The sequence below is a fragment of the Oryzias latipes genome, chromosome 5 (assembly GCF_002234675.1).
Source record: "Oryzias latipes chromosome 5, ASM223467v1".
NCBI classification, from domain to species: Eukaryota; Metazoa; Chordata; class Actinopteri; order Beloniformes; family Adrianichthyidae; genus Oryzias; species Oryzias latipes.
Window position 1 is genome coordinate 23,333,121 of NC_019863.2, and position 143,829 is coordinate 23,476,949.

Below are 143,829 nucleotides of genomic sequence, written 5' to 3' on the forward strand. Positions count from 1 at the left end.
TGCTTTACAGGCTTAAAGCGAATTAAACAGAATTCTAAAATAAACAGGATGCCCTCAAATGTTTTAAAAGATTATTTTGGAGATCTGTCCACGCCAGCGACCAATTATCACAGAGGGCGTCGCCATAGGATTCCCCCTGATGGAAGCAAGCAAGCAGGTCACACTTCTACCACCACTTTCCACAAGAAGGGTTGGCCACTGTGTTTAAAATGAAAAAGACTAAAATACATCCAACCAAATGCAGAGATTCAATCAAAGGAATAAACGAGGACAAACGGAAAGCTAAAAATAGATCAATTACAAAATCATTCGTGCACACGCTTGAAAAACTTCTTTTTCAACCCAAGTCTTGGGTTTTTCATGTGAAATATTTTTAAACTATTAGTGTGCATTAATAACATATATTTTTTAAAAGTATTAACAGAAAAAAATAATTTCTAAATTATTTATATGTCAAATAAAGATATTTCTAAATGTCAACTAAAAACTAGGTTTGAAAGGTAGGTTCTAAGCCTTCCTTTGAAGACCTGAAGAGTCTGCATCCCTGAGGTTTTCTGGTATCAGATGCAGCTCAGGCGGACACAATGGTGGAGTCAGGGAGTGGCAGAATCAGAGTCTTTAATATAAGTTCAGGAGGCCATCCAAAAGAGGACTGAATCAGGAACAAATTGCTCTATGAACTCTGGAGAGATTAAGGCTGGATTGCTCACAGGGAAAGAAAGACAATCTGGCACTGGCTTGAGAAAAGAGCACTGCTTATATAGGGAAGACAATGAGGCACAGGTGGAGCACATTAGGGAGGAAGCAGATCACACAGCAGGAACTGGAAATGAAGACAGAAAAGACAGCCTTCAAAATAAAACAGGAAGTGACAGCCAGAGGGCTAACTAATCCTGACAGTACCCCCCCTCCCATGGCCGACCCCGTGCGGCCCAGACCCGTGAGAGGCGTGGAAATCCCGGATGAGCCGGGGGTCCATGATATGGCGGGAGGGAACCCAGGACCGTTCCTCAGGCCCATAGCCCTCCCAGTCCACCAAGTACTGGCAACCTCGGCCCCGACGCCGTACCGCCAGCAGGCGGCGGACAGTATATACAGGGCCTCCATCAAGTATCCTGGGGGGCGGAGGTGGTGCAGAGGGTGGAACCAGGGGGCTTTCCTTTACCGGTATGATGCGGCTAACATGGAAGGTGGGATGAATCCGAGAAGACCTGGGTAAGCGGAGTCTGACAGCAGAGCGATTAATTATCTTCGATACTGGTAATGGTCCAATAAATCTCGGAGCCAGCTTACGACACTGCACTTTCAGCGGGAGGTCCCGGGATGAAAGCCACACCTTCTGCCCAGGCGAGTAAACCGGAGCCGGACGACGGCGGCGGTCTGCAGACTTTTTGTATGAGTGTGACGATTTCAACAGGGCTGCCCTCGCTCTGATCCACATGCCTTTACAACGACGCACCATAGCTGCCGCTGAAGGAACCGCAACCTCCTTTTCCAAGCTCTGAAACAGAGGAGGTTGGTAACCAAAAACCACCTGAAAGGGCGTCAGGCCAGTGGAGGCAGAGGGTAACGTGTTGTGGGCGTATTCCACCCAGGGAAGAGATCTGGACCAGGACGAGGGATTCTGCCCAGACAAGCATCGCAGTCCCGTTTCCAGATCCTGATTCACTCGCTCTGTCTGGCCGTTGCTTTGGGGGTGGTAACCTGAGGTCAGGTTCGGCTCAGCACCTATCAGGACACAAAACGCCCTCCAGAATTGGGCAACAAATTGTGGGCCCCGGTCAGACAGAATGCTCTGAGGAAATCCAAAGTCTTTAAACAGATGGGTGGTGAGGAGTTCAGCAGTCTGTTTGGCAGTTGGAAGCTTGGGCAGGGCAAAAAATTTGGTCATTTTGGAGAATCTGTCAACCACTGTAAGAACCACAGTGTTACCTTGAGATTCAGGTAATCCGGTGACAAAATCCACAGAGATCTCTGACCAGGGACGCTGAGGAATAGGCAGGGGTTGAAGGAGTCCAGCTGGAGGGGCATTTGAGGATTTCTGTTGGGCACAGACAGAACATGCAGACACAAACTCGGACACATCTTTTTTCATATCTGGCCACCAGAACCTCTCTGTTACACGAAACAAGGTCCGTTTCACCCCTGGGTGACACGATAACAGGGAGGAGTGCCCCCACTGTAGTACTTCACTTCTCAACTCCGGAGGAACAAACAGCCGATTAGGGGGCAATGCTGCAGGACTGGCGATGGATCTGTTGGCAGACCTTACTTTGGATTCAATGCTCCATGTGAATGCTCCCAGAACTCTTTCAGGAGCCAAGATGACGGACTCATCCACAGGCAGGTCAGCAGAGGAATACATCCGCGACAGAGAATCCGGTTTTATGTTTTTGGATCCAGGTCTGTATGAAAGTATATAGTTGAATCTGGAGAAAAAGAAAGCCCACCTTGCTTGCCGGGGATTCAGACGTTTAGCTGTCCTTATGAATTCCAAATTCTTGTGATCGGTCCAGATAAGAACCGGATGGACTGCGCCCTCTAGCCAGTGCCTCCATTCTTCCAGTGCGACTTTGACTGCCAAGAGTTCGCGGTCCCCCACAGCATAGTTCCTTTCTGCAGAAGACAGCTTGCGAGAAAGGAAAGCACAAGGGTGAATTTTTCCGTCCTCACCCGACCTCTGGGAGAGGACAGCTCCTACACCAATATCGGAGGCATCCACTTCCACGATGAACTGTTTAGCTGGGTCCGGCAAGGTGAGGACGGGAGCTGTAGTGAAGGATGACTTTAAACGTTGGAAGGCGGCGTCAGCCGATGCAGACCACTGGAAAGTAGTTTTAGAAGAGGTTAGCGCATGAAGGGGAGCAGCCACCGAGCTAAAACCCTTGATGAACTTCCTATAGAAGTTTGCAAAGCCCAAGAATCGTTGGAGATCTTTCCTGGTGGTAGGGGTGGGCCACTTCAGCACACTATCCACCTTGGATGGGTCCATGGTCAGAGACCCCTGAGAAATGATGTAACCCAAGAAACTGACCTGGTCCTTATGGAACTCACACTTTTCCGCCTTCACATAGAGGTTGTTGTCAAGTAGTCGTGTGAGGACTTCTCTTACTGTGGAGACGTGTTCGTCCAGGCTGGGGGAAAAAACCAAGATATCGTCCAGATACACAAAAACCTTTTTATTCAACAGATCCCGGAGAACATCATTCACTAGAGATTGAAATACGGCGGGGGCATTTGTGAGGCCAAACGGCATGACCAGGTACTCATAATGTCCGATGGGGGTGTTGAAGGCCGTCTTCCACTCATCCCCCTCCCGTATTCTGATCAGGTGATAGGCATTCCGCAGGTCAAGTTTTGTGAATATTTTAGCACCCTGCAGAATGTCAAAGGCAGAGGAGACAAGGGGAAGAGGGTACCTGTTTTTGATGGTTATGTCATTTAGTTGAGTGTAATCTATACAAGGTCTCAGGGTCTTGTCCTTTTTCTCAACAAAAAAGAATCCTGCACCAGCAGGGGAAGAGGACGGCCGGATCAGCCCCGCCCGTAGCGAGGTCTTGATGTATTCTTCCATGGCAAGACGCTCAGGGATTGACAGGGAGAACAGCCGGCCTTTAGGAATGGGTGCCCCTGGGAGGAGGTCAATGGCGCAATCACCGTCTCTGTGGGGAGGTAAAGAGGTGGCATAACATTTATTAAACACATCCTTTAAGTCATGGTAGCACCGAGGAACGCCTTCCAGGTCTGGAGTGTCGTCAGGATTTAGGTTAGGGGACACAGGAAAACAGTCATTAAAGCAGCTTTTCCCCCAGGACTTCACAGTTCCCATGGACCAGTCTATGTGAGGGTTGTGCCTGAGAAGCCACGGGAACCCTAATATCAGAGGATGAGCTGCTGAGCGAAACAGGTGAAAGGTTATCAGTTCTGAATGTCCGTCAGGAAATGACAGAGTCACGGGAGGGGTCTTGTGCGTGATGTAGCAAAGCAATCTGCCGTCCAGTGCAGTGGCTGTGAGAGGTACTGACATCTCAACTTCCTTTATGTGTAGTTTGGAAGCTAGCTCATAGCTCATCAAGTTGGTGTCTGCTCCGGAATCTAGCAGCGCACCCTGAGCGGATGTGGAGGTGTCAGTGGTGAGCGTGACCTGCGTTAATTGTCTGGGTACAGAGATCCTGGACTGGGTTGCACTCACCATGACGGAGGAGGTGTTGGTGGAAACAGCTCCCCTGATAGGGCAGTTGGCGATCAGGTGTCCCAGCTGAGCACAGTAGAGGCAGCGACCCTCGCTGAAACGCCGTTGGCGTTCTGCTGGAGTTAGGCGGGTGTGACCCACTTGCATGGGTTCAACAGCATCAGGAGGTGGAACAGCCCCTGAGCATGATGGTTGAAGTTCAGGGGCGTAGGGCAAACTTGGAGGTCTGGAGAGAGGGGCAGATAATCTCCCACGTTGACGCTCTTGTAAACGTTGATCTATTCTGGACGCCAGCGAAACCAGAGCATCCAGCTCTGGGGGGAGGTCGAGAGGAGCGAGATGGTCCTTTAAACGCTCCGACAATCCGGTGTAGAAGGCATCCACTAGCGCCGGCTGGTTCCATCCACTATCAGCAGATAGGGTTCTGAACTCAATGGCATAATCCATTACTGATCTTCTACCTTGTTTTATGTTCACAAGAGCTTTGGCAGCCTCTCTTCCAGGGACAGCTGAATGGAAAATCTGTCTGAAGGTCTCTAGGAATAAAGGCAGCGAGTTGCACACAGCGCTGCGCCGGCTCCATTCCGATGTGGCCCACGCCTTGGCTCGTCCGGACAGGTAGGATACGATGTAGGCGATTTTGGCTCTGTCTGAAGGAAAAGCGTGGGACTGGAACTCAAAATGGAGCTCACACTGCGTGAGAAAAGAGCGACAGTCTCCTGAGTCCCCGGAAAAGCGCTCTGGACTGGATAGTCTGACAGGGCGGGGCTCGGAAGGTCCAGGGGGCGTAGTAGCTGTCTCAGAGGGAGCAGAGGGAGTCACAGAGGAAGAACACTCCGAAACGGTCCGATTCTGGAGCGCCGTGGTTACGTCAGAGAGCTGCGTTGAGAGTGATGACATGGCAGTGGCAAAATCATGGCGAAGCTGTGCGAGCTGTTGGTCCTGCTGGGTTATTCTCTGACCTTGTGTTCCAAGCGCTGCAAGGAGACGTTCTGACTCCGATGTATCCATGTTTTGGCCAGATTGTACTATCAGATGCAGCTCAGGCGGACACAATGGTGGAGTCAGGGAGTGGCAGAATCAGAGTCTTTAATATAAGTTCAGGAGGCCATCCAAAAGAGGACTGAATCAGGAACAAATTGCTCTATGAACTCTGGAGAGATTAAGGCTGGATTGCTCACAGGGAAAGAAAGACAATCTGGCACTGGCTTGAGAAAAGAGCACTGCTTATATAGGGAAGACAATGAGGCACAGGTGGAGCACATTAGGGAGGAAGCAGATCACACAGCAGGAACTGGAAATGAAGACAGAAAAGACAGCCTTCAAAATAAAACAGGAAGTGACAGCCAGAGGGCTAACTAATCCTGACATCTGGGAGTTTATTCCACAGATCCATACGAAGCTTCGGTGTTAGTTTTGGGTCCAACTTTAGGAATTACTAAGAGGCCGGTACCAGAGAACCTCAAGGTCCAAACTCTTGAAAAGTTTTAACTGGAAAGACTTGAAAATAAAGAAAACTAATGATATATCTTCAACTTGACAATTGTAAATGGTTACAAAAACCTTTTTATGCGATTTCATCCCATTTTGATCACTAAGAATAGTGAGAGTTAAGATTATCGCTGTAATTTTCAACACTCTTTATAGAACAACATTTGAAAAACGTTATTTATTTATGTAAAAATGTATGTTTTTTTTGAATAAATCTTCTGTACCTACTATTTAAATAACATGGAAGTGAATCACTGGAATACAAGTCACTTTAGAAGGGAGTAGAATGCCTCTACTTCTTCTACTTGTCATCCCACGAAACATTTACTCACATTTTTTCTGGCCTTCCTCTTCTGTTATTTTTTTTCTATTAAATTATAATTTTCTTGCATTTAATTTTAATTCAACTTTCAAATTTAACCAAAAAAACTTGTGCATTTCTATCATAAAAGGGCTTCTGTGTGAGAAGTCTTATGAAACTGCCTGTCCTTCCCTTCTTTAACAAGGCCTGGTCGGACAGTGCCCTCTGCTGGTAATAAAATGTAACAACTATGCATAAAGTCAAGAATGAGAAAATATCACTTTATCTCACCATTACAAAGCAAATTACGGAGCCCGTGTCCTGACATTAAGATATAAAAATATATCTTGTTCCCACAGATTAATATCTTGTTCCCACAGGTTATTATGTCGTTCGCACGAAATACTATTCCGTTCCCACAAGATACTATTGCGTTCCCTCAAAATACTATTCCGTTCCCTCGAAATGATTAACTCGTGCGAATGCAATAATTATGTCGTTCGAACGCAATAATTAATCCGTTCGAACGCAATAATTATTCACGTCATAAGTCATTCAGGCAGATATGCTCTCTGTACGCCGGCAAAACTAAGCCGCTTTCAGCGGTAACTTCCGTGTCTCTGTGACCCATATTCGTTCAAAAAAGGAACATGAAAAACAAAAATTATAGCTTTATTACTGTCTCAATGAATATAAGAAAAATATCAAAAGATGTATGATAACTAGGCTGCTTTGTCATACGATAGCTCCTGCTAGGCTACTACTAGCGCCGCCGCAGAGCTCTTTGATGTATGCCGGCATTTGGCTGGTCTGTTGTCAGACAGCTGAAATTGTAGTTTAGGGTCGAATAGGAATAATATTCAGGACTTTTCTTTTATTAACTTTAGCAGTCAGTATCTTTACATTCGAAGGCTATTAGGCTACATGCTAACTGACTAGCCGATCATATCCTGTTATTAATTTACGTCATAGATTTACAGCAGATACCTTCACATTTCTGTCTGTGTGTGTCTAATTACATTGCATTGAAGACACGGAGGATGTTTAGAGAACAGATTTATTTATTTCAAAAAGCACAAAAGCATCCATCGTATTCACGTTCATTCACATGGTGATCTGGTACGCCCTCAGTCATCTTGCTGCAAAAGCCGCGTCCTGCCGCTACTTCCGTGTCTCTGTGAGCATTCAATAGGGGTAAAAAATAAAAGCAAGAATGGTCGATCTGTTATTTTCACGATGAAAATCTGAAAAATATCATATTAAGCTGGCTGCATTGCCTAAAGCACTTACCTTTAGCTCGTAGCATAACAACAATAGCACTACGTCACGTTTCCCAGCGTGCTTTGCTGCAAATCACTGGCCAATCATTGGTCTTGTTGTTAGACCTTGGTCACAGGGACACGGTGATTGGCCAGTGATTGGCAGCAAAGCACGCTGGGAATCGTGACGTAGTGCTATTGTTGTTATGCTACGAGCTAAAGGTAAGTGCTTTTGGCGAAGCAGCCAGCTTAATATGATATTTTTCAGATTTTCATCGAGAAAATAACAGATCGACCATTCTTGCTTTTATTTTTACCCCGATTGAATGCTCACAGAGACACGGAAGTAGCGGCAGGAAGCGGCTTTTGTAGCAAGATGACTGTGAGGGCGTACCAGATCACCATGTGAATGAACGTGAATACGATGGATGCTTTTGTGCTTTTTGAAATAAATAAATCTGTTCTCTAAACATCCTGCGTGTCTTCAATGCAATGTAATGAGACACACACAGACAGAAATGTGAAGGTATCTGCTGTAAATCTATGACGTAAATTAATAACAGGAAATGATCGGCTAGTCAGTTAGCATGTAGCCTAATAGCCTTCTAATGTAAAGATACTGACTGCTAAAGTTAATAAAAGACAAGTCCTGAATATTATTATTCCTATTCGACCCTAAACTACAATATCAGCTGTCTGACAACAGACCAGCCAAATGCCGGCATACATCAAAGAGCTCTGCGGCGGAGCTAGTAGTAGCCTAGCAGGATCTATCGTTTGACAAAGCAGCCTAGTTATCATAAATCTTTTTTTTTTTTTTTTTTTTTTTCTTTTTAACTTGTCCTGTCCAACAGCTGGGCAGACAGATGAGAGCTGAGGGCCTCTTGTGTAGGACAGATTTTACTTTAACAAGAGGGGTTATTAATCAAACAAACAAACCAAAGGTATGTCTAGATAGACCCCTTTTGTAATTGAGGCCAAACTTTATTAATTTCAATCATGTCTGAAAATCTTTGGTGTTGGACCGGACGGAAAAGGAAAGAGGGGAAGAAGAGAGAGGGACGATAGAGAGAGAGAGGGGGGGGGGGGGGTAGGAGGGTGATAATAAGAGGGGAAGGGGGATAAGACCATGAAGCAGCATAAAGCAACAAGTTTACTGGTTGTTAATCATTATGGTACGGTTCAAATGTAGTACAAAAAGGGCGGAGCCTGTCCACACACACACTCAAATGTTGTAAACACACCTGCTAGCTGCAAAAATGTCCACCTGTCGACATGTACACAAAACAGATAGTGTTCACACGCATACTTATGCCTTAAAACCAACTAGTGTGAAATATTTCAGTCATTCAGTCATGCAAACTGTTAGTGCAAAGGTGAGCTAACACCTGTGCTCAGGTGAGTGTTTATGTTCTTCTAAAATGGATGGTGGAACGTGAAAAGAAGGAGGGAGAGTGCCCAGCCATCCCCACCCCAAGACCCCCACCGCAGCAGCAGCGGCAGCCGGAATCCCCCCAACGCCACACGGGAACCGGCAGGGAACAACCGCCGCCCGGGCGACCAAGCCCGCCACCCAGGCCAGGGCCAGCAGGACCGCCGCAAGGCCCCCAGAGCCAGAGAGCAGGGAGGCACGGAGGGAGAGAGAGCGCCGCCCCAGCCCAACCAGGAGAGCAGCCCCCCCGCCGCGCCGGGAGAACCCAACGCAGGGCCCCACCGGAGAAGGACGCCCACAGCCCCAGACGAGCACCCCACCACCACCCAGGAGTTCCGGGCATCCCCCCGCCCCAACCCCAGGTACGAGCCAGGACCCCCCAAGGGAGACCCGCTCCGCACTCCAGGCAGCCCTCCGCCCGGCCCACGGTTGGTCCAGGGAGGAGCGAGGCAGGGGCCCGCCGCCCCCGCCCAAGAGGGGGGAACCCCGGGGAAAAAAGAGGGCCCACAAGGGGTGTTGTAAATATGGCCCGACCAGGCTCGGCCACAGTTGGAAATTTGGCGGGGCCCAGCGCTCAGGAGCAAGGACCAGAACCCACCCCCCAGGGACACGAACACTCCCGGCTCAGATGTAATGTGAACCCCCCCGCCGCGCGGAGAGAGCACCGCCGGGCCCAGGAAGCCGGCACCCCGGGGACACGGCCGCCGTTGCAAAGGGGCCCGTACCCCCCACCAGGGAAGAGGCAGGGGACAGATGGTCCTAGGTCCCACCTTCCTTGCAAAATGTGTGTGCGTGTATGTGTGTTTGAGAGGGTGGGTGTGTGTGTGCATGTGTGTGTGTTTATGTCGGAATGTATATATTGAGGGGGGAGGGGGTGTGTGTGCTAAGGGGGGTGCAGTTAAAATTGGCGGGTAGGGCACTGAGGGGACATCTCCTGATTACTCACAGTGACGTCCCCTCACCCTCCCCACCAAGAGACCCTAAATGTCTAAGGTGTGGTTAAAATTGGCGGGTAGGGTGCTAGGAGGACATCCGCTGCTTGCTGGCAGTGATGTCCAAGCACCCCCCCTACCAAGGGCCCTACATGTCTAAGGTGCAAATAAAACCGAAAGAGGGGGGGCCCACTCCATACGGCAACCATAGGAGGGGGGCCACTGCCTAGTAAACCCCCCCCCCAAGGCTCATCGCAGGCTAAGCCCCCCACCCCCTCACCCTATTATGAGGTTATATGAGGAAGGGGGTAAGTTGGGGACAGCTGGTAGACTGTCCCCCGATGGTCAAACAGCTGTCCCCCCCCCCCCCCCAGCAAGGGGGCCAGGCCCACCCAGCCCAGGGGCCCCACCCCCGGAGGCGCCGACACCCCAGGCCCAGCACCACCACCCCCACACAGAGAGAGAGGAGTCAGAAAGCGTTGGCCCCCCCCCGGAGCAAGCCCAGGCCCCCACCCCCAAACGCCGGCCCTAGAAGAGCTCTGGTCAGGCCTCGACGGGACAGAGGCAGCCAACCGGCCGGGGAAACCACCGATGGCCTCAGCGGAGACCCCGACCCGTCAACCCCCCCTGCCCCGTACCAATAGTGCCCCCCCCCTCCCCCAGAATGCCCCCCCACAAGGCAGGGCCGAAAAGACCCCCCCCCCCCCCCCCCAGACCCCGCAGCCAAAGCGGATGACACCCAGAGCGACCGGGGGCCCCAAGAGGGTTGTCTTTATCTTTTGATATTTTTCTTATATTCATTGAGACGGTAATAAAGTGATCATTTTTGTTTTTCATGTTCCTTTTTTGAACGAATATGGGTCACAGAGACACGGAAGTTACCGCTGAAAGCGGCTTTTGCCGGCGTACAGAGAGCATATCCGCGTGAATGACTTATGACGTGAATAATTATTGCGTTCGAAAGGATTAATTATTGCGTTCGAACGACATAATTATTGCGTTCGAACGAGTTAATCATTTCGAGGGAACGGAATAGTATTTTGAGGGAACGCAATAGTATCTTGTGGGAACGGAATAGTATTTCGTGCGAACGACATAATAACCTGTGGGAACAAGATATTAATCTGTGGGAACAAGATATATTTTTATATCTTAATGTCAGGACACGGGCTCCGTAGTACATACATTGCAGGGATGGATCTGACCCGCAAACTAAAAACTATATAGTCAGCAGACTGAAAACAGCACGAATGAAAAAAAACTTTCAACCCTTAGTCTTAATCTAATTTTGCCTTTACAAGGTTAATTTATGTCATTGATGTTTAAAGAAAGTCAATAGAAGAAAAACAATAATTTTCTTATTACACAAAAAGTACACTTTGAAGCATATAGTCCATACTTTTCCCCCTCTTTGTGCTTGACTTTAATATTAACTGAAATAAAAATAGCCCCTTTTTCCAAAACTACTCAACCAATGCGTTTACCTCTGTTTAACAGGAGAAGGGGTAATTCTAACTGTATCTCCTTCTAAATTGGCTCAACAAAAATGTAACTGTCACACTCATGTTGTTTCCATGGAAGTAGAAATCTACCAATGTTTTCTCTAAGATTTGAAAAAAATCTATTAAAGGAAAGCAGTTCATGCATGTGTGGTATTAGCGCTTAAAAGTTTGATTTCTTTATGGCTCTAAAAGCAAATTTAAAGGAATTTTTCTTTTTAGAAGAAATTGGTATTTTTGGAAAACTCATTAATAATAACTGATGAATAATAAAACTGTTGGAAACACGTCTTTTTGATCCTTTTTTGCAATGGCTTTCCACTCTGGTGTTCTTTTTTGCCACCGTTCCATGGTCTTCTGCCCCATCCCACCCTCCATGTAAAACATTCTAGCTCCACCACTGTTCAAGCATATTAAAATAATTATAATATTATATAAATTATAATTTATTTGTATATGTGAAGAGAGAACAATTGTACCTAAAGTGGCTTTATTGGTTGTTGCTTATTACTTGTGTAATTTCTTTCTGCAGGTAGTAACTCTGTTGACCTCTGACAGGAAATGAGGGATGTGTTTCCTAGAAAAACCATCACAGACTGCAAGTCAGCGTTTTGGAAATGCAAATAAAAATTAATCGGAAACTGGATAAATACCTGTTTGTCTTTTTACTAAACAAATATATTTAAAGTGACTCACTTCAGCTCATTTTGTTTGGGTTAATGTTTAGTAGAAAAAGCGATGTGCTTCCTCGTGGGAGCATGAGCGTGTTCAATAAAAGGATTACAATAGCTGGGATTTTACCAGCACTGCCCGCTGACGTGTGCAGAAATCAGCAAGTCATAGTGAAACGGGAATGACCTTTGATTCACTGTGAGTAAACTGTCAGGAACGACTTGATCTTCCTTCTAGCAACTTCCTCGAGGATTCCTCCTCCTTCCTGTGTGTCAGATGGGATGAGCTGATGGCAGATTTCAAAAATGCTTTTTCAGAGAAGCAAAGCCATTAAAGTGTTCTCACTTTGTTTAGTCCACTATTTCACATACCACTTCCTGTAGGAACTGCGGTTTCTCTTTTTTTTGTTGTTGAAAATTGTGTCATTATTTTAAGAAAAAAAAATCTAATACAAGGCACCATTTAGTACATTTCTACAACCAATAAAAACAACAATAAAAAAGTTAAACAATTTAAGGGTAATATATAAATACAACAGAAAAACCAGAATACTGATTGAAACAAGAGCAAGAAAGAAAGAAAAAGCACCAGCAGAGCAGAATCGCAAAAGCCTGGCAATTAAAATGGGTTTCAAGAACTTTTTTAAAAGTATGGATATCCTTTCAGTCAGACAACTCATGCGGTAAAGACATTTAATTTCACATTCTTTTAGTTTGGCATAAAGCTCTGTTCAAATACATAAGACAATATCTCCATAGAAACCTTTTGGGTAATAAACTACCCCTAACGGAGCTCACAGGTGGAAGCCGGGGAGGAGGGTGGGTTGACGAACGCAACGCTTGCGGTAAAGGAAAAGAAGGAATGGACACGCCTGGAATTAAATAGGATGCTGAACAGGTGAATTGATTGACTGAACCGCCCTAGGGAGGAGTAACCAGTTAAAAACACTCTGCTCGAGTTGTCTGCCCGAAATGCTCCCAAGGTTGCTCACATATGTTCATTAATAGATTTTTGTTTAAATCATGCTACTCTTAAGCCTTTTATAGGAAACAATCTCCATGTATATGATAATATATCACCTTTGGCACACAAAAGAAGACATTTGTATTAAATCTATTTGTCAGAATAACCATTTGTACTTTTTATTAACAAGTTCCTGCTAATCCTAATTTTTTGTCATATTATTTTTTTCTATAGTGCAAGGTATTCAGGTTATAAACTGGCCAATCAGATGCCTCAATAAAAGTTGGTGGTTTCACATTGAACATTACAAACTTTTGACAGATTTCCTGCTTTCAATTGGCTGGGGGTGGGGGTGGGGGGGGGGACTTCCAGCAAGCTAACCCCTGATTGGGGAGAGTGGTTGCCATAGAAATGTTGACTTAGACTGACTCAAGCCAATCACTGCTTACTGACGTCGTCTATTTCCAACATGGTGACATCAGTATCACAAAAAAAATGGCGACGGAATCGACTTCTTTTCTCAGGAACCAGAAGTAAACCGTTTGTCATGGGTGACGGAACACTCACTCGATCCAGTTCTCATCTACAGTCAATGGACATAAAAGACAGAAATGCAAATAAAAACTAAAAATAACAAAAAAACTTTTAGAGTTGCAAAAAAGCATACAGTCCAAATGACTTTTTGTAGGACCAACTTTATTTATAAAAAAAGTGCTTCTAAGTTTACACTCACAAAAGCTGAAACAAAGCAAAAGGAGCCACAAAAATGCACAGAAAAGTCTGCTCATAGAAACGGCCCAGAGACTCCAGTTGTACTTAAGAATGAGCAAAATTATTAAAAAAAAAGAAAAAAACTCAGAATAAAAAGGTTTCATCAGGATATTCCCTTCAGTAGCTCAGTTTAAATTCTATTTAAGATTGAACAGCTGCTGAAATTTCTTCTGAAGCCCCGGTCTCAGATACGCTCTTTGGAAGACATTTAAATATAGAATGACTGGACCATCACAAAATGTTTAGGAAAAAAGGGAGAGAATAAATGTTAAGTTAGGTTAAAACATTTGTAGCAAAAGCAGTAACACGTTAAATTACTTTTTAAATTTATTTTAACAATTAAAAAGGAACACACGTTTCTTTATATATATATATATATATATATATATATATATATATATATATATATATATATATATATATATATATATATATATATATATATATATATATACACATATATTTTAGGCACTCCTGAGGTTCCATACAACGGGCCATCCTGCCCTACAGCAAATCTCTGTCTGAATTTATTAGCACAACAAACAGCATTGAATCAATTACCTGATCCCACAGACTGATTCTCCTCAATCAAATGGTTATCAGTGAACTAAAACTCATCAAAGTGCAGGTTGTCATGGCGACGGGTGCAGGTGACAGGGTTTTTCCAATGTGCTGGAACAAACAAAGCCTTCACACCAGCCCGGATGCTATTGATCAGGAGATCCACTTATGTTGGCTGAATAGTCCCACACACTCACTGAGGAGAGGAGGCTATTATCTCTCCTGGGCTCTCTGATGTCGGTGATATGAATAGGCTGCTAAATTCAATAGTGTTTGGTTCTGATCCGCTTAGCTGTGCATTTACAGAGCATCCTCCTGTGTTGTTTTTTTTACATTTCCTCATGAGCTGCAGTGTAAACAGCTGTAGTTTTTCTATAAAGTTTGTTCTTTAAATATTTTCTACGACGTAAGAGCATCCATGTTGTTTAGTAATTTTTAAGTTAATCTAGGTTTTTAAAAAAAGTAACTAAAAGGATTTTTTATTCTAGCATAATTACCTGGGTTAAATATTTTGTTGGACAGACTTAAAATGAGTCAACTTATTTTGAAACAACTCATTTTGCAGCTTTATACATACACTCACCAGCCACTTCACTCGGTCCACCTTGCTAGGACCTGGCTGGACCCCCTTTTGCCTTCAGAACTGCCTTAACCCTTGGTGGCATAGATTCAACAAGATACTGGAAACATTCCTCAGAGAGTTTGGTCCACATTAAATGATTGCATCACACAGTTGCTGCAGATTTGTCGGCTGCATATCGATGATGCCAATCTCCTGTTTCACCACATCCAAATGATTATCTATTTGGTGGAGGTCTGGTGACTGTTGAGTCCAGTGAACTCATTGTCAGGTTCAAGAAACCAGTCTGAGATGATTCCAGTTTTATGATATGGTGCCTTATCCTGCTGGAAGTCGCCATCAGAAGATGGTTCACTGTGGTCGTAAAGGGATGCACATGGTCAGCAACAATCCTCAGGTAGGTTGTGGCGTTGGAGCCAGCTCTAGTTAGTGGATACTAAGGGGCCCAAGACAGTGTTCCAAGACAATATCCCCCACATCATTACACCTCCACCACCTGCCCGATTCCTTGATAAAAGCCAGGATGGATCCATGCTTTCATGTTGTCGATGCCAAATTCTGACCCAACTATCTGGATGTTGCAGCAAAAGCAGAGACTCTTCAGAGCAGACAATGTTTTTCCACTATTCTATTATTCAATTTTGGTGAGTCTTTGTGAATGTAGCCACACTTTCCTGTTCTAGGAGGAGTGGCACCCGGTGTGGTCTTCTGCTGCTGTAGCCCGTCTGCCTCAAGGTTGTGCATGTTGTGTGTTCAGAGATAGTCTTCTGCAGACCTCGGTTGTAACCAGTGGTTATTTGAGTTACAGTTGTCTATCAGCTGGAACCAGTCTGGTCATTCTCCTCTGACCTCTGGCATCAACAAGGCATTTCCACCCACAGAACTGCTGCTCAGTGGATATATTCTCTTTTTCTGCCTATTCTCTGTAAACCCTAAAGACGGATGTGGGTGAAAATCCCAGTAAATCAGACCAGCCCGTCTGGCATCAACAACCATGCCATGTTCAAAGTCACTACTTCTTCTCTGTTCTGATGCGTGGTTTGAACTGCAGCAGAATGGGAAAAGTTTGAAGTGGTATGGGTGTGGACCTCCAACAAGCTCACTCCTGACTGGTGAGAGGGATTGCCATAAAAAATATTGATTCAGCCCGATTTGGACCAATCAGTGCTTGTTGACATTTGGCTCCAACATGACGATGTCCCTATTGAGAAAAAAAAGGCGACTGAATACTTTATTTAGTTGGAGCTTGAAGTAAGACATTTTCTATGGGTGGTCTCACTCACTCGGTCCATTTCTCATGTAGTCAATGGTTCCAACCAAATTCACAAGCTTTACACGCACAGATGAACTTAATCAAAATTAGCAATAAATGAGTTTGTAAACTTTAATTCAGAGGTGAGCAGCTTACAGCCTTTTAAACTGGAATAAATTATGATCTTGTTTTATTTTCCCTGTAATTCCGGTGTCTCCCCATAGATGGTGCAATACAAATAAATGGACCTTTGTTTAAGTGCAGAGCGTTATTTTTTCATTCATGTGGTGTCTGAAGTTTTGCTCATTTGTGGTTCGCTGGTTGGACAGTCATTCCAACACCACATGATCGCAGCATTTCTCTGAGTTTGCACTTTTCCCTGAGGGACATCATGGTGTCATTATCACGAAAATAAAGCAAAGCTATAGTTTTTTAATAACTAAAATGTTCTCTTAAAATATCAATTTTCAATGAAAATTAAGTTTGTTTTCATCCAGATTTCATGTAATTTCTTTTTTTTTGGATTATGAAACACATTCTGAAAACACTCCGTGCATCTGCTCCTGGTCCAACCTGTCAGTCAAATTTAAGAACGCTTTGTGGCCCACAAGTGAAACATTTCTCCCATAACCCTGCTTAACATCGATTCAACAAAAAAAAAAAAAAAATTGAATGACACGAAAACAAAAAGATGAATTAATTCTTTATTAACTGTTGAGAGGGAAAAAAAACAACTAAAAGTGTACAGAGATTTGAAACAAAACAAAACAACTGACAGATTAAAGTCACTGATAGTATTCAGAATTCTAAATATTCTTATATACAACACGAAGAGATGGACAGAAGCTGCAATTGATGAGTTAAATTGACTGTTTCAGACCAAAACAGCAAAGATAAATACAGAGATGATCATAATTCTGAGACAGCTGAACATATAAAACGACATGATGAAGCATCAGCGCCATGTGTCCAACCAAACCTTATTGTGCGGAAGCTAGCCTTCACTCTGTGTAAGCAGGGGTTGGGATATAGCTGGGGTGGGGGTCGTTGGAGGATTTAAGGATCTGGGCCACCAACGGGTGCTTCTTCAGAGGGACATCGGTCCTGACTCTCCTCGGTGCTTCGGGTTACGAGGCAGGACGTCACAAACGGCACAAACACACGGTGGTGTGCTGGTGCTCCTCCGAAAAGAACACGCCGCTGAGGCCCGGCACGCAGATCAGCAGAGTGACCCCGCTGTTCAGCAAGCTGCCCTCCCATGTCAAACTCTCCGAGTCTCTCGCATCTTTGGGGCCGGCCTCGTCAGTCCTGAGAAACGCCGGCTCTGTGAACTCGGATGTTGGAGCGAGGCGAGGCTTTAAGGCCGACAGAGAGCTCGGGGGAGTCTATTGGTGGAGCAGCTCGCTAAACGAGCGGGGTTTAACCTCAGCAGCCGGCCTGTTTGATGTCTCCACCGGAGCTCTTCGTCACCTGCAGAGTGGTGAAGATCTGCAAAGAGACGAAAACAAGAACGAGGATTAAAAAAACAAAACAAAAAAACATTCCTTCAAAGACCCATTCTGATAAAAACTCATGTTTTAGGAGTCAAATTGTTTTTGTGGCATTTTTCAGATAATTGAGAAAATATAGGAGGAAAATTAAGCTTCAAACTGTGTTTCTTTTTTCAAATGTTGTTTCAAAAGGAGCTAATTTATCACAGAATATACGCTGGGCGAACCACAAGCTCCCCGCTCCGCTCCACCCTGATGCATCCACTTGCAGAATAAAAGATTCATGAACATCTTTGTTTTCCTCATCTGAGCTGGAATCTGGATCAAAACCGTACGACTGGATAGCTCCAATACTGATCGACACTGTTGCACCGCTAATGTTAGGTTTGGGGTTGTGAGGGACTGTAAGCTGGCAGGAAGAGAGTTTAAACGGAGTGCTCAGTTATGGGTGGTGGGAAAGGGGCGGGGTGGCTCTGTGCCTACAGTCCTGCCCACAACTGAAACTCTAATGAACTCCTGCCGCTCTGCAGAAACTATGTCCTAGAAATTGGAAAAATCCATAATCAACTTTACACAAATGGTTTGTGTGACTGAATAAAAAGGTTCACGTGTTAGTCTGAATGAAGCATGTGTGTGTGTGAACGGTAATTGTATTTGTTTACATATCCACACGTTTGTATGTGAGCCAACATGTATGTGACATTTGAGAGTGTGTGTGTGTGGACAGGCCCCTCCCCCTTTAGATTTATTATACATCTACATGTGACAGTAAGGATCGTAATCCTCCAGAAACTTGTTGCTTTTTAAAGCTTTTTTTTTGTTTTTTTACCCCCCCATCCCCCCCCTCTATCTTCTTCCCTCCTTTTCTCTTCCGCCTGTCAAAAAACAAACAAAAAAAAAATGGACACAAATATAATATTTTATAAACAAAATTACAGAAGGGGCTTATTCAAATACACACCTAGTGTGTCAGAAGTTTCATAACCCCATTTTGTAACAGTCAAATATGTCCAACACAAGGGGCTTTCAGCTCTTATCTGTTTGCTCAGCTGTTGGACAGGACAAGGTAGAAAAAAGAATCATACTGTATTTTCCACACTATTAAGCGCAAAGTCAACATATGGTCTTTCAAAATAATGTCATATACAAGACCCAGCAAACAATTAAGCGCATTAAGCGAGACAACAGAGTCCGAGATAACAGAGTCAGAGTTTTGTCTTTTCTGTCCATTGACTGTAGAGTTCTCGCGCTCACTATAACTCTTGAACTTGAATGCAACAGCTACACGTTAGCCCCGTTAAAGTAGTTAGCCTCGTTAGCGTTTTTACAATATCTGTAACCCCCTACTGTGTTTGCGACACGAAAACAGACCAGTACAGCCAGAAAGAGCATTACTGTGAATGTGCAAACTCCCTAACACACACACACACAAAAAGACCACACACAGTCCAACATCGCTACACGGTAGCCTTGTTAGCATATTTACAACTCCACCCAACCTTGTTTGGAACTCAAAAGAAAATTTAAATAATAAAAACACATTTTGACAGAGCACCGGGGAGCTCTCAAAAATCGCTTCAATCCCAGTACCATAACTTGATCTTTCTGGATTAAAAGGCGTCCTGTTGTTTTTTGACAAAAAAATAAGGCTTTTAGTGCGGAAAATACGGTAATTAAAAGACAACTGGGAACGGCTTTTAAATAGCTCCAAAGATGATCAAGAGGGACGCAACAACAATAAATCAACCTTAAAAGCATATTTAATGGTGTTCGTGGTCATACCAGATGGACAAATTACCTGGAAAAAACCCAAAGCTTAATGCACCTGCTTACAACATGATTACAAAACCGGAAAACACAAACACAGGAAATTGAACCAACCTCCTCCTTCAGCAGAGAGACCTGTAAAACTAGACTCTCCATTACACCACTTTCAACTCCTTCCTGTTCTCAACAGTCACTACGGCTGACACATGCTGGACCTTTAGGAACAGATTTATTAGCCGAAGCTTCCTGAAACATCGGTTCTGACCCAAAAAAGTGCTGACAAAAATGAATCAAAGTAGCGATGGACACGACCTGCCTAAACTTGAAGGAGTGGCTCCAGCTGATGAGTAAAGTGCAAAAACTGTTATTTCCATTTGGAGAATTACGCTGGCCCCGCCCACAACTTTGTTCCAATCTAACATTTCCTCTAGACCCAAAAAAAAACAAAAATAAAAGATGTGAGAAAGTTCTAAAAACAATACAAAAACATTAAATACAAAAATGAAAATATAGACAATAATTAGGTAAACAAAATAATAGAATAATGTCTTGTTGAAGTTGGAAATATCTGTAAACTCAAAAAGGTAAAAAATAAAAGCTCAAAAACGTTCCTGTTGGCAGAGCTAAGAGTTTCCACAGAGGAGCCAGATCATCTAAAAAAAACATGCATAGGGTAACTCCTCCAGCATTTAACGCAAGTTAGCTGCTTCACCTTGATTGGGTAAATAGTTGAAGAGTTACAGTAGTTGGAAGAACGTCAACACTGGAGCTAAACCTTAGCTAAACTTGAGATGTTCTACCTCGGCACAGGTCGGGTGGATGCCGATGGTGCCGTCAAGCTGCTCCTTTGTGATGCCGCACTTCATGGCGGCGCCGAAGCCCTGAGTTACCTCCCCAGCATTTGGGCCCAGGTAATGGAACCCGATAACTCGCTCCTGAAACACAGCAAGTTGTTCGTCATCCACTCAATAACTCATACGGAACAGAAAACAAGACAAAGCAAAGAGCAGTTCCAGTGAAAAAGTCCTAAAAATTCAAGAACATACGTTGTCGAGCTTGTTGACGATGATCTTGCTGTAGCACTTGTTGTTGTCTCTGTTGGCAACAGTGAATTCCAGAGGCCAGAACAGAGAGTGGTACACCTGGACGGAGATCAAAGGCATGATTGAAAGTAACAAAGATGAAAGTCTAAATTTGCATTGATCTCAAATTGAGACCGGAAACGCCCATTTCTGGTTCATCAACATCTTTAGAGACTTCTGAACATCCATCTATTTCTTATTATTTTTTTTAAATCTTCTTAGCAACTAATACTAATGTTGCTTATACCCACAAAGGAAATCATTTGGAATCAGGAAATCATCCCCTCTTGTCATCAAGATGACAAAGAGGGGAGTTGATCATAAGTTTAGACGGGTTGTTAACAAACAAGCTTAGTGTTTCAGTCAAAAAGGATTTTCTTTGTGGCCACTTTAAATAATTACTTTCTTTATAGTTCAATAAAGGTTTAAGTGAAGTCTTAGTCACATGCACCGGTACAGAGGTTTTTGGGTTGTCCGATGTCTTGCATTTCCGTGGAGGCCTGTGTGACCACCTCAAGGGACGTCATGAAAAAGGAATGCACGTTTGGCCCGCATGTGGTAAGTGTTTTGTGAAGATACTTTTAGGGACAATGAAAGCTGTACACACTTGTGTACAAGTGACGGTCCTTACGCCACACTTGATAAGGTGCGAGTACTGCTCGCAGGGGGCATGCGGGCGATACGTACGTCGCCACACCATGGAAAACATGGATGATGTCGAGCAAGTAGCTTGGGTTTATGCGTTTTAGAGAGCTCTACAGAGCACGTCGGCGTGTCTGGGTCCAGTGGATCCTTCAGAATCTCTCCCAGTGTACGTCACTTTTGTAGCGAGAGCTGCGCTTGACGACCGTTTTAAACGTTACTTCGGTCTGTCTGTGGCCTCAGTTTGAGCATTAACCCAAGAGGGGGAAATAAAAATCTTTTATCATCTGCCAGACCCTGGGAGGCGGGGCTCACTATGGTGTCCACCGGTCAGCTGGCTAACGTAGCGGGCTTGGTTGCTCCAGATCTATGGGCCCCGTGACAAGGTGGCGACCTGTCCAGGGTATATCCCGCCTTCACCCAACAGTAAACGGGGCAGTCTACAGCAACCCTTGCAGCCCTGAGGACTTACCCGTTGAGCTACGGAAAACGTCACATGGGCAAAGCCGAGTCCCTGATTGGTTGACGTGCTCAAATCAAGCCGCTGAGATCGCGTATGTACATTGACTTAACGTTTACCGTGATGCGCAATTGCGTGCCGTATGAATGCAGCATAAGAAAAAAAATAAAAAATAATAATAATATGGCTTTCATTGTGTGTTTGTGTGTATGTCTTGGCGGCAGTGGCTCAGGTGGAAGAGCGGGTCGTCCAATGATCAAAGGGTCGATCCCCACTCCCTCCAGCCAGCTGTCGTTGTGTCCCTGGGCAAAACACGTCACCCTCCTTGCCTCCAGTGTGGCTCCACTGGTGTGTGGATGTGCATGAATGTCCTGGTGATGGTCAGAGGGGCCGTAGGAGCCACACCTCTGTCAGTCTGCCCCAGGGCAGCTGAGGCTACATCAGTCATTTACCATCACCAAGTATGAATAAAGAGTGAATGAAAAATGGACACAATGTAAGCACTTTGAGCACCAAGAAAAAGCGCAGATAAATCTAAGCCATTATTATTATTATTATTATTATTATTATTATTATTATTATTATTATTATTATTATTATTATTATTATTAGCAGGTCGGTGCATGGTGTGGCTCTTTGACTCTCAGTTCAGCTCTTTGTGTCCAATTTGTTCGCCTCCACTGGCATAAGGTGTTAGGCTTACACGCCATTATCACCATGATATGTTCGTCACAGTTCTATCTTTCAATAAGAAAACAATGACCTGAAAAGTTCTGATTATACAAGAATATGATGTTCCTGTACTACTTGACCGAATGACCTACTTTTATGTTATCAACCCCGGCCACCAATAAAACCAGGCTGGATACACTGAGAAGGCCGAACTTCTCTGTGACAGTTTGCGCCGTCACAGACCGATTCTCCTTCTGCAGAAGTCTAACAAAAGTTCTCAGCTCCTGTGTGGTTCTTCTCTTTATTAATGAAAAAGTCAGAACCCTGACATAAGGGTTAAACATTGATGAAAAGGATGTAAATAGCAGAGTTTTTTTGTTTTTAACTCACAGCAAATATAAATTAATTAAAGTAATAAAAAAAAATTAAAAAAAAGGACATGGCTTTTGTTTTCAAACAAAAAAATGTAAATATTTTTGGCTAATATGAAACAAATCCTCCAACGCTAAATGATAACTGAATGAATGTTCAAAGGGAACTCTTCTGACAGTTCATTATTATTCATTATTCAGCAGGGGAAGTGTGTTGATGTGTCAGCTTTGACAGATAGAGACCAAAAACATCTTCCCTGCATAATAAAAACAGATGTATGCTGATGACAAAACATCAACACACTGCAAAGGGTCAGGTTGTCTTTGTGACCAACGTGTGCCGTGAGTTGAACCCGACCCGTCATGAATCTTTCAGTTACCTCGATGTTCTCCAGTCCGTACAGCTCCACGGCTCTCTCCTCAGGCAGGCCACAGGAGCCGTACTCCATCGGGGTGAAGACCGTGGTGGGAACGTTGATGTAGTCGCACTGCAGGACCACAAACAGTTACATCGCTGTTCAAGAAACAAATTTTAAACCTAAAAAATAAATAAAAATCTGTTGATTTACTTTGAGCGTTGAATTCCCGTAGAGGCGGCGTGCCAGCAGCTTTCCTGCCTGGATGGCTACGGGCGTCAGCTCCCATTTACCCTCCAGAATGTCTCCGATGGCGTAGATGTGAGGCACGTTGGTCTGCTCTTCATCGTTCACTGGAATTTTTCCATTCCTGAAAGAAAACAATGCGATGCGAGGTTAAACCTGGTTTACGCCTGATATTGGCCGAATTTCCTCACGACTCTCCAACCCCTAAAAGACGATCCAATGGCCTGAATTTTAACACAATTCAGACTCGTGTTCACTACTTACTTTGCTTTTTTTTGTTTTTTTTTAAACAGCAAATCTGACGTCACCCATTTGCTTCAGTAAAAACCTCATAAATATGAATATTTATAAAGATTATTCATGAATCTTCTGTGTTCTGATGAAAAAACGTGTATGATTTGTAAAAACTAAATGTACTTCTTTCTTACCCAAAAAAAAAAAAAAAGAAAAAAAAATCCTTCAAATGCAATGCATTGTGGTCAAACTAAAGCATCAGTGCATACTGGTTTTTTGGCAAGACTTGACCAATCAACTTGAATCTGGTAGTGATGAATGCAGGGTCTGTCAGAGCAGACAGATCGGCGAATAACCTGCGATTTAGAAATATGACTTTATATTAAATTCTCAAAACGTTATTTGCTGTTCTGGACAAACGCAGATCGACTGTGACAAACACAGCAGGTGAGGAGGAGCAGAGATGAAGCCGACATGGTTTAAGACAAAAAAAACTGAGTCCCAGGCTGCCTTTGTGCTCATGAGCCTTTAATCAGGGCTGTTGTTCTGCATCAAAGCTGAAGCAGGTCAAAGGTCAAACTGAGGCGCTCACTGCAGCAGCCTTTGCAGCGCCAATTCCGCAGCCTTGGTTCCATGTCTGCTACACCGGTCATGAGACCAGAACCTGTGACTCAGAGGGGTCTAAACTGAGCATGTGCAGTACTAACCCCCACCCCCCCACCCCCCGACTGTAGCACAAAACAATCTGCAATTCTCTAATAAACAGCCACCACACATCAGGATGTGCTCAAAATCGATTTCCAGCAAACCTGGAAAGCCATTTTTAAATGTCCTGCTGACAAACGACGCAGCAACAACAACTTATCTCCCCCCACCCAAACACAAGACCACCCCATCAGAAGTGCTGACTCACCATGACTGCTCATTGAGCTTCAAGGCCGAGACACGACAACAGCAGGATGGAAACTTACTTTGGGTTCACTCTGACGCCCGCCTTGTCCAGACCGATCCGCTCGGTGCAGGCGTTTCTCCCCACGGCGATCAGAACCTGAGGAGCAGAAGGGGTCAGGAAAGCTGCTCGGGTTTCCTTTACACTCATCTCACTTCACTCGTCATAACTAGAGTTTATATACACGAGTTTGGAAGGACGGAAAAAAAAGGAACAGTGATTAATAATATATATATATATATATTTTTAGCAAATCTAACAATAAAAGTCAATTTAGGACAAAATATAAATGAAACAGTAGGCAGAATTTTGAGTGGATGAGGCAGGCTTTTTTGCATGCTCTAAACGAGGAGGATGACTGATGAAGACGTACAGTGTTGTACTCGCCCTCGATGATCTCGTCTGTTTCTGTGGATTTGGCCGTCACCTTCAGTCTGCCAGGAGACCCTGCCTCCAGCTCTTCGATCTGTCGCAGCAAAATCCAGTTACGGTACAAGCTCAGCAGGTGTGAACACGAGCGAAGGCACTTCAGGACGTCCACCAACCTTCACGGGAACAAATTTGCGGATGAACTTGACGCCATGCTCCTCCATGTGGTCTCCGGCCCGGTTGGCCATGTCCTGGTCAAATCCTCGCAGCAGAATGGAGCGCACCATGACGGTGACGTCCAGCCCGAGGCCGGCCAGGAAGCCGCCGCACTCCAGGGCCACGTAGGAAGCCCCGATGACCAGAGTCTTCCCGGGACAGTAGGGCAACGAGAAGAGGTCATCACTGGGCGGAAAAAAAAAGGGGGGGGGGGGGGGTTTCAGAGTTACTAAAACAATAAAAGATGGTAAAACCCAGAATCAAACTTGCTGTAAAGGGGGAGCTGTCCTCACTAGTCTCCTCACCTGGTGATGCAGTACTCTCGGTCTCCAGGGATGTCCAGATAACGCGGCCTCTCTCCCGTCGCCAGGACAAACTTTGCCGCCGTGTAAAACGTCTCCTTCTTCCGTTTGTTTGTCGCCTGAAGAAAAAAAAAAAACAAGAGTGGTTTTAACAAAACACCAAGATCAGCTTTAGCTGCAGAAATCTAGTGTCAGGAAAGATAGTCGTAATGACTGCAGTTTGTTTAGTTTAAGTTGTTTCTATAATTTATTATTTGCGTATTGTGTGCGTATAGATGCAGAAGACTTATGCCAAACAAATTATTTAAGTATCAATCTTTCCCTATTTCCTTAAAAAAAAGAAGCAAAAACTTTGTTCCAAGAATCTGAAGGTTTGACAACAACCAGAGTACAGATGCCTAAAAACGTGGAGAAAAGGTTTCATTTTCACATCTTTAAGGAAAACAAATGAAAACAAGTATTTAATAAAATAAAAACACACAAAAACCGTTAAATGCTGGGATCTTTCCATTCATTCTCAGAATGGGGATCAACCCCGATCACAGAGTGCAGCAAAAACTCCAAGCCTGGTTTCTTAAACTTGGAGAAATAAAATAAAAGCCAAAACTAAACTGATATTCAAAATAATGTTTTACATTTCAGATTTTGATTCCTTATCTTAAAGGTTTTCCAAAGAGTAAAAATAAACACTTCTTTAACAGATGAATGAAACTCTGCATTTAAAAACGTGGATGTCAGGGCTGCATCCATCAGCTGCATCATCTTCACCTGCTTTCTCTTAGAAACATGAAATTACTTTCTGACCCACATGAGCGAAACTATTGTTTTATGAATTCCCTTCAGTAACTCGAGCATCATCCATGTAAATGCGTTCTGTTGGTCAACTTAGATCTGCCATGTCTGACATCATTTTCCTTCAAGGCAAAATGGGTTCAGGTTCTTATGGATTCCCAGTGGTTTTTAGTTATTATGCAGTTTTTAGCCCAAAAACAAACAAACAAAAACAAAATGGTGCTGCTTTCAAGGACAGTTGTGAATGGGACTGCTGGAGCGTAGCAACCCCGCCCCCCTTCCTCTCTCCATTACTGGGAGCTCCATGTTTACACGCTTTCCTGCTAGCTTACGGCTCCTCCCCCCCCCCCCCCCCCCCCCAAGGCAACATAACTGGTGCAACCGATGGCGAGCTTCATCCGAGCTATCCAGTCGTACAGTTTTGATCCAGATTCCAGCTCAGACGAGGAAAACGTACGTGGATCTAGTCGTCTGCTACAGGATGCATCGGAAACAAGCGATGCATCTTCTACAGAGCATTTCCTACATCATAAATAAGCTCTTTTGTTTAAAATTCACAGGGATTTGAATCTAAAAAGACTCAGAAATGCAAAATTTAAGCTGAATTTTCTTGATAAACGTCCTCCATCATGAGAAAAATGCCACAAGAACAAGTTAAAAGTTTTCAGAGTGTTTTGCCGACAACACCCAAATAACACAAACTCTTTGACAAACTGTAAATCTGCTAGTGCCATAAACACCAGTCAGCTGATTCTTTTCACCCATATGCAACATATTACTAACCTCAAGTGTTGCGCAAAACCGCTTTCCTCCACAACAGAATAGGCTGATTTACACTACTGTAAGGTGTTCCATATTTTTTAAATTGCTCCAGAATCCGACGGAACTACTTTAATTCCGTAAACAGTTGGAGAGTTACGGTAGTCGAAGACCGTCAACAGAGAGGGTAAAAGGGTTGAGAAGCTTCAGAGCAGGAGCAGGTTTGCACACCGAACCAGGAAGTCCTTCAGCTTCTCGTCTGCTCACCTTGATTTTGTGCGGCTCCACAAACTCTGCGTAGGCGTTGACATAGTTGACGTTCTTGTCTTTCAGAGCCACCCTGTAACCCCAGTTCAGAGATCCGATGTAGTTGTTCACCGCCGTCTTCATCGTCTCCCAGTTATGTTTGACTGACCAGAGACAAGAAGACGTCAAAGCTTCTGCAGGCAAACAGAAGGGGGCGCCAGCACAAAACTCGCCGCTCCTCACCGCTCTCGTCAAACTCCCAGCCGAACTTGCGAGCGTCCTGCAAGGCCGTGCCCAGCAGCGCCGTCTGGTGCATCAGCTTCTTGGGAATGCAGCCCACGTTCACGCAGGTTCCTCCGAGACCTGACGCCCGGCGTGGGCAGGGTAGGTTAGCGTCAGACGTGTGCACATCGTCAAGCATCAGAAAACTACAAATCTCTCACCCCAGGTGGTTCCTTTTGGGGTGGGCTCCACAAAATCCAACACCATGACTTTCTTCCCCAAGTTGGCTGCTTCCTGTTCACAGCAGTTCCACGGTCATCATCTATTCAAGCAGTCTGATGAGGTATTGGATAAAGAAAGTAGGAGGGGCCTGTCACCTTGGAGCATGCCAGACCTCCTGAACCTCCTCCAATGACGATCAGGTCATAGTCGTACGTTTGGTCTTCTTGGTTTTCCTCCGTCTGTCCACCCAGGAGCCGCTGCAGGCTGCCGTCTCGGTGAGCCTGAAACATCCCCGCCAGAATAAAACACCTGCAACAAAAACCGCAACCACAGCAGGCAGCAGAGAGACTTTGATCCTCACCTGCATGGTTTTGTCGCAGCCGCCGACGTGCTTCTTGTTGATGAAAACGTTGGGGACCGTCTTCTGTCCGGTGAGCTCCAGCAGCATCTCCTGGTAGTTTGTGCCCTCCTCTGAAGGTGCACATGTTTTATGTTTGAGGACAATCAAGAGGAGAATCACATGACTGAGCCCAGAGTCGGTTCTCAGCCGATCCAGCAAAGAAGTAAAGCTTCATTGTTTGACGACTGTCCTGCAGCTTCAGCACCGAACAGAAACAGAAAAGGTTTCATTTCTGATCTGCAGTGAAGCTGCAGGTTGATGTAAAGACACTAAAATAGGCCTGCACAATTAATCGCAAATTTATCGTTATCGCGATTTCAAGCTGTGCAATATTCATATCGCAAAAAGTTGGTGAAAATCGCAATAATAAATGGTAAACCTTAAATGTTAAAAACAATCTTATGGCAACTTGCACTATTCAATACATTTTAAAAAATCCCTTTATGCATTTGACCAATCAGATGGAGCCCTTCACGTTGTTGACCAATCGGATGTTAGATGTTGCCCTCCTGATTAGACGAGAGTCATTTGGAGACTAATTTAAGGTATTTTGACCATTATCTAAATTAAACTTTTGCAGTGAAATGGAAATGTTTGTGTTGTTTTTGCTATTTGTTCATTTATCGCAAGTTATATCGTCATCGCAATACTGATCACTGATATCGCATATTTTCCTCATATCGTGCAGCCCTACACTAAAAGCTGCACAAACTACCTTTGAAGGGTCAATTCTTTAGCTTTTCTTTAAAAAACAAATCAGATTTACAAATACAAACCTCCTTGATGTCATTTTTTTCTGCATTTGCACAGAATCCAGCAGGAGAACTTACAAAAAGCGAACTTCTCTGAACTGAAATGAGGCGGTGAGTGAAGACTTCTGGGATATTTTCCAGACAACTGTTGCAATCCTCTAACATTTACCTGTGCAGTCCTCAAGACAAATTAAAATAAAAAGAGCTGTAATCATGCTGAGGACTTTGATTAGGATGGAGTTTTGCTAAATGCAGCGCTGCAACGTGACGGTGATAGAATCAGCAGATTCACGTTGACAGTAGGACCAAACATGACCGCCAGGTTCCGAGCGTGAATCAGCAGCGCATTTTAATAAACATTCCTGTCAATAGGCCAGAGTTAGCCAAAGGGCCATTTCTGCAGTCCTTAAGTGGATGTTAAACCCCCCTAAAAGATCAAAATCAACTAACATATGTAGATAACATTACTTATTTTAGGCCTGCACAATATACCGCAAATTTATGGTTATGGCAATATCTAGCTCTGCAATATGCATATTGCAAAAGACGGCGTAAATCGCAATAAATCGTAAACCTTAAATGTGTTAAAACAATCTTATGGCAGCTTGAGGAATCAAATAAATCCCTTTATGCATTTGACCAATCGGATGGACGCCTTCATGTTGTTGACCAATCAGATGGAGGCCTGTTATGTTAGATGTTTGTCACCCATGTCGACGAGGGTCATTTGGAGTAGAATTTTTAAACTGTTGCAAATTATATCGTTATCGCAATATTAATCTCCAATATTGCATATTGCGAGTTTTCCTCATATCGTGCAACCCGAACTTATATTAAACAATCCATTCAGTAAAATTAGGAGTTGGCGATAAAACAATCCAATATAATAACACGGAACCACTTCATTCCTCTGGATTGACAAAAACGTAATCTAAGCTGTACCTTTTTGTCGTCTTAAAACTAAATTAATGGATAAAAATATATTTAACTAACATTTTTAACTATAAGCGCAATGCTGTAACAGATCGTTTTTTTGCAGCAGAGCATTTAAAGTCCTGCAGTGTTGAAGCTCCATAAACCTGGTTATGAAAACGTTTCTTATCTCCTGGTTTCACACTAAAATGAATGAGTGTCAAGCTTCCACCGTGATGAAGTCCATCTGTGCGTAACAGATTTTTTTCTTGTTGGACTCGTGGCCTTGTGTGATGCATGCAGCACATCACAGAAAACCTGACCGACTCGCTCAGCTGCAGATAACCCGACTACAGCTAAACTTGTCTGAATGACGGAGGGAGAGGGAAATATATGATAACCGCAACTTCCTCTGTTGACCGGCTGCTTTTGCACACAGCCCTTTGGTTCAGCAATCTGGCTCTATTCTCACATTTTTACTACACATTTAGGGCCCAGTGTAACCAAGGATGTTGTCAAGGAGTGATTACATTGCACATTATGAAAGCCACAATAGCCAGGTGCGTTCAGGGGAGTCAGGACACCAGAACACCTGGCACTATCATGGCAGAATCTGATCAGAACTGGCCTTACCTATGAGGTCCAACTCCACCACGTTACACTCCACTTTCAGCTCTTTGAATAAATCCTTCACCTACAAACAGAAAACAAACAACAGCTGTTCAGAGAGAGAAGCTTCCAGAGAAGAGAAACTTAGCGTAACTTGAGGAATAATAGCAGCCCCTAAAAGCTAAATCCTTTCTTAAACAAGTTTGTTTGAATTAAAATATTTAAAATTATATATACACACACAAAAGGTTTATGAATTAATTAAGTCTGCTACAAAGATTACAGAGCAGGATGAACCAGCAAACTACCAGTTATAATAATCCATTACTAATTTATCCACTAAAAAAAAAAACTTACGTAAGCCCACTTCTCAAAGAAATTATACATAGTTTGTGGAAACTTCGACTGTGCATGACCTCAAAATGAGATATATAATAAGGTAATAACTTTTAAGGTTATTTGTATGATCAGAAATGTATATTTTAATAAGTTGTTGAGAGGAGCCACATTGTTAGCTTGAGGATTGCAGCAGAACAATCCAGCAACTAGACGGGGCCTTGAACTTCGCCAGGAGGTGATACAGAGAGGAGTTCTCTGATCGAGCAGAAGTCAAATCGATTGATAAAAAGATAAAAACTTACCCTGACGCAAAACGGACAGGAGCTTTTACTGAAAACCATCACTGCGTTGGACTCGATTAGCTGCTGTATTCGCATTTTGAGGTCATTCTTCCCGGCGTCGTTCCCGATGGGAGGCATTTTTTACTTTGAGGGTTTGCACGGGTCAAGCACCCAAAGCCGATAGAGGTTGGGAAAAAACGTGGAGTTGTGTCCCGGATCCCTCTGTCACCGGGTAAAAATAAAAGATTCGTGGGAGAAACAACAACCCGGCAATCCGGAACGTGGATGGTGCCTGTCCTTTCAGCGGCGAGTTATCTATCACCCGCGCACGGAGCCTGCTGCATTTTCTTGTCTCGCTGCTTTGGGTACGCACGATATGATTCTCCGTGCTTACCGTCTGTACCATTGTAATGAATCACGACTGGCGGGAACTCCACTCACACGGTAAACCCAGTACTACAAAACGAACCCACCTTGAACATTCGTCACAAACTGGGCGTGAATAAGCCTTAACTACCATGACTCAGCAAAACTTTTTAACAATTAAAAAGAATTTTGAGAGTAAAAACTTTAAAATACCAAAGCGGTGTAACATTTAGGATTCAAAATGAAGTGAGATGAATGATAAATTAGATTATTTATTAATATGAATATTTTTATAGAGTTTGTCACATTTGCCCAGTTTTCATGTGGGGAACTAATAAAGTAACAGTTTTGATAAACAGTAATATATTATGAAATAAATTAAGAAGTTGCCTAATATGATTAATAATTCAACGGCAAATTTACAAAGAAATAAATAAAGAAATAATATTGCAAAATATTTTCTAAATTCAAATTTTAAATGTATTATAGGGGATAAATTGCATTATACTTTGAAAAAAGTCAATAATTAATAATGTATTTTTAAAAGCATTTTGTAAAGGACATTCACAAATGCTTTTGTAAACGTTTCTAGAATTATAATTTTTTTTAAAAAGACTGCATTCTTTTTATAGATTTAAAAGTATGTACCTTTTTATACGCCTTTTCTTTTTCAGCTGCATTTTTAAAATTGTGCATTGAGAGAAAAATAAACTCTGGTATATTATGACATATATATGGTTCTGTGGCTTTAGGATGAATGCAAATTTAGAGTGGCAGGTTGATTTTGAACATAATACTGTCACAGCTTGAAGATAACCATCAAAATCCCCATGCATAAAAGGAAGTCTAACTAATCAGAGAGTTAGTTACACATTTAAAATACTGCTGATAACAAAGAAAATGGTTATAGATCTTTTTAAATCCAAGAAACGAACAGGGTTTAGTGCTTTGTTGCCTTATGGTGTGTATCTGAATGCTGTGTGACACACACTTTGTTTCATAACCACATTTGCAAAGTCATTATGTATTGGTAGTTTGTCACAGATCCTGAGTCACACATGTTTATTTGAAACACACTCACAAACCTTACAGATTGAGAACTTACAAAAAAGGAAACAAATAAAAAAAAATAAAAAAAACACAAATTAACATAAAAACAAACATGTGAGTAAAAAACATGCACAGTATAATTTGCTGCACACACATGAAACTCAAGTCTGCCCTCTGTAGGTGAAAATAATTTACTACACTCAGAAAAAACAAAAATTTTGCAGCAAAGTTTGCATCAAATGTATGGAGGACCAAAACAGCCAAATGTTTGGGAGGAGAAAGTTTCAGAATAATTGAGGGAAGGCATGGGGGCGGCAGAAAAACACAGTCAGAACCTGTCACTAAGCACACAGACGCACATTTTAATGCAACATATTAACCTCTATAATGGTTGTCCATAACCGTCACCTGCACTACTTGTTTATTATTTTATTTACTATTTTCTTTTCAAACTGAACTCTCCAATGGTTTGGTTTAATCCTTGTGCTATCCTATGACCCCACCCCTACATTGACATGTTATTCCTACCATGACAAAGCTGGATAAAGGTGAAGAGGATTTCATGTAATCCATGGAAACCAGTGAAGATCACAAATTATTGAAAAAAATTGTTCAGCGCACTGTCTAGTGGGGTCTAGATGACCCAACTCCCAATGTGAAGGGCATCGGATAACACAAGGGTTAAAATCTGGCTTCTTCCGCCACCTGCTGGCAAGGGTGTTACATTACAACCACCACAACTATTTTTTTTTACCACAAATTTTTTAGTTTTAATGTAGCTATTATATTTTTACTGTTTATAAAAAAAATACACAAGCCAGTGTAGTGTGAAATTACGACGGAGTATTAGGGCCACCAAAAAAACCAAAGTAAAATTACGAGTTTTTATCTCGTAAATTTAGGAGATAAAAACTCATAAATTTATGAGAAAAAACTCATAAATTTATGAGAAAAAACTCGTAAATTTACAAGATTTTAAGTCGTTAATTTATGAGAAAAAAACTCGTAAAATTACGATATTAAGTGGAAGTGAGCATGCAGAGCAGCAGGTGAACGCCGCGCAGCAACAGAGCAGACCGACTAAACTCAGTTGAACAGGTGAGCTGAATGAGCTTGAACGTTCCAAATATCTGGAAGTTCATTTGTTTGATTTACAATTTATTAAAGTTTTATTCATTGATGGGTGGTTTTGCAGGATCCCTGCAGCCCGATGAAGCCATCGGTGTCCCTGCAGCTGTCCACTTCAATCCTTTCTTCCTCCACCAAAAACAAGATCTCTACGTTTGTGTGACGCTTCCATCTGAGGAGGAGGATCACTTTTTTTGGCATTTTCAACGTTCTAATGCTAATATAATAGACTATTTTCGTTCAGCTTTGTTGTTTAATGATATAACGGGACGTTTACTTCCGCACTGGTGTTCGGATCTGATGACAGGTTCATGACGTTGTGTGACAGATGAACTTCAGGGTTTGTGAATGAAAAGGAGAATAAAAGCTGCAGCGATCCTTTGCACCAAAACGTGTCTCTGAGCTCCTTATTTTACATATGAAACTCCGCTTTACTGACAATGAACCCCGGAAAGCCGCCTCTACTGACAATAATCTGATTTTGAGTCGCCAAAGGTTCAGAATCTCTTTGTTTTAAACCTATAATAATCCGGAAATAAAGCTTCACAAAAGGCTCCACATCTTTCATCTTCAAGCGATGCTCCGATAAACGGACAACTTCGGTGTTTTCTCCTTGTTAATCTATGACTTTTTTCTCGTAAATTTACGAGAAAAAAAGTCGTAATTTTCCTTGGTGGCCCTAAAAACTCCGTCGTATGAAATAAATATATGAAGTAATGTAATTTCCCCCCCAAAAAAATGTCATTAATAAAGGTAATGGGAAAAAAATTAAGAATTGCAGTCAGAGTTAGTCCCATAAAATCCTAAATACAATTTATCTTACTCCTCGCTTTCAACATGTTATTCCTTATCCTAATCCCTTCGAGTGATAGGGGTGTGGACTTCCAACAAGCGCACTCCTGATTAGCGAAAGTGGTTTCCATAGAAACGTCTCAGATTGGTTCGGACCAATCACTGCTTACTGACCTTGTTTTGCTACATCATGGTGGCAACGGTACAGCATAAAATTGCCAACTGAATTGATTTCATTGGTTGAAGCCAGAAGTAAACCATTTTCTGTGGGTGACATCACACTCTCTATCCAGTCCTCGTGTACAGTCAATGGGTACATCAGAGGACACAGGCGGGGCTAACAGCAGACGCTGTTTTGGAGCAGAAATGACCACCAAGTGGTGCTCGAGCGGGGGTCGTCTGCAGCTCATCAAAAGAAGGGGCAGCAGTTTAACCCTTGTGCTATCCTAGGAACTTTAAGATTAGGAGTTGGGTCATCTAGACCCAGTAGACAGTGCTCTGAACCTTTTTTCTTCAATGACTTGTGATCTTCACTGGTGTCCATGGATTACATGAAATCTTTCCACCTTTATCCACTTTTGTCATGGTAGGGAGAACATGTCAATGTAAGGGTGGGGTCATCTAAGATAGCACAAGGGTTAGGTCAGTTGGTAGAGCAGCTCGTCCAACAAACGAAGGGTTGGCGGATTGAACCTGTGCAGGTCACCGCTCCCCTCAGCGGATGGGTCAAAATGCTGAGTGGAACTTTCCCATTGTGGGATAAATAAAGTATAAATGTAATATGTAAAATGAACCAACTGTATCTCAACCCAAATAGTATTTTTCAATTGATATAATCGATTTATTTCATTTTAAAACCATTTTTTAATGGTATTCGATTAGTAGCTTGCCACAGACATCGATCTGGTTGGATTGTAGGAAAACAAATCGAGTTATCGGTTTTCTTATGGTTGACAGAATGTGCGGTCTTCCTTTTGCCTCTTGGGGGCGCCACATATACAGTTTCTTTTTTTCTTGTTTTTAAAGCTTCATTTTAGTCCCAAATTAAAATAAGAAGCTTTTTGTGCGCCGATGACTTAATCAAAACTAAAACTGTTCCGTTTGTGTTTTCTTTGCTGCAGATCAGGAGGACAACCTTCTTCTCTGGCGGTTTTTCTGGTTTGTGGGTCAGCTCCTGACTCAGGTATTGCGCGGTGATTATCGTCATAACCTTCAGGTGAGCGGCTGGATGACTCCTCCACGGAGGATCCGCGCACAAGGAGCAAGTCAGAACAGGCCGCGGATGATGAGCAGCGCAGCAGAGGCGCGTCTTCCCAGGCCTCCTCCTCCTCCTCCTCCCCGCTGACGGAGCGCGTCTTCGCCCCGGTTGCTCCACCTCCACCCCCAACTTGAAACTCACCAGCGTGAAGCCAAGAAAGAGGCAGACGGAGCCGAGGAGCACAGCGGAGACGATGGCGGAGAACAAGACGGGTCCGAACCTGCAGGCTGGAGCTGGATTCCTGGCCAAACGGGTCCAGAAGTCCTTCAATCGCGCTCAGGAGAAGGTGACAAACTCTAACTGCTCGTTTTGTTCTGGTTAATCATCGGGTTGGCCAAATCACAAGAGGAAACTTCAAACGTATGATCTTTTTTTTCCAGACACAAAATCAAAAAGTGTCATTTTTTTCAGTTAGTTTAATTCTGTGCGTAAAGAAAAATCACATCAATCCACTAAAATATCCTTACTGAGGGCAAAAACTATATTTTAACCATACATTCTTGATTAATGTCCTGCATTTAGACTCATTTGGTTTTGACAGAATCGAACCCTGAACTTTCTTTCTGCAGAAGCATGGGTTTGTGCTGCAGCTGTGTGGACAAACAAGAGCTGCTACTTCCTGCCTCCACTTCCTCTTTCCTTTACATTCACTTTATGGTTGACTTGGCTATTATTTCACTGCTCCACCTCAAAACGGAAACTAACCTAATTTTGCAAAAGTAGTTTCATTTAAAGTCCATAATCTTGTGTGGGGATGCCCAACTTTGTCTGTCTGGATTGTCAGATAATTTCCCCCAGTTTGAGTTGGTTATTTTGATTTTTTTCAACATATGTTTAGTTGTTGTGAAAGCTTCAAGACCCACTCCAATCATATTTTGATCAAAGTGTTTCCAGTGGTCTTTAAAGTATGATTATGCCGTTTTTTCTACCAAAATGATAGAACCTGTGTCGTTTTCTAGGCCATAGTTTCTGCAGAACAGATTGGAGCAACTCCGCCCTCTCTTGCCATCATCTTTAACTATCTTAGATGACCCCACCCTTGCATTGACGTGTTCTCCCTACCATGACAAAGGTGGATAAAGGTGGAAAGATTTCATGTAATCCATGGACACCAGTGAAGATCACAAATCATTGAAGAAAAAAGGTTCAGAACACTGTCTAGTGGGTCTAGATGACCCAACTCCCAATGGTAAAGTGCCTAGGATAGCACAAGGGTTACCGAGAGCTGTCTGTTTACATGCTCTCTTGCTAGCTTACACACCCTTACCTAACACTACTGCTTCAACTTAAACGGTGAGCAACAATTGAGCTATCTAGTTGTACAGTTCTGAACCAGATGTTAAGACGAGGAAAACAGAAGACGGTCATGGATCTAGTCGTCTACAAGTGGATGCATCAGAACGAGGGTGAAGCAAGGAGACTTTGGAGTAGACGTCGTATTTTCTACGTCACAAATGTGCTCTTTTTCATAACGTTGTGTTTCTTAAAGGCATTGTGTATTTATCTATCTTTTTAACTGTTCAGTGCTGTTATTATTATTATTGCACCACAGCATTTGAGGACTTATCTCGACACGGAAAGGTCCCAGCTGGGATTCGAATCTTATCTTCTGCTTCTTCCTGTGACGTTTTGGGCAAACATCGCAAATGAAAGGAGAGGCAGTTTATAAGGCCATAAGATCTGAATCCCTATTTACTCTTCTGTAGATGTTTTGGTATCAGTGTTTAATGGTAGAAATTATTATTTAATATATATTGGAAAAAAACATAATTTTTTTCTGTGTCCCCCCCCCCCCCCCCATGTAGAAATCATGCATTATTATTATTTTAAATGCTCTCACTATAAAGGATGCCAGTAAGGATAATACACAAGACAAATAAACCACTGCCAATAAGAAGGTCAGCTGAGTGCAGTCATGTGTGTTTGTGTTTAAACATGGAGTGGAACTCATGGATTCAGGAGGGATTAACACAGTTTTGCCATTATTTTATGATCATTTAGCACAAATCCCCCTTTAATTTTTTTTCCTCCATTTTTGGACTTTTATTGATTGATTTATTTAGGGTTGACATGTGACTATAGAACCAGCAATGATCCAGAAACATCTTATTTCTTGCAAGAATAATTCTCTTATGCTTCAAATAATGGAAGATAAACTCTGAGGAAGGAATTTGTGACTTCTATTTTGTAAATAAAATTGTTTTATTTATAGCTTTTCCAAAAAATAGTAAGCTGTTAAAACAGTGATGGACTAAATTGTAAGAAAAACCTGTAAACAGCAATTTTGTTTGCAGTTATTCTTATCTATTTAAAAAAAAATAATGAAGTTGGAACATTTTTTTTCATTGAATTTTTTATACCTAAAATACTTGCAAATATTTTGCAAATAAAGTCTTGGAAACCAGATTTGTTTTGCTTCTGTTAGAAAAATTACAACAACAACAAAAGTTATAAAAATGAAAACTTCTGAGTTAAAATGTGAACATTTATTTTCATTATAAAGTGAGTTAGTGGCCCAAAGGCACGTTTCGAGACTTTAAGCAGTTCTCTCTAATAACTTTATAGCTTGTATACCAGAAACAAAGGTTTCCCTTCCTGCCTTTTGTGCCATTAATTTTATGCAGGCATTTTATTCTGCTAGCTTTTTATATTGGTAGATCCACTTCCACACAGAATATCAACAGATTAGGAGTGACTCATAGTCTAGTTTGATAAATGCACATACATTTTGGCATTATTTGGACATCTGTTGGCCCTTTGGTTTGAACATTTTTTAGATTTTTTTTTTTTTTTTTTGCTGTATTAGGTCTGCTCATGTTTACATGCCATCACTGCAGTCTCTAGCACTCACTTCTGTTTTTCTCATCCCTCTCCTGTCCTTTCTTCACTCAACCAGTTCTGGCAGATAAGACGGCTTAGTCTGTTTCTGCTGGAGGTTACAGAGTAGTCATAACTCGATGATTTCCCAGTGCATTCTTTTAGGGGTGGCTAACTGTTAACTCTTTAGCTATCTTTACAACACAGTTAGATACTTTTAGTTGATTACAATTAACATTAAATTATGTTTTATGCGCCTGGAGATGACCGTAGTTGGAGGAATTGCACCTTATAAACAGAATCTCGTTTAAAATTGGACTTAAGATATTATATTTCTTACAGACAAAATTGTGTTTTTGGTGTTTTCACATGTACTTGTGGAATTTTTTAGATGATTCAGAACATGTATAAAGAACATTTAGCTAAAAATGGCATTTCTGACTTTCCATATTCAAATTGTTGTTAATCAGGAGCAGACTAAACATGCTTCTTGAAAAGGATAGTTTTTGTTATGTAGCAGCTACAATTGGCAGGCTTATTTGACTCATTCTGACCAAATCCGTGTAGGTCTTCAGTTTCCTCGTCCGAGTTGGCTGAATGCTAGTGGGAGAGCATGTAACAGAGAGCTCTCAGCAATGGGAAAGGAGAAGGGGAGCAGGTTTGTTCCTTGCCAACAGTCCCACCCACATCTCAGAGATGAATATCTGTCAGGGAGGGGCATCGCGGGGAGCATGTTACATGTTTGCCTATATTACCCTGCTGTGGAATATTCAAATTGCCTTGACATGCCTGAACCAGGTAATCAGTAATGATTAGGGCTTGGATATCTGGAAATCATACAGACACTGGCCCTCGAGGCCTGGATTTGCCCAGCCGTATGTCCTAGAAAGCAACACAGGTTTTTAGATTTTTGGCCTAAAACGGCCAAACCGAGAACGCTTTTACAAAAAAAAAAATATGATCAGAGTGGAACTTTAAAAAAAATAGTCAATTCTTCCAAAAACTGAAACAGTTAATACATAAAAAATCAAAGATGAACAGGAACAACTTGAACAATCATCAATTTTTCTGTTGATGACCTGCTAAAGCCTAGAACTATCAGACATATATGTTTGTGGTGACTCACTAGGCTACCCCATGTGTTCTGCTGAGAGAAACCACTCAACACTTTCGCTTATGATGAAAAAAACAGAGATGTTGATTGAGTTTGGAGCATGTAGAGGTCATGCAGATGGCCTCTTGTTTAGAAAGTCTGTTGTGTGTGAAAACACACTGGGCTTCATGAGGCGGCGTAAGTCTTCGCTGTTTGTCTGCTTTGTGTCATTTCAGTTCTGCTAGAAAACTGCAGTGACCTCTTTTTTGAGTTGCATTCCTCAAGGTTTACAAGCTGTCTATCTTTTGACAAACCTCCGGAATTTTTCCCATGATCCCCTTGGGGCGTCATGTTAACTGAATTGCTTGACTGTACGTGAGAACTGGACTGAGTGAGTGTGGCGTTACCCTTAGAAAGTGACTTGTTCCTGGTTCCAACCAAATGGAAGTCAATTCAGTCACCATTTTTTTCGTGATACGGACTTTGCCATGTTGGAACCAGAACTTGTCAGTAAGCAGTAAATGATCCAAGTTGGCTCATATTTCTATGGCAACCCCTTTTGCCAATCAGAAGTGAGCTTGGTAGAAGGCCACACCCCTACCAGTTCTGATTGGCCAGTTTATGACTTGAATACCTCACAATTAAAAAAACTAGGATTAGCAAGGTGATGTTAAGAAAAAGAAGCTATCAGAGCAAGAATGGTTATTCTGACAAATAGAATTACGGAGTAATGGCTGTTTATTTCTTTATAGAAGTCTGTGGGAGTCCAGTTTTCATATACAGTCAATGGTTAAGTGATTGTTATATTGACAAAATGCATTCATTTTATTGCTGTGCAAGAAATACCCTATTGGAGTTTCTTCTTCATTTATATTTAACATTTTTACAGTCACTCCTGTTATAACCAGTAAAACAGCCCTATTCTAATTTGGTTGTCTTGAGTTTCAAAGAAGTGTCACATGAGTTCTCCATATTTATTCTGAAGCGTGTGTAGACAGGTTCTTTGTGAAACCAATGTACGGTAGTTTCATAATGTGGAAGCTTGTTAAACCTTCCCTTCTTAACTCTACACCTGTTGTTTTGTTCTTTGTCTCAGGTCCTCCAGAAACTGGGCAAAACTATGGAAACCAAGGATGAACAGTTTGAGCTGTGTTTCCAGAACCTCAACAAACAACAGGTACCCAACATTTTCAACTCTGCCACTGATCAGTTCTGTACTGCTGAGAAATCGCCTCAGAAATTCCTTTCAAACTTAGCTTTAATCGTCTTAGAGCTCAGCAGCTTGCCCTACGCTCCCCTCTTACGGGTCTCTGATAACCTGAGTGCTGTTCAAACCCAAAAACAGTTCTGTTGCAAAAATAAGCAAATCTTCAAATTCAGACAGACCGCTTGTCCTTGAGAATGGCTTGAAACAACACGCAGCTTTGGTTATCTGCTCTGAACAAACAGCAACTGTTGTGTCTTCAAAACTGTTACCATCTGGTGTGAAAGAAATGACAAAGTGTTTCATTTCAAGAAGTACCTACTTCCTAAGCATGCCTATATTTAGGATGGGTTTTATTCCAAGAGAGCTGCTGAAGGGTTTCTTAAAATTACTGTGCTTTCCGGACTATAAGTTGCTCCGGAGTATAAGTCACACCAGCCCAAAAATGCATTATAAAGTAGAAAAAAACACAGATAAGTCGCACTGGACTATAAGTCACATTTTGACGGGAAATTTATTTGACAAAATCTGAGACCAAGAACTAACAACTTGCACAACCTCATATGACACAATCATAGCAGAATGTTTATCTGATAATTTCACAGTAATTCTTTCTCATACTTATTTATTCCTTTCATGAAGCATCATTAGCCAACTAATACTCTGTTTTCATCCTGTATTGGTAGAAACAGTTGTCATTTTTATTGCATTTCTGAATCTATGAAATCATTGGAAAATAGAATATTATGTTGTTAGCCTTCAAGATCTTACTGTAAAAAAAGTTTGCTGATTCTTTGAGTCACTTAACATACTCTTAACACTTAACATACCTCATACATCAAATTGACCCAGGAAAATCATCTCTGTTCCTCACAAATGAACATAACAGGAGGGTTAACAATGTATTTATTTCAATTTATTTCTAATATAAGTCGCTGCGGAGTATAACTCGCACCCCTTGCCAAACTATGAAAAAAAGGGCGACTTATAGTCCGGAAAATACGGTAAATGTTGTTGAAAACCATTTCAAGCATTCACTTTTACCACTTGTTCCCACGTTGCCCTTAAAGGTGTAAAGCTTTTATAAAGTTATTTGTCAGGTAGGGCTAAGAATAACGCAGGTGTCATAGTCGAGGCCCGCGGGCCACAACCGGCTCGCCGTGTACATTTTTCCAGTTCGCGAGATGATTTTATTTTACTGTCATTAATGGCCCAGCGAAATGTAGTGCTGATAACATACTCACAACAGATCCCATTATGCAGCGCTTCAGCTGCACGGCGAAATGTAGCAGTGCTAACATATCAACTACAGATCCCATAATGCAGCGTTTCTGCCACCCTGATGATGCTGAAGAGGAAAAGTTGATTCTGAAAACGGAGCCTTTAAAAACGAAAAAATGTTTACTGACATTACTGGTAAACCCGCGTGCCCCATTTATGGAGCGAATGTGGCTGAAATTAAAGCATATATTCTATCAATCAACCAACCAATCAATCAATCAATTCATACAGAACTTTTGATCAACATGCCATAGTAAAGGAGTTGAGAATAAAGTAATGATCCATACAAGAAAGAACTTCTGCTTTGTTTTTAAAAGCATAGATTACATACATGCTTTAACTAAACAATGATATTTGTGTTTCGGTTGTGTTGTGCTGTTGTGGTTTTCCCTGTCTTACAGCAGCATTGTAGTTCATCAGAAAATGTTGAAATTAAACCCGAAAACTTTAGCCGATTCTGGAGGGAAAGCGGTGTGATGCTACAGGAAGGAAGCCTCCCCACAGACAAGAGCTGCTAGTTTCGGTTCACTACTTTGAGCAGACATCCAGTTTTGAGTTTAAATTTAAACCTCTTGCAGATAAAGTTACATTGCAGACAAAGGCCACTTTAGAATATTAGATCCCCCAGGAAGTTTAGTCAGCTAATGTGATCGGCTTTGAGAAGGTGTAACCACATGACTTCTTGTTTCTTTTCTGCTTCCTTTCTTCCCTCCACACAGATCGACGGAAACAGATTATACAAAGATGTCAAAGCCTACTATTCATCTGTTAGAGGTGAGCCTTTTGTAATCGGCATAATAAAGCCTCAAATCCCATTCGTTGTTTGTGAAAACGTTTTCCCAGTGGTCTTTTAACCTTGCAAAACCAAATACATCACAATTTATCAAAAACAAAGAAAAAAAATCTTTTTTTTGTAATCAAGATGTTTTTTTAAAGCTTTTAATGAAATCCACAAAATATTTTTTATAATTTTCTAACATGATTTATAGATAGTATACACAATGATACTTTATTACGTTTTTGCTCACAACAATGTTGAAGATGGAAAAATATTGACATGAATGTTCAAGAGTTCAAATGATTGTAAAAAAAAAAAGGCACCTTTTTCCCCTACCGTTTCAAATTTGATCCACTCATTTTTTGTACATGGACTAAATGTATCATGAAGAATTATTTACCAACAACTGTTGCATTATTTCAATATAGCAAGTAGTTGTCTAAAGAAATCAATAAGAATAGATGAGTCATTCACTTTAAAGTTTTCAAAATTAGCTAAACCTTTACCACCAATAGTTTTTTGAGATTTCACGAAGGTAATTATTTTGCAATGATCAGGAAGAGCTGTGCTACTGCCCCTAGTGGAATGATGATGAATTACAGGGCATAAAACATGGATACAGTTATATACACTGGGCTTTTAGGGAAGGTTTTGATGATGCTACTGATCAAAACTTTCCTCATGGCCTGCCGGGCGTATTTTCTATGCCACAAATAAGCTCTTTTTCAAATGGCATTTGAAAAAAAAAAAAACTACAGTTTTGAGCTCATTATTTGTCGTCCATCATTAGAAAAATACCACAAGAACTCGTTGAAAACACTAAAAACACAATTTTCATTGGGGTGGGTCTTTAAGGAGTTGGTGCTACAAACGTACATTTTTTTCAGAAATGTCTTTCGCAACTTTTTCTGATTGGTTGTTGAAGATATTGCAAAATCTTGCAGTGAAAACAGCAGAAGCAGCACTGTGAGTATGACTCACGTGCAGGCAGCTCTGCTCTGCTCTCCTTTTTAGTTGGTATACTGCCAGGAAATGTGGTGTGGTTCTAACCTTTCTGCTGAAGGTGCAGTTACCCATCAGAAACAATGCTGCCACGGTGTTAACAAAGCCCTACAATAGGCGGATCCTCATTTAAACTTGTTTTTTTTTTCCCCCACAGCTGTGCATGAGACGTCAAGGAAGCTTTCCCAAACATTGCGAGACATCTATGAGTCAGACTGGAAGGGAGTGGGGGAACTCGCCGTCATTGCAGAAGTAAGATTAGATGTTGTGTCTCAACAATGTTTGTAAGAATTGCATATGTTACGGCTGTTGACCTTTTGATTTTGTTGGCTCCTGGATTCCTTATTATTCTGGTGGGCGTGGCTACAATTACACCTGTATACCACTGACAAAAAAAACACAGATCCTCAGCTTTAATCAGCTTAGTCCATCCATCTATCCATCCATCCATCCATCCATCCATCCATCCATCCATCCATCCATCCATCCATCCATCTTTTTAAACCACTATATGCCTTTCGGGTCATGGAGTTGCCAGAGCCTGTCTCTGCTACTGCTGGGCGAAGGCAGAGTACACCCTGGACAGTCTGTCACTTGACACCCAATCACTGCCACACACATTCACACATGCACCAGCTCAGTCCAGAAAGGTTAAAACACGAATCTATTTTCAAAATGGGAAGAAAACGGAGAACCTGAGCCATCTAAAGGACAGAATTGTACTTTAATAATGGTGACAAAACAGATCCAACAGACCTTAATGGGGTCATTGGTCTAAGTAATTGTTTCTATGGCAACCACTCTTGCCAATCGGTAGTGAGCTTGTTGGAAAGCAGGCCGCACAAAATCTGTCAATCAAGCTTTTCAAATGTTCCACATGCACGGTGCTAGCAGGCACCACCTACATTTATTAAGAAATCGAATTAGCCATTTTTTTTTTATCTTGAATAACTTGCACGGAAACAAATGTAGGATCAGCCAGAATATGTTAAGAAAGGTAGCAGAGCAAGAATAGCCTAGTGATAGCTGTTTATTTCTTAATAGAAGTCTGAGATTTTGGCTGCTTGGAGTCGGCGGGTACTTCCTGTTTAGAATTGCAGGGGGGGGGTCACTCAGTCCAATCCTTTTTTACTGTAAATGGTAAAGGCAAACAGGAGAAAGAAAAGCAGGCCACAAACCAAAAATGTGGTTTCTTTTTAGAATTTTTTATTAGCGTTTTATGGGTTTTGATGTTTTGAATAATTACACTTTAGATGGTAAGTCTATTGTATTAGTAGAGGTTTTAAACATGTAATGAGTATACCTTATGAAAAAGGTATTGGTAATGCCTTGTACAACTTCATTAGGGAAAATTGTAATGTGTTATTGCAAAATATTACTTTTGTAATTGATAATTATTGGATTTACTTGCAACACTGCTGACAAATGAAGGAGCTTATATAGATAATCTGTTTGTCAATGTGAGCTCTTAGCTGGTATGGAGAGGTGGGCATAAAGGAATGTGTACTCAGTTACATTACCTTGAGTACACTTCACCTTTTTTTTACTGTGAGTACTGGTTTTTGTTACTCTTGGAGTGCACCCAAAAATCCATGCTGAACTTTTCTGGAGCATGCCTGCTGACTGTGCTTGACCTCTCGCTGACAGGCGCTCGCTGGGAGCTGGGCCTGAGCACGGATGATGCTCTTCCACATATCATACAATAGTTGACATGTGGAAGTTCTTCATGTTAAATTGTCATACTATACTGAGTCATTAACTAACTTTTCCAGATAATTTTCCCTTCCTACATGAATCACTATCTGAATAAACTTTCAAGACTTGTATTAGTTTCTAAAAAAAAAAAAAAAAAAGTCCCTTTTCGTAATTAAACACAGACTTGACTACCTTGTCTCCTCTCGGATGGACAGTCATAAACGGCACATGAGCACTTTGGCTTTAAGGTGATAAAAGCAGGAAAAACAGACAAATCTGAAGATCTGAGTTCATTAGAACAGGACAGTCGGGTGAGAGCTCCGTTAAAGCTACAGCTGCTGTTTGGGGCTCCAGATGTCTGTCAACAGTTCTCCAACACCAGTAAATTGGTGAGAAAATAATGAATGTCCATTGCTCAAAAATAAGTGGGCCTACAATAAAACCTTGATTCACCACTTTTGAGCTGGCTTTGAATCTACCTCGATCTTGAATTCTACCTCGAGTTCTACCACGTTAGTTAGATGAATCTGCATATATAAATATTAATACCTATGATTCTGTGGCAACAAATTTGTTGTTTTAATCCAATTAAAAGCTTAAATGTTGTGTTTTTAGAGTGAAGATTTGTTGTGGAACGACTTTGAGGAGAAGCTGAACGACCAGCTTGTCCGCACCATGGAGAACTATACAAGCCAGTTTCCAGAGGTTAAGGTAATTAGAAATGTCGTTTTTAACTGGATGAGCTCCTCATGGCCTAAAAAGCTTAGATAGAAGTTTTTGGTTTTCTCTGGTGGAATAATTTGACATTTTAAGGAACGAGTATCAAAGCGCGGTCGCAAACTGGTGGACTACGATTCCTCACGCCATCACCTGGAAGCTCTGCAGAATGCCAAGAAAAAAGATGAAGCCAAAATAGCCAAGGTACTGTTGGAGTCCAGAGAAATACATTGTTGGCCGATGAGCACGGTCTCTAAAGAATGTTCTCTTGAAAGGCCGAGGAGGAGTTCAACAAAGCTCAGAGTGTCTTTGAAGAGATGAATGACGAGCTGCGAGAGGAGCTGCCCGTCCTCTATCAGAGGTATGTTCAGCAGGTGCTGATGGCCGGCTCCAGTTGAAGATGGGTTTCTGGCAGGGTAAAACAGATAAGTAACGGCTGTCTTTGTCTGCAGTCGGATAAGCTGCTACGTGACAGTCTTCCAGAACATCTCTAATCTAAGAGATGTCTTCTACAAAGAAATGAGCGTGGTGAGATCCTGCACAGACTCCTATGATTCAATAAGACATCGGAGGGCTTTGGAGGATCACGTGTTTGTGCTTCTTTTCTGTGCTGCAGCTGAACCAGGAACTGTACAACGTGATGAAACAGCTGGAGGGTCAGCACTCCACCAAAACTTTCATCATTAAGGGTTTGAACAGGTGCGCCCTGTTTTATGGAATTTAAAAAATTTCAAATGCTGAAGTTTGTTTTTACTTAAAGACCCGCTCTGATCATCTTTTGATGAATTTTCAATGCATTCCCGGTAGTCTTTTAATTACAATTTTGTCGTTTTTAGCCATATTTTAAAAAAACCTCCATCGTTTTCATAGTTTCTGCAGAGCGGCAGTAGCTCATTAGAAATTTGTCTCCGAGTTGTGGACTATTGAAGTGGAGCAACCCCGCCCCCCCGCCCAATAAAGAAATACTCGGAAATGCAATTTTTAGCCTAATATCTTCATATGTCTCCTCCACCATCAGACAAATGCCAAAAGAACTTGTTAAAAACACCAAAAACACAATTTTCATCAGAGTGGGTCTATGAAGAGGAGTTGAATCAATCATTTAATAATTTAATATAACTGAATGTTTGCTTTTCTAGCAGCACATCAGGAAAGTCAAAGACAAGAAAGTCGATTGTTATCTCCAACCCCATCCCCTGCAACACAGCTTTCCCCACAGACCATGTATCCATCCACTCCTCTACTGAAAATGGCAAAGGCGCCGCTCCTTCGCCACAGGGGCAACGAACTGAGAGCGTCTCTGAAGAGAGCAACACGCCATCCAAGCGCTCCAGCTTCTCAGACTCTGACATCAGCTCCAGCAGCACCAACACTCCCAAGAGGGAGTCGATGTGCGAAAATGAGGACGAGAGCGTCCAGAGTCCACAGGAGTCTGAGCCGGAGCCAACTGCCAGTCAGCCAGAAAACTCGGAGGCCGAAGCTCCAGTGGAAAAAACTGAAAGTCACGAGGTTGAAGGTTCCTCTGGTTCTTCAGATGGTGCTACCACACAGACACTCGACCAGGTTACAGCAGATGATCCACCGTCAAACGAGGCAGAGACCAAACCTGCACCGGTTCCAGCCCCCCGCCTGTCCTTCCGGGCCTCTGACAGCCGCTCTGCCCTACTCCCAAAAGATCAGGAGCAGGAGGAGGCCGAGGAGACGTTTGAGAGCCCAGAACCAACTGAAGACTCCATTTCCCACAATCCACCTGGTTTTCTCTACAAGGTACACTGCACCTTGTAGAGGTGTTATAGCAAATTTGTTATAGCAAATTATAGAATATATAATGCTTTGATGTGAGTACAACCTCTTTCTTACCAAATACAACTTTAATAAAGACGACCGCTTCAGAAAAACACGGAAAAATCTTTTCAGCAATATTCAGAAAGCTGCCTGGATGGTCTCTGAAAAATCCAGTTTCATAAATAAAGTAAACAATAAAAATATTTTTGTTTTGGAAAAAAATTATATATAAAAAAAAACAAAGTTTGATTTTTATTTATTTTTAGATAAAGAAGCAAGAACTGCCTAAAGCATAATCTGATACTTATGGTGGCCCTGAAGTTAAAACCACTCAACCCAAAAACACAATAAAGGTCACAACCACGATTAAAAAAGCTAAACAAATGTACACCTTTTAGACACATCCTGTCAGGGGTCACAATGCAAAATGTAACGTTTCAGAAATTAAAATCAAATGTTACTTTTACTTTACTAATTAATTTTAATTTCCAAAATATTTCCTTTTTCTTTAATCTTTTTTGGAATTCTGTTTGGATTTCTAAAATGTGATGTTTTTTATCTTTTTTTTTTTTAATTGTCGTTCTCTGTTTTTGTGTTGAGTGGTTTGTTGGTGCACTTCAGGGCCTCCGTAGCTACTGAATTTATCAAAAAAAATGATTGTTTACAGTTTTATATGTTATTCACCTTAATTCCACTGATGCCTCCTACCATGTGAGGGTGTGATGGTCCAAACCGAATCAATAGTACATTTGGGGGTGACTGTACCATAGTTTTAGCATCAATCTGTTAACTAGCTGGTCAGGGGTTCAAATCCCAGACTTGGCTATTGGTGTGTCTTTGCTTAAAACACCTCATACCACCTTAAGTATTTAATAACCTGTTAAGGTTTTTGGAACAAAACAAACTGTTTCAGTCTTAGAAATTAAATCTGAGTAAACTGTAATTGATTCAAACATCCACCCTGGAGAACTCAAAAACATATTTTTTCTGGGATTTTAAAGTTAATTAGATTTTTTTTTTTTTTTGATTGTTCATTTTGGGTGGCAGCAATTCACAGCACTCTAAATTTAATAGATACATAAATGACCCAGTGGGTTTAAATGATTTATTGAATTTTAAATTTATCTTTTTTGCTTACTTTGTAAATCATGTCTTTATAAGTAAAGCCAGTTAAACTAAATTTGTTTTGGTGGTCTAGGAAAACTGTCAGACTCTGATCTGCATGTAAATCTGATTTTTAAACAGATGTTCCTCACTTTAACTCTTCCTCAATGGCCACTTGATTTTTTTTTCTCTCTCTAGAAACTATACTATGCAATGTGTTCATTAACTAATATTGTAATTGTGCTTCTGGTTACATTTTGAACCTTCCTGAAAGTGTGTTTGTTTGTCCATCCAGGCGGTGGCAGTAGAGAGCCATGGACCGACTGAGAAAGGACAGCTGCAGTTTGAGAAGGATGAAGTCATCCTGGTTCTTGAAGCCTCATCAGAGGTTTGTGTGAAACACAACCCCAATGGGGTTTTGATTTCTGCAAATCGATTGAAAGACTACTGATCTGCTAACCCATTTCATTAGGGTAAATCTTTTTAAAAATATAGTATTCTAATTTAAAGAAAACAGGGAAAAGAGGTGGGATCTAAAGTTAAATCTGTTGGTAGGAATCCAAAAGAACAACACTGCAGTCTGGATTCAAAAAGGAAAACTTGTCGTTTATGTTGGAAATCATCCAGACTACTTGGAAACTTTTGTGTGGAGGTAAATCCATGTGAAATTTTAAGCTTTAAAGAGAGATGGGTCAAGTGTTTGAGCTGCAGTTCAAGTCCAGTTTTAAAAGTTTGATATGCACGCTCAAATCTGATCTAAAAGCTTAAACGAGCATGAGCAAGTTCAAACTTTAAAGTGTGAGTAGGTTTCATTGAGGGGCAACTATAAGTCATCCTCAGGTAAGATCGAGGGAACTCTTAGAAATCTGAACAAAGCTGTCGAGGCTCAAAGGGGTTCAGCATAGGGCTTGGCTGAAGACCAGAGAGTTTAAGTCAAGTTTGAAAATTCTGCTATACCAAGTTAGGTCTCCAGTCATAGACAAAGTGAAAGTGAGTCTTTAGCTACGTTTACACCACCTTTAGCTGCGCGCTTTCAAGTGGCCACTGCCAATGGAAAGTCTACTAAAACATGCATTTTGGACTTCCGTGTTCAAAACTCTCACCGTCACGCGTACCTACACAAGTTTCTACAACCGATTTCGGGATACTTCCAAAACATGTGGCTATTGAACACGTGTTAAAAGCCAAACCAGGTCAGACTTTGACCAATCAGGGAGATGGAGTTACTTGCCCCAAGTCACAAGAGGGGTGAATTGATAATTGTAGGAAGTGAATGTAGCTACAAACTAGACTTCAAACATCTCTCAAATTGAAGATCTTTGATTGCATCACTCGTTGAATCTCCTTGATTCTATTTTCTTCTTGCATCTGATTTTGTTGCAGCAGCTAGAAGGACAGCTGAGGGGAATCAGGGAGGAGAGCTGGATCCAGCATCAGGATCTAGAAAACTACTCTGGGCTCTTCTTGGAAACCCTCATCCAGCCTGTTCAGCTGGAGTGAGGCAAACTCCAGTCCTCCGTCTGAAAAGTGTTTCTTTTCACCATCGTGACTCAGATGGAGGAGGACGCAGGGATCGTGAGCCAATATCTTACAGAAGCTGCACAGAGTCACATGTATTTTTGCAAGTATGTTGCAAGTTGCAAAACAGAATCAACTGAGCAGCAGAACACTTTTTAAAGTGTAAAAACATTTTTTTGTTTTGGTTTTTGTCTTTGAAAAATGTGAAACGACTTCCTTTAAATTTTTTAATCCAAATAAAGCTCTGAATAAAGACTCGATGTAACTTTTTCTTTTTTGTCTTTTATAAGTTCAGTGGCTGTAAAACTGGAAGTTTTTAGATGAACATCTCAGGGACCAGAAATGATAACTGGCAATAATTCATAAAAATCTTTTGAAAACTAAAGAGTATTAACAGCTGTTTTATTGTAATGGGTTAATGAATAAGGGATGTATTTGAATGCTGTGGTTCTCCTGCAAAATTGAGGGGTTCAAATGAAAGAGAACTTTATAACGAATAACCCTGAAGCTCAAAAACAGCTGGGGAAACATGTCCTTACTGAAATATTTTGTATAATTATAAACACTTTTTTTTCTTAGACACATTTTTCTGTCAATAAATTATAAAAAATCATGAAAGCTTTCTCCTTTGTGGTGATCTGGAACCTATTTTTAAGTAATGGGCAAAGTTAAAAATCTGACTAATTTCTGGCTTAACTAACAGAAATTTAAACTTCAAGGTTTCACAGAGTTACCTCTTCCTCGTTGTGTTCCAAACAGGACATACCAGCCTGCTCCAAGAAGCCAAAATCTCTAAGACATTTATTAGGAAACAAACAACTCATTCTGTTTGTCAGAATAACCATTCTTGCTCTTCTACCTTGTTTTAACATGTTTGTGGTACTATTTCTTTGTTGTTCAAGTTGTAAACTGGCTAATCAGATGCATCAATAATAGTATGTAGCTCATGTGGAATGTTGGAAATCTTTGACAGATTTTGTGTAGCCTGCTTTCAGAGGCAGAGGTGTGGACTTCCAACAAGCTCACTCCTGATTGGCAAGAGTGGTTGCCACAGAAATTCGGACTCTGACCAATCCCTGCTTACAGATGTCGTCTGGCACCAACATGGCGGCGTCCAAATAGCAAAAACATACTGACTGATCTAACTTCATTTCTTTGGAGCCTGACATAAATCATTTTCTGTGGGTGACGTTACTCTCACGTTGCTCTCACTCGGTCCAGTTCTCAATGGTTGGGACAGGAGCAGAGAGAAAGCCTCAGTGCTGGCTCCTCCCACCATACACAATTTGATCCTTTTGAACATTTTTGACTTAATAAAAGATTTAAATTAATTTAGAAAAAAATATTTTAAACCAATTTCCAAACTGAAATATGGTTATTGACAACAGTATTGGGAAGATGTTTATAATGTTATGTTTGAGTTGTACCAACAGTCTAGGCCCCATGTCATGGCATTATTCTACTGTAATCATTCACTATCTCCTCCCACTCTATCCATCAGTCAACACAACTATCCTCTACCAGCACAGATGTTGGGTTGATTCAAACCAGTGTGTGCTTTTTTTGCTCTAAAAGGTTACCATGGTTACATGTTAAACCAGAACAGTCGACTCATCCATTATGATTTAGGAATAAGCAGGTATAGAAAACATGAAATACTGTCTTTTTTGGATGTAAAAGCATTCTCAGGTTGACACAGTCAAGGTTTTCCCACAGTTTCCCATTGATTTACCTGTTCTGCCTCCCGTAAGTACATTTTCAAACGATCAGAAACCATCCGTGACGGCTTTCTGAGTTTCCCATGACAGAAATTCAACAGTAACTGCGGTTTTGTTATTAATAGAGTTCCTCAGTCACAGAGAGGTTACCATTGAAAGAGGATATTCACAGTGGAAGACTCTGGGACTTTCTCCAATATGAACATGATGCATTGTTGCTTGTCTTTTTCTCAATGAGAGGCCTTCATAGTTGACAGAAATCTCAGAGGTCTGTTTTTTCGCGGTGACCTCGTGCTGTTTGGGTTGTTTTCTGTGTGAGTTTCTCCTCACGGCTCCTCTCAGGAACAGCCATGTGGGTTACACGAGGCTAGATTCTGCATCAGCACAACTCCATTAAGACTGAGTTGGATAATAGTTACATTAGGAAAAAAATCTCCTTCAGCTGCTTTGGAGTTTTAACTTGATTAGCAAAGTTAGGTAAATGGAAATTAGTTTTACCCAAAAAGAGATTTCCATTGCCCTTTTTCTATGTGATTTACTGTCAAACCCTCTCAGGAAAACACACCAGAAGCTCATATGGAAACTCAAGTGATCCACTCACATGAACCTAATGGGTAACTCTTGGAAGAAACGAAAAGAGGAAACTTTTAATCTCTTTCTGAAACTATATTTTTTCTCCTCTGCCACTACAGTGTTTGGAGAAACGGTGGATCAAAAGGTGAGAGGTCTATATCAGCAAACAATGATTAGGATACTAACGAACCAGGTTAACACTGGGAAAAACGAGCTAAAGATTTAGTCACATGCACCTGTACTGCTGCTGCGGGATTTTGGGTTGTTGGGGTCCGTGTGGTGCAGACAGGAGCAGCCGCATCTTAAGGAGACTGGAGGTGTGTCTTGCTAATCCCTTGAGGCTCGTACATTGACCTCAAAGAACGTCATGAAAATGGAACATATTGTTGTGCGTTTATTAGGAGTATTGTGAATTATTGTGGAGATAAGTTGCACTCACTTATGACGTAGGAGTGATGCTGCTCACATCTACATACCAATTATTTTACACAATTCTAGTCAATGATTTACACAACAATAATAAAAAGAAAAACATGTATGTACCTAAAACATTGATTTATTTCTGTTTATCTGCTCAAACATGTGAAAATCAGGAGGAGCACTGGTTGAATTGGTGGTACAAAAGATCACTTCTAACAGTTTTAAGCCAAGGAAATAATAGATCTTCTTGTTAGAACAAGTTTTGGAGTTCTTTGAACACTTAATAAATGAAAATTTAAAATTTTGTGCAACAATTTTAGCGCAATACTGTTAGTTTTATCAATTGTCTTTGATTTTTCGGCTCATTTACAATGTAAGTGGGAGGCCTACAGTACAGTGACCTAACTAGCTTCCTAGATATTCATCAAAAACTGCGCCTCTAAACGAAGCTTTGGTTGCTTCCTGAGATTTTTTCACAGGCCTTATGAAAAAAGTTTGTAATAGAATTAGACTTTGCATCTTGAAAAAAAAAAAAGGTGCTCACTTGAGGTGCGCACACGGAACGGGTAGAGCGAGGGGGTAATCCGCAGTACACACATGTGTGGAACGGTGGTTAGTGATCCGTCCGTTGCACCACTAATTTGCTCCAAACATGAATGAAACGTTTAAAAATTACATTGAATTCCATTGTGATCTGCGCCTTCCGGCCGCTTTAAGTCGTCCTTAGGGCGACCACGCGCCTAAGAACTGCTTTGTTGACCCCTGCTATAGACCATGTACGTATAAGGTGTAGGTAGTTGGCTACACTGACTAAAAACTTCTTAATACTTTATTGACACATTTTAAACTCAAACTCAAACTTTATTTATTTATATAGCGCCTTTCATTTCAGTTAAAAACACAAAGCGCTTAACATAAAAGCAGATAAAACAGTCAAAAAACCCGAAAATTGTTAAAAACAGCAAACAAAGGACAATCACACAAAGATGGGACCCCTCCCTCACCACCCCCCACGCCACCCACACCCACACCCCACCCACCCAACCAGTTCCCCCAGTAGAACCCTGAACAGAAACAAAGAACTGCAGCTAAAAGAAGGTCTGGCCTGGTACTGCTGTGAGGAAACGATATGATGGGGATCCATTTATTCCAAGGCCCAGCCCGACTACAGGGGTCACTACCACAGCGCCCGCCCAGCACAGAGCAGCCCAGGGCCCACTCCATGGCTATTAGACCACAGAGCGGGACCCCAGCCCGCCCAACCAGAATGGGCACCGCAGCAATAGCACCCCCTACAGGTCAAGCCGATGGTGCCCCAGAAAAATGGATCCCCAAGAGGAAACACCGGAGTTAAAAACATCAGAATAAAAATTATCATAAAATAACAACACTAAAAATAGAAAAAAGATAAAAAATAAAATAAGATTTAAATATTTTAGTATTTAAAAAATAAAATATGTAAAACTGATTAAAACATAACCTACGTATCATTGGTAAAATAACAAAAAAAAGAATAGTATATTAAAAACAGAGATAATAATAGTCCTTACAAATAAATAAATGAATAAATACGTAAATAAATAAATAAATCACTAAATAGATAGATAAAAAATAAAAAAGACATAGGAAATGATCAAAGTCATGTAAAAGCCAGACTAAAAAGGTGGGTCTTGAGCCTCTTCTGAAAAACCTCTACAGTCTCTAAGCTTACAATATATAAATAGCATGTCCATTTTGTAGAAAAATCCACAGTCCTGTAAGACGCTGGCTGCGTTAATGTTTCCACATTAGCATCCAACCAAAAGTTTTGACAGAGCACTATGTACTTGTTAAAATCGATTTGACATCAGTAAACACAACCAGAATAATCCATATGGGAGGCGTTCTGGATTATAAGGCACGTTGTTATTGGAAAAAAAAAACCCCCTTAAAGTGTATTTTAATGTGCAGAAATTATAGTAATTTTAGCGTAACATCTAAAAGAGACAGTATGGGAAACCCGTCTTTTTGTGTTGGAGAACAAAATTGTGTTCGATGGCTTTGTATTTGACATTGTTTAGATTTCAAAGAACATCATTTATGCTTGTCTAAATACACTTAGTGGAGATGTAAAAAAAAAATGGCACAGAAACATCAAACCCCCACTTGGTCGACATTAATGGGGCACATCTTTCTGTAAACTTCAGTTTTAGCTAGAATGATGGAAACAAAAATGCAGATTAAACTTAAAACAAACATTTTCTAAAGTTGTGCGTCCTCCAGAGAAATGTCATTAGGTCCTGAAAAAACCCTTCATGGTGGCTTTTACTTATGTCTCATGAAAAAAACAACAGAACTCTCACATGAACAGCGGTGTTGTTTTATTTGGGGTAAATCTGTTGCTTCCTATGTGTTTAAGCGGCCTTGCATATAGAGGAAAGCCTGCATTCATTTGTCATTTTTCACAGCAACCAGACTCTTCTAGAAAGTGTGCTTTATGTCTTTTATCACCTTTTCTTTGACTCAGTGCAGAAACCTGTATGTCTGTGTGTTTTTTTTTGGAGGGGGTTCAAATTAAGGCTGCAACCTCCCGCCTGAAAAGTAATAACCCCCACATGGTTGGCAGCTTGACGAGTGCAGAATGAAGCCACTTAAAATTTACAGGCATCCACACGGTTGCAAAGGAGCCGAGAGAACAATGTTTGAGCGTGCTTCTGTTCTCAGCCCGTTTCAATTAGGCCACAGATAAAATGAGCCCAGCAGGTTTTCGGTTTTTGCAGTTGCATATTGCTCGTCAGCCAAGATCTAACTCTGTTTTTTCCACCGTCTGGAGCCAAATCTGTTAAGATCACCCATGTTCAGTTTACCCCACTTTCTGCCTTTGAAAAATAAGCGAAAAAAGACACACTCCATCGAGCCCATCCATCAGATTGGAGAGTCATTTCCTGTCTTTAGGTTTTCAAGCTTGATAGCGTGTTCTTTGATGTGCCTGTTGGGAGAGTATTCTTTGAAAAGTGAATCTGGAACATTGTACAGTCACCAGTGTTTACAACCACAGTTTGAGTCTGAAAAATGTCACTGCTGCCAGTAAAAAAGTGGCAATTCCAGTGAGTTTAGTGCTGGTTCTCTGTTTTGCGCACCAAAACAACAGCACTCAATTTAGACAAGTAAAAGGGCTTCATGGTGTTTTTTGTTGTTGTTCAGAGGTACATAAAAGCTGTCAGTTTAAGTAAACCTAGTCAAGACTTTTCTTTTTTTAAATAACTATTTGTCAAAGCAAACTACATTCACAACACCCTTCGGCAACTGGCATTCAACGGTGCGTTTTCAGTGTAAAGTGTATAAACGCACATACGGTCCATGTGCGCCTCAGGCGTCTGCTTTCTAAACTCTCACGTGCGCACCTAACATTTCAGACTTTGCATGCACTGTCATTGAATGTGCGTTGAAAGTTAAACCAGGGCAGAATCAGAATCGTAGTTTTTTGTCACATACACAGCTTTTACACTGACATACGAAAAGCCGTTCCGGTACAACCAGACATACAACAGAAACACACACATACAGTTCAAAGTTGACTGAGGCGCAGCCATGTTAGGCTTTGACCAATCACAAACTTGTTATTATTGTCTCACAAAGCACACACGGTTCCTTGAATCTATGATTTAAGAAATCGTTTTTTAAAAAGCAGATTAAGACGATGGATGGATGGATTTGTTTTATGCGGTTAAACATTTGCTTTTGTGGTAGCTTTTATTATATCTTGGATTTTCTTCCAGCTTTATATTTCAAAATGTTTATGTACTTCTGTAGCAAATGCATTGCGCCAGTAGAGGTCATTGATAATCAAACAACAGTATTTTCTCAACTTTAAAGTTCTGCCTCTAATTTATACCAAAAGTGTATACTGTACTGTTACCATGATTTGCTACTGAACTTTATTTCTTTCTTTTATGAGCGTTTTTTTTCACTGTGAGGTTTTATGCTTCTGCCGTGTCTTTTAGAGTAAAAACCTTCTTTGTTTAAATGCTGCTGCCTTTGGCAGGTAGCACTTCATGACTCACTGTTATAGAAATCAGGGGCCCTTTTCTGTATGCTATTAACACACACTCATACACGAACACACACAAGCACGTCCAGAACTACAAATAATCGCAGGCTGTGTGCTTTCAGCCTACCATGACAGCATAAAATTTGGAAAGAGCGATGAGACACCCAGCTGTAGATAGAAATCTGTGTGCTTGTCCACTCCCGACACACTGACGTGTCTTGACATGCTAATACGCCATCATGTGATTGAAAGCAGCTTTTAATTTAATGTATAGATTGACCAGTCAGGGACGTTTGCTCCGTCCGTTCAATGAACCTCAAGGCATCAAAAACAGATCTGCAGATGTGAAACAGGGCTGTTCTTCCAAAACAGTCGCATTTACAGCAGCTATACCTATAATGATGATGTCAGAATAATGCGCCAAAATTAAACACATTTTGTAACAAGAGCTCAGTTTCCAGCTCAACCACACAGACCTTTATTATGGTCATCATTTAGCTATCAATTCGAGCGTTTCGGTTCATTAAATGCTCACTATAGTTTGTGAAAATCTAAGCTGATCTTCATTTCCTATTTTTTTCACTCCAAGAAGCCAAATTTTCTTGTGATTATACAGTCAACAGGTCTCCAATCTTTCTTTTTTCCCCCCTTTACAGTCTTAGTCCCACTCCGATTATCTTTTGATCTATTTTCAAAGTGTTTCCAGAGGTCTTTTAATTATGATGATGCAATTGTTAGCTAAAATGAAAAAATAAATAAAACGTGTGTTGTTTTTTAGGACATCGTTTCAGAACAGCGGCAGTAGTTTATTAAAATTTGCCTCTTAGTTGTGGGCGGGACTGTTGGAGTGGAGCAATCTTTCCTTCCCTGTTACTGAGAGCTCTCTGTTTACACACTTTCTTGCTAGTTGAAAGCCCTTTAGAGCCCCAACCTAACATTACTGGTGCAACAAAAATAGTGAGCATTATTGGAGCTTTCCAGAGCCAGAAAACAGCTCAGACGAGGAAAATGAAGATGTCCATAGATCTAGTCATCTGCAAGTGGATGCATCAAAATGGAGCAGAGCAGGGAGCTTGTGGCCCGCCTAATGAATTTTCTACGTAACGAATACGCTTTTTTAATGGCATTCTTTCTTCTGCTCCTGATTCAAATTTGAATAAAGAAATGTTCAGAAATGCAATATGGAGCTTGATATATGTATGTCCTTCATGATCAGAAAAATGCCACGTTAACATGTTAAAAACATAATTTTGTATTTGAATAGATCATTTAGGTGATCCCAAAAGAGATTCATCAGGATCTGTAGATTAATGTATTACAAACTAATCAAAAATTAGAAGCAGTTTTTTACTTTTATTTTCAGTGTTCCTATGGCAGTCATCTCTGAACCAATCATCATGTCTTTCACTGAGGCCATAAGAGAACTGAAAAAGAGTTATTTAAATGAAATGATGGGCCTCCATCTGTGAGGCTCCACCCCTTATCATTTCCTTGCATTAAAGACTCACTCCCATCATCTTTGATCCATTGTAAAAGTGTTCCCAGTTGCCTTTCAAGTCTAATTATGCTGCTTTTAGTAAAAATAAAAAAAGGCAGATGTTGATTGCATTTACGTGCAACCAAGCACAAAAACTGATGGAAATTCTTGGCCGCCTCTGGGAGTTTTAGTGTGTCCAAGGCTAAATGTTAACCCAACCCTAACCTCAACCCTAACCTTTCCTTTGGGTCCATGCTGCCAAGAAAAATGTTCATCACTGGCCGCACGTATTTAGAAAATTACGTGTGAATAGTCACTTTCAATTTAAAAAATAAATAAAACTTTTTCATTTTCTAGGGCATATTTTCTGCAGAGCAGCAATAGTTTATTAAAAATTCACCTCTGAGTTGCGGGCAGGACTGTTGGGAAGTAAGGCCTCTCCCCACTTCCTATGATCCATCTGTTTTGCCTACATCTCTTCATGCCCCCAAACTAACATTTCCAGTGCAACGAAAATGGTGATGAATTTTGGAGCAGTCCAGCCGTCCGTTTTTGAGCCGGAGTCCAGCTAATATCAGGAAAACAAAGACATGGATCTATTTAGTGGATGCATCGGTGGTACAGTGAACCTGTGGCCCGTGGATTGTAGCTTCTACGTCACTGCCACAAGCTGGTTCCAACAGCATTTTTTCGTCTGCTCCTGATTCACAGTGATTTGAATAAAATAAAATAAAAAGATCTGAAATGCAATTTTGGTTTAATAATCTTCCTTTATGAGAAAAATACCACAAGATCATGATTAAAAAACACACTAAAAAACAGAGTTTTCATGGGAGAGGGTCCTTAAAAAGGTTTTGACACCCCTATCACGATTTAAGCCGTAACTCCCAGTTCTGCTTTTTTGTCTGGAAACATTTCAAAGCTCCACCCCTCCCGGGATTCGCCCTCCTGCCCCCTCTAACTCTCTTTCTGTTTACATTGAACGGTTCACTCCGGATCACGCCTCAGGACTCGCCGGAGCTGAGTGGATTTCTTAAAATCCCCCCCCTCCACGGAGAAATGTACGTCTAGGAGCGCAGATCGTGCCGAGAGGGAGCCGCACGGAGGATGCGCGCTGCGCTGCAGCCCTTCACAGAACACAGAGATGGGCTCCGCTTCTGCGGGTGCCGCTGCCCGCGCGCGCTGCAGACGCTGCGTCCGTGTCCGGATGCTCGTACCTGTCCTCGCCGCACTGATTCACCTCTGCGCCGCTTTTAACCTGGACCCGGAGACGCGCGTGGTCTTCTCCGGATCGCGGGGGAGTTACTTCGGCTATTCAGTGGAGTTCTTCTCCAACACGTCACATCCAGGTAAAGTTCCAGACTTTCACTTAAAGTCTACAACTTTTACCTCACAATCCTTTATTTTCATTCTTTGTATGAAATTGCCATAATTTGTTTCCGCCTTAAAAAAACTAGTTGATGAGATTTAAGGCTTGTTTGTGTTTGGGGATGCAATATCACAAAATCCGCATCCGTGCGATGATGGATTGCTGTAAATATTTGCACAACTCATTCATTTCCATCCCTCCACACGTACAGACACACAGGCGGGATTCCTGCCCCACTATGATTGGAAACAGACATGCGAGTCTGTGAGGGATTTGGTGAGGAGGGGGTTAACCCACAACAAAGTTAAAAAAAATGACAATAGGTCCAAAGGGACAGTAGGTATTTTCTATTGACCCATGAGGGGTTTGCTGAGTGACATGAAGTCAAAGGTCAAACTAGTTGTAGTTCTTCTGTGTTTGTGGATACATCCGGCCTGTTACGGTCTTTCACTGATCGAAAACCATTTGTCATAACCAGAATATCAGCTCTGTGTTCATCAAAAACGGCGCAGGTTTCACATGAGTAGTTTGCTGGAGTAGCATCGAGTAGCTTTATTTTTCACAATATGTATCCCATCATGCATCACACATATACCATAATATATCTCAACCAATCACCGTGGCCCTGTAACCGTGACGCGTTCATCGACATTAGGACAAATGATAGGCTACGTAGCATGTAGCCTACTAGCCTTCGGGTGTAAAGTGACTGATAAGTATGATGCTTTTGTAGAGTTTTTTAAAATAAATAAATCTGATCTCTAAACATCCTCCGTGTCTTCCATGTAATGGAATGAGACACACACAGACAGAAATGTGAAGGTATCTGCTGTAAATCCAAATACTGCTCAAATCAGTGTGTATGAATATCTTATGACGTGAATAACAGGTTAATGATGGGCCAGGTAGCATGTAGCCTACTAGCCTTCGGATGAAAGCGACTGCTAACGAGTATGTTAATAGAGCTCTGCAGTGGAGTTAGGTGCTATGTCCGGAGAATTGCTGCGGTATGTCGAAGCACAAAGCTTGGGCATCGTAAATCTTATATTTTTCTTATATTCATTGAGACAAAAGTAAATTGATCATTCTTGTTTTTCTTTTTCCTTTCTTGAACGAATGTAGGTCACAGAGACACGGAAGTTACCGCTGAAAGTGGCTTTTGCGTTTGGACAGAGAGCATATCTGTGTTTATGAATGACTTATGACGTTAATAATTATTTCGTTCGCACGAATTAATTATTTTGAGGGAACGAAATAGTATTTCGTAGGAACGGAATATTATTTTGTGGCAACGGAATATTAATTTGTGGGAACAAGATATACATTTGTGGGAACGAGATATATTTTATGTTTTCCATGTCAAGACACGAGCTCCGTACAGAATCTTTCAGCATCTACTGTGTTTTTCATAAGAAGGGCCAGAAAAACTTTTGATGGTAGCTCCGCCCACACGGGGCAGGTCCAGCAGCAACTTTGACGCGGGTGAAAACATGTGAACGTACCCATTCATTCACAATGGATAAAAGAATAATTTTCTTTTATTAAGCTGAAAAAGACATTCTCTTAATGGCTCTAAAACTAAATTTTCTGAAATATGGTTACCTGTTTTTTTAGACCATGTCACGTCCTTGAATTAAGAAGCGACCCCGTGAATTCTAGTACATATCAGGGGGGATTAGGTGTCCGATATCTATGCTTGACATAGATTGGAAGCACAGTATATTGATTGTAAATTATTTTAGTTTATTTATTTATTTATTTTGTTGTTTTTTTTCTTTGTAATTGGGCCTGTAAGACCCTAATTTCAATGTTCCATGTGAGGTTCCCTATAATGCAGGTGGCAGGAATGATTCAGATTCAGAGTGGTTGTATTTTCTGGAGAGAGCATCTGGATTGACATTGCGACTGCCGGGACGGTAAGTAATGATGAAGTCGAAACGGTCAAACAAGCACCAACGAGCCTGGTGAGAATTGAGGCATTTGGCCCAATGTAGGTATGCCAAATTTTTATTGTCAGTCCAGACAATGAAAGGATGTTCAGCCCCCTCCAGGCAATGAATGACGCCATTCTTCTAAAGCGAGTTTAATCGCTAAGAGTTCTCCGTTGCCAACATCATAATTCTGTTCAGCGGGTGAGAGTTTGCGGGAAAAATTTGCACAGGGTCTCAGCTTTCCAGATGAATCTTCTCTTTGTGAGAGAACCGCATCAACACCTGAGTCGGAAGCATCGCCTTCTACAATGAATTGTCTCTGAATGTCAGGTTGGATGAGTATAGGGGCTGAAACGAACAGTACGAGTTTATTGAAGGCTGTGTCGGCGTCAGAGTTCCAAATACAAGGTTTGGTGGTGGAGGCGAGTTGGGTGAGGGGAGCAGCAATAGCACTTTAATTGCGAATGAGTTGCCTATAAAAATTAGCAAAACCCAGAATTGTTGAAGCTTCTTTCGAGAGTTGGGCACTTCCCAGTTAGTGACCGCTTCGATTTTTGCCGGATCGGGTCGGATGCTGCCTGCCTCAATGATATAACCTAAGAAAGGGATTGCGGAAACGTGAAACTCACATTTTTCAGATTTTACAAACAACTGATTTTCTAGGAGTTTTTCCAGGACGAGACGGACGTGATGTTCATGTTGGGCGAGGTCGTTAGAATAAACGACAAAAACAAAACGATTGAGGAAATCGCGTAATACGTCATTGAAAAGTCTTTGAAAGACTTCCGGGGCATTTGTGAGGCCGAAGGGCATTACAAGGTTTTCGTAGTGACCCAATGGGGTGTTGAATGCCGTTTTCCATTCGTCACCCTCTTGGATATGGACCAAATGATAAGTATTGCGGAGATCTAATTAGGAAAAAATGCGTGCCTCCTGGACAGAATCAAAAACAGAACTACTGAGGGGTAGAGCGTATTTATCTTTGACGGTGATCTGGTCTAATTCTCGGTAATCTATCCAGGGTCGTAAAGTCTTATCCTTCTCCAGAAAAAAAAACCCCTGCAGCGACAGTAGAGGACGAGGGGCGGATGTGACCGAAAGAGAGGGCTTCATGAATGTAATCTTCCATGGCCGTTTTTTTGGGACCAGAAAGATTATACAATTTGCCTTTAGGTAAGGTGACGTCATTAAGAAGATTGATAGCGCAGTCATAGGGCCTGTGGGGTGGCTTTGCAAAAAACAATTTTAAGGTCATGGTAACATGAGGGTCCTTTTGACAGGTCAGCGGTTTCGGTCACGTTGGAGACAGTAGCGGACTTGGAGGGAATAGCGGGATGGAGGCAGTTAGCAAAACAAAAGGTACTCCAGTTGGTGATATGATGACTGGACCAGTCAATCTGAGGGTTATGATGTTGTAACCAAGAATGACAAAGAACTATGGGGGTCTGGGGGGTTTGGGTGACAAAAAATTGTAGATATTCTCTGTGGTTACCGGAGTTGAGGAGTAGGAGGCTTCAACATCTCCAAAGAATGGTTCCGGCTGTAGGCAGAAGTTTTCCGGTGACGTGGCTGGGGCGGGAGCAGGAATGTTTCCGGGAGGTGGATGGGATGCTGCAGCTGTGGGGTTGGAAAATCGACCAGTTATTTCATTAACGGTTTGTGTCATAACGTTGAGTTGTGAAAATAAATGCTCTCGAATAATCAACATTCGAGATATGGCGTTTGAGTGTAGTTCCAGAAATGCTCCTTACTGTGAGATGGTGGAGCGGAGTCCTTCCGGGTCAGCTGGGTCAGGAGTTTGGCCAGTTCGTTCTGTCGTGATTTGCAAGAACCGAGACAGACCCAGTTGCTGGAACCTGGAAGGAAAACAGGAGAGCGTAAGGTAAGTTAGATTATTTATTTTTTCAGGATGTAGATCCGATGGCGGGGAGGACGGCTGATGACAGCAGGTGAGTAGTAGAATGAGAAACGGGAAATCCTGGCTGAACAGGAATCATGGCGTGAACGAGGAGGCCCGATAGCTCTAGACACGAATTCCAGGTTAACACTCGTGGTGGGTTTGTTTCCTGAAAGCAAGGCGTAGGAAATAATTAGTTGAAGGGAAAACATCAAGAGCAAGAACAGGAGTGACCAGACACCATGGAGGAGCAACGAACTGATGATGAATGCTGGATCTGGATCTCCTTTAGAAGGCTGCAGGTATATGACGTGAGTAGAAACAGCTGGGAGTCCTCAGGTGCAGAGCAGAGAGGGGAGGGGGAGGAGAGCTGCCAGAGGCACCATGACAGTGTCAATTGATCTCTTTCTGGCTAATTTTGAATTTTCTATAAAAACATTTGGACTTTTCTCAGTTGTCTTTAACCTTATTATACACGCATTTGTATCATATTTAATACACAAATTTCTGAGACCCCTCTTATCTCATTAGCATGATCCAAAGTTTTACTTAAAAACCCATTCTACATAACTTGCTACATGTTTTCTGTCCTGTAGTTCATCGTCATTCCACTAGGGGCAGTAAAGGGCCTCCACAAAAACTCTGAAATACTTTTGAGGGGAAAAGTTTTACTAATTTTCATAACTTTATGCCATGAGTACCTTATCTATTGTTATTCATATTTTTAAATAACCACTTGCTGTATTGAAAAAATAAAATGTTTTTTGATAATTAACTCTTCATGATACAGTTAAACCTTGTTAAAAAAAATTGTGGATTAAATTTGTAAATAAAGTGCTTTTTTCCCCTGAACACTTATATTTAAAACTAATATTGTTGTGGATTTTATTCAAAGGTTTGAAAAACAACGTAATTTCTAAAAATGTAGAATTTTCTGTCAATTTTTTTGATGAAATGGGCGTTACAAGGTTAATGGTTATATTACTTGTAAAAACAAAAGATAATCCAGAAAATATAAAAAAAATCTTTTTTGTCAGATTGTAGCATTTTGGGTGTAATTGTTGTCAGAAAACTTGGGTGGATTAGCAGAAATGCAGTAATGGAGATGTATTGGTGTAATCTTTCGGAAATATGTAAGGTATGACTAGTCAGGTAAGAAAAAAATCCCTAAAAGCGAGTTTTTAGAAGACAGCTGTAAACAAAAAAACACTTCTAAAATCTGCTCATGCAACCAGCTGTTCCCAGCTGCTGTGGACCAAGTGACCCAGCCTCTTCCTTATGGAATGACATAGATGTTGCACGGCTTTACTGTTTATGATAACCTGCCAGAGGAGTCCTCTGCAACATCTGGATGGTAAAAATGTCAGGATCCAAGAGGAAATTGTTTACTTTTCAAGTGAGCTCCTATGAGCTGAAAGTGATGTAGCAGAATGATCGCTGATATGTTGATTCAGGTTCTATTTGCAGTTTCACTGAACCAATCCATGCTTTGTCCTCAACCAAATTCACGTGTTGGCATCTCACAATCGTTGCTGAACATCTTCATGTGAATCCAGGTTAAACAACAACAGGAAAAGGACGATTTCCTGGGAATGCTTTGCTGATGAGACCATTTTTTTTTGCTTGCTGTCAGGCGTCTGGACAATCGCTGTCTTGTTTGACTGAATGTAGTCTACTTCTGCTACTTAACTGTGTTAGTTTGTTTGTCTGGCTTCAGGAGGTGGTGCTTCTCATGCAAGGTGTTCTGGGAAAAAAACACTTCTTTTTCCCCAGTCGTTATACAATGCCGGCAATTAAAGATCCACTCCAATCATCTTTGTAAAAGCATTCCCATTGGTATTTTAATTATGACTTTTTGGCCTTTTTTTAAAGTTTGCTCCTGATTCACAACAATTTGAAGAAAGACATTTTAATAACTGCTATTTTAGGCTTAGTTTTCTTCATATATATATGTCCTCCATCAGAAAAATTCTACAGAAAAGCAAGTTAAAAACTCAAAATTTTTATTGCAGTGTGTCTTTAAAATGCTCTTAAAGGACTACCTAAAACCTCTCATTCAATAAATTCCTAGTTTTGTTTCAGATGAAAACACATCGACAAAATCAGATTATCTGTCAGGAACTCGTGGTGGAGGACCCACAATGCAGGAGACCAGAATTGGTGACAGGAAATAAAACATTTAATTAACAAACTGAAACATGACAAAAATATGAGGAGAAACAAAACTGTGACACAACAGAGCAGATGACCTGACAAGGATGAACAGAAACCAAGACACTTAAATAGGCTGAGGGCAATTAACTGAACTGAAGACAGCTACAGATCATGAACATGAAACTTGAGTGACTGACAAGAGGGAAACCAAAAACATGACAAAGAAAACCAAACCACTGAATCCTTACATTATCACTATCTTGAAACAATAACGTTTTCCTTCTTTCTTTCTTTTGGTAAACATTCATTTGGGTAAACATCATAGACTCATAGTGTATGCATCTTCCCATCTGTGCAATGGTGTGCACAGCGTGTAGTTCTTACATCATGAGCGCTCTCTAACATGACAGTGTTGTCACTGATAGAGAATGTTATGCCTAACGTCACGCTGGGATTTGTTTGCACTCCATTACATTCCCACTTGCTCTAAAGGGTGTTGTGTTCTTGGAAGGATTCTGCTTTCTGCACCCCAGGGTGGTGCTTTTATACACATCACATCTTCCTGAATCATCTCTCACCCCATTTTTAATGGTCATAAACAAACGCTAAACACATTAGTCTACCCAGAAATGGTCTGAATGAGTTCCAAGATTGAAACAAACATTTATCCCCATTGAAAAGCTAATAAAACTCTGCATGTGAATGTTCAACACAGAAACAACTGAAGGCATTTGAGAGAACCATAAAGTGTTTACTTTGATAATTGAGGAAAACTTGTTTCAATGCTCCTGTGTTTATTAGCCGATCTTGCATCTGGCTGCACATTTCCATTTCTGCTGCTGGGGTCTGTTTTGTGTCTTATTTGGTGGCTGTTTGACTCTCTTTCTGGTAAAATCTTGAATTATTTTAGCTGCAGCAGCTTCTGTAGGGACTACCATATTTTCCACACTGTAGAGCGCATTAGAACATAAGGCGCACCTTCAATGAATGGTCTATTTTGAAATTTATGTCACATATAGGTAGGGATGGGTACCGTGCCCCGGTATTGAACCAGCCCCGGGGCCACATTCTTCAAGACCGCAGTATTGTTAAGATCTGACCTGAACGGTTCTGCTATCGGTACTGGAGAAGTTACTTTTTCTTTTTTTGTGTCCCACAAGCGTTATCTGCCATATTTAAGTCACCAAGTCAGTCACTTTTCTGTTAATTAATGATGATATTAATTTCGTTATTCTCGTTGAAGCGGAGAGCTCCGTCTGTCTATTCGTGTGCATGGGGGGCGGGGCTGTTGTTCAGACAGAACGCGCCGCGCGCGCACACACACAAGACAAGGCAGCGCACACACAGTCAGTGGCGATCTCGTAGGGCAGTGTTTTTCAACCAGTGTGCCGTGGGAGATGGTCAGGTGTGCCGTGGGAAATTGCCCTCATTAACTGATCTAAAAACATTTTCCATCTCCAGGAAATCAGCTCTTTGTTCATCCAAACAGGCCCTGATAAAAAACTGAGTAGTTAGGACTATGAAAGATCATAAAAATATTTTTTCTTTTTGTTTATTTGATTCTATTAAAGACATTTTAATAAGAATGACGGCACCGCGATTTAGCTCCAACTAAAGCTGTTTGCGGAAAAGTCCCGCCCCTTTAACTGTCTCCGCCAATTATTCATGAAGGCTTAATCACATGTCAGCAGTCTGACCAATCAGAAGTGGATAAAGTCTTAACTTCCTTGTTCCAATTTATCTCAAAAAGTCACTAACAAAAATACCAGCTAAAGGTCGTCTTTAGCGGTGTAGCTTTCCACAGAATCCGGTATCAGACCGTGGAACAAGTGAACAAAACCATGAAGCTCAGAGACGATAGTCTTTCTGCCCTTTTGTGGCAGTTTTCACACTACATCTCCCATAATGCATTGGGTTAAAGTGACACAATGAGTCTTCTTTGTTAAACGTCTTGAAACCACAACGAACACAAATCGTTTTTTAAATTTTCTGACTTAACTTTTATTTCAACTTTTAGAAAAAACAGCTGCAACTTCCTTCTTTTTCTGCCACAATTATCACAAAAATGCCCGTAAGATTGCGGGGGACGGGGGGGGGGCTGTAGATCAATACAGACTATGAGTTTCTGCTTTTCTTTTTTTGTTTTTTTTTGGATGCTGGTGTGCTGCGGGATTTTTGTCAAGGTTAAAGTGTGCCGTGGCTCAAAAAAGGTTGAAAAACACTGTCGTAGGGGACACGTGAGCGCCCTAGACTAAGGACACCCGTTTCTGCGTAAAATTAATGAAGTTTGCATCAAGGAGCCCCTGCCATGCCGTCACCTTGCTGCTACGATGACTGTATGTTGCGCTGTTTGTGTAGAACACACTGTAGCGGCGTGTTGGCGTTTTCTTCACAAAACAAACAGGTAGAGAGGCGGGGCTTAGATTCACCGCTTATGATTCCAGACCCGTGACAAACTATCAGCTGCTTCCTACTACTTAATAATAATTAATGACTAATGATAGTTGTCATCCGTAAAATTAATATAATTTATTGGGTTTACTGGATTTAAACAAAAATAAATAAATAGGAGTCTGCATCAAAGTGAATTTATTTCCATCTCACTCAATCCTAACTCTGGTGTTTGACAGACAGAAAAGTCTGTTCAAGGTTGTGGAAAATGGAAAAAAGATTAAAGGAAACATCAACCTCATAAAGAATAAAAATAATTAGATTAAATAATTAAAATGAATATTCTGTCTGGAACATTCTCATGTATAAAGTAACATTTTTTGTTAAAAAAAACAGTGTTGTTGCATAATGAGGAAATAAAACACTTTATGTTCTTAATTTGTTATTTATTTATTTATTTTTCGTCCTCAAAAAGTATCGATAAGAGTACCGTTAAAATACCGGATCGATAAGCAGTATCGATAAGAGTCTGGTAGCTTGAGGGTCCTGCGCAGTATCTTAGCTGTTTCTAGCACTGCACTTTTCTGGACTGAGAGGTCTGAGGTCTTTCCAGAGATCTGCTGTAGACACTCCTCCAGGCAAATGGCAACCTGGAGCAGGTCCTGAGAAGCCAGCTCAATGGCAAGAATAAGACCCAGGCAATAAATAGCTACGCACTGCCAGTTATCAGATACCCTGCAGGAATAATAAGATGGCCAAAGGAAGAGATACAGACCACGGATGTTAAGACACGAAAGCTCCTCACCATGCATGGAGGGTTCTATCCCAAATCCAGCACCCTGTATGCTAGCCGCAAGGAAGGAGGACTAGTGAGCGTAAAAGCCACTATCCAGGATAAAACATCCAAGATGCATGAATACATCAAGCTGACAGTGTGCTCAGTGAATGTCTCATACAATGGAGAGCATAGGATGCAGTGCTGGAGGACAGATCCTCATGGGAGGACAAACCCCCGCATGGGATGTACCACCAGACCATTTAAGTGGCTGATATCAAGAAGTCCTACCAATGGCTAGAAAGGGCTGACCTACAGGACAGTAATGAAGCGCTCATCCTGGCAGCTCAGGAACAAGCCCTGAGCACCAGAGCAATAGAGGCTCAGATCTAACACACCAGACAAGACCCAAGGTATAGGCTGTGCAAAGAGGCGCCTGAAACAATCCAGCACATAACTGCAGGGTGTAAGATGCTGGCAGGTAAAACATACATGGAGTGCCACAATCAAGTGGCTGGAATAATATACAGGAACATGTGTGCAGATTATTGACTGGAAACCCCAAAGTCAAAATGGAAACACCTCTGAAAGTGGTAGAAAATGAGAGACCAAAGATCCTGTGGGACTTCCAGATCCAGACTGACAGGATGGTAATGGTGAACCAACCAGACATTGTAGTGGTGGATAAACATCAGGAAGAAGGAACATGAGAAACTGGAGAAATACCAGGGAGTAAGAGAAGAACTGGAGAAAGCAGGGAAAGTGAAGGTGACAGTGGTGCCTGTGGTAATTGGAGCACTCGGGGCAGTAACCCCCAAGCTGGAGGAGTGGCTACAACAGATACCTGGAAAAACCTCAGACATCTCAGTCCAGAAAAGTGCAGTGCTAGGAACAGCTAAGATACTGCGCAGGACCCTCAAGCTCCCAGACCTCTAGAGAGAGGACCCGAGCTTGTGTGAGAAACCACCCTCAGAAGGGTGAGAGGGGCGTATATATAGTTACAGTATGAAATGGAGTGCTTTAACAAAGTGGAGTGCTTTATGATTATGATCAGTAAAAAGTATCACATTTACTATAGTTAATGCTTTTTGGGGTCAAAATCAGTGTCCTTGTCATAGTAAAACCAAGTTACAGATACAGGTATGATGTCAAATGAAAGGTCTGTATTCTGTAGTTATAAAGTGAGAACAGTTTTAAGTTATTCTTAATAGAAAATAACTTTTTTATGATCTCACACCAATTTAATTCTTCCAATTGCAATTTCAATACTAGTTTACCAGGTACGGTAAGAGATCCCTGAAAACAGCTACAGAACAAACAGCGGATTTACTTGTTAAATTGTAATTCTAATATTATCCACTGATTGTCCTGGATTTTTTTGTATATATGCTCATATTACTTATAATTCACAAATACCACTGTATTTATTATGCAACTGCGTTACATTTATTTACACTAGTTCTTCTATTGTGATCCTGTTCACAGTCAGCACATGCAGAGAAGTTTGGCTTTGATTGTTAGGATTGCAGTCTTTAGTTATGTTTGTTTGGTCTTGGGTTATGTTTTCTTTTGGTTCAGGTTCTGTTTTGAGGTTTTATCTGTTCTCCCAGTCATAGTCTCACCTGGATTTCATTTGATGATCAACCACAGCTGTCCTCATTCAAGGCAATCATTCCCCAAAACATTTAAGTGTCTGGTTTTCAGTGTTGTCTGTTGTTGTCACACTTCTATTTGCTCCCTTTATTTGTGGTTTTGTCATGCTTTAAGAATATAGATAAGGTTTTGAGGTTTCTGGTACAGTCGCCTGCATTTTGGCTCTTGTACTTCTGAATCCTAACATTGATCATACAAGCCAAATGAATTAATAAGATGCATCGACTAAATATGCTCATGCTGGAGAAGGAAGACAAGCTGTATAATTTCACAAGTACTTCAATCCACTTAAAAAAGCCTGATGTGGTGTAAAGATGTCTATGGTGATCATCTTAAAACAACATGACATACATCTAATCTTTCCAAATGATCCACCTGTTTTTATTTATACTCTGTTCAGAAACACTTTGAGAGATCAAAAATGTTTGCTCATAAATCTTTAAGTTAAAAGAAAAAAAACGAAACCAAAAAAAAATCCTCTTTCCTTGTTGACCTCACGTCACCTCTGAGTCACTTCACTGTTTGCAGATGTTCAGGCTGATCATGACTATTAGGAAAGGAATCCCGATTTCAGGTCCAAACAGATATGTCCCACCAGTAAACACTACTTTGAGGAGCTTAATCCTGGCTGTCAAGTTTTCATTAGCAGTGCTTTTCATAGACTGTGAGGCTTCAGCTGCACGCATGGGATTACAGAAGGTGATTGTTTCATGTTCCCTTTTTACAAAACAACAGGGGATTTAAAACTCCAAACCTGTTTGTTTCAGTGGCTCTAATGCTGCTTTAAAGAAAAGCTTGTCCTGCTGTTGGGGGAAATTGTAGAGTTTGTGCAATTTCTATCATTGCCATCAGTCATCAACGTCCTTAGTTGGTGAAGACAAGGCCCTTTTTTTTCATTAGAAATGCCTTAACCCTATGTAACCACTCAAATATTATACACGCATTTTTGAGACCCGTACATTATTAGCATGATCCAAACTTGGATATAATCTGAAAAAAAAAACATGGGTCTTTGATATTGTTCAGTGGGCTGGACCAAACATGGAGGGGGGCCAGATCCAGCCCGCGGGCCGCAGTTTGCCCACCCCTGGTCTAGTGGGTTTAGATGACCCAACTCCCAATGTTAAAGTGCCTAGGATAGCACAAGGGATAAAAGAATTTGCACCTGATTAATTGTCCAAGGAAAAATAGCGCACACAATTCAGTTTGCTCTCTTGCCATTGATGCAATTGGATTAGGTTTTGGTAGAACATGCTCAAAATCAGAGGCTGCAGATACAAATGGATCAACGTAGCACACGCAATGTGATTTATTAAACATGAAGTGGGCTTGCAGCAAAACTTTTACACACAAATAGCTCAGTCATTATTTCGAGGAGGTGTTGACTTGAATCTATTTTTAAACAGTTTTTCTTAAATATGAGGTTTGTACTCCCAGACAAACTGTGAATAATGGGAACTCCTGCTTGAGTTTATGCAGGAAAATGTGAACATCTGTCATCTGCTGTCACAACCAGCAGGCAATAGCAGAGAGGATCTGTGGAAACACTTTATGAATTAAGTTGCTCTTTAAACTTTAATACTAAAGACAGTTCTGATGAATCTCAAAACGCCTCATAAACACAACCATGTGGTTCAACTCTCTTCCATTTGGTTTTGCAGTCATTTTTATGTACACATTTACATAGTTGTATCTTCCTGTGAGTTTAAGAGTTATATGCTTTGAGGTTGCTCTTTGTCTTTCGGAGTCTGCTGAAATATCTTTATACACCGGTGTTCAAATGTAAGTCAAACATTGGGAAGCTGCACTAGGAACACCCTCAATATTTCCCTTAAAAGTTTAAATTGAACTAAAAATATATATTTTTATATCTTACTTGGTTGCTTACAACCTGTTAGACTTTACTTATTTTTCTCTTGTTTAGTATCAGCGTTTTGATCGGCGCTCCGAAAGCCAACACAAGTCAGCCCAACATCACAGAAGGAGGAGCTGTATTCCTGTGTTCCTGGAGCCAGTCTAACTGTAGCATTATCAACTTTGACAAACAAGGTACGTTATCCTCAAAAAATCTTAAACGAGGGTTGAGTTATCGCTCAGGATGATCAGTTTAAACCTTTTCTTAACCCTTGTGCTATCTTAGGTGACCCTACCCTTGCATTGACGTGTTCTCCCACCATAACAAAGGTGGATAAAGGTGGAAAGATTTCATATAATCCATGGACACCAGTGAAGATCACAAATCATTGAAGAAAAAAGGTTCAGCGCAGTCTCTAGTGGGTCTAGATGACCCAACTCCCAATGATAAAGTGCCTAGGATATCACAAGGGTTAAGCTTTAATTGCATGCACCCATACTTGGGCTGGACTCGTAGATGTGGGTTGTCCAACCGGAGTGTCTTAGTCAGTAGCAGCCGTATCTTAAGGGAAGCACATTTGTCTTGCAGTTCCCTTGAGGCTTGCATCGCCACCTCCAAGGAAAGCATGAAAATAGAATGTACAATAGTCATGCGTGTGGGATGAGTATCAAAATATATGAATTGATAAATAATGTAAATTGCATATGCTAGACTCTAGTCATTAGCAAGGTGCACTTACTGGTTCCTTATTGATTGTGTGCAAATACTGCAAGGATGGGGTGAACAGATGATATGTAAGTGAGTGTAGGACACCCACACAAATGACGACACGATTGCCTAAATTCTGACACTTGCGCTAAACTAGGGGCACGTTTAAACAGCACCAACAGGCCCCTTGCGCAGTGCGCAGGATTAGGGATTAAAGAAATAAAAATCTGCACGACGTGCCTGTGTCTCAGCTACTTCACCCATACTTACCCATACGTGGTAAGTGTTTGCAACGACCTGTCGCTCACAGCATGGCTGTTTAAAAAAAAATAAAAAAAAAATTGCATGACCATTTTTTCATAATAGAACTTATGCAGGAGTTCTATTTCCAGCCGCAATAAGATGTAGAAATACGAAACAAGACAAGGTTTTCAAATTAAGACTTGTAATTTCTAAATAAAAAAAGGGAGACTCAAAGCAGACGGACCAGTGTAAATCCAGCATTAGACTGTTAGCACAGCTGTAGCTGGGTATGAAAAAAATCACTTTTTCCAGTTAATAAGGTACTGGGCAGCGTGTCATTTCTTTGTAACATAATAAAAATGACTCCCAGAGGATTTATGTAACGTCCCGAGTCACATGGATTGACCTCTGGGTGAGAAGTGCTGTCATGTTTTTAAACACTTCCAGCTAAATTCCTCATATCATCATTGTAGTAATAGAGGGTTTAGATTTTCCTCATATGAACCACGGGTTCTTTGCACTTTGAACTCCATAATGATTGCCCCCCCCCCTCCCCATAACCCTGTCAGGAAATGAACCCCCCCTCACCCCATCAGGAAAGCAGGAAGCGATAAGGAATGCCATCTGAGGATCACAGGGTGTAGCTTATCACAGGCACTCGCATGCTGATTTTGGAGTTTACACAGATTGGAAGGTGTGTCTGTGTGGACTAAATAAAAACACTCCAAATTCATTTACAAAGTTGTATTACAAGTTGCAAAAATGCAGAAAATGTCTCAGAAAAACCCAAATTACAAATGTACATGTCTTGTTTTTGCAATAAATTCTTACAGAGGGGCAGGATTTATAAAGGAAAACCACTCAGAGCTCGAGTGTTGCTCAAATTGCAAAATTACCACCCATATGTTTTTAATGGGACCGTTCAAGGCAGATCCCTTTGATGAAGTACAGCTGTCGAGTTACAGCAACAAGACTGCTTTAGCTGTCTGATCTGATCTGCAGCCGTGAATATGGTTTAAAAGCACAGATCTGGAACATGGTTGTAAATCACCTATGGCCGAAGCCAAGAACCAGTGTATCTGAGCACGCAAAAAAAAAAAAAAAAGAGACTTCCGCCACCACAAAAGTTTCTTCCAAGCGTGTTTAAAGGAATTAGAGTTACGGTAGCTATAAATCTTTCTGTTGTGCTTGCAACTGTATGTAACTCTTCTATATATACTTTTTTTTTTTTTTTTTTTTTTTACAGGTGACCGGTATTTTTATATTAATGACATTATCACTCAAGTTGAATTCAAGTCCCATCAGTGGTTTGGAGCTACCGTGCGTTCCCATGGCAACAGCACCCTGGTAAGATGCCGTTATGTTGACGTACAGTGCAAAGGCAGTGCATTGTGGATGTTTCAAGCATACTTTAAACTGCAAAGTCCGTTGACCAACAAACACAAAAGTCAGACAACGACCCCAAAAAAAGTACATTTATTGATTGGTGCTCAAATCATTTACCTTCATCTATTCCAAACAGGAAACAATTACATTTTTTTAAAAATGACATTTTTTTTATCTGCTTCTGATTCACATCGATTTTAATAAAGAAATACTCAGAAAAATGCAATTTTGAAATAATTTACTTTACTTTATATGCCCTCCATCACGAGAAAAATGCCACAAGAACATATTACACCAAAAACACCATTTACCTCATAGTGGGTCTTTAAAAGGAGTCCACTTATTTGAAAAAACTTCAGCTTTCATGTCACTGTCGAACAAAATTACTTGCCAGGATAATTAGCTTAGTGTAATTGACTAATTTAGATAAAGCTGTGTGGATAGCTACTTCCTTGTCACTTTTAATTAGGAATAAGAATAAATTACAATCAGCTGGTATTTGGTTGCTAAACTGCAGCTGCACTTGGGGGGTGGATCAAATGCGTGTTCTGTGCAGTAATTCCTATGAATGGGAAGACTTTTTTTTCACAGATGCCCACTGATATTGCATGTACAGGGGACTGGGTGAAATGTTTAGCATTTAATTTTGTTGTTTCTTATATAAACCATTCTTAAAACATAGTTTTAATAATTGTCTTATTTGCCAGACATTAGCTGGATAGGGTCCAGCAACCATGTGACCCAAAACAGGACCAAGCAGGTTTAAAGAATAATGGCTATAGATAATTAACTTTACTGGATAAATGTGAATATATGAACAATATGAATATCAATTGCAATTGTAGATTTTTCAAGAGGGCTCAAGTTGTGCAATTGAAATGAAATACAGAACCACTGTCCACAATTATGTCACTTAAGAGTGAAGTAAAGAAGCAAAGGGTCTGGCTCAATACTAAGGTGCCATCTTAGTATTAAAAAATACTAAGATGGCACCCACTAACCAGAGAAAATCAATTCTATGCCAGATGTACAAGGTGATCTTTCTTATTTGTTTCATACATCCCACTCAAAGCACAAATACAGTTGGGTTTCTGCTCCACACTGGCACAAGTGTCGGAGGGAATTTCCCTGGGCCTCTTCAGGTGCTTTTTGAAAAAGAAAAAAAAAAACAGATGCTGATTGATTAGATAGTTCAGTTGATTCAGCCCCCACCACAACATAGACAACTGAGAGACCAAAAGACATAAAAAAAAATTCACAAACACTGGCATGTAATACTTTTGTGTTGTGTTGAGACCAGACACAATTTGAATAAAGAAATGCTCAAATGCAGTTTTAATCTTAATTTTCTTTATATATTAACCCCATTATGAGAAAAATGTTACCAGAACATGTTGACATTTTTATTTTCTCTTTTTTTTCTCAATTAGTAGTAGTCCCTACCGTTGAGTGTCTATGAAAACTGGATTAAGTGAGTGAGTGTGATGTCACCCATAGAAAATTGTACACTTCTGGTTCCAACTAAATTAAATCAATTCAGTCGGCTTTTTTTTTTTTTTTTTTTTGCAATATGGACGCTGTTATGTTGGAATAAGATGTTGCCAGTAAGCAGTAAATGGTCAGTCGGTCTGAGTCATCGTTTCTATGGAAACCACTCTTGCCACACCCCTACCACTTGAAAGCAGACTTGATGAGAGACCTTATTTTTTTAAGGCAACTGACTGGTCTAACTTAAATAACTTGCGCAACGGAAAAAATATCATTAAAAATGGTAACAAGAACATGTAAGAAAATGGTATCAGAGCAAGAATAGTTATTCTGACAAATAGAATGACTGAGTAATATCTGTTTATTCCTCAACAGATGTTTTTGGGACTCTGGCTTCTTGGAGCTAGCGGGTATTTCCTGTTTAGAACGCAAAAGGGGAAGGGCTCACTCATTCCGTTTCTCATATACAGTCAATTGTCCCTACTGTGGTTTTCAGGCTTGCGCGCCGAGGTATTACTGGAGGACTGAGTGTGACACACCCTTTGCTGATGTTACTGGAACCTGCTTCCTCTCGGTGGACGGTCTCAACACATTTGTGGAGTTTGCCCCCTGTCGAACAGGTGAGGTCACAAAGGGAATGTTCTCCTTTGCTCAGTTGTCTTCATTGCAGGTGATTGTGTTTCTTATTATTTGATTTGGCTCACTGCAGAAAGACATGGACCTGCTGGACAGGGCTATTGTCAGGGGGGATTTAGCGCTGACTTTACTAAGGTAACAGCAGTGTTTGATGGAGTATTTCCAGTTGAACTAAGGGTTTTTAGGCTGCTGTTGTGTATGTGTTTCACAGGATGGCAGAGTTGTTCTTGGAGGACCAGGTAGCTTTTATTGGCAAGGTGAGCTCACAGTTGTGTGGAACCCCACAGGGACGAGACATCTTTGAAGCCTGATACCTATCCATCCCGTAGGTCAGCTGATTTCAGCCACAACTGAAGAGATCGTAAAGGCCTACTATCCTTCCTACTTCTTGCTGTCGGTTGCTGGGCAGATTCAGACTCGACAGGCAGAGGGAAGCTATGACGACAGCTACCTTGGTAAGAAATTCTCCTGGGCTGATCAGATGTACTACCTTCAGTTCAGAACACATCTTTGCAGAGCTTGGGTTTGGTGTACTTGTATTTAGATTGCTGTATTTTTCCACAAACGCTCTAGAATGGTAGAGAATGTCTCCCATCCACACCAGCAGCAACCAATTTTCCATGAAAAAACCCAATGATTGTATCTCATCACCTTTGGTCTGCATTTGTACAGTCCCCGGACAACCCCTGTGTTTTTGTTAACCCGCTGACCTTACCTCCAATGTTGCCATCTGGATAAAATTTTGCTAAATTCAACTCGTGGATTGTTTTCTTCAGAAGTACAACCCCCACTCCCCAGAGAGTGAATTCTTTCTACATTAAACAATTAATTAATTCTTAAGACCCACCCTCATGTCAGACACGTACCTTTACATCCAGAGGAAACCATGCTAACATAAGAGCTAAACTGCAGATGTTTAGTTCCTGTACTATTTCTGTGTTATCTACAAATCATTTCGTATGTCGGTGTAAAGCTGTGCATTTGACAATAAATGAATTCTGATTCTGATCATCTAAAAGGCACATTTCCAATACATACAGTGCAGACAGTATATAACAAAGGAGCTACCCCAATGAGTGATTTTTTTTTGTTTTGAACCATCAAGTCTTTTTTAAGATCCAGCTTGTTTATAATGTTTAATTCTGACATTCAGCCATTTTTTTGCCGATGTTAATTTGATACAAATTTAGGCTACATTATTTAAACCAACCACAGCGTGTTAGTTTTTTGTTATCAAATTCTTGTCAGTTTATGATAATTTTTACATGCAAACAATGGCTGAGTACAATACTGTCTACATCCAGTTTTGGTAAAAATGAATTAAAAACATTTTTTTAAATCATTTTGGTATCAAACTTGGTTCATAGTTGTTGTCTTTGTAAATGTATTGGATTTACAATCAAAGAATTCACCAAATTTGGTACATGGTATTACAAAAATGATTTCAAGTCATAGATATTACTGAATCCTCCTTCCCATGCAGTAGTTTTCCTTAAAATGTGTTTTTTTCCCATCGTAACAAAAAGGACAATAACAGTTATCGAAAATCATAACGTTACTGACATTTTTTTCCCCTGAAATAATGGCCATCACATGTAAAAACAAAAAAATATCCTTTAACCTGATCATATTTTTTCAGAATAATCTACCTCATGCAGTTGAAGCACATCCAAAAAACTGGACACATCATTTATTTTTGTGATCTCTGCAGAAGTTGTTGCTAATGTTGGAAAACCGAAAAAAATATGACAAATAAAAATGCGAATTCTTTTTTTTTTTGCACGTTTTTTTTGCCTTTAAAGTGAAACTTTATTTTTTCAAAAGCTAAACCAGCCTTGACACAAAACGGGCAAATGATTTGAAAAGAACGCAAATATTTTTTAAATGAAAAGGCCATATTACTGCAATTGAAGTAGCACCCCTCGTTAGCTTGGGATAGGCTCCAGCATCCCCATAACCTAAGGAGGGATGAATCGTCTTATGAAAATGATCATCTGTGATATTTACAAAATGATTGCTAATGCAAGCAATACATGTTTAAAAGAAAATGAATGGCCCCAAACAATGTTAAAAAGCACAATCAAACTTCCTAAATTGAATACATTTGAAATTTTCAGATTAAAGTCTAAAGTTGTTTGAAAGAAAACTAAATATTAATAAACCTTGCAATAAAAGTTTTAATATATTTTAAAGATTAATGCTAAAGGCTGGTCTGAGGTTAACTGTCCAAAAAGATAAGAAATAAGGAGATAAAGTTCTTTGTAGCTTTCAGAAACTGGCAAATGTTGATTAACTTAAAAATGTGTTTTAAACGGTGAAAAAATGTGCAAGAGCAAAAAAAGAAACTGCTACCAAAGTAGTTTAGGATTATTTATTACCTATTTCTAACGTGAATTTCATTTTCAAATTTAACATCTGAAAAAATAAAAAAGGTAACAAAGGTAGAAAAGCACATAAAAGTTAAAATGTCAATGTAAATCTCAGCATTCAACTACTAAAATGTGACTTTATGCAGCATTTTGCAACAAGTAGAATTAAACTTTTTTGTTTTTATGGTGCCTAAAGAGCTCGATTAACCTTTGCTGAGGAGAAAAATATAATCAGATCCAGCCAGTTGTATTTTCTTTGCATCGTAAATGTTCTTTCAGTGCTCCAACAGCTGTTTTTCTCTTTGTAACTCCTGCCCCCTTTCCTGCAGGTTATTCTGTTGCCAGCGGCGAGTTTAGTGGGGATTTCGAGGAAGGTGAGGGTCGTATTTACAAAACACAGAGTCAGAATGCTTGGCTGAGCACAGCCTCGACACACATGTTTATGCTGTAACGGAAACAGATTATTAAGTCCTTCAGGAAGCTGGTGCTTTTAGAGGCTCCAAAAACTCACGAAAAACAAAGAATGTAATTCTGCTTTTCTTCTGTATTTTACAGACTTCATCACAGGAGTTCCAAAAGGACTCATGCTTTACGGTTTAGTAAGTTTTGTTTCTTTCTGTTTTCCCCCTTTTTAGGAAACTTCAACTCTCTGAAATTAAAACAAACACAACATGTACACGTTTTTTTCTCTGGGCACTCTGGCTGCCTCTCACAGTCCAAAAGCAGGGTTTGTTGGTTGATTTGCAACTCTAAATCAACCCTACAGCTACATGATGTCAAAGCTTCACACCAGCCTGGGCAAAAAACGCTCATAGGTGGCTGACAATCGCTAGTAAACTGTAATGAAAGAAGAAGCCCCTCCTTGTTGGTCCAGTGCGAACACTGTGGGCTACATGCTAAATGCGCACTCTTGAATGTCCATCAAATGCCTGGTGTGTACATAGCTTAAAAGGTGTGACCTTTTTGGTTTGTGTGTGGCCCAGCCATAAAGTGAAAAACTATGTTCCTCACGTTTGAATTGAAGTAGCTAGGAAAAGCTCTAGAAACCCCATGACATTGCACAGGACTTAGCAGGGAGAGAGGATGGATAAATGCATTTGTAAAAGACATTTCTGATAACTAATCTTGTTTTTTTTTGTAGGTGTCCATTTTAAACGGGACGGATCTGAAACCGCTGCTTAACTTGACAGGGGAGCAGGTATGTGTGCATTCTTTACCTGCACTTGGAGTTTTTGTTTATCACATAAAAGTGCTCATTTCATGTTGCAAGACGCCTGCAGCTTTTGGAATTTGCCCATTTTTGGTGAATTCAAAGGCCAGCGTACAGTGTGCTCTGCTAAAGGGGCTTACATTTAAAAGAAGACAATAAAACAGGATCCTTAAAAGCCCACTCTGATAAAAATGGTGGTATTTATCTGATGGTGGAGGACATGTAAAGAAAATTAAGCTTCAAACTGCATTTCTGAGCATTTCTTCATTAAAATTGTTGTAGATCAGGAGCAGACAGAAAAAAAAGACGTTTAAGAGGGAGCTCATTTGTGGTGTAGAAAACACGCTGTTTTTTATGCACCGGTAATGTTAGGTTGGGGTATGAGGAGCTGTAAGCTAGCAGGAGAGAGTGTGAACAGAGACCTCTCAGCAACGGGGAGGGGAAGGGGGTCGGGGTTGCTCTGCGGCAACGGTCCCGCCCACAATTTAGAGGAAAATTTCTAATGAACTCGGGCCACTAGGCAGAAACTGTTGAAGAAAATGATATTTATTTCATGATTTTGGCTAAAAAATTTCGTAATTGTAATTAAAAGATCACTGGGGATGCTTCTACACCAGATCAAAAAGATGATCGCAGTGGGACTTAAAAAAAACAACCTTAAACTTGGTGTACAGAGTTTTGTAATACATCAGTTTTATCAAACTTAGCTTGACTTAAGTGATGCAGTAAAGTAATTTCTGCTGTAAATGCATGTGATTATGCACTCGTGGAAAAGAGGGCATAGTCTGTGACAGTGGGCTCAGTGTGGGGGTCATTTGTTATGGCTCCAAGGCTTCACAAATGGGGGTGAGGGGACACTGGGTAAACTGTTAAATCACAGTGAGAGTCATCTGAGGTGGACCTCTGGCTGACTGACACTTTGCACTCTGGGTGCTCAGCTGTAAAAACACGCCGGAGGATCTTTGTGCTGGGACACCGATAAACAAAACCAGTTTGTCATTTTTAACTTTGCATTTAAAAAAACAACATTGGTATTTCCTTTATGCATCGCCTTTAAATGTACTTTTAAGGACAGATGATTAACAATTTGCATGACTTTAATGCACTTTTTCACAGTTTGTTTGGCCACTTAGGAAGTTATTTCAGGTCGAGTTGGAGCAATAAAAATTTAGTTTTAGAAACTCAGAAGGCAAAACGACAGCTATAAATTGACCTTTACCAGCTAGAGTAAAATCTATTCATGTCTTTTTTTTTTTTCTCGTCCGAGCTGGTTTCTGGCTCTAAACTGTGCAGCTGGATAGCTCCAATATTGGTTGCTGTTTCTGTTGCACCGGTAATGTTATGTTGGGGGTGTGAGGGGCTGTAAGCTAGCGGGAGGTAGCATAAATGGAGAGCTCTTGTCTGGGTGATGGGAAGGGGGTTTTGGGTGTGTTCCGCACCAACGGTCCCGCGCACAACTCAGAGGCGAGTTTCTAACAAACTACTGCCCCACTGCAGCAAATGTCCTAGAAAACGTTTTTTTTATTTGGGTTTAAAACTTTATAATCAGAAGTAAGAGCACTGGGAATGATTTGTAGGACTTTAGGTTTAAAGGTTTGTAAACCCTGACTTCCAGAATGACTGTGCATGCTTCCATATAAGTGAGACTTTGCTTGGATTCTGAAAGCAATGCTTTTCTTTAAGACTAAGTGTTTCGCTTTGAATGTCAAATCCCTTCAAAGCATTTTCACTTGAAGATGTAACATGATTCTCATTCATGGCTCTGACTTCAGTTAAACTGGAAAAGTCCACAAGAGCTTAACTAAATGAGTTTTCCAATAGTCTTCATCTTCTGACCCTCCACTTCACTTACAGAAGCTAAAACTCTGAGATCCAGGAGGATCCATCTGGGTATTGTGGGATTGAGAAACTTCTTTGGAGTGGTGGTGGTGGAGGGAACAAAGCGCAGAAAGGACAGGGAGCAAAGAAATCAAAGAAAAGAAAGGGATCTGTGCACTGTAGTGTGATTACAGGCTAACCAGGTCTTGGCTGTAATGTGTTCCAGATGGGGTCCTACTTTGGCTACACAGTGGCAGCAACTGACATCAACAGTGACGGGTAAGTGAGGGAGGCCATGGTGGAGCAGATGGAAACAGAAAATATTAGGGACTGGAAGATTAAATGAAAGCAAAGGGGAAAACCAGAACCCAAGTGGGTGTGGGGCAGAGTTGCCTAAAATAGAAGTATGAAACTGTTTTGGAAGCTTTTCACATGATCATTGAGTGTCATAAAATTTTCCAATTCTGCTGTGCTCAAATGAGCTCAAACTTTCACTTCCTCTAACCTTAAACCATTTTTATTTCATGGGAATTAAAGCTCTTCTGTTAAAAACAAAAAAAACATTTTGACTCAAGAAGTCTTTATTTTTATCTATTTTTTCTCTCTCTCCAGGCTGGATGACCTGGTGGTGGGGGCTCCACTGTTCATGAGCCGAGGTTCTGATGGCCATCTGGAGGAGCTTGGTAAGGTCTATGTGTTTCTGCAGCGAGGCCCTCTGCTGCTGGAGCCAAGCCAATCCCACCTGCTTGGTCCCCAGGCCTTTGGTCGGTTTGGCAGCTCTCTAGCTCCTCTGGGAGATCTGAACCAGGATGGATTCAATGGTACCTTCTTGACTTTTGTCCAAACCTTATGAGCTTCTTTAATGCTGATGACTGGTCGATTCAAGGAGGCTTATTAGCTTGTTTTTTTCAGACTTAGCTATCGGTTGTCCCTATGGAGGAGAAGACGGGCAGGGTTTGGTTTTCATCTATAATGGTCACGATGGAGGACTGCTGGACTCTCCTGCTCAGATTCTCACTGGCCAATGGGCTTATAGCTCTTTCCCGGCTAATTTTGGCTTTGCTCTGCGTGGCAACACAGACATAGATCAAAATGGATATCCAGGTGCAAGAAAAAATGTTCCACCGCATGCCATTTCTTGAGCTTCTTCTCGATAACGTCACTCAGATCACTTTTCTTTTGTAGATTTGCTTGTGGGAGCTTTTGGAGTGGATAAAGCCGTGCTCTACAGGTAACATCAACTACAGTACCTGTGCTTTTGAACACTGGCCCTCATGGCCCACATGCCTTTTCACCCCAGCGCACCTGAAGATAGTTGGCTATGCAAATGCATAAAAGAGTTATAGTTAAGTTGTAGTTTTGTAACCTGGTTCAGCCACAGTCAGAGTGTCAGGAAGGCTTTCTGGAGAAAAAAAAAGCTCTGCCAAACTCCCATCTTTAGCAGACAGTAGCACAAAGACAACTTAAAACAAATCTGTGAGAACCAGAATTAAGATGCAGTAATTTCTCATTACATAAATTAAAACACAGCTTTGACATCACATCCTGCAGTGTCTAAAAATAATGGTGTCCTTAATATGAAAACAATTGAAAAAACAAAGACCTGAATTACTGCCCTTCCTCTAACCACAAACACAAAAAAACGTACAAATTTCAGCTGAAAACGATAACAATTAAAGCCCTCGCGGCCCCCTACTGACCCGCCCTCAGTGGCTGAGTGGCTCCTTCATGCACCTCACTCTCCACTTCTTTTGACAAATTCATGGAGAAAAAACTTCCATATCAACCATTTTTTTGGTCCCCTGGGGTTGACAAACAGGTAAATGGTAAATGGCGTATACTTGTATAGCGCTTTTCTACCTTCCTCAAAGGCCCAAAGCGCTTTACAGTCACAGTCCCATTCACCCATTCACACACATTCACACACTGATGGCGGCTCTGCTGCCGAACACTGGCGCCAGCCTTCCACCAGAGGCAAGGTGGGGTTCAGTGTCTTGCCCAAGGACACTTTGACAAACGGCGGGAATCTATCCTGTAATCTTTCCATCAGAGGTTGACCGCCCTACCACTGAGCCATGGCCGCCCTGGTTTATGTAATTTGTGGAAGAATCAGCAAAAGTACATTTTTGGATTTCTTTTGCAACAGAGGTTTTTTTGTTAACCACACCCACACTCCTAATACGTTCATATGGTACTTTATATTGTTTTGTTTAGCTTGAGCCAAGGATTCATGTATTAAAATTTTAAAACATTCCGTCAAGACGTAGGTCCTGTGGCCATCCCATAACAGTTTCAAAACGTCCTTTGGAGATCCCCAAGATGTGTTTTGTTCTCATTGGTAGATCTTGAAATGTCTTTTTGTGCCACATTCATTTATTTTTGATGGTTTCCCCTGCTGTGATGTCATCAGTTTTTGGGGGTGGGTCGCTCACTATCCCCAAAATTCATTTTCACTGGGTACTATAAGTGAGTGAAAAGGAATTTTGGTGAGATTTTGAGTATGGGAGCTGGTTATTGTTTGAGTATGGCAACATTTTCGCTCAAAGGCGCAGAAAGAAAGAATTGGGTAAACAATATGTTCATATTGAAATGACTAGACCAGAAGATGAAGAATAACTCCTCTCAGGTGTGGTGATAAAGTCACTAATCTGCAATAGAGAGATGAAACTGCAAAAAAAGAAAAAAAAAAGCTATCACACTGTTGAATCTGTTTTTGTGCTTTTATTCAGGGCTCGACCTATCGTGATCGCCAGCGCATCTCTCACGGTGCAGCCAACCATGTTTAACCAGGAGGAGAAGATGTGTTCACTGACCGCGGGAGATGAGAACACTTCTGTTTCCTGGTATGAACTGCATCTTTTTTTCCTTTTAAGCCTTCAGCTTGACTTTGGCGTTTACAAAAAAAAAAGTCAAACTAATCCAGCACATCGAGACATTGAACTGTAAAAACCTGTAGCTCATGAGAGAAAAAGCACAAAAAAGAGGAAAAATAATGGTTGGTTTTTGGTTTATACATTTAAATGTCAGCCAGGTCATCACTGTGTGGTACTCAGTATTCATGGAGCCACCTGAAAGAATTTAATGTAACTTTGTACACAGTTTTAGTCAAATCATCACATTAAACAAGGTAAATATCTGGACCTGTGTTAATGGTTTCTCAATATAGACCTGGCAGTGGATTACAGGGGAAGCCTTATTTTGGTGCTTGCCTGCATTTTGTTGTCATGGAAACAAGACAGAAACATACATGAGAAATGGAAATAAAATGGGCCGAGAGTGTGGTCTAGTAATGAATCTCACTGGGAGACTTACTTTTAAAAATAAAGACGTACTGTGCTGTTTGGCACTGAGAAAATGCGTTGGAAGCATCAGGCGTTTTCTTTCTTTCGTTTATACCTGTGCCAGCTTCATGCAGGCTTAGTGTTAGAGTGTCTGCCTTTGAGACGGGTGGATTATGGGTTTGAATCCACAGTTGATTCATCCCATGCTGCTCTCTCTAAATTACCATCAGTGGTTGGATTTAGGGGGGTTAAACGCCTAAATGGTTTTTGTGGGGAGCTGTAGCTGCTGCTCACTGCGTCATCGAGGGATGCATAAAATGTATAGTCGACAAATTCTCTTTTAGGTACAGACAATGTAAAGGTGTAAGTCTCAGTTTTCAAGTGATGTTGAAACAGAAGCTTATCCTGTACCAGGTTATCAACAATTCATGCAAGCCCTAATAACAAGTAAATTAATTAAAAACAAAAAAAATACATTATTTGACAGAAACAATTTTTGATGTGTGAATACGGAATTGTAAAATGTTTTTTTTGTGCTTTTTTTCAATTTATTTGGAATTTGTTATTTCACACTAAGTGTCTTCGAGGTTGAACTTTGTCTCCGATTATTTTAGATGCAGACGTTCCCACTAGAAATGTCTTCGGAATCCATAAATGTCCCTTGCTATGCTGATGACAAACAGCCTCATGACTTCATCACTTCATGAATCACAATTAATTTCCTCTTTTGGATGTATTTTAGGTTTGACTATGGGGATGAGTTTCAGATAGTTATCATTGAGATGAGAAAGTAAAAAGTCAAACAAAGTTCAGAATTTTCCAGTCAGTGAGGTCATCAGGGACTTTTGTAGCAGTTTACTTTCAATTTCTTATGATTTTTTTTTCTTTGTCTGTTGAATTTTTTTTGTTTTTCTATTGTATTTTTTAATTTCTTTTTGTTCTTTAATTTTTATTTGAGTCTATTTTATTTTCCATCCATCCATCCATCCATCCATCCATCCATCCATCCATCCATCCATCCATCCATCCATCCATCCATCCATCCATCCAGTTTATTGTTGGGTTTTTTGTCTTAGACCCACTCCGATATATAGATCTTAATTGTCCTTGTCACATGTACAATGAAATTAAAAGTGCCTTCTTGTCTGAGCAGCATTCATCCATTTAAAAAAATGTAAACAACCCACTCCTAAATTAATAAATAATACATAAAACTACATAAAAATTGCTTCAATATGTGTTAAAATTCTTAAAAACTGGAGAAATAATAATAATAAAAATAATTTGCATAAAGAAAGCTCCCAAACTAACATAATTTATAAGACAAGATGCAGGTTTAACAAGTTTATAGCAGTTGGATAAAACTGTTCTGAAATATTTTTGTCCTAACTCTGCTTGACCTGTAGCGTTTGCCTAAAGGCAACAGGTCAAACAGGTACAGTCCGGGTCGGGAAGCATCTCTGATGATGTTTTGTGCTCTTTAAACATCTTTTGAGCTGTTTTGAAAGCGTTCCCAGTAGTCTTTTAATCATGATCATGCAGGTTTGGACATAAATCCAAAAACGTATCGCTTTCTAGGACAGAGTTTGTGCAGAGTTGCAAGAGTTCACTCATGGCTTCTGAGTTGTAGCTGAAATAATTGGCCCCCCTTCCCATCACCATTAACTCAGAGCTGTTTACAGAACCTCTCACACCCCCAACAAAAGATTACTGGGAGAAAAAAATGGCGAGGAATATTGACGCTATCTAGCCATAGAGCTTTGAGCCAGATGTCAGCTCAGATGAGGAAAACAAAGATGCACATGGGTCTATTTGTCTACAAGTGGATGCATCAGAATGGAGCAGACCAAGAAGCCCAGTATATTTTCTTTATTTTATTTGCAATTTAAACTTAATTTGATTTATATATGTCCATCATCAGACAAATGCCACAAAAAACATCCATTCATCCATCAAGTGGGTCTTAAATAACAGTTCCAAAGTCAGCAACACAGAGTACACAAGACAACAGTTTCAACATATTTTTTTTTTGTTCAAAGCTTAAAACCTAAATAAGTTACGTACGAAAATAATTAGAATAAAAAAAATATTCCAAGACTGACTGTGAAGAGACCATATTTCAAATGTTCTACACGTTAAATATTTTCTTTTACTCGTTTGTGTTTCAAACCTTTAGTGTGAGCATCAGTTTCTGCCTGGAAGCGGATGGAAAGCATCTCCCCGCTCATCTAGGTGAGGCCTGAACATACACACATACACAGACACATACACGTACACACACATGGTCTCTATTACCTTCATTTGGTTGCGTTGCCACAAATATGCTGGAGCTCTCTGAGGTTCTTTTGGTAGTTAAGATTGAGATAAAGGAACAGCCGTCTAAAGAACAGTGCGCGTGTGTTTACTTAGTGTGTGTGTGCATGCGCAGGCGGGGGGTATTGTCTTCCCACGGCATAGGTCTGTGGTCTGTGGTAACGCTCTCCTTGGCCAAATACAGAGAAAATAAAAAATCAATGTTTTGTGTTTTCTTATGGGTATAATCATTACCAACAACACATACTGAAACAATGCTTCCCTGGAGCTCAGATGTACAGATGATGCCCAAGATTGTGTTTCCTTATGTCTTTGTGTTATGTGCACGGTCAAGGCTTTGTGGTGGAGGTGCAGCTTGACAGCGCCAAGCAGAACCAGAAGGAGTCCATCAGAAGAACTTTGTTCTTGGAGAGCCAACAGGCCAGTCTTGTGAAAAGTTTTAATCTCGCCAAAGGTGACAGCTTGTGTCAGGAGAGCAAGGTCTACCTGCGGGTCAGTAAGCCTCTTTCAAACCTTTACTCTGTACCTCCTGAACCCTTATGTTTTTCTTCTCGAAATTTTGCTCTGAAAGGACCCGTTCTGTATTCCCCCTGTTCCACGTCAAAAGGGATTAACTGATGTTTAGTGCACTCGCTACAGAGGTTTTCCTAACCCAGTATGAAAGCAGACAGACCACCTAGCACTAGAACTGTAACAAGTACCCGAGTACTTTGATTTTTGTGATCTGTTCCTGAAAGTCGATTTGTAATCTTTATAAGTTTGGCAGAATATAGTAACAATACAATATTGGCAATTTTATTATTGTTATCATCTGCTGGAACTGTAGTCGGCAAAGTTTTAAGGATGGAAAAACTGTGGAGAACATTTTCAAGATTTGTTGTTGAATGACCCAAAGCAACAGTAGACGTGTTTCCATCACCTATGAAATTACGCAAATTGGATTTGCGATAATAAATTTGCTTAATGGAAACACAACAATTTTGAAAAAACTGTCAATTATCGAAAAAATGTTTTTGCACTTAGAGGAGGTGGTTTTTGGGCGTATCAAAATGGGCACATTTTGAAAAACTGAAAAGGAAACTGTTTTTTTTTTTAAAATTAAATACTCTTTTTGGTAGGAACTGGTTGCCCCTGAGCCCCGCACAGCATTTCACAGTGTCATTAAAAGCTGCGTGTCATGCTAAATTGTTGAATCCGCACCTCCTCTTTAAAATCCCCAACCAAGATTTCCCAAAATTTCATTATCCGTAGCCGTTTCAACGTGTAGGGTGTGGCTACACCTGCGACTCCATGGCCAGTCTTCTTTGACTGATGATGATGAGCGCTAGTTCCGTGGCAGAAATCTGAACGTATCTTGTCATGTTAACAAAAAGGAAAAAGGGTCCAACTGCTTACTTGTTAGAACGTTTATTTTTTAATACAGCTGAGCAGGCTTTTCACATGCGCCTATAAATCTTACTCAGTATAGAAACTGTCAACAGTCTAGCTATGCTGCAGGTGCGCAGCACTGCTGTGACATCATCTAAATGCTCCCTTTTTGTGAATCAGCCTTAAAACGATGCATGTTCTCATCCATCGCCATGGTTTTGAAAGACTTATCGTGTGAGTTGGTTTGTGTTTTATGATTCATTGGAAACAGTCTAGTTGCAAAATTGTGTTTTGTCAACATTTATAGAATTTCAATAAAGTTTAGTGCATATGTGTAATGTGAAAACATAGCTAGTGATGTTTACTGCTAAAGTTAACCATCAAGTTGACAGAAAAACTCTACAATTATGACATAGTTTAAGGTTATAAATATGTCTTTCTTTCAAAATCTTTATCGTGTCTGTTATTTTGTGGATTGTGATCTCTTATTTAAAAAAAAAGATATGAATGATGATGTTTAAATACACATTATGGTTTTTATACATCCAGTAAAAAGACATACATTTAGAAACCATTCAGACAAAATATATTTAATAGTAAGAATCATGTTTTTTTTCTTCTGTGAATCATTTATCTTGGATTGTGAATCGAATCGGATCACCTCCTTAGTAACCATCCACAGCCCTGTCCAGCAGAAATGCTTCTGTTGTTCCTTAGCTGGTCAATAAGCAGTCTCTGTCTCTTTGTCAGGCCGAAGAAGACTTTCGGGACAAACTTTCCCCTATTTACATCAGCCTGAACTTCAGTCTGGATCCTCAGGCGCCGCTGGACCAATATGGCCTCAGTCCCATCCTGGATTACAAGACAGAGCAGCGTATAGAACAAAAGGTATTGAGGCCGCAAAGCACAGAGGGGAGGGGGGACTGACAGCTTGGTTGGGGTGGGGGCGGTGCTTTGCCCGACATCTGCTTGTGGTTTGCTCAGACATTTATATACTAGTGGTTCTTGTGCATCGGGACAATGTGCTCGTTTAAGGGAATGATTCAGGGGAAGCATGTGCTGTTGAGCTTGTGCATCCATTTGTTATCCCAGCATTCATACCAACATTTCAATCACTTTTTAGCCTTTGTTTTTCTTTTTAGGAAATGGTTCAGTAAGTAAAGAAGATCCGTCTTTAGTTCTTTAGTTCTTCTTGTAGCAGCAATGCGGCTCCTAGTTCTCCAAATCTACCACACTGCTTTTTTTCTGTACTACAACTTATTCAAGTCACAAACAATCAGATGTCTCAATAAAAATATGTGGCGTCTGCTGGCCCCTACGTCCAACTATCAAGAGTTTTGTCAGATTTGGTGTAGCTTGCTTCCAAGTGGTAAGGTTGTTGATGTCTAACAAGCTCTCTCCAGATTGGCTAGAGTAGTTGCCATGGAAATGTTGACTCAGACCGACTCAGATCAATCACTGCTTACTGACTTTATTTTGTTGGACCCGGAAGTGAGGTATTCTCTATGGGTGATGTCACACTCACTCGGTCCAGTTCTCTAGTCGATGGACGACACTGTTATATTGAGGACCAGCTGAAGTGTGCAGCAAGAAAACCAGTCTTTAAAATATTAATGCTAAGGTCACAAAAACTTTTCAACTTTCCTGCTAGATATCTTCTTCACAACTGTACTGAGGGATTTCTTTATTTCCTTATTACACTATTTTATGTTTAAGATGGAAATCAGAAAGGTTTGGGGTAATTTGATTGACAGGCAATTTTTAAATCCTTATCTCTAGATTGACTTTATTTTCCTGGATTCCAACAACTCTCATGCTCATTAGGCTCCTACTTTGGCCAAATTTGGGGAAGTTAGAAATTAAAATAGAAATAGAAGGCTTTATTGTGACCATTCAGGAGAAGGATGAAATTAAAGGCAGCCATCATGTTAAAAGGCACCTGGAGTCATAAGAGAGAGGGAAAAAAAAGGTTAAAAAAATAGCAAACACTATACATATATATGTATATAAACACACACACAAATGTCATTTTGTAGTAGGGCTGGGCGATATGGCCTAAAAATAAAATCTCAAACGCAAGACAAATGTAACCCCCATTTCTGGGATGAATAATAAATACAGTAAATGGATAATTTACTGTATTTGAATAATAAATACAGTAAATGAACACACTCTTGGAATCAAAGTCCCAGCTGTGTTTTATGTCACACTTTGTAGTCTAGACTAAAAGGAGACTAACATTCACCTTGAGAGTAGCACCATTTTCTAAAGGATTAACAATACAGCCCATATCTGGGGTCTAAGGTTTTAATTAAATTAATAAACATCGCCTTCTGAACGGTATATATGATGCCATGTCTTTGGCTAAATGCAAAGCGACCACTTCGGTGATTGTTCTCCACCGTGCGCCTTTCCTTGGGATGGGTATTGAGCCCCGGTATTGAACGAGCCCCGGGGCAACATTCTTCAAGACCGCAGTTTCGTTAAGATCTGACCTCAACGGTTCTGCTATTGGTTCTGGAGAAGTCAAATTTTTTTGGTCCCACAAGATATAAACTAGAGCTGTGACGGTGTGGGATTTTTGATCACCGCACTGATGAAGCATCAGGAGTTGCGGTCAACCCCCCGCTGCCACCAAACACAAAATCCTCCGGCGGCCGCGTCACAAATGAATACCGGTACAAGTAATAATTACAACGCACTATTCTTTATTAACATATAACAGTAATAACTAACTACTAACTATCTAACTTATGAACTATTATATAAGTGTTGTAGAATGACTATGTGTATGTGTGTCAACGCGCTGCGTGTGTAAGAGTGTTGGGGGTGCGGGCGCGTTCATGTTTGGAGTTACGGAGTGAAGGACAACAGTAATAAAACGTTTTCCCCAGGTGTTGGAATAGGTTTGTGGTGCTGCTGCCTTTGACTGCGATGGACTTTAGGCAAATGTTGCAGTAAACCTATACCAGTTCCAAACAGATGATTTTATTCCTTTCTTGGTAGCAAACTTCCCACTTTCACCGGTAGCCATGCTGTCACTTGCTGTTTCGTGTGTGCTATGATGTTGTTGTTTGTCGCTTGCCATACTGCCATGTGAAACTAACGCTACGGAAGCTCTGGGGAGCCAAAAATGCGCCATCACACAAAAACTCGATTTGGTTATTTTTTTAAACCGCCCGTAACAAAAAATTCGAATTAATTCATTCAATCGATTTTTCGCCCAGACTTATTTTGTAGCCTGTTGGTCTATGGAAAGTAACTGTTTTGGCATCATAAATTGTGAGTAAACTATAGAATGTAATGCTTTTTCCATCTCTGTAATAATTCTTTTGGTCACACTTTCTGTTTCACCAATGGAATTACATCTACAAAAGTCTTTTTTCTGCAGTCTTCATTCAATGCACCAAAAAGTCAACAATAGAATGAGCTGTTTAGACGACAAGATTCTGCTTTTATGTGCTCTATAATTTAAGAAACCCACATAGCCACTCTGGTCTGCTGCTTATCTCACAAATGTGTTCCAAATGTGTTTAAAAAAAGAAAATAAAAGGCCTAACATTCACTTTTTCCTAAATGAAATGTAAATATGTGAAATTTAGATAAGCTTAGTGTGAGTAAAAATTGATTGGGAAAGAGTAAGCATTGTTATACAAAAGAAATATTGTCCCAAAAAGTGTTAATTTGTGTTAATTTTGTCAAAATTTAATAAGAAATTCAGAGGTACTTTGTGATTGCATTTAAAACATGGAACAATCCTTATTTAAAGATTCACTCAGAGGAAAATTATTGTTTTTGGTGTTTCAACATGTTCTTGTGGTGTTTTTCTGATCATCAGGAGTGGACAAAAAAAACCAGCAGCTGATAAAAGAGCCGTAGAAAATACGCAGGATGGGCCACAAACCCCCTGCCCTGCTTAAACAGAGAACTCTCAGAAACAGGGAGAGGAAAGGGGGGGTGGGATTGCTTCATGCCAACAGTTCAGCTCACAGCTTGGAGCCAAATATTTAATGAGCTACTGCCACTCTGCAGAAACTATGATCCATAGATGACCAGATTATTTCTAACTGGTTTTTAATGGACTCTGAAACTAAAGCAAATTTGTTCAGATGAACCCTGTAGTATTATCCTTTATGGGATTTGTCTAAGTAAATCAGCTTTCTACAAGACTACAACTGAACAGGTCCAACTCTAAAATAGGACTTCATGGTGGAGTGGAGGTTGGCAGGATCACTTCACAGGAACCAGATCCTTGTTTAAATCCTGTTTGATTCCTTCTGTGTGGAGTTTGGATAGATGGCCTTTTCTGTGGGTTCTCCAGTTTACCTCTGTGTCCTAAAATATGCGGAAAGCTGCTCTTTGGGGTAAATGTGAGCATGTGTTGTTGTTAGTCTACACGTGGCCCTGGGGTGAACTGGCAACCTGCTGCTGTCTACAGGATTTGGCTCCAGCAGACTTTGGATAGGTTAGAGCGAATTGGAATAATTGGAAACATGGATCCAAATTGAGCGCTTCAGACATCAGTTGAAATTTAGGAGGATCTGCAAGTCCAGTGCTGATAGGATAGGCTGAAGACGCAGCTCACTGAAAGGATGTGGGAAAAATTAGAAGAGATGAAGTCTAGGTAGGTCTGATGAATTTCATGTTGCATGGTTTTTGGGTGGGGTCACACTGCCAACATCCACCCTTTTGACCACATGAGCAAAAGTCCCCTTTCATTACTATTAGCAACCTAATGTAATGTGTGGTTTGGAGGTTTTTCTCTGTCTGGGACATACTAATACCATATATATTGAACTTTGACAAACTCATTTTTTTGACAGGCGTCCTAATAAGTAGATCCAATAAAACGATGACGCATTTTCCATTTTTAGACTTCATTGAGGAAACAGCGGCTGGATTTCAAATAAAGTGGACTTTCTTTCAGGAAACTGCTGCCATAGCTGTGCCTGCATTAACTACCTGCATTTGCTCCAAGTCTTGTCTAAATAGCAGCTGCAGTGTAAAAAAAACAAATGTTTACTCACCCAACAAGAGGTTTTAGCTACTGAAGAGTTTTGGTTGTGGGTTTAGAAATTCTGAACCACAGGGAACTGTTTGAGTTTCCGCACTTTACTGTGTGGATCACCTGGCTTTCTTAATGAAATGAGCTAGCTAATGCTTTAGTCACATGCACGCATACAGGGGTTGACCAGTACTTGTGTGGGTTTTTGAGTTGTCTGGGCCCGTGGAGGGTCTTAGAGAGGAGCTACCGCATTTTAAGTGGTGCACAGGTGTGTCCTTTAGTACCCCTCGAGGCTGGGGCGGCCACCTTAAGGGATGTCATGGAAACTTAACATATGATTGTCCTGTGTGTGGTAAGTGCATGGTAAAGTATTTGTAAGGATAATGTAAGTTACTTGCACTTATGATGTACAGGTAATGCTGTCGTACGGTGCCCTTTTGCCGCACTCTATTTGTTAGTAAGGTGAGACTACTAGCAAATGTTGCACACATTGGGTGTGCAGATGATAGGTAAGTGCCCATAGGACGCTCACACAAACTACTCTCTGATTGTTTAATTTCCTCCTTTATAACAGTCAGGCTGCACAACAGGAGTGCACAAAGGGCGTGCAACGGGCACGCACTTATCACGTGAAGAGCATTAACCGGCCCCTTGCACAGTGCGCAGGGTTTTGGGGGGAAGGGGGGGTTGAATAAATGAAAATTACCTGTGACACACCTACGTCTCACTTACTTCACCATTACTTACTCTTACCTGTCGTCTGCAGCATGCCCGTAGAAAATAATGTGTACAAATTGTATTTTCTCTCTACAGAGCATCAAAACTTAGTGCAGGCCACCTGCATGTCCCATACAGGTTTGCCCATTTATCACCCACACACAACCCGCATCCACCCATGAGGGCAGTTGTGACTAAGACATAAGAAAAGCCATGGTCTCACTGAGCAGTTCAGTTTGGAAAACCAAAATCTGATGGTCTAGGTGCAGGAATTTGTACCAAATTTCGATGAATTTGTAGCTTAATTTTCCCCAAGAATAAACCTAAATATCAGGTGATCAAATGGCTTGCCCATCTCTTATGGTATTGAAAGGTAAGTGGAGGAACTCTTGAAAACATTTTGACTAAAAATCCTTTTTGTTTATGTTTATGCAGCATTTGCCCCAGAGTGGTAGTAGTTCATTAAAAATACAACTCTGAGTTAAGGCTGGGACTGTTTGCGTGGAGCAACCCCGTTCTTCTTCCCCTTCCTATTGCGGACCGGAGCATCGAGTTTGTGGCCCGCCCAGTGTATCCTCTACATCCCAAATACGCTCTTTTATAAACTAAGTTTTTTTGTCTGCTCAAATCTAAACTCATTAAAATAAAGAAATAATCAGAAATTTTGTAAGTTTTATTGTCTTTATATATGTCTCCATCATCAGAAAAGTGCTACAAGAACATGTTAAAAGCACCAAATTTTTCCTTGGAGTGGGTCTTTAAGTACAGTAGAGTTGGAGACAAATTTGAGACATGTGGGACAACTTGTGACTTTTTTGAGACAAGAGTGAGACTTTAATGTCGATAGTAGGAAACAAAGAACCCCACAAGCCTTTTAAGGCAGTTTGGATACATTAGCACTTTGGTACTCACATTCACGCCCCAGTAAGACACAGTATGAATGCTGGTCTGGAATATTCTCACCTCCAATGGAGGGAAATTAAAAAACAGTTGGATGGATGAGAACTTAGCAGCTGAGACCATCTTGTTGTTGCTCTTTATCCTGCAGAACACATGTTTGCCTGTTTGTTTTGCTGCTAAAGTGACTGATAGCCTCTTGAAAAAATGCAAAACCAGCATCTTGAAGGAAGAATCTCTACTGGGACGCTGTTAACTGGTGCCAGGCTGGTTGCGCCACTCTCTGTAGCATTTCTACTGAACTCTAATGTTTCCCACATGTTGGACAGATGAGGCAACAATGATATTGTGAGGCGACACGGGAGAAAAGAATAGATCAAGGGGAAAGCTGTCAAATGAAATCACATTTATGCTTTTCAAAGTCATCTGTCACATAAAACAAAGGGTAAGATTAATCCCTACTGTCTTGTTTTTCTAAGCTTTTTTTTTGATGAAGGCTTGTTGGCAAAAATGCAAACTTATAAATGGAATTTGCCATGGTTTCATTCTGCTGAACCTTCAAAGCAATCCCTCTGTTGTTCCTGTCCATTCTACATGGAACATGCGTTGCTTTAATCTGGCTAACATAAAAGGACCCTGCTTTCTTACAACTTTCTCGCATCTGGTGAATGCAAATGTTTTGAGTTATGTTCATTTAAGGAGCAATTGTATAGTCCAATTCTCCATTATGCCCTCATTAGATCTTGAATCCATGTTCTGGCGTCAGCCCACTTCCTCCAAACCTCTTTAAATCTGTTTTTCCACCTCTGTCCTCCAGTTATCTGTTATTTCTTCCACCAGGCCCAGATTCAGCTCGACTGCGGAGAAGACAACATATGTGTCCCTGATCTGAAGCTGGATGTTGAATGGTAAGAGGAAAAACATTCACTTCTTTATGGAAATTGTCTTACAGAAAGAAAATAGTTTACCTTTTCCAAAAAAAAAGAAGTTTTTTGAATTTCAACCATTCTTTAAAAAGATTTTAATTCCAAAAAATATTGAATTTTCTGTCAATTCTTTGACGTAGTGGGCTCTACAGGGTTAAATCCCTGATTGTGTAACTGAACTGCATGAAATCCTCCAGTGTCATCAGACTCAGCATAGACCCCCGCTCCACAGGGCTGTGTCCTGAGCACCCTGCTGTTTACGCTGATGACCCATGACTGTATGTCAGTTTCACATAAACCTTAACGTAAAATTTGCTCAACCACAGGGAGGACAACACTGGTATAAAGAATGGAAGGGATGGTGGGAACAACCTGATCCTAAATGTCATCGAGAGAAAAGAAATCATCAGGACATAGGACATAGTTTCTGCAGAGCGGCAGTAGTTCATTTGAATTCACCTTAGAGCTATGGGCAGGACTGTTGGCATGGAGTGAGCCTGCCCCCTTACCGTCATCCATGTGTTTCCACACTTGCCCACTAGTTTAAAGCCCCTCACACCCTCAACCAACCATTACCGGTGCAACAAAAAGGGTGGGCAATATTGGAGCTATCCAGCTGTCCAGTTTTGATCCAGATGCCAGCTCAGATGAGGAAAACGACGTGAATGGATCTGGTTGTTTACTGACAGATCCATCAGAATGGAGCAGAGAAGGGAGCTATACAAGTGTTTGTTTAATTTGGTAAGTTTGCTTCCAACAATGTTAGTTTAAGCAGCAAAAAAATCACCTTATTTACCTGGTCTCTCAAAATTGACAAAAAGTTTTGACATGGGGCAACTGCTTTATAAAGAGCTAATGATCAACAAAAGTAGTGTTCTTTTAATAGAACAAGTAGTTATTTAAAAAATATAACAATAGATTAGCTGCTTTGACTATTGAGTTTTGAAAATTAGCTAAACTAAACAAAACTGTTTTGAAGATTTTATTGAGGCAGGATTTTGAAACGTCCAAGAAAAACCCTTTTACTGCCCCTAGTGGAATGAGGAGGGCAGAAAACATGGACCAAGTTACGTACAAGGGGTTTTCGGGGAAAGTTTTGGCTATGCTAAAGAGACAGGAGGGGTCTCATAAATGTGTGTATTATGTGATTCAAATGGTTTAAATCTGATTGAGATTATCAGTATGTGTTCACTTGTTTACTTCTGAATGACGACATGAAGAAGTCTTCAAGTCTCTTTGATTTGCTTCTGTAGAGGTCATTAGGTCAGCGACTGAAAAGTCTGCTTAGTTAGCAATGTATTCTTGTTTGCAGAAAGACACAGGGGAATTAATTGTCAATGTCTCCTCTGTTAACAATGCAAACTGGCTCTAGCTTTCTCCCCACCTCCAGCATCTCTGTCAGAAGAAGTGTTTTGCATTACACACAGTCATGTGATTTCTGTTAGCTGCAGAAATATAATCATATCATAGTTCTCATGACAACTCAAAGAACTGCAGGTATTGTTGCCTTGGGACCTCAGTGGGATGATTCAGCACTTCACCAAACAGAGTTTGCCTTCCCCAAAGTAGAGGAAGACGCAGCAGATTTTTCTGGCATGTTTCACCCTCTACATGTTTGATAAACTTGCTCTGGCCTAATCAAAATCATCTGGTGGTGATCTTGGCTAGTGTGGGGTCACTGCTTCCAGACCATCGGAAAACAGGGGGTGGGGAGTTGGAAATAAGAGCCAGAGTTCAGACCCTCAACACACTCAGTTTTCTTCATTCTTCTCGAGAAAAACGTGGATTTACTACCACCCCCCTCTCTTTTCTGCGCTGCAGACGGGGGAGGGTCGAAGTCACGGCGTGTCAAGGGAATTTATCACAACACCAAAAATGTGTCGGCACACAGGGATGTCACTGTGAACGCGCTGAACACGGTGGGGGCCCGTTTCCGGAGACAAATCACTGCGTTCCGATTTTGGGTTCCGACAGACATCAGGGGAGAGTGGCCTTCAGGGAGCATCAGAAACAGAGATGCATTGTCCTTCTCTGAATTTCATTACAGTTCATCAAGGGGGGTAGAGGTCACCTACTGGCTTCAAACAGGCGCAGAAGCAAAGGTAGCTCAGACGGAGCTGTAAATGGAGCCATGCTGTTTTCAGTCAGCTTTTTACAGCTGCAGATGAATGTGCTTTTTCAGACGAGAAAGCGATGCGTGAAATACAAGGCTCCCTTCAAAAGTCTATTGCCAAGGTTTGGCTCCATTAGAATAGTCATAAATTCAGACATATAGCTAACATTCCTCTGTTGTGTAAGACTTCTGGTAGGTAATAAATAGCCAAACGTCTACCAATCAATTAACATCTAAACACTCCTAAAAAATCTTATCTGACTGCTTGATAAAAACAAAATTCTCAATTGTTGGTAATAACTCTCATTAATGTGGCAAAAACAAATTCTTACAAAGAGATACAGTTGCTTAACAAGATTTAAAGACTTTCTTCAAAGTCAAGCCTGAGTGTGGTCAAAAGTTCACAATTTTTGAAAAGTTAAACAATGGAGAGAAGTGGTTGTATAGCTCACCATGAACTATCCGTTTGCCGCAAAGTGGATGTTGTACAAGTGAAATCTCTGAACCGGTTTATTGGAATAGTCCTTAAAGTAACCTTAAGTCAATGCTCAAGAAAAAAACAAAACAAAAAAACAACTCAGTTTAAACCATTGACCTTAAAAGAAAACTGGACTGAAATATCCCTCCCCCCACGCAATCCAAATAGGAAGTACTCCCTAAGCCAAAATCCCATAGACAAAAAAAAAAAAAACAGTTATTACTTAGTCAGTCTATTTGTCTCTTGCTCTGATACCTTTTATAATATGTTCTTGCTAATCCTACAGTACAGACCAAAAGTTTGAACACACCTTCTCATTCAAATGAATGGGAAGGTGTGTCCAAACCTTTGGTCTGTACTGTATATATTTTTTTAAGTTATATTTTGTCTTTATTGCAAGTGATTCAAGTTCCAAACTGGCCAATCAGATGCCTCAGTAAAAGCATGCGGTGCCTGCTGGCTCCCACCTCGAATGTTCAAGATCAATACATATATCCAATCAATACATTGATAGATCCTCCCAAGCCTGCTTTCAGCAGAGGGGGTGTGGACTTCCAACAAGCTCCCTCCTGATTGGTGATGGTAGTTTTCATAGAAACGTTGACTCAGACCAACTCAGACCAATTGCAACTTGCTATCCTCGTCTAGCTCCAAATGGCAGCAGAATGGCGATGCAGACTGAAATAGATTTATTTTGCCGGAGCCCAAAGTAAAACATGTACAATGGATCACGTCACACTCAGTCCAATTACTTTATACAATCAATTGTTAAAACACTTTATTGCTGGCCCAAAAAGAGACTTATGATGCTTTCCTCTTTTTTTGATTTTTCATTAACCCTACTGGACATTCAAAGGCTGCCTGAACAACTTTTATTACAGAAACATGGTGGTGGGGAATGATTGGAATAGACCATATTACTACTCCAAGCTCTCAGGCCTCCTAAAGCGGTTGTTAGGATAATAAAAACTAAAGAGAAGTTGCTTATTTTAAGAAGTAAATAAAGTAAATTTTCTGATGTTTTTGGCAATGTTTGCATTGCTACCACTTAAGCTTTTAAGCATCTTTTTTACACAATTGAGAGTTAAGTTATTGCGTGGTACAGTTGGGCAGTTTGTTCTAGTGAAAACTATGGTACTGCTAGTGATTGTACCAGTTAAACATTACCAAAAGACAAAAAAGACCTTACAATTTGGTGCTAAGTTGTTTTTTTATTTGTGTTAAATTTCTTTGATTCCACCACTGTTATAATAGAATCCTTAGGATTTGGATTGACTGGACACTGTCAGCAGTCAGTAAGGTTTGGATTGTTGGAAAACAAGTTGAGCTGTAACTCTCAAAGACCAAAACTTGTGGTTATTTTAAAATGAGAGAACTGCTAAAAAAATGATCTCAGTTGGGTGGGTAATGTCTACAAAACTTCCAGCTTTATTCTTAAGAGAGAGGCAGTGCCAATAAAAAACACTCAGGTCATCTTTTGATCTATTTTCAAAGCATTACTGGTCCTTTAATAATTATTATGTTGTTTTTAGGCAAAATCAGAAAACTTGTGTCGTTTTCTAGATCACTGTTTCTGCAGAGTGGCAGTAGTTCATTGGATATTCACCTTTGAGTTGTTGGTGTGGAGGAACCCCGCCCCCCTTTCTATCACCCATTGCTGAGCTATTTTTAAATGCTCTCCTGCAAGCTTACAGCCCCCTCATACCCTCAACTTAACATTACCAGTGCAACAAAAATGGCGAGGAGTGAGCCAGACTTCAGCTTAGACGAGGAAAACAAAGACTTACGTGGATATCTCGGAATGTAGTGAAGCAGGGAGTGTATTTTCCACCTCCCCGGTGTATTTTCTACTTCTCAAATAAGCTCAATTTCAAATTACAATTTTTTTCATCTGCTCCTGATTCCTAACAATTTAATTAACGAGGAAATACCCAGAAATCTGTCAAATGTTCTTTAAATGCCACAAGAACATGTTAAAAACCACAAAACATCATTTTCTTTGGAGTTAGTTGTTAAAGATTAGTGCACTTTTCCTTTTTTCTTCTTTTCAGTGATAAATCTGAGGTTTACCTGGGGGATGAAAACACCCTGAGCCTCACCTTCAACGCCAGCAACAAGGGTGAAGGAGGGGCTTACGAGGCCGAGCTCTATGTTGTTCTTCCTCCAGAAGCTGACTACAGCGGGATAGCCCGCGATGATGTGGTGAGAAATGCCAGACGAAAATATCCAAACACTGGTTCAGCTTTGTTGTTCTAATATTAAATATAAATGGCTGGTGGAATCTGATTCTTTCTTTGTGTGTGTGTGTGTGTTTTTGTGTCAGAGTTTGACCCAGCTGGCGTGCAGCTATAAGACAGAAAACCAAACTCGCTATCTGGTGTGTGATCTGGGAAACCCCATGAAGTCTGGAAGCAGTGTAAGAACCAGAAAATCCCTCATTGTATTTGTGTTTAAGCAAGAAACTCTGTCAGAATAAGTGATATGTGTTAGAAGGCGACATGTCTTAACAGTGACCCAAAACATATCATGCTTTTATGAAGGAGAGTGTTGATGGGATATTATCAAGCACAGTAGTATCCTTACCTTTTTTTGCTCCACAAAATAAGATGAGCAAACCAGGAACATGGGAGCTATGTTTGTGTTACACACCTTCTTAGACACTTTAAAAACGAAATAAAAAGCAAATCTTTAAGAAACTTTCTGAGCCCCTAAAGTGTCATTTATCAAGTACAAAATTTTCTTCTTTTTGCAATATAAAAAAACAAAATAAAACATGTCTCACCTTAGGTTCTTGATATTGATAGATAGATTTATTTCAGGCAATTAAATGATCAATGGAAAATATATATATATATATATATATATATATATATATATATATATATATATATATGAAATCTATTTGAGATATTAACTAATTTTTATTTCCTAATTTTGCCAAAGATTTTTTATGATACATATTATGAAGTCATTTTTATTTATTTCTCATATTTGATCAGTGCATCAATCTAAGGTTTTACTTGTTTCTGCAAATCCGTCATAAAATCCTAAAAGGAACACAAAAGTTTAGGTTATTGGGGCTGATTTATGAATGCTTTTTAAAATGTAAATTTTAATTATATTTATTTTACAAGAGTGGTGGAAGTGTGTCTGTATTTTGGTTGTTTTGTTTTCAAAACCACTTAGTCCATAATTTTTAGGAAATCTTAATTATTTTTGATATAATTCTGCTTGTTCATCATGATGTGATGTCATTTTCTGTATGCAGCTGTGGGCTGGCCTTCGTTTCACTGTGCCGAGACCAAAAGACTCTGAAGACACTGTTAAGTTTGAGCTTCAAGTACGCAGGTAAGTCTTTGTTTCAGAGAGTTTACCATTGGCCAAGATGTTCACTCCGCTTCCACGCAGAGAACAGTCTTCTTGTTTGTTTCTTCCAAGAGGAAAATTCTTCATTCAAATTGGGTTGCGATTTAATCTAGAAAAAAAAAAAATTATAAAATTAACACATGGCATGATGTAACCATAGCAATGTGCAGATTTGAGCTTAATAGAGCTACAGCATACAAGTCACGAAGCTTCAAACACAAAAAAAAGGTCACCCTAAGAATAAAACTCAAGAAAGACTGACATCAAGTTAAGGCAAGATGTCATAGCAAAAACATGCTTTTATCATCCCAGATATTTGGAGGTTTATCCTAGAAACATATAAAGACTTGTGAGAAAAACTAAAACATCAAAAGTTAGATTCATTTTTTGAGTGACTGTTGATTTTGCGCTGACCAATCGCTGACTTAAAACTGACTAATCGCTCCGGCCAACTCTGTCCTATTAAAAAACCACTCTAATGAAAATCGTGTTATGGGTGATGACATCACAGTCAAAAACATTAATGGGGGCCAAAATCTTTTTTGTGGCTCAAAAAAAGAAGAGAAAAAAAATCAAAATCCCATAACAAAAGCAAAACACGTGCAGAGGATATCCAACAGAATTTTTTTCCTTTTTTTTATTTAAGGAATTTTTCTAATGCAATTCTAACCAGAGTTTCTTCTGAGATAGTTGATGATTCTGAACATTATGCTAGCATTTTTAGCAACAATTGCATAATTAGCAGGGAATAGAAGCAACACTTCTGGTTTGAATCTTACTTGATCATCTCTTCTTGTGTTTTCATTGCGGATGTTTTTTAGTAAAAATGTTAATAACTCTGAGAGTGAAGTGGTCCTGTTGGAGCTGAAGGTCGCTGCCAAGGCTGATCTCATTCTTCAGGGGTGAGGCCTCCTTTTCAACTCCAGCAACATGTTTTTATCTGATGTAATCCTAACTTTATTGATGGCAGCTAACATGATAAACGTGTGGCTCTGGCAGTGTTTCTCGGCCGGACAAAGTTATCTTTTCTCCCTCTGACTGGAGCGCTCATCCCGTTCTGATTGAGGAGGGAGACGTCGGCCCTGAACTTCTGCAGGTTTATGAGGTATGCTGTACTTTTCCCATTCATCCAGTTATCTGTCAACATCTCTGCTTACATTTTTTTTTCTCCCTTACAGCTGGTGAATAATGGTCCCAGTGTGGTGAGTCAGTGCAAGTTAGAGGTGAAATGTCTCCTCAGAGCATCCGGCCACAGGTTGCTCTATCCTGCAGAGATCATCACTGAGGGGCCACTCAGTTGTTCCTCCAAAACTACCTTCAACCCACTGAAACTCAAGGTGAGGACACACAACCAAACAACTTGACAGTTTTCTTCTTGGCTTTAACTATCAAAGCCTTTTTACTTAAATGCAGCTCCAGCCTGCAGCTCCAAATGGGCTCACATCTGTGAAGTCTGAGCACGACATCCAGAGGAGGGAGGTGCGAAAAGGTCCTTCAGCTGCTCGAGGAAACTTGGTGAGTCAGTGAGGATTGGAAAATTTCCTGTTTCCTACTGGCCTTTATTTGAAAGCACATTTTATTTACTGATACACACTGCTGTAGAATAGCTAAATGAGTGGTTTAGGGACTCTATGTGCCCCAAAAATACCTCAGGAGGCCCTTTGACTCAGCGTGTTTGAGGATTGGTCATGACGTAAGTCTGCAGAGCTGCAAACCCCCACCCGACAATGCATCCTCTTAAAGACCCACTCCAATAAAAAACGTGTTTTGGTGTTTTTATCATGTACTTGTGGCATTTTTCTAATGATGGAGGATATGTGATTTGATTGATTTTTGATTTGAATGGTTTATTTCAAGCAATCAAAGCAAGAATAACGCACAAAACAATACAATCAGCAGTGATCCATTCATGCAAACCAAATCAAACTTTGAATAATTAGACATTATATCAAAGATTACTTGAAAGGGAGTGGAAGGAAGCAAACTCATATAATACCACCCCTGTTCTACCGTACCATTTTTATTAAATAATTTATCATTATCCGGTTTATAACATTTTATTAGACAGAATTAAGAATCCTTTAGTATCAATAAATCACATGACAAAGATGAAGTAATAAGTTATTATGTAAAAATAAACATACTGTATTTTAGAATTATCATAATAGCACATGCAAATCGTTAGAAAAATCAAGACTATGATTAAAAATAACTAATAATAATAATAGACACAACACTGTTTCAGAAATCTTTGTAGCATATGCAGATCAAGTATCAAAAATATAGGCAGAGTATTTTTTCATCAGAGCAATCATGAATATAATTAGACATAGGACTATTTCAGAAATAATCATAGCATGCACAGATCAAGTATCAAAAGTTAAAAATGTGTGCAAATTATTTTCATTACAAAAAAATCATGAATCAATTTTTGGGGCAAGTGAAGTGAAATAATTAGAGATCAATCACGTTAACCATCTTCAATTGATTAAGCAACTTTATTATAATAATTATAAGGTAATGCTGTGAAATAAAGTGTAACAAAATTAAGCTTAAAATTGCATTTCTGAGTATTTCTTTATTTAAATCTCTGTGAGTCAGCAGCAGATGTAAAAAATGGTATCTCCAGGTTCTCATGCAACTGTTGTCATTACAGCAGAGTAACTGGGAATCTAAGCTTTGTGTGGTAAACATTTGGATCCAGATGAGATCATTTCTTCCCACAGAGGAAATGCAGACAGATGTGATGAGCTCTGGTCAGCGTCTTCCGCTGCTCGCTCTAAGTGCCTGCGAAATGAAGTTAATTACCTCTGTGATTTACAGTTTTGTATTTGTGAGGCTTCCATCAATGACTGGAATGTGGAAGTACATCTGAGCTGTGCTGATAGGAGAAACTCCGACCCCGAAGAGAAGCTTCTGCTCTTCTATCCAATTAGAAGGTTTTATGTCTGAACTCTGGTTCCTCTCCCGAGTAGGAGCGTTTGCAGCCCTCTGCGTGGGTTGCAATGGCTAAATAATTGACCACCATCAACGGGAACTGTCCAACATGCTGTCAACACTTTAACTTTTAGTAATGAGCAGAGGTTGGTTCCCTGGTATTGATGCAACCATAAAGACCCACTTTGATCATCTTTTAACCTCTTTTAAAATAGTTACCAGTATCCTTTTAAATATGATTATGCTGTTTTTAGCCTTAATCAAAAAACAATTGAAATAATTTAAGCGTTCTAATGCTGTATTTAGATAATTGCTCTGTTGTGAAAATCGGCTTCTGAACTGACTGAAGTCATTCTACTTTGAATCTCTCCATTTTTTAAAAACGCTGTATCCCTTTCGGGGTCACAGGGTTGCTGAAGTCTGTCCCAGCCACAGTTGGGACGGGTAACATTCTGTCGCAGGGCCAGACAATCACACACACATGGACACTCTAGGGACAATTTAGAGCCACCAATTAACCTATAAACTGGTTTTTGGACTGTGGGAGGAAACCAGTTCCCAGAGAATCTTATAACATAAGGCAGAATCCCCCCACCCTCATCAATTATTTCAAGTAATTTGGGTCTTTAAGTTGAAACAGGTCCTGACCATCATACTTTCACCACCATGTTTGCCTTTTGCTCTAATATTCTGTTTTTTACCTACAACTCTGTATCAGTCTGACTCCAGATGTAACTAATTGCTTCCAAAAAGTTTCTTTTTTGTCTAATCAGTCTATAAAATAGCTGTGAAACAGTTTTGAAAATAATCCAGATGTTTATGAAACAATATGAAGCAACTCTTTGCGTTCTTCTGTGTTTTTCTATCTTCTTGAAAATTCACATGGATCTATTTTTTGTTTAAAAGTCTCTTTCTGACTGTTCAGTCATGAAATTTGGCTTAGCTAAGTGTCTCCTCCACTTCTTTTAATGTTGTTTTGCTTTTTTTTCTATGGTCTCCTGGATGGATCCTTTTTGTGTTCTTGGGCTCATTTTGGTCTACTCGGGTCATTTTGATTACTCCAAACAAGTTCTCAACTGTTCTGTTTTCTGTGTTCTGTTTTTTCCCATGTGTGGATAATGACTCTCACCATGGTTCTCTGGCATTTCAAGGCTGCAGCAACCTTGTAGTAAACTTGTAACTCTTTCCGACTGAAGCATGTCTGCTACTTTGTTTCTCATCTGTTCATAAATAACTTTACATGACAGCTTGATGAGTTTCTGTTGGACAAATTTTAGCTGCTTCACTCGGACAGAATGATTTAGTTCAAAAGATATATCAGGTCTGACAGGACAGCTGTTTTACCTCCGTATGAAAAATGTCATTGAACACTCACTTTTTTAATCCTCTGATTAATTTTTGTGATGTGAAACTTTGATAGTTTGAGTTGTGAAACATAGTGCTGGTTTGTGTCCATCAGAAATTGATGATTTAAAATCTCAATTCATCTTTCCTCATAGTACTCCTCAGACCAGGATCTGGCCTAAAAGTCATTGAAAGCCAAGTAGTCACTCATCACTGACTTCTCCACAAAATTGAAAATATGGACACTCCTATGATCTGCTTCAAAAATAAATAACAGATAAGAAAAAACACAGGTGGTGTGATCTGATGGAAGATTAATATCAACTTTTGTCCACACTGAGAACATTTTTGAAAAAAATGGGTTTTCTTCCTGCTGAGACTTGAAGTTGTATCATAATCGCCCCTCCCACCAAAAATTAATAAAAGTAATGTAACGACTGTATGGGTTGATTACATACTTTATCCCCTAGGAAAAATATTTTTTCGCCACATTTTGTTTGAGGCTTAGCCAGTTTCAAATGTGTTGGAAAAACTTCACTTTGTACCTTTTTTAAAAAAAAAACTTATTTCTGTGCAGACATGTGGGGTGATGGAGTGCTGGGAGCTGAACTGTAGCGTCGGCGTCTTGCAGAGGGGGCGCAGTGTCATCCTGACCGTCCGTTCCAGAATCTGGTCTCAGAACTTCGTGGAGGTGAGAAAGAAAGTTCTGAGAGCTGAAAAAGGAAAATGTCCCGTTGGGAGATACTGGCCTCTGCTGGAGAATAGTAGCTACACCCAGACACAAACTGCATGAATGTTTGGGAATACAAAATCATCAGAACACATTTTGAAAAAAAGTAAAGGCAAATTCCAAAATAAAGTTATTTCTAACTTAATTTGTAAAAAGTATCAGTATTTAAGTACATTTAAAGTAATTTCAAAACAAAACTAATGAAGACAATTAGTATAGGAATGGATTAAAACAGCAGTTTAGGACAGAGAAGGCTGAAAATGACTGTCCACTTTCTTACAGTTGGTTGTTTTTCCCCTTTTGGCACATCCCTTCAGGGGTCGCCACTGCAAATCAGCTTTCACTGATTCACACAGGTGGCTTGGCAGAGAGTTTGACGCAGGATGCCCTTCCTGACACACCCTGTATTTTATCCGGGCTGGGGACCAGCACAGGGAGACTCAGACTTGGGCCCCCTTGTGGTTAGATAGTTGGGCAGTGGCACAGAGGATCTTGCCCAAGAACCCATACTGGGTGAAGCTAGACCCAGAATATAGTAATTGATGTATTTCAGTACAACACTGCAACTAAAAAAATAAATGTAAACCATTATTAGTTATATCTTCCAGCATTGTATCTTTGTGTAAAACGTGTAAAACCTTTTGTTTTGGTTGTTTTTTTTCTTGGCAGGGATATCATGCATCTGATTGGATGGTCCAAGAGCACTGATTGGCTGCTGATTGGTTGACAAATTGAGAAGCAAAAGAATTGTGTTTGTTACTTGGGTTTTGTCATTGTAGATGTGCGTGTTCATATGTCCGCATGACATTTTGCACACGGACAAAGCAATTTTGACAAGTTTTTCTACAGTTACAAAACAGTTTTACAGACACACAAATTTCTTATCAAAAGTCCAAAATCTCCCACAGATAAGAAATCTTTATACAGACACAAATCTACATTCTACAGACCAGCAATACTTTTGCAACACATCTAACTGCATAATAACTTCCCCCTCTCTGACTCCTTTTTTGTGTGTTTCCCTCCAATGGTTGTTTCTCTTTGTTCTTCTCCAGCGAGGTCACAGCCAGCTGAAACTAGAGTGCTCCGCCCACTACAACGTGACCAAAATGCCGTACTCCATTTCTCCAAAATTTAAACCGTCTGGATCCAAAAAGGTAACTTGCTCTGTTTATAACCACGTTTTTTTCTTAACATGCTCTAAACTCCAGACGTGCTTTCATGCAGGTGGTGGCGACGGTGATGTGGAGCAAACCTGACAGTCTGTTTTTGGTTCCGGTGTGGATAATCATCCTGGCTATTCTGGTCGGTCTGCTGTTGCTGGCTCTGCTCATATATTTACTGTACAAGGTAATGTGCAGATCCCACAATGAACACAGTCAGAATAACATCAAATATTTTTTTTTGGGCCTTTTTCTTTATATACTTTTGAATTAAGAATTCAGGAATGACTGAAATGGTTGATAACTGCACCAACAGCTGTATGAGACTCTTTAAACCAACATTGGACTTTGGCACAAAACATAACCAGTTTGATACATCATCATTCTGTAAATAGTTCTATTCTTTTTCACAGCATTCCCTCAGTGGTGTTTGGTTATGATTGAGCCGTTTTTAGCCAAAATTAAACAAAAAATCGGTGTAATTTTCTATGACATGTTCTGCATTCTGCAGAGGAGCAATAGTTCATTAGAATATTGCCTCTGAGTTGGCGGCAGGACAGTTGACCCTGTAACCCTTCCCCTCCCCTTTGCTGAGAGTTCTCCTGCTAACATTACAGGTGCAAAAAGAATGGTGAGCAATATCCCTTGTGCTATCTTAGATGACCCCACCCTTGCATTGACGTGTTCTCCATACCATGACAAAGTTGGATAAAGGTGGAAAGATTTCATGTAATCCATGGACACCAGTGAGGTTCCCAAATCATTGAAGAAAAAAGGCTCAGGGCACTATCTAGTGGGTCTAGATGACCCAACTCCCAATGTTAAAGTGCCTATGATAACACAAGGGTTACTGGAGCTATACAGCCGTACAGTTTTGGGCCAGATAGATTAGATGAATGAGATGAAAGTTGATAAAGATTAAAATTAAAATAACCCTAAATCCATTGCCAGAAATATATACATGTTGTATATGAAATGATTTTGATTTGTTTTTTTACCCACAGATGGGCTTCTTCAAAAGATCTGACCCATATGCCACAACGATGGAAAAAGCCAAACTCAAACCCCAGGCATCTTCTGAAGCATAGATCCTGCACCTACTCTTGGAACTGGAAGATTCACTGCATTCGCAAACCACTTGCTGGATTAGACATCCCATTTGAGCAAGGGCAGTGAGGGGTGCTGTATCACTGGAATGCACTATACCTGGTGCTGCACTAAACTGTTTAAGCAGACAAGATGGACGCGTCATGCAGCTGAATCTGCACTGCTGTGTGGACTCCAATGCACCTCCAACAAAAGGCACTAAAACTTGTGTCTTTCCAAACACTTGTGGTTTTGTTCATGTTTGCGACCCTAGCAGCTAATATCTCTTGAAACTCCTTCTGTTGTTTGGCCTGCAGTTGACACCACTTGTTATTTATGGCACAGTGTTGATTACTGAATGTTGTACTGTACTATCTGCAGGAAATACCTGAAGCCATTGCAAACTTCTTGACTTGAATCATTTCTCTCCCATATTGGGAGGTACTGTGTGTTTGATGCAATGTATTCACTGTGTTATGACCCATTGATGTTGTGGCTCAGAATAAACCCAGATTTGGTATACTCACTTAAACTTATTTTCACCTATGAGCTAGGAGTAAACCGAATTCAGAAGAACAACCTGCTGCGTAGGATGGGTGCAGCTTCTACATCTGCATCCGTCTCTTTACGGATGATGTGCTTGTTTTCCCTGGAGCCCCCCCATCATCTGTGACTGTAGTAATGCTTAGCAGGTCAATAGCTCAAGCATATTTTCTCTACTAAAAACTATTGTTAGAAGGTTTGTGTTTTAACACTGTAAAGCCCACTACATCAAATAATTGTCAGAAATTATTATTTTTTTTATTTAAGTTGTGTTTTAGGGCCAGTTTACAAACAATTTTTTTAAATTACTGATTAAAAAATAAATAGATTATTGTTTAAAAGTCGTAACTTAACAAGAAAAGTCATAAATTAATAAGAAAAAAAGTTGTCTATTTATCAAAGCAGTGTTTACAGATGAAAGGTGTGGAGCGTTTTGTGAAGCTTTATTTCCAGATAGGTTTCAATAACAAAGAAATGCTTAAGCTTTTGGCGACTCAAAATCAAATTATTGTTGGTTTAGTCAACTTTCCGTGGTTCAGTGTCGGTAGTGGACTGGAATGATAATGAACTACAGGGCCGTAACTCAGACCATTTTATATCCAATGGGTTCGTAGGGAAAGTTTGGATCGTGCTAATGAAATAGGAGTTTCAGAAATGCCTGTTTCAAATATGATATGAATGATTTTAGAGTTAATTTTAGTTGTAAATTTGCACTGCCTTGTTTGAGTTACAACCCCCTCTGTGATTATTGACATTTGCCTTAAAAAACCAGCGACAAGAGCCGCTGCATTCACTTTGGTTTCAGATTTTAGTGATGGACTTGTTCCTTTTTTCTACTCAAATCAGCTCAGCTGCTGCAGTCTGTGCTACTGCATGCATGCAGTCTGGCTCCCAATTTTGCTGACATAAAAGAAATGTAAGAACCGAGCCTCTGGGAGAGTGCTATGCTAAATTGTGACCCACTTCACCTCTTGTCTTTTTATACCAATTCAAAAGTGATAAAGAAACAATCAACTACTAAAACAAACCTTGGAATGATTAGAAAATGTCTCTTATAAGAGAGTATGTCTTTACAGCTTAATATCAAACAGCTAACCAGATGCCTCGAACCTCTAGTTCCACAAAAATGCAGCTGCGGGTTTTCTTTCCCTGCTGTCGTGGTTTTTCACTGATGTTTGTGCTGAGTTTGGTTATCGGATGAATTTCTGGATTCTGCAAAGTGCAGCCAAGTATTCTGGTCGGCCCCACCCCCTTCCATGACTGGCAGTTTGTGTGTTTGTGTATGTGTGTTTGCAGTCTATAAAAGTGTGTGTGCGACAAGGTTGCCTCTCTGTGGAGAAGCTTTGCTGCAGGAAGGGAGACGGAGGAGGTTCCTTGCTGTAAGTGACCTCTATGTTTTCCTCTATTTTTAGAAGGCTGAATGCATGACGAGAGCAGATAAAGCTTTGCTATTTTCTCCTCTGAGTCGGCAGATGACTCAGCTGTTTGAGCACTAAACTCAACCTCTGGAGTTTGTAGTCATTCATAAAAATAAACACATATTTTCATTGCAGTGTCTGGCTTTTAAAACTGCTCAAATGAAAACAAATTTTGTGTTTGATCTAGTCAGCATTCAGAAAAATGTTCAGCTATCCTCGACTGTTTTTCTAATCTTTGTCTGATATCTTTATAACCCCTTTGATGCCTCCCATTCAGCAAATAAAAGACCAGGGTTTTGGTTTGTGTGCTGAGTCGGCAAATGGGGAATTAGTGTCTGGACTCTGCAACATAGCTTATAAATCATGAAGCAGACTCATTAAACACAGTCTCAATTTGAGAGACTTCAGTTGAAAAAGAAATTACAAACACTGATTTCTCTACAAAAGTGTGATTTAGTAGATTGTTTTTTAACAAGTTGTGTAAAGATTTTAGACATAAAAAACATCTTAGAGAACAGAAAATAAAAAAATCAGATTTTGTAGCACCATCTGCAGTTGAAACAATTGATGAAAAAATAAATCAACATTCCTTAGTTTTCCCTTTTATTTTAATTTAAATTTTTTCAAAATAATTTACATACTGTTTTTTTTAAATTATGATTCACTTAAAGAGCTAAAAGAGTGCAGATTCACATAAAATTGTTTCTAAAAGACGGATATCACAGCTAACAGAAAACTTAATGCAAATTGGAGTCCAGTCATTGTATTTGTCTTTTTATTTTCTGTACAGATTGTTTAAAACCTGATGACATCATGTCCAGAAACCTTCTGAGAAACCCCTGCGGTGAAGGTAGAAAGTGGAAAACTGTTCCTTTTACTCTTAAAATGAGGTTCAGACTATGATTTGATTTCATAGCCGAAGACTTAAAACACAATTGTGACTCAAGTTTTGGGACTTAAACACAATGTCCCTTCCTTTTTTTTCACCCCAATGATTTTATTGGTCAATTTTAACAAAACAGTCATTCCTGTATTTTTGTTGCTATTGTTTCATTGGTGGAGATGCAGAATTCACAGATAAAGATTTCAGACTTCATTCAGTTTTTAGCCAACAACTCGAGAGTTAGAATACAAAAACCGACTTGAAAGCTTATCTGTTAAATCATGCACAGATGTTGAAATGCTTTGAAAAAAATACTAAAAGATGATCCGTCCATCCATACATATATCTTTTTCCCCACATCTACGACCGAGGGCAGTCAAAGCATAGAGACGTCTTTCCACTCCCGGCCACTTCCTCTAGCTCTTCTGGAAGGATCCCAAGGCGTTCCCAAGCTGTTCAGTCATTCATAGTTGATCATCAACAAATACTGGACAAACAGCTCATCTATTTGTGTATGAAATTTAGTACTTTTATTGCAAATGTTTGTGCCACTTTACTGCACCAAACAGTTGGGTTGGTGATAAAGATCTAATAGTCTTACTTATTTACACTCACTGGTCCCTCTGTCCAAATGCGTGTGGACGGAAATTTCTAATCAGCCAATCACATGTTTTCTGGGCATATAGACATTGTCAAGATGATCTCCTGCAGTCCATACCGAGCATCAGAATACATCAGAATAGGGCAAAACGGTGATTCAAGTGACTTTGAACGAGACGTGGTTGTTGGTGCCAGATGAGCTGGTCTGAGTATTTCAGAAACTATCAATCTACTGGGATTTTCACCCACAATCATCTCTAGGGTTTATGGTCAGAAAAAGAGATCCAGTGAGTTGCAGTTCTGTGGGTGGAAATGCTTTGTTGATGTCTGAAGTCAGAGGACAATGACCAGACTGGTTCAAGCTGATAGAAAGACAACAGTACCTTGAATAAGCAATGCTCACAACTGAGATCCGCCGAAGAGCATCTCTGAACGCACAACATGTCCAACCTTTAGGCAGATGGGTTACAACAGCAGAAAGATATCACTCCTGTCAGCAGAGAACAGGAAACTGAGGCTAGATTGAAAAAATGTTGTCTGGTCTGATGAGTCTCCACTTCTGTTGCAACATCCAGATAGTAGGGTCAGAATTTGAGCTCTATGCCATCAAGAATTAAGACAGTTCTGAAGGCAAAATAAGGTCCAACATTGTACTAACCAGGTGTACTTACTAAGCTGGCAGGTGAGTGTATATTAAGCCACGGTGAAGATCTGTCAATGAAAACAACCCTTTCATCTTTGGCTTTTGAGATTGGACAGAATTCACATTTGGTATGACATTTGAGACGGTCCTTTAACCCAAAGCTTGACTGTGAATTTGTGTCTTAGAGGACCTGGCATTCTGGGAGCTGATGGAAAATGGAGGGAATGGGTGGACAGTGGAGGACATGCCGGGGGACTGTGGTCATGACTTCTATAATGAGGAAGTGAAGAAATATTTTGCGACCTCTTTTGAGTAAGTTCATGAATAAAGTGGGCCGCCAGGTGGCCCGCGTAAAATATCAAAGTTGTAGACAACTCAAGCAACCACTTCTTATGAAAAGTCTATATAGATGCGCATAAACATGCATTTCGGGCTTCTGTGTTTAAAACTCTCGCGCTCACATGTAGCTACGCAAGTTTCTCCAACCGTTTTTGGGCTCTACATACAAAACACGCGGCCGCTGCACATGTGTTGACAGTTAACCCAGGTTAAACTTTAACCCTTGTGCTATCCTAGGCACTTTAACATTGGGAGTTGGGTCATCTAGACCCACTAGACGGTGCTCTGAACCTTTTTTCTTCAATGATTTGTGATCTTCACTGGTGTCCATGGATTACATGAAATCTTTCCACCTTTATCCACCTTTGTCATGGTAGGGAGAACACGTCAATGTAAGGCGGGGGGGGGGGGTCATCTAATATAGCACAAGGGTTAACCGAAAAGGACAGGTGCACAAGCACCTTGGTAGCGATGTATGGATGACATCTCTTTTCATTCACAAAAGTGCCAACTGTTTGAAAATTGATAATGGAGGATAAATTATTGATTGCAGTTTGTGTCTGGCCGGAATTATGACACAAGGTGTTTGTGTCAGACTCGAGCTGTGAACAAATAACCCTGGGGCAAAATTTTCAACAATTTGACATTTCGCACCAAGCCTCCTCCAACTGTAAAATAGACAATCAGAGCATAATTTGTGTGGGCATCCTACGGGCTCTTATTACCTGCACACCCCGTGTACAGCATTTGCGTCACAATACACTTACCACATGTCCAACAATGGTACATTCCATTGTCCTAGTCCCTTAAGACACTGGAAGACACACCTGCACTCCCCTTAAGATGTGGGCGCTCTGCGTCAGGTCAAGCCCCCTTTCGAGTGTATGTTACTAAGCCTTCAGAAAGTTATAAATGAAATACACAACAACTCAAAAGCAGCTGAAGTTAATTGATATAATTGCTGCTTTTCTTGTAAAGACATCAAGCATCTGTTTTCCAGATGGTGTTCAAAGAAGCAGGTGATTCATCTGTTGGAGGAAGATTACTCCACAGATGAACTGGACGCTCAGCCAGAGGTCACGGTGGAAGACTGGTAAGATTCAGAAGACTATTTCTGCCTGGCATAAGACTGCTGTTGACTAAAGCGAAGTGGTCCTGCAGGTACTGCAGCAGAACAGACTGTGGCTGTGAGTACCAGTTGGCCGTGTATTTGCTAAATGACAACCACGAGGTCATACAGGAGTTCAAACCAGAGCTGGTGGTTCTTGACCCTGAGAAGGACGACTGCTCCTGGCAACAGGTATTTTAGGAGAGCAGAGAGCACTGATGGAGCAATAATAAGTGAAGATTTTCTAAGTATGTTGCAAAAAATGATATAGGACTGATTCTTTTTTTCTCTTCTCAAAACTCAGATGAAATATACATTCTCTGAATATGGCCCTGGAATGCGCTTCATCTCCTTTGAACATGGAGGTAAAGACATCAAGTACTGGGATGGTTGGTTTGGAGTTCGGGTGACTGGGAGCTCTGTTACCATCAACCTGTGAACTGATATAATCTGGAAATAGAGAAAAGAAAGAATAGCGAGTGGAAAGGAAAAGAAGATTTGCCTTAAAACTCAATACAACTTAATACTCTTGACTTCCTGCTTTTTTGTTCAGACCTGCAAAAGTCAACCATAGCATCTCAAACTGGAAGCTGTAGTTGACATCATGAGATCTGATCTGTTGGTTAATGCCTCCACACTGTTATACATCCCCCAATACAACTGTGATGACAACAGAAAAGCAGTTTATCATTTAATAAAGAAGTACATTTGACAATGAACAGCAAAATAAATACAGAATTTGTGTGTGGCTGTTTTTTTAATGGAAAAAAAGTAGTGGGAGAAGTCAATGAAAGTCAATCTCAAGGTAAAAGTCAATGTTGAAAACCTGCAACAATAGTAAACTCTCATGGTTTGTCTTTCGCTTTTTAGACGACACATCTATGTCCTAGAAAACAATACAGGTTCTTTTGATTTGGGATAAAAACTGCATTTTAAAATAGATCAAAGGAGGATCAGAGTGGGTCATGGAAGAAACGTATTCTTTCTACACCTACCAATGTTCACAAGCAGTAACTTCAAAGTGGTTAAGAAAATTGTTACTTCTTGGCTTGCAGCCCTCAAGGAGAGATTTATTCTGAATGTGCTGCTACTGTGCATCAAGGTAAACCCCTTAACCCTTGTGGTATCCTAGGCACTTTAACATTGGCAGTGGGGTCATCTGGACCCCACAAGACAGTGCGCTGAACCTTTTTTCTTAAATGATTTGTGATCTTCACTGGTTTCCATGGATTACATGAAATACAAGAAACAAGAAACACAAACTCCTTAGACTCAAACTTCAAAGCGGATGATGAGGACTTCAGCACCGTCAGTGTCAGAATGTTTCTGCTGTTTTCCCAGCAGCTTCTTACTCTCCCTGCGACTGCATCTGTTTGCAGAAAGCCTCAAACTGCTGCTGCTCCAGCTCGGCCATCACTTTGTTCAAAGCATAAATCTGAGAAGGAGAAGAGGCACATTAGAGTCCTGACTGCAGATCTACCACACCGGACTCTCTGTGCACCGACGACCCGTGTTAAGCAGAATGAATGTGTCTGTCAATCAAACCATACAAGGCGGAGACACTTTTGTGATTGTCTACTCCAGGGGTCGGGAACCTTTTTGGCCAAGAGAGCCATAAATGCCACATATTTTTAAATGTAATTTCAAAAGAGCCATACAATAATGTAGTGTCTCTTTCCCACACTGAGGCACGGAGACTTAACCTCTTTTAAGGTTCTTTATTCCGATTACTGTAGACCACAACAAACGCCGTAAAATTAATTCAGCAACTCCTGAATCTCTCCTGTCGACACGAGACGAGAGAGAGCGCTTCTCCTAACTTTATATTCCCCTGCTCCCGCTCCAGCCCTCCCATTTCCCTTATTCGGCCCATAGCTGAACCCCATTGGTCCAAACTACCTAACAACAGGCTGAGTGACAGAACTGAGAGCCAATCAGATCTCTGCTTGATGCGGTCAATGAACTCCAGAACTTTTAACGCGGCCCAACAGCCAAGTCCAACTCAGTCCGCGACTATATGTTTAAAACTAAATATACAAGTGAATGTGTGCATTTGATTTAATTTCAACATTTTTAAAGTACAATAAGTCTGTGGATTCTTTTTAATAACATTGTTATTCTGTTGCTAATAAATGATGAGTATTTCTCGTGGTAGTTTTGCTGATGGTCTAGTCTGGTTGATACGTGGTGAGTTTCTGCTTCATGCAGGCGTTGAGACTTTAAACGTCATCGTAGGTCTGAATGTTCTGTAGATGTGAGACAGATTGATCACATGCAGACCTGCAGCCAAACACACACTCACACGCTGCAATGAGTGACGGGCAGCGGGTTTTACGTTTTTACAATCCCTGCGCGATTCACCTGCTGCCTGTCCCCCCAACACCTCAGCCCCCCCCCCCCCCCCCCCCCCCCTGCTTTCTCCCTCACACATCCCGTCCCCGCAACTCCGCGCTCTTTCTCAGAGACGGGAGCGCGCACTTTTAGGCATGGCAATTCACAGGTTTCCAGCTGGTATAAACTCTGTGAAATAATAGATAATAGTGACTGATAGCGCTGGCGCAGATTTTTCTCTCCAAGCACCGATACCACTGCGCGCCTCTGGCATCGCATGGCGCCCAAGAAGGACTGGACTAATGATAAAAAAAAGTATAATTAAAGATTTGTCTGCGAGCCACATGTGACCATCAAAAGAGCCATATATGGCTCGCGAGCCATAGGTTCCCGACCCCTGGTCTACTCCTTTATTCAGACATAAGCAGCAGCACCCTAACTACACCGATCAAAGTTGCTTCAGCAAATGTGACGGTGCAGTGCACACCCTTCAACACTCGGTGGGAGTATGCATCTCAACATTTTACAGTGTTGCCAGAAACTGGGCGGTTTTGGTCAATGAGTTATTTTGCTAGAGGAGACACGCCCACTTGGGAAGCCAGGCCGACGGTGGCGGAGCGCGACGCCATCTTGGTGAAATCGACGGCGCCCACATGACAATGCACTCTATAGCCTTTGGTGGCATCTAAGTAGCTTTTATATAATTTATATATATTTATGTTTATATATATTTATACATATATATACATATATAATATATATGTATATCATTTATATGTATACATCATTTGTTGTTGTTAAATAAGAGAAACAGGCAGCCTTAAAAGCTCAAACTTTAATGAAAAATGCATAGTTGCAGGACAAATATTACAAAGAATTTTTTTAAATAATTTTTAAACATGTAGAAGTTTTAGACCTCTTTGACATGTAATTTAAATTATTTAGAAAAGCCCAACAATAAGTCAATAGGAAGTCAATAATAATAATAATAATAATAATAATAATAATAATAATAATAAATGATAATAAAAATCAATAGTAATTCAATAATAATAATAAATGATAAGAATAAATCAATAATAAGTCAACAATAAGTCCTTCTTTCTCTTTCGGCTTTTCCCATCAGGGGTCGCCACAGCGAATCATCCTTTTCCACCTCACTCTATCATGAACATCTTCTACCCTAACATTAGCCAACTTCATGTCCTCTGTCAAGACATCCATATATCTCCTATTTGGCCGTCCTCTTGCCCTCCTGCCAGGCAGCTCCATCTCCAACATCCTTCTACCAATATATCCACTATCCCTCCTCTGAACATGTCCAAACCATCTCAGTCTGGCTTCTCTGACTTTGTCGCTAACACAGGCAACATGAGCCGTCCCTCTGATGTACTCGTTCCTTATCCTGTCTAACCTGGTCACTCCTAAGGAGAACCTCAACATCTTCATCTCCGCTACCTCCATCTCAGCCTCTTGTCTCTGTCTCACTGCTACCGTCTCTAACCCATAGAGCAGAGCTGGTCTCACCACTGTCTTGTACACCTTTCCTTTGAGTCTTGCTGGCACTCTTCTGTCACACAACACTCCTGACACTTTCCTCCACCCGCTCCAACCTGCCTGCACTCGCCTCTTCACCTCTTTTCCACACTCCCCATCACACTGAACTGTTGACCCCAAGTACTTAAACTCCTGCACCTTCTTCACATCAGCCCCCTGTAACCTAACGCTTCTACCTTGATCCCTCTCGTTCAGACACATGTATTCTGTCTTACTACGACTGACCTTCATGCCTCTTCTTTCCAGAGCAAACCTCCACCTCTCTAGCTGTTCCTCCACCTGCTCTCTACTCTCACTGCAAATTACAATGTCATCCGCAAACATCATTGTCCAGGGAGATTCCTGTCTTACCTCGTCTGTCAGCCTGTCCATCAGCATAGCAAACAAAAAAGGACTCAAAGCTGATCCTTGGTGTAGTCCCACCTCCACCTTGAACTCCTCTGTCTGACCTACAGCACATCTCACCACCGTCATACTTCTCTCATAAATGCCCTGAACTACTCTGACATACTTCTCTGCCACTCCAGACGACCTCATACAGTACCACAGCTCCTCCCTCGGCACCCTGTCATACGCCTTCTCTAAATCTACGAACACACAATGCAGCTCCTTCTGACCTTCTCTGTACTTTTCCATCAACATTCTCAAAGCAAAAATGGCATCAGTGGTGCTCTTACGGGGCATGAAACCATACTGCTGCTCACAAATCCCCACCTTCTTCCTAAGCCTGGCTTCCACTACTCTTTCCCACAGCTTCATTGTGTGGCTCATCAACTTTATTCCTCTATAGTTGCTGCAGTTCTGCGTGTCACCCTTGTTCTTAAAGATCGGAACCAGAACGCTTCTCCTCCATTCCTCAGGCATCTTCTCACTCTCTAAAATCCTATTGAACAACCTTGTTAGAAATTCCACTGCTGACTCTCCTAAGCACTTCCATACCTCCACAGGTAGGTCATCAGGACCAACGGCCTTTCCGCTCTTCATCCTTTTCAGAGCCTTCCTAACCTCATCCTTTCCAATCTCTGCTACTTCCTGCTCCACAACAACCACATCTTCCTCCCTTCTTTCCCTGTCATTTTCCTCGTTCATCAGCTCCTCAAAATACTCCTTCCATCTTTTCTGTACACTCTCCTGGGTTGTTAGCACCTTTCCATCTCTGTCCTTAATCACCCTTATCTGTTGCACGTCCTTCCCATCTCTGTCTCTCTGTCTGGCTAGCCTGTACAAGTCCTTCTCTCCTTCCTTTGTGTCTAACCTGTCATATAGCTCATCGTAAGCCTTCTGTTTGGCCTTTGCCACCTCTCTCTTCACTCTACGCTGCGCTTCCTTGTACTCCTGTCTATCTTCCTCAGTCCTTTCTACATCCCACTTCCTTTTAGCCAACCTCTTCCTCTGGACCCATTCCTGTACTTCCTCATTCCACCACCAAGCCTCTTTACCGTCTTTCCTCTTTCCAGATGACACACCTAGCACCTTCCTACCTGTTTCCCTGATAATCTCTGCTGTAGTTTCCCAGTCATCTGGAAGCTCATCCTGACCACCCAGGACCTGCCTCAACTTCTGCCTAAATTTCTCACAAGTTTCTTCATTCTGTAGCTTCCACCACTTGGTCTTCTTTTCTGTTTTCCCTCTCTTCTTCCTCCTGACCTCCAGAGTCATCTTACACACCACCATGCGGTGCTGTCTGGCTACACTCTCTCCTACCACCACTTTGCAGTCATTAATCTCTCTCAAATGACCTCGTCTACATAGGATGTAGTCCACCTGGGTACTCCTACCTCCACTTCTGTATGTCACTCTATGTTCCTCTCTCTTCTGGAAGTAAGTGTTGACTACAGCCATTTCTATCCTCTTTGCAAAGTCCACCACCATCTGTCCCTCCAGATTCCTTTCCTTCACACCAAACCTGCCCATCACCTCCTCATCACCTCTATTGCCCTCACCAACATGCCCATTAAAGTCTGCTCCAATAACAACTCTCTCTCCTCTGGGGAAACTCTCTATGACCTCATCCAGCTCACTCCAGAATCTCTCCTTCACTTCTAACTCACAGCCAACCTGTGGCGCATACCCACTGACTACATTCACCATCACCCCTTCAATTTCTAACTTTAGGCTCATCATCCTGTCTGAGACTCTTTTCACCTCTAGAACACTGTTTACAAACTCCCCCTTCAGGATCACTCCTACCCCGTTTCTCTTCCTATCAACACCATGATAGAACAGTTTGTATCCTCCTCCAATACTACGTGCCTTGCTGCCCTTCCACCTTGTCTCCTGCACACACAGTACATCTACCTTCCTTCTCTCCATCATGTCTGCCAGTTCTCTGCCTTTCCCTGTCATTGTGCCAACGTTAAGAGTCCCTATTCTCAAACCTATGTTCCTGCCTTTTCCCTTCTCTCTCTGGCCACGGACCCTTCTGCCTCCCCTCTTTCTTCGACCAACAGTAGTCAAATTTCCACCGACACCCTGTAGGTTAACAGCATCTGTGGCGGTCGTTGTTAACCCGGGCCTCGACCGATCCGGTATGTCTAAAGTGTTGTGGATGATTCGCATGGTTATTTTGGCAATTTTTACGCCGGATGCCCTTCCTGACGCAACCCTCTCTATTTATCCGGGCTTGGGACCGGCACAGAGGCAACTGGCTTGCAACCCCTGTGGCTAGATTAAGTCAACAATAAGTCCAAAGGTCAATAACAGATTTACCCTTAAAAAATAGAAGAAAAATAAAGAAAAACAAAAGATTTCCTAATTCATGTGAGTTATCAATTTGGTGTTACACAGATGGTATTGTGTCGGGTTTCAAGCGAACAGTCTGGCCAGTCTTATCAAAATGTGTTTCCACAAAATGTTTTGAACATAGCCAGACTGTATTACTAGTTGGTAACCACAGTGATCTTTTTTATTGCTAAGGCCCACTTTTTCCTCAAGTCTGAATCCATTGGAAACCTGCAAGAAGTGTTCAGTCACTGAGTCAGAAATGTATAAATCTATATTACTATAATAGCCTATTCCTAGTATACTGTATATAGGTTTAACAAAATAAAATGTACATTTATGTCGACAGCATGTTTGCATTTTCTGCAGCAGACAGATTATGTGTCTATATTTGATCAGCTAATGTAAGCTAAGCCGTGTAGATGTCCCCGAAATATGTCCTATCTCTGACTGGCACACTGCAGAGCAGGTATCTGGAAATATGAGTTGATTTCCAGGGATCAGCCAATGTGTGTTTAGATCCCGCCCACTTTCACTGATTGTCAGAAAACCTCATTCTGCTGAAAAAGATCATAATGAAATAAATAAGTTATTCTAAAAAACGGCAATGCGAAATAAAAACAAAGCTACTTTGAAAAATATTGATGTTGAAATCCGAGTTTTATGAAAAAAAGCCATAAAATTATAGTAATATTCAACATGATAAAAAATGAATATTTTCAAATGCTGTTTTAAAATGATAAACCGGTTTTTAAAGCAAAATAAACTAAATTTAATAATATAATGGCTAATTTAAAATCTGTGTGTACGTTTTTCACAAAAGAATGCCTCCGAATGAGCCTTCTCGTTTTCGTTTGACTCATCTGTGAAGACAGCAGTTCAGCCACGCCAGGGGGCATTCTTTTGAGCTGCACAACTTCCCTTTTATATTTCAACAGGTCAACAGGTCAGACTACCACTGGGGTTGTTTGGTCTCCTTGCTCTAGATTGTGACCAAAAGATTAAAAGATCTTTAAACAAATACAACAAAGCTTTAAATGAAACAATTCCACCACAAAGAGAAGTAGAACCCTCCAACTTGGAGTTTAACTGGGTACCCTGGTAGGTCCACACTTACCATTCTAGTCAGGGTTCCCAGTCTGTCCCTGGCACACTTCTTTTGGTTGGGAGGAATTTGCATCTACCTGGCATCTGCTGGACTCTCCAAGGGAAGGAAGTATGGTCATCTTGACTATGATGTGGGGGCTTCTCTAGAGGTGCATGGTTTGTGCCTAAGTTTGGGAGGGATGCTCAGAACTTCTGGGTGGTGGTGGGCTGCTTGTTTTGGTCAGGGGAGGCTCTTGGGTTGGTGGGGTCTTGTGCTGGATCCCAGGCATGGCCAGGGTATTGTTCTCTTTCTGGGCTGGGGCTTGCGTTTACCTAGCTTCTTGTCCCCTATATTCTGCTGCTAGGTGGCTCCTCTGACTCTTATTTAATTGGTTAGTGTTAGGTTGCGCAATGGGCGGACTCCATCGATCGGGTGCCCATTGTGTTAGGAACTGGTGGTGTAAGACCCAATATGGAGGACACCAGACTAGTTGGCAGAATATTAAAAATGTTGCCGCCGAGGCTTTTGAGAAGAATGAGAGGAGGCTCCCTCTTTAAACTCCAAGTTTTTCAGAAATTTATATCAAAATCCATATTTTACAAAGTAGCTTTGTTCACATTGCTGTTTTTAAGAATGACTTATTTATTTCATAATGAGCTTTGTTAGCAGAATGAATGTGTCTGTCAATCAAACCAGACAGGTTTTCTGTCTTATTGTAGTAATGTGATACTTATTTCAGTAATGTGACAAGAATGTCTTTCTGTTTTCGTTTGACTCTTCTGTGCAGATACCATCTCAGCCAGCCCAGGGGGCATTCCAGCTAAGATTAGAAAAAAGACTGTTGGTAGGAGTTCTTAGAAAAAGGACGTGGAGTTAAAACCTTCTGTATCTTTCTGCAGAAATACTTTTAGTTTTGTTTATAAAAACTGCACATCTTCTCTTCTAGAGAGTTCAACAGGTCAGATTGGCAAGGTTCCATACAAACGTAGACCAATAGCTTGTCGTAACGCTTTAAAGTGGCAGCCCCACTATCCGGCTATCCTGCAGAGGGCCAACAACTAACTGAGAAACTTCTTTATTACGAAACCGACCAGTATGCCAACTCGATAATATGCAGCCGCCAAGGCTTTTGAGAAGAATGAGAGGAGGCTCCCTCATTAAACATCAAGTTGGAGGGTTCTACTTCTCTTTGTGGTGGAAATGTTTCATTTAACACTTGTGCTATTCTTTGACATTGGGATTGAGGTCTTCTAGACCCCGCGAGAGAGTGCGCTGAATTTTTCTATTCCATGATTTGTGATCTTCACTGGTGTCCATGGATGACATGAAATCCACTCCACCTTTATCCACCTTTGTCATGGTAGGGAGAACACGTCAATGGTCATCTTGACCCCATAGGATAGCACAAGGGTTAAATCTTAACAAACAGTTGCAAAGATTTTTTTGGTCACAAAGTAGAGCAAGGAGACCAAACAACCGCAGTGGCAGTCTGAACTGTTGAAATCTCCAGAAGAGAAGATGGACAGTTCTTGGTAATCAAAATGCCCCCTGGTCTGGCTGAGCTGCTTTCTTCACAGGTGAGTGAAACTAAAACGAGAAGGCTCATTCTGAAATATTCTTGTCAAATTATTAAAATAGGACACCAGAAGAAAAGGGCTGCTTTCCATCACATTTCTCAATCTTTTCTTTGAAATGTTACTTGGTGCATACCTGAGTGAACACTATGCTAAATCTTTCAACACTGGAATTACACAACACCCTTTATCCATTTTTTGCAAACTGAGGACCAGTTGTGGACCTTCTTCCCATTCTAGTTGGTTCCTAACATTACATGTTTCCCCTTATGGATGCTTGGCTGATTTAATACATTTGGACTATCTGAAGAAACACAGAAACTGACTGTTGGACATCCTAACATTACACAACATTTCACAAACAAGCAGGAAACGACATGCCTTTATTTGCATCGTCCAATCAGGTTTCCTTCCAAAGCACTTAAAAGGAGTCAGTGTAGAAACTGACTGCATCTGTGCCAGAACTTGTTCAACAAGCCCGTCAACCAGAAGACTGTCTTTGTACCAGAAACAGTAGAGGGTAAGTCTGTCTTTATTATATGTTATCAGTATTCTTAAAATATTCATTCTGAACCATTTCTAAATAATATTTATTGGAATATTATTGTATACTGAATACTATTGATGAATTTACATACAAGTAAAGTAAAAATAAAATACTGTCATCTTGTTTATTGAGGCCAGATGATTAAATTCCTGCGGAAAACGCCTATCATTAATGATTTGTTGAAAGTACTGCTTTGAAAAACATTCAGGTTATAAATTGTGACATGGTAAAGAAAAGACTCAGTGATGCTGACTATCAGTAAATCTGAGACAAACCATGATTTACCCTCTGAAATCAGTTAAAATGAGGAGCTGGGTGGGTGGTACACCCCACTAAAACTTGTTTCTTGTGGGGGGCATCAATCTCCAATCTTCACCGCATGGCTACCGCACAGCTACTGGGCCCATCGTCTCTCAGTTTTAACTGCGCTTTTGACATGTAAGACCCTTTGATGGGAGGAGTCTGGGACATCACATCTAGCAAACAGGAGATATCCACTTAGTGCCCTACGCCGAATTTTAACGGTGCCTTTAATTACCCACATCCCCTACCCTACCACACTATACACTCCATCATACACACACACGTTACACAAGGTAGGTGGGACCACTGATCTTCTGTCCCCTAACACATCCCTTATGGGGTGAACAGGGCCTTCAACAGCGATGGCTGTGTCCCTTGGGTTATGGCTTCCCTATGGCTTGGGTGATGTTCAAGTCCCCAGAATTTTTCTTAGTAATGCTTTGTTTCAACAGCTGAACTGACAAATGTGCAGATGTACTTGAAATCATTTTGAAAAACTGAGATCATATCTAACAAAAAATTTCATGCGGCAAAAGTCCAGTCATGTGCATTTTTTTATTTCCTGTACAGATTTTTACAAACCTGCTGACATAATGCCCAGAAACCTTCTGAAGAACCCCTGCGGTGAAGGTAGAATTGTGGAAAACTGTTTCATTATCTACTTCAAATAAAATGAAGACTTGGACTTGAGCACAATGTTCTTTTATTTTTTAACCCTAATGACTTCATTGTCAAGTTCAATAAAATTGGTGTTCTCACAATTTGCTATTGTTTCATTGGTGGGGATGCAAAAACACAATTGATTGTTACTGAGACTTGACTTGAATTTAAAGTTAAAGATTTTAGACTTCATTCAATTTGTGGCCAAATACTTGAGACTTAACTTGCACTTACAGAGACAGGCTTGAAAGCATCTCATACACATAATGTAAAAGGCTTTGGAAAAAAAAAAATCCAAAGTTATGATCCATCCATCGTTATTCTTCCTCTCATCTGGGACCGGGTCACAAGGACAGCAGTCTAGGAAAAGATACCTAGTCTTCCCTCTTCAACTTCCTCTAGCTCCTCTGAAGTAATCCCGGAGTATTTCTAGGTCATTCAGTCATTCTTTGTTGATCAAATTTTCATTGTGGATTTATGTCTTAGAGGGCCTGGAATTTTGGAAGGTGACAGAAAATGGAGGGGACGGATGGATGGTGGACGACATGCCAGAGAACTGCGGTCAAGACTTCCCCTTTAAAAATGTGAAGAAGTATTTTGCAACCTCTTATGAGTAAGTTCATGGATAAAGGTATTGGGGTTCTTTTTGCTGACCTAAGTGAAGCTTTAGTCACAACTGCGGATAGGGGCTGTCTGTTGGCGACAAATAGTGCAGCGAACACTTAAAAAAACACATAAGGGTGAGAAAGTGTGAAGTAGGCAAGATGCAGGCACATCTTATAGATTTTTCTTTTTTGGCCTTCCCCCCAAATCCTGTGGACTGCTCAAGAAGCCTGTTAGGACTGTTCAAATTACAGTTGCCTGCTCTTTGCACGCAGCCTGACTATTAAGCTACGTTCACACCGCCCTCAACAATGCACAATCGTGCGACCATTTCCAATCAAAAGTCTATGACGTGCATAAATGCATGTCCCTGGCTTCTGTGTACAAAAATCTCACATTCACGTGTAACTATGCCCTTTTCTTTGACCATTCTTGGGCTCTCTATACAAAATGTGTGACCAATGAACGTGCATTGAAAGGTAAACTAAGCTTAGCCTTAACCAAGGAAGGACTCTAATTTGGTAGGATGGATGACATCTCCCTTTCCTTCAACTGTCTGAAACTGTTTAAAAATTGATCATGGAATAGTAATGGATAATTGCGGTTTGTGCCCAACTGCAATTATAAGAAATCAAGTCTTTCATATATTGGATTACAGCTGTTAATGTAAAAACCTAAAGAAAGATTTGCAAGATTTGCACTTTACTATTTCACACCAAGCTTCTTCCAAATGTAGGTGGTGGACATGGTCCATAGCTGTGTTCAAGACACCTAGGTTTAGAGTGTTCTTGAATGCTTGTCGAATGCCAGATGTGTCAGTCGCTTTAGAAAGGAGACAATTTGACAATCAGAGCGTACTTTTTGTGGGTATCCTATGGGCATTTACGTTTCACCCGCACACCCCATACGAACAGCATTTTGTCAGTAAGGGGTGTGCGGGTATTTGCACCTTTCTTGCAACTGGAGTGTGGTGTAAGGGCACCATATTACAGCATCACTAGTATGTCATACAAATACTTTTTGATACATTTACCATATCCACTACAATGGCACACTCCATTTTTATGATGTCTATAGAAAACACCTTTCCGTCATTATTTTAGACAGAATAACAATTCTTGCTGTGCTGCTTTTTTTTATTTTGTTTTTGCTTACCCTATTTTTTCATGATTTTTTTTTTTTATTCAAGTTCAAGTTATTAACTGACCAATCAGATGCCTCAATAAAATAATGAGGGCCCGTTGGCCCCCACCTCGCACATTCGAAATTAAATTAACTGACAGGTTCCCCCGAGCCCGCTTTTAGTGGAAGACATGTGGACTTCCAATATGCTCACAAGCTGATTTACAACAGTGGTTCCCATAGAAACGATGAACTCAGACCGACTCGGACTAAACACTGCTTACTAACTTAGTCTGGCTACAAATGGTGGCGTCTGCATCATGGGAAAATGGCGACTTAATTGACTTCATTTCATTGGAGGCGGAAGTATGCCGTTTACTATAGGTGTATGGGTGACGTCACACCAGTGACGTGCGGTGAGGTTAATGACTGATGAGGCACTGACGTCATCAGTCAGATTTACAAACATATGAACCATACTGAGTAACTTATTCACCATTTGATTGACAACAGTTAACGTGTTTTGTTTAAAATATCATTTCAACATGTTTTTTTTTTCATATACAAAGTGCAGCATAGAAAAAAGCACAAACCTTATTATCGTCTTACCTTTACTTGTAAATAAAGTCCATACGCCGCTCCTTCTGAAGAAAATGACTTACCGCTTGCTATCACTTTTTCTAGTATTTTTTAGCATCATAATCTCAGGGCTCACTGGCGCCCCCTAACATGAGGCCGAGAACTGCTGGAATCACCCAGCGGCTTTTTCGCCGGTGTTTAGCGCTCAGCAAAAGAAACACGTCCCTCACATACAGTTATTTATAAAAACAAACACTGTACATCATATACATCTGCTAAATTATGTAAACTCAGCTCATATAGTACAAGTGATTGAACCGACATACAGAGAGACAGCAGTACCGTCTGACTGCATTGGTATTGCGCAATCCAAGGTGAGGCTCAGCGGGCTGGTGCCTCATCGCACGTCACTTCTTAGTATCTGAACGGCAAATTCAGCGATTTTGAAAAGAAAAAACACCCAAAAATGGTGCATTTAAATGGAAAATGACTGAAAAGCACAAATTACTGATTAAATATAATAATTGAATTTATTTTTTCTCTTTTCTTCCCATAATGACAGGTGAGCCTCACCTGCCTCTCCTGACTGCACGTCACTGCGTCACACTCAACCAGTCCAGTTATCTTTTACAGTCAATAAAAGTATCTCAAGTTAATGGCTATAATGGCAATAATTTCTGTTTTCCTTGTAAAGATGTCAAACATATGTTCTCCAGATTGTGTTTGAAGAGGCAAGTGATCGATCTGTTGGCTGAAGGTTACTTGTCAGATGAACTGGACGCTCAGCCAGTGGTCAAAGTGGAAGACTGGTAAGATTCAGGCAGATGATTTCTGCCAGGCTGAAAACTGCTGTTGACTAAAGTGAATTGGTCCTGCAGGTAATGCAGCAGAACGGACTGCGGCTGTGAGTACCAGTTGACCGTGTGCTTGCTAGATGAAAACCGCAAGGTCATACAGAAGTTCCAACCGGAGGAGTTGATCATTGACCCTAATGAGGACGGGGGCTCCTGGAAGAGGGTATTTAAAAAGACTGCAGTTTTCTTATGGAGGAATAACAAGTGACACTTTTCTAAGTACGTAAAAAACAACTGTAACTTAGTCCTTTCTTTCTCTTTTTAAAATCCAGATTGAGCATACATTTCCTGCATATGGCTCTGGAATGCGCTTTATCTCCTTTGAACATGGAGGTAAAGACACCAAGTGGTGGAAGGGTTGGTATGGAGTTCGGGTGACTGAGAGCTCCGTTACCATCAACCTGTGAAGTGGTACAATCCGGAAATACAGAAAAGAAAGAATAGCGTCCGAGCTACAGCTGGGAGGCAGGAAAAGAAGATTCGCCCTAAAACTGTGATAACAACAGAAAAGTTGTTTATCATTTAATAAAGAAGTACATTTGACAATAAAGAGCAAAGTAAATAAAGATTTGTGTGTGGCTTGTTTTTTAATGGAAAAAAGCAACAAGAGAAGTCCAAGTGACTTATTGCCAATGTAAGAGTCAAGGTTAAAAGGCTGCAACAATCATAAACCCAAAAGCTACGTACACCCCGGCCTCAGTTCTCACTACTTTAAAACTCACTTTTATTATTATTTTATAGTATTACTAGGAAAAATATGTTTCATGTTATGTATGACACCTTCCCGTCCCCCATTCCCTTCTTAACTGGCATTTTCCGCAAGAGAAAAATTATGATGTTCATGTTATTTTGGACTTGGTTGAGATAGTCCAAATAGTTTTTGGACCTGTTTACCCTGGTCAAATTCTTTTTCTTGGTCCTTTACACATATGTTCATTAGTTTTCAGTCAAAGCACAGTTTCTTTTTAAACTGTGGTCATCTAAACTGAATTTCAGAATTGTTTGTTAATCACTTGTCAGCCATTCTCCGCTTTTTGAATGCTGTCAAAATGAAATCAGCACAGAGCATCCCCCTTTTTTTTACATGAGAAGGAGTTGGGCTCTGTCTCAGAAGTAAGACATTTGGAACACATTACTTTAAAGATTGGAGAGTTTTTTGGATATTTATGGCATCCAGCGCGCTGTCGAAGTAAAGTGGCTTACTCTTAACCCTTGTGCTGGCACTTTAACATTGGGAGTTGGGTCATCTAGACCCACTAGACAGTGCGCTGAACAATTTTCCTTCAATGATTTGTGATCTTCACTGGTGTCCATGGATAACATGAAATCCTCTTCACCTTTATCCACCTTTGTCATGGTAGGGAGAACACGTCAATGAAAGGGTGGGGTCATCTAAGATAGCACAAGGGTTAATGGGAACATGTACACAAGTGGGAGGTCTTTAATTATTACCAATACAAACGATACATTTCCTGTTTCTGGGCTTATACAAAATATGAATGTGATTGACAGTTCTTTGTATTGTTTTGAATACCAGCTTCATGAGACTGTGGGTCAGAATGAGATCTTTTAGGCTTTGAAGTTGCAGTACCTTGTCTTGCCCAGGCAACTGAATTTAGAAATGCTGAAGATCTAGTTAATCACACTTTATACTACTGTCAGTTTCAAATGTAGTGTTTATGTTCTCATAAAATATAAACATTATGATGTCATTGCACTTAAAAACTGATATAAGCGAGATGTAGATGTGACATTTGTGCTCTGTTACGGATTTGTAATAAAGAACTAGTATAGCAATATTACTTTTCTTTACAGCTTTGTTGCTGTTGCAGTGTTCGAGTCCACATGTTACTAGGAGGTCTTGAAACAAGTCTCTACAGCCAAAAATGGTCACAAAAAAAGTAAGTAAGTAAGTAATAAAGTAACTAAGTAAGTAATAAAAGACAAATAATCTCGTAACAAGACTTATGATCTTCTGAATTCTGCTCTTGCATAGTAAATTATTCTTAAAACAAGTTTAAAAAAATTATTGGACTGAATTAAAGATTCTAGGTTAAATACTTCATTTTTGCAGTGCAGTTGAACTTTCATCTGGCAGACGTGCTACAGTAAACAAAAAAAAACAAAGGAAGTCACACCGTATGCTAAAAGCACGTTCATGAAACTGTGTTAGTGCGTAATACATGCCCAGTGTGAACTTTGTTTTTTACAGCTTTTTTTTTTACAGCTTTTACAGCTTATTTGCCTTTTAAAGCATTTTCCTATAGACATTTTTTAAAATTTGTTTAAGTAAAGGTTTTGAGACATTTGAAAAAAATTTCAATATATTTTATTTGTTTTAATACATTTTTTGTATGCGAAACATAATGTTAAACATCCGATTAGTTTAAAAATAACTTTGGAGAAGGGCTGTAGTTAAAAAAATGTGAAACAAAGTCCTGACGAAAAAAGCACAAAAACAAGTTTTAGAAAAAGGAATGCAAATTTTAATCTGCACAAAACTTTTGTTCAGAACAGAGTGCATTGATATTCATAAGTAAACATTTTTCAGTAGTAAAAGTTTAAAACTTTATTTAAAAAAAACATTTAAAAACTCAATAGAAATGAAATGTGTACATGCCAAGTAAACAGTTTCAAAACTTTAAACGAGGAGCTTTAAGTTAAAGGAAACCATTCAAACCAATCAAGAACTTGTTTCTTCATAGTTTGTGGCTAAAATAAATTTGCATATTTCTGAGCAAGACTTTAGCCTATATATGATGACAATGATATGATATTTTTCAGAATAGTTTATGGTAGTATTATATCATGTTGTACTTTTAAAATAATGCATAATAAATACTTTGCTTCAAACCAAACTCATTTATTTAAACTTGGCTCACAAAAAACTAACAAGAAAAAAACACACAGCAAAATGTTTGTTACAAGAAACACATGAAACTCCTCAGACTCAAACTTCAAAGCGGATGATGAGGACTTCAGCACCGTCAGTGTCAGAATGTGAATGTTTCTGCTGTTTTCCCAGCAGCGTCTTACTCTCCCTGCGACTGCATCTGTTTGCAGAAAGCCTCAAACTGCTGCTGCTCCAGCTCGGTCATCACTTTGTTCAAAGCATAAATCTGAGAAGGAGAAGAGGCACATTAGAGTCCTGACCACACCGGACTCTCTGTGCACCGACGACCCGTGTTACCTCCGCTCTTTGTCGCTGTTTGAGCTCCTGCTGGGCAGACTTCTGCCGTCCTCTGTCTCCTCTGGTCGGGGTGGAGATCAGTTTGGGTTTGTCTTTTCGGCAGGCAGGCTCCATACCTGGTATCTGTAAAGAAGAGATCGGATTGAGGTTTTCGGGCTCGCCACTGGAGAGGTTAACCATTTCGTAAAGCTGCCAGAATTCTCTCTTGAAAACCGTATGTTACATCAGTAAACCGAATCCTATCCCTACCAGTGCATTTTATTGAATGTGTCAAACAATTGTTGAGCCACATGAAAGGTTTTTCTTCATTGTTACTTTCTTATTAGCAAAAAAAAAAAAAAAAAAAAAGAATTGTTAAGTTTTAGATTTCTGTTATTTTGTCAACCAGTTGCTTTTCTGAAACAGTTGCCGGAGGCATAACCTGGAAGCATGTTACAGTCTAACAGGTTGAAGCAGCAACTCCACCCATGTCAGTCTATTACCCCTAAGAACGTGTCAGTGTTTTCCTGTTATGTGTAGTGTTTTGTGAACTGGGGCTTTTCTAAAACAATACTGACTTTTACTGACTTATTTGAGGCTCTGGACGTTTTATCCAGATTTCAAGTTTCCAACTGGATTCCGGAGGCAACATGAAGACATAAAAGAACCTGCAATTTTAAGATAAATTTGATATTTCTGATAAAACAGTCTACACCAGAAAAGGAAAAGTACAGTTTGGAGCAATAAACAAAGAAAATTGCAACTGAAGTGTGATACATGTCATATATGTGAATTTTTTTTTGTGGAACGGGATATATGATGTAGAGACATCAACATTTTTTAAGTAGATGGAACCGCTAAAACTTGTATTCATTTTTACTGGCTACTGATAAACATCACTCAAGAGAAGTAGTCCATGTCAGCAGGATGAAACAGCTCATCATACTGCAGTACGGTCCTCCATGAAAGATTAAAAACAGCAGCTCATATCAGTTCATCAGCTCAAAAAACTTCTAATATCAGCAGATCACTCATAATTACATGAATAGTTTTGGACCCAATTCTCATTATTACTTTTTTCAGATCTCCTGGTGGTTCACAAATCCAGTAGAGCACCAAGACATGCAGGAAGGAATCAGCTGATAGAACCACAGAAGCTGCTTTCTTTGCTGCACACGCCACGGACAGAGAGCTTTAATTATATATGCCCCCCCCCCCCAAACATATTTATAACCGTTTATTTATTTTTTTAAGAACCAGGGTTAGAAGAAGAAGACGCATCTCTTCATTCATTAGTCATTGTTTCCCCCTTAACCTTTACGGTTAGACCCGGCATGATAATCATTAGCGCATTGGTAATATAACAACAATAACAAAACAATCAACAGTTTTGAACGTTTCACGTTTCATGTTCTTCGTCAGCTTTTTACAAAACAGTAAAATGTTCCAGTTTTAAGGAAACATTATACTCACCGGTGACTTTATCATGCGGAATAAAAACCGGAACTAGCGTCTATGCTAGCGAGCAATGTTGCCACACATAAACAAAGCCGTGTTGTCCTCAGGAGCAAGTGTTCATCGTTCCGGTTCTGGTCCTGTTTTTCCGGTCCGAAATACAAGACAATCTAGGTACTTTTGAAGTTATTATTATTATTCTTATTATTCTTATTCTTATGATTCTTCTTCTTATTATTATTATTATTTACATAACTGTAATTAATATTGTAATTACATTTAATTACTAAATTTTCAAACTATTGGCTGTAATTAGGCTGAAGAGCTAAAAAGAAAAAAAAAATCACCTAAGCGAAAATCGTTGATATATCAACAAATAACTAAATAAGATAGATTAAAGGGAATTTAATGAAAATATAAATGAAAAAGTTGGCTTCTTGGTTCCTAATTTTAGGGGGGCACCTTTCCATTATTACAAAAAAGGGGGGGGGGGGTGACAATAACAAAAACTCACTGGGTTACTAAAAAAATAAATAAAAATGTACATCATAAACGACCTTGATTCTGACTTATTAGTTCGACCACAAGGTGTCGCCCTTGACCTAAACTTCAGCAGCACATAGAGGTACATCAGTTCACATCACTCAGTAGTCGTATTCATGTTATGTTTTTGTTTTTTTGTCGAAAAAAACAACAAGCAGTTTGACATTCTGATTTAGAAAAGAATAAAGGATAATGAATCTGCCTTTAAGTGTTTTTTCCTTTTTTTCCCCACAGTTAGATAAGCACTTTGGCAGTCATGTGCACACATTTCACAGACTGTGCAGGCTCCCCTCAGGGCAGCTCTTCACTGCAAACATCAGCCTGGTGATGAGTGAGCCTGATGGTGGTCCACAACACATTTTTCACCTCAGAACCAAAAACAGACGCTCTGTGAGGACGCACTGGCTAAACACTCTAACACATGAGGTTAGGAAATCATCTCACTCCAAACTCCAGACGGTTCTGCCGATCTGCTAGGTCTTTTTTTTTTTGTGAAACTCAATGTTTGCAAGCACGCCCTCTGGCAGGGCTACCCACACAGATTTACGGCACGGCATACCAACGGTTTACCTGGATTTATTCACGGGAGAGCGCTCTCCCCTGGAACAGTCTCCTGCCAAGAATAACTTCTTCTGAACATTGCAGACAACAGGCCGTCCTGCAGCTCCACATGCACCACAGAGTAAATGAAAAACACACACAAACTTGGCAATCAACTGCAGATCACTCTCAGCTAACACTTTATTTGGAAGGACATGTTTCTCCTGAAAGTTGTATTTTATAGCATTTTCGGTCGAATTTGTAACTCTTTTATCTAACAAACTTTTAATAGCTTAAAGACACACTCAGGTGAAAATTGAGCTTTTAGCATCCTCTTGTGGCATTTTTATCACGATAAAGGACTTATATAAAGAAAATTAAGCTCCAGATTGCATTTTGGATTATTTCTTTATTCAAATTGTTGTGAATCAGGAGCAGAAAAAAAAAACATTTGAAAAGATTTTATTTTTTATGAAAAGATTCGCCGGGAGGGCCACAAGCTCCGTGCACTACTGCATTCTGATGCATCCATTGTAGAGGACTAGATCTAGGTACGTCTTTATTTTTCTCATCTCAGCTGGCTCAAAACTGTGCAGCTGGATGGCCCCAGAATTGCTCGCCACATTTGTTGCACTGGTGTCACATGTCCGGTGTAAACTTAGCATCACACTGGCTTTTGCTGCCAATCATTGCCCTCTGGTTCAGTAACAAAAAAGTGTTTGACTGATATCTTTGGGGCTTATTTTTGTTGATACAAATTTTTTTTTTAGGTTGCCTGAAACCTCTAACGCGTATTTTTTAAAACTTTTCAAATGGAACAAGTTTGAAACTATGCCATCCCTGCTTTGCTGATCAACAGCGACAGCACTCATTGTTTGTCAGAAACTCTAAAACTGCATGCTAGCAGCACACACACAGCAAATACACACCACTCACAGAGGGACTCCGGAGTGGGGGGCTTTGCGGCTTGGCAGCGGTGGAGCCCCCCACACTGGTGACCTCCTATTTTACCTGCAGCACACACACAGCACTCCCACACCTCCATACAAGGGTGGGGTAGGGGGGGGGGGCGGCCGGTCTTCACCCGCCTGGTCCTCTCAGGGCGGCCGGGCTTATGGGTATCCTGTCGGCTGCGGGAAGGGTCGGGCATACGGTGCTGGGGTCGGCCGGCTGGGGGGGGGGTTACTGCGTGGCGGCGGGGGTAGGGAGGGTAACCAGATGATTGTGAGTATGTGTGTGTGAGTGCATGGGTAGGACGGACCTGGGGGCTGGCTCGCTGGGACCCTCTGGGGCTTTCCCTCCCCATCACAGAGAGGGGAGGGCACTGAGAGGGTTGGGGAGGGGGGCTCAGATATTATGGCGGGGGGGGGGGGGGGGGTTGTAGTGTGTAGGGTTTTAGGGTTATGGGGGGTGGCTGTGGGTGCGTGGCGATCCCTGGGTTGCTAAGGTCGCGTGCCTGGGCTGGCTTGCGGAGACGGGGCGCCGGTCGGGTGGTGGCCGGCTCATGGGTTCCGGGGGCCCTGGCTTCGTCCCTGGCCTTTGTCTCGGTGTCCGGCGCCCGGTGGCCCCCATGGCTGCCGCCTGGTACGGCTAAGCGCTCCTGTCTTGTGGCCTGGGGGCCGGACACTGGGTTCGCTTGTGCCTCTGGGCATTGGGGGGCCCCTGTAGGGGGGCCCTCTCTGTGCCTGGCTGGTGGGGTGGGCGGTCCCCTCCTCCTCCCCTCCTGGGCTGCTTGGGTCCGGATGCTGGGGGGGCTTCTGGCCTGGGGGGCTCTCCTCCCCTCTCCTGGTCTGGCTGGTCTGGCTGGGTAGGATCTGGCTCCCTTTATGAACACACGGTTCACGTCGGCAGCATGCATGTATCTCCACCCCCACGTGCACGTGCACACTGCCACACTGCTCCCTGTCTGCTTCATCCCTCCTCCTTACCTACAGTGTATTGATGGACAGTTTTTTTTCCCGCTCATCTTAGTGTCAGATTTTCACCTTTTATGTAACATTTGTCTTTCCAGCAGATCTGGTATAATTGTTACAGCTTAAAATAATAACCTATTCAAATCAGTGCTTGTATCCCCCACCTTTTCACCTTTTTTCCTTTTACTCTCTTCCACCCTCCCCTCACATTCTTCCCCTCTCTCTCCCCACACACACTAAATGTAACAAATAAATAAAAAATGATACGACAAAAAGGGGTTTATACAAATCTACACTCTAGTTTCTTGAAGCTATATAACCTCTTTTTGTGATAGTAAAACCTGTCCAACACAAAAAGCCTTCAGCTCTAATCTGTTTGCTCAGCTGTTGGACAGAACAATTTAAAAAAAATAAAAAAGAAACTCTAAAACTGCATGATACACATTGCTATATTTATCTTAATCACTTTTGCACATAAATTAAAAGATTGACAGGTGGCAAAGTGTCTCTCGTGGAGCTGAACTGCAAGAGATGACAGATGTTTTTAGGTTTTAGAAAATGCAGCAAAGACTAACCAAGGAGACAGCAGCTGCCCCAGTCTATGTTAGAGGCCTTGTTTCTCTAATTTAACCTCTCTGGGGGTTGTCACAGCTCTAACTGCTCTTTGACATCAGCAACCCCTGAAAACACACCGTATCACAGCCTCCTAACCCCACGCCTGCCAAAAAACACACACTCAAGCCTCCGCACAGAGCGCACAAATCCTTGTAGACGTGCACATTTTCGTACACACAAACTCTTTCAGGACTAAAAATAAAAAAAAGCCACAGTGGCTGAACCAAGGTGCACGCAAACATTATGCTCACTGTACAATGCACAAAGATTTGTGACGCGGGCGCACACTACAAGACAGAAACACGCCTTTCTTCTCGCTCAAACCTCAACAGAGCTGCAGCAGCCAAAGCAAACATCAGGCAGACAAAAATGATACAGACAGGATGTGACCTAACAAGCAGAGGTCAGTATGGTGATGTCAAACACTCGCTCCATCACTGCGATGACACACGTGGCTCCTGTCAGTTTGTGTACATCATTACAGCTGCTTCCTAGCCAAAGAGACACCAACGGGTTACACTGAAGGAAGTTTGGTTTTAGTCCTCCTGTTGAGGATGCATTTAGACTAATATAGGTAGGAAAACTCCTTTCAACAGACCCAGATCAAAGCTACGTTCCCCCATTAAAGCAGTTCATCTATCCATACATCTATTGTCTCCCTTGATCTATTTGAAATCTCTTAGAAGTTTTATGTTGAATGCGTTTCCTGAAAATATCCTCTCATTTAACCGGGCTAGGGACTGGCACAAGTAGTGGTTTGTGCCCTGTTGAGGATGCATAATTTTTTTTCTTCCTTTTTATGTCAGTCTGGTTACCCGTCTGTCTGTCAATCCTCACCTTTTTTGTCTTTTAATTTCTTAATTTATTTTTATTCTGATTTTTTGTGTGTTTTTTTTTGTTGTGATTTTTATTTCTTCAGTTATTTGTAGATTTTTGCAGCACATCACATTTGGGGGGGCAGTCATGGCATGCCAATATCCCATGCCTATATCCGGCCTTGGATTAAATTGGGTTTTAGGAAGAGTTTTAATAGTAAACAGAGAAGGTGCTTGATGGACATTTATAGATCGGACCTTCCTAGAAGCCTTTGCTTTTGATGGCTGACCTTTGATGTCCACTCCGAGTAGGTCCCAATTTTTGTAAAGGGTCAACCTGAAAGTAAAATATAAACTTGCCCGCACCCTTTCCTTTTACATGATACATTCATCCTTCTGTTTAAATTAGATTTAATAAATAATAATTGTCATTTGGCTGAAAAATAATACACAACAACGGTCTAACTTTTCAAATTAAACACAGGTAAACGTAATTTTTTTTAGCAAATTGTATAATAAAACCCTTCTTGTCTCTCTGGGTAGGTTTAGCATCCACATATTGTGAATATTGTCCTCTTGGATTTGGTTTTGTCGTTTTTATTTTCTCGATTCTTTTAATGATCTGTTTTCAAGTTTAGTCTGAAGTGTGGATCATGATTTTTTTTTCTCCCAACTTCCATCTGCGTAAATGAGAATGAATGAAGCATAAAAACCCCCAGAAAGGAGCAGGTTGATTATCATCCACAGCTGCCTCCATTTCAGTTAATTGCCTTCAGTCTATATGAGTGTCTGGTTTTCAGATCCTCTGCTTTGTCACCTTTTTTCTCCCTTGGTTTTATGTTTAAACTAGTAAAGCCCACTACAAAGAATAGACCGTAAATTCAATGTATTCTCTAGAATAAAAAATGTCTTTTTTTTAAACATTTCATGAACACAGTCGTTTTAAAAATGAGAAGGAAAAAGCCCCTCTACTGCCCCTATTGGGAACATGATAAACTACAGAGAAGAAAACATGGTCCAAGTTGTGTATAATTAGATTTTGAAGAATGTTTTGATCATGCTAATGCAATTAGGGGTCTCAGAAATGCATTGATGTGCCATCAAGGACAAAATATATCACACAAAATTCATTCGTTTTTTTTATCCGCTAAAATGCCCATTAGAGATGCACTGGGTGAGGCATGCAGTACACGTGCCTCAAGGCAGAGGGCACTGGTGATCCCAGAGAATGTGACACTACTGCTAAAGTAGAATTAGTGGTAGCAAGTCAAGTGCAGCCATCCAGTTATTCTTTAATATTGTTTAGCTTCATTTTCTGAATGGAGGATTTCGTGTCTAAACAAATTCCTAAGGTTTAGACACATCACCAGCAGTGATTTCTGTTGAGACAAAGGCTTTTAAAACTGAAGAAAGAAAAGGAACACTTCTACAAACAGGTTCTGTTTCTTCAGATGGAGCAGCGCACAGACTTCACTTATAAGAAAAAGTAAGTCAATAACAACAATTTTGGTACTTTTTTCAATGCTACCGTTTGTAAACAGAAGAAAAAATGGTGAACGCAGCTTCAGAAGCCAACCCAGGGAATCCATTGGCTGCACTTCCTCGAATGACCACTGGAGGGCTGAATATCTTTAAGAGCAGAAGTTTTCTTGTCTTTAACTTTTTTGGTGAAAAAGAAAATCTCCAAACCTGTCACACACAAAAAAAAAAGGTATTTTGTGCAGCTGAGAGGCTTTGCTGTGCATTCAGTGGATGAACTTGTTCTGCATAATTGCTATCAGTCACCTCATGCGCACCTCTCTGGTAAACAAACTGGAGTTAGTGCGAGGCTGATCGAGGGGGACAAGGCGAACAGTGGGCCCTTTAAGTGCGCGCTGGGAGACAGCGGGGTCAGTGTGTTTGCCCTGGCCAGGTCTCTCCCATCTCTCCCATGTCTCACTTTCACTTTCTCGCTTGCCGTCCCAGGAGCTGCTTCTCATTAAGTTTGTTTGTTTTGGCCCAATGACAGTGGCACTTAGCTGCAGAACGCGTGTCCACGTGCGTGCGCGCAGACCCGCATGTGTCCAATGTGCTGTTTGTGTTTGTTTTGGCAGTGACCAGGTGCCACTTAACAGAGCCTCTAAACGCCAGCGAGCAGCCAAACACACCACAGTGTTTACTTTTGACAAGCGTGGACTCACACACACACACACACACACACGCAGCTATGTACATACATGACCAGTTTTAAAAATGTGTGCAAGAAATGTTGGTTTCTAAACAGACAAGGGCAACTCGAACTCATGGCACCATTTGTCCAATAGTCTGGCATTAAGAAGATCCATCTAGCTATTCATTTTCAGTCTGCTCCGCAGTGATCGCACAAAGAATCAGGTCAACCTGCAACCACAATCTCATTGTTTTGCTTTATTATGTCTGAATAAGCACAAAAACACACCAATGATTCACCCCCCCCATGTGATGTTGTAATGGTAGCATTTTTTGGGATGGTTTTGGTAAAATCGCAAACAAATAAAAAAAGTTACAGAAATACTATAAAGTCGGCCTAATCTGAAAAAAACTGTCATTAATTTGAAAAAGGTGAACCATCCAAAGTGTTCCTCTAAGGAAACCTTGGAAAAGGGGCAGACTACTTAACAAAAGGCTGTAGTGTCAAAGCCTGTGTTTAGCTGTACAAATATGAACTTTTTTTTAAATGACTGTGTTAAAAGTGTGTGGATGGCATAATGCAAACAATCATTTTTAAGTGACTGGCAATAGAGATATTCTCTGTGGGATGGTTCAAACTCTCACCTCATAGCGAGAAGGATTGTTGTGTAGTGTTTTTCAACCAGTGTGCCGCGGGAGATGGTCAGGTGTAGCGGGAAATTACCCATTCACTGATCTAAAAACATTTTCCATCTCCAGGATATCAGCTCTTTGTTCATCCAAACAGGCCCTGATAAAACACTGAGTAGTTAGGAATATGAGAGATCATAAAATACTTTTTCTTTGTGTTTATTTGATTCTATTTAAGACACATTGATTAGAATGACGGTACTGCAGCATCCGGTCTGTTTTTTTGGAAAAGTCCCGCCCCTTTAACTGTCTCCACCAATCATTCTTGGAGGCTGAATCATATGTCATCAGTCTGACCAATCAGAAGTGGTTCGAGTCTTCACTTCCTTGTTCAGATTCTGCTCATAAAGTCTCTCAGTTCCAACAAAAATACCAGTTAAAGCTCGTCTTTAGTGGTGTAGCTTTCCACGGGATCCAGTGTCAGACCGTGGAAAAAGTGAACAAAACAATGAAGCTCAGAGACGCTAGTCTGTCTGCGATCGGCGGCAGTTCCTCGCACTACATCTCCCATGATGCATCGGGTTAAAGGGACAGCATCTCAGCGTACAACGAGTCTTCCCTGTTAAACGTCTTGAAACCACAACAAACACACATCAAACTGTTCAAACACACATGTTCTTGATGAAATCAGAGGTCAACAGTTTAGTTAAAGCTTCAAGGTTTATGTTTATTAACAGCCAAACATCCCAGAGTTTGGTCCAAGTCATCTTTCTAACTGAAACACTTTTCTAATAATGTCTGGATTCTTTTTTATGTTATACTTAAAAAGAAGTACTAACAACATTTAAGAAACAGGATTAAGGTGAAGTGGCCAACATACACAATTGAACTAAATAGATAAACAATGTAATCATCCAAAAAGAAATAAAACATTTTTGTTAAAGTTTTCAAAGACTTCATCTTTGCTTAAGACAAGAGAAAAACTAATAAAACGTCAACATGGTCACTTTTTGTGTAGCTACAGAAAACAGAAATATAATGTTAGTCTTTTTGTGTACATTTTATCAAACATATTGTGATCATTTAATTGTTCAAAAAATTACAGTTGCCTTTGCACCAACATTTAAAAAATAAATCACTATTGTGAGGTTACACAAAATTGCATGTTAATAAACTGAAGGGAAAAACAACTACCAGGGTGAAATTTCAAATAATTTTGTTGAAATTATTACGGAAAACTAACTTAAATTTTATTACATCTTTTTAAAAAAAACAGCTGCAACTTCCTGCTTTTTCTGCCACAATTATCACAAAATTGCACATGAGATTGTGGAAGGACTTTACATCACTACACACTATGAGTTTCTCCTTTCAATTTTTGGATGCTGTGTGCCGCAGGACTTTTATCAAGGATAAAGTGTGCCTTGGCTCAAAAAAGGTTGAAAAACACTGGTGTAGTGGATTGTTGGTTCAAGTCACCACGCCTCCATACTTTCTTGATTTCCAGGGCTACACCTCTTGTTTCCTGCCCTTACAGAGGGTAGCTGAGGCTGCTCCTCTATTTGTCCTGTCCCTGAGCAGAAGGGGGGTTGGGGTTGCTCCTCTTCATGTGACCCTGTGGAGAGGGTCACTGGAGCCACTCCTCCTTAGGTGTCCTGTCCCTAACCATGGTTGCGGGTCATGGTCTCTATCCCTGAGGAGGACCGCTGGGTCTGCTCCCCTTCATTATATCATTTGTATCTCCAGGGAGAGTCTTCAGGACTGTTCTTCCTGTTCTGTTACTTTGAAAGGTTTGCTATGATACCCCTCATCTCTGTTTGGCTGCAAATACTTAAACGTCTTTCTGGTTCTGATTTCGTTCTGCCTTTTCTGCAGGTCCCCTCCACTTGTTATTAAAGACCCACTTTGATGAAAATGGTTTATTTGTTTTTTTACCATGTTCTTGTAGAATTTTTCTGATGATGGAGGAGCTATAGTAAAAGTAATGAAGCTTAAAAACTGCTGAAAGTAAACAGATGGATGACAGGAAGTAGGGGGGGGGGGGGGTTGCTCTACGCCAATAGTGGCAAAAATGGCATAATCATAACTTAAAGACCACTGGGAACACTTTGAAAATGGATCAAAAGATGATCAGAGTGGTACTTTACAATTTGGTTTGTTTTGGTATTGCTCCTGGCTCTTTATGCACATTTTGTTCTGGTTGACTGAGTAAACATCCAACAATTAGAATCCCAATTGTTTTAGTGAAGAGAGTTTTATGCACTTGAGTTTGAAATGACTGTTGGTCGTCACTGCCAGCTGTCAAGTACTGTTATTTTTTACCACTATGAGATGCAACTTCTGGAATATACTACTTCATCACAAAAACATTTGTGAGAGTTACTGTTTTTAAAACATCATACACTAACACATCCTCCAATAGATGGGGCAATATTTTAAAATGTTCTTTTCAAATATTTTCGTACAAAAGTTAGAAAAACGGCAAAGACTCCCTAAAAGAAAGTTTAAAAGTATTTTTAAA

At 40.7% G+C, this 143,829-nt stretch overlaps 6 protein-coding genes across 14 annotated transcripts in view; 4 read left to right on the forward strand and 2 right to left on the reverse strand.

The window, feature by feature from the left end:
* Positions 1-16,595: 16,595 nt before the first annotated feature.
* Positions 16,596-30,929, reverse strand: LOC101169850 (thioredoxin reductase 1, cytoplasmic). Its single transcript, XM_023955107.1, has 16 exons — positions 30,617-30,929; positions 30,000-30,060; positions 27,664-27,773; positions 27,458-27,583; positions 27,302-27,374; positions 27,102-27,221; positions 26,880-27,022; positions 25,065-25,180; positions 24,720-24,945; positions 24,548-24,640; positions 24,197-24,273; positions 22,959-23,115; positions 22,770-22,877; positions 20,209-20,304; positions 19,963-20,097; positions 16,596-17,393 (listed from the first exon to the last, which is right to left on the reverse strand). The coding sequence occupies exons 1-16, from the start codon at positions 30,731-30,733 to the stop codon at positions 17,331-17,333; spliced, it is 1,821 nt and encodes a 606-aa protein (XP_023810875.1). The 5' UTR covers positions 30,734-30,929; the 3' UTR covers positions 16,596-17,330.
* A 4,186-nt stretch (positions 30,930-35,115) lies between these two features.
* Positions 35,116-50,453, forward strand: LOC101170087 (bridging integrator 2). Of its 4 annotated transcripts, none has more exons than XM_004069193.4 (12): positions 35,116-35,475; positions 40,196-40,276; positions 42,304-42,358; positions 43,522-43,616; positions 45,675-45,770; positions 45,873-45,980; positions 46,052-46,137; positions 46,229-46,304; positions 46,393-46,475; positions 46,916-47,543; positions 48,961-49,053; positions 50,049-50,453. In XM_004069193.4, the coding sequence occupies exons 1-12, from the start codon at positions 35,383-35,385 to the stop codon at positions 50,163-50,165; spliced, it is 1,611 nt and encodes a 536-aa protein (XP_004069241.1). In that variant the 5' UTR covers positions 35,116-35,382; the 3' UTR covers positions 50,166-50,453. The 4 variants fall into 4 exon arrangements, with proteins under 4 accessions (XP_004069241.1, XP_011473602.1, XP_011473601.1 ...); XM_011475300.3 differs by having other exon boundaries at positions 50,052-50,453; XM_011475299.3 differs by having other exon boundaries at positions 46,919-47,543.
* An 8,930-nt stretch (positions 50,454-59,383) lies between these two features.
* On the forward strand, positions 59,384-110,534 carry LOC101170341 (integrin alpha-5). Its single transcript, XM_023955108.1, has 31 exons — positions 59,384-59,739; positions 64,195-64,200; positions 72,496-72,620; positions 74,624-74,724; positions 76,748-76,871; positions 76,961-77,022; positions 77,099-77,144; positions 77,217-77,342; positions 79,586-79,630; positions 79,812-79,855; positions 80,398-80,454; positions 82,511-82,563; positions 82,897-83,105; positions 83,197-83,388; positions 83,470-83,515; positions 85,014-85,127; positions 87,742-87,797; positions 88,213-88,370; positions 89,997-90,134; positions 96,706-96,773; positions 101,434-101,584; positions 101,706-101,798; positions 102,651-102,730; positions 103,570-103,650; positions 103,748-103,853; positions 103,927-104,085; positions 104,162-104,263; positions 107,607-107,720; positions 108,815-108,916; positions 108,987-109,109; positions 109,927-110,534. Exons 1-31 carry the CDS (start codon positions 59,546-59,548, stop codon positions 110,008-110,010), a joined length of 3,159 nt encoding a protein of 1,052 aa, XP_023810876.1. The 5' UTR covers positions 59,384-59,545; the 3' UTR covers positions 110,011-110,534.
* Positions 110,535-111,820: 1,286 nt separating this feature from the next.
* Positions 111,821-116,280, forward strand: LOC101172071 (F-box only protein 2). 2 transcript variants are annotated; one of them, XM_004069036.4, is made up of 6 exons: positions 111,821-111,930; positions 112,760-112,819; positions 114,281-114,407; positions 115,435-115,527; positions 115,596-115,734; positions 115,847-116,280. In XM_004069036.4, the coding sequence occupies exons 2-6, from the start codon at positions 112,783-112,785 to the stop codon at positions 115,979-115,981; spliced, it is 531 nt and encodes a 176-aa protein (XP_004069084.1). In that variant the 5' UTR covers positions 111,821-111,930; positions 112,760-112,782; the 3' UTR covers positions 115,982-116,280. The 2 variants fall into 2 exon arrangements, with proteins under 2 accessions (XP_004069084.1, XP_020559059.1); XM_020703400.2 differs by lacking the exon at positions 112,760-112,819 and having other exon boundaries at positions 111,829-111,930.
* An 8,378-nt stretch (positions 116,281-124,658) lies between these two features.
* LOC101172324 (F-box only protein 2-like) lies at positions 124,659-130,046 on the forward strand. Its single transcript, XM_020703401.2, is given in 6 exon segments — positions 124,659-124,815; positions 126,233-126,292; positions 126,809-126,935; positions 129,343-129,435; positions 129,505-129,643; positions 129,753-130,046. Coding segments are annotated over 5 exon segments (531 nt in total). The 5' UTR covers positions 124,659-124,815; positions 126,233-126,255; the 3' UTR covers positions 129,888-130,046.
* A 1,897-nt stretch (positions 130,047-131,943) lies between these two features.
* svbp (small vasohibin binding protein) overlaps positions 131,944-143,829 on the reverse strand; it is a 12,273-nt gene continuing 387 nt past the window's right edge. Inside the window, exons 1-4 of one of the 5 annotated variants that reach the window (XM_020703403.2) lie at positions 134,123-134,202; positions 133,238-133,317; positions 132,671-132,793; positions 131,944-132,599 (exon numbers count right to left, since the gene is read on the reverse strand). In XM_020703403.2, coding sequence (XP_020559062.1) covers positions 132,513-132,599; positions 132,671-132,784 — 201 coding nt within the window. In that variant the 5' untranslated portion in view covers positions 132,785-132,793; positions 133,238-133,317; positions 134,123-134,202 and the 3' untranslated portion in view covers positions 131,944-132,512. Of the gene's footprint in view, positions 132,600-132,670; positions 132,794-133,227; positions 133,318-133,723; positions 134,095-134,122; positions 134,230-143,829 lie in introns of those variants that run through there. The other 4 variants (XM_020703402.2, XM_004069037.4, XM_023955109.1 and 1 more) reach the window with 4 other exon arrangements.

Bases quoted from the DNA above. Each gene is read 5' to 3' on its own strand.
- LOC101169850 (XM_023955107.1), bottom strand. From the start codon at position 30,733: ATGCCTCCCATCGGGAACGACGCCGGGAAGAATGACCTCAAAATGCGA. The intron at 27,375-27,457 runs GTGACAGGCCCC...TGCTGTGAACAG, and splicing joins GAGGTCTGGCATGCTCCAAG to GAAGCAGCCAACTTGGGGAA. The intron at 23,116-24,196 runs GTAAGTTTCCAT...GTTTTCTTTCAG, and splicing joins GGCGTCAGAGTGAACCCAAA to GAATGGAAAAATTCCAGTGA.
- LOC101170087 (XM_004069193.4), top strand. From the start codon at position 35,383: ATGGCGGAGAACAAGACGGGTCCGAACCTGCAGGCTGGAGCTGGATTC. The intron at 46,138-46,228 runs GTATGTTCAGCA...CTTTGTCTGCAG, and splicing joins CTGCCCGTCCTCTATCAGAG to TCGGATAAGCTGCTACGTGA. The intron at 47,544-48,960 runs GTACACTGCACC...TTGTCCATCCAG, and splicing joins CACCTGGTTTTCTCTACAAG to GCGGTGGCAGTAGAGAGCCA.
- LOC101170341 (XM_023955108.1), top strand. From the start codon at position 59,546: ATGGGCTCCGCTTCTGCGGGTGCCGCTGCCCGCGCGCGCTGCAGACGC. The intron at 83,389-83,469 runs GTGCAAGAAAAA...TTTCTTTTGTAG, and splicing joins AGATCAAAATGGATATCCAG to ATTTGCTTGTGGGAGCTTTT. The intron at 104,086-104,161 runs GTGAGGACACAC...ACTTAAATGCAG, and splicing joins TCAACCCACTGAAACTCAAG to CTCCAGCCTGCAGCTCCAAA.
- LOC101172071 (XM_004069036.4), top strand. From the start codon at position 112,783: ATGTCCAGAAACCTTCTGAGAAACCCCTGCGGTGAAG. The intron at 112,820-114,280 runs GTAGAAAGTGGA...TTTGTGTCTTAG, and splicing joins GAGAAACCCCTGCGGTGAAG to AGGACCTGGCATTCTGGGAG. The intron at 115,528-115,595 runs GTAAGATTCAGA...GTGGTCCTGCAG, and splicing joins GAGGTCACGGTGGAAGACTG to GTACTGCAGCAGAACAGACT.